The sequence below is a fragment of the Callospermophilus lateralis genome, chromosome 1, assembly GCF_048772815.1.
Source record: "Callospermophilus lateralis isolate mCalLat2 chromosome 1, mCalLat2.hap1, whole genome shotgun sequence".
Lineage (NCBI taxonomy): Eukaryota > Metazoa > Chordata > Mammalia > Rodentia > Sciuridae > Callospermophilus > Callospermophilus lateralis.
In genome coordinates this window covers 68,116,311-68,260,489 of record NC_135305.1, presented here as the reverse complement: position 1 = coordinate 68,260,489, position 144,179 = coordinate 68,116,311, and positions in this window count along the sequence as shown.

Below are 144,179 nucleotides of genomic sequence, written 5' to 3'. Positions count from 1 at the left end.
CTGGGAACTGGATTTCCATATGCATGCACAGTGGGATACTGATCTCACAATGTATGTAAAAATTAACTTAAAATGAATTATATGGAAAAATTCAAGAGCAAAATCATAAAACTTTTTTAAGTATATAAGTAAATCCTTATGATCTTTGATTAGGCAATAATTTCTTACACACAGAACCAAAAGCTAAGAAAAAGCTAAGCAGGATTTCATCAAGATCAAAAACTTGAGTGTCTTAAGAGGCAGTGTATGGGCCAGACTACATGGGCAATGACGTAATAGACTCCATCTTACCCTGAGACTCCACATAATGTAGGAAACTCTCATGGGAAAGCCCTGCCTCTGTACCCATCAATGATTGATTAGCATAACATGTTTGGCAACACAAAATGGCAATTCTTATACAATGTAAAATTGTTCTCTCTTTGGTTCCCATTTTTCTTGGACAATGTACCCTATCAGAAATTGATTGTCTAGATGTTAGTAAACATTCTTTAACTTGTACTAAACTAGGGACATTTTGACTCATTCCCCCTGCTGCTTATGATTTTAGATCTCATGACATTTGCTAATGGTTTTGAATTATAGCAACAGCCACTTATGATTAATATGGTTTTGGACTATAAAAGGTGTATTCAGACCCCAGAAGGGGGTCAACGGGTGTAGATCTGCAGCCTGCCCCTTGGCAACCTGGTGGATCTGGATGGTAAACTGGTGAAAAAGTTTCAGTCTCCTGCTTTAAGATCAACTCAGTGATTCATTGCAAACTCGTCTTAATAGCAACATCAAAAAAGTGACATAGACATTCAAGAGACTGGAGAAAATTTTGGAAAATCAAACTTCTGGTATGAACTAGAATAATCATTTTTATTGTTTAACAATTCAAAGAAAACAATTTGAAAATGAACAAAGAACTGGAATAGATACTTCTCTAAAGGAGGTATACCAATAAAGAATCAGAGACACGGCATCTGATAGAAGAAAAAGTTGGCTATGATCTACATACTGTGGGGTCAGGCTCCAAATTCCTCAATAGGACACCCATAGCACAAGAGTTAATAACTAGAACCAACAAATGGGACTTACTCAAACTAAAAAGTTTTTTCTCAGCAAAAGAAACAATAAGAGAGGTAAATAGGGAGCCTACATCCTGGGAACAAATCTTTACTCCTCACACTTCAGATAGAGCCCTAATATCCAGAGTATACAAAGAACTCAAAAAATTAGACAATAAGATAACAAATAACACAATCAACAAATGGTTCAAGGACCTGAACAGACACTTCTCAGAGGAGGACATACAATCAATCAACAAGTACATGAAAAAATGCTCACCATCTCTAGCAGTCAGAGAAATGCAAATCTAAACCACCCTAAGATACCATTTCACTCTAGTAAGATTGGCAGCCATTAGGAAGTCAAACAACAACAAGTGCTGGCGAGGATGTGGGGAAAAGGGTACACTTGTTCATTGTTGGTGGGACTGCAAATTGGTGCAGCCAATCTGGAAAGCAGTATGGAGATTTCTTGGAAAGCTGGGAATGGAACCACCATTTGACCCAGCTATTCCCCTTCTCGGTCTATTCCCTAAAGACCTAAAAAGAGCATGCTATAGGGACACTGCTATATCGATGTTCATAGCAGCACAATTCACAATAGCAAGACTGTGGAACCAACCTAGATGCCCTTCAATAGACGAATGGATAAAAAAAATGTGGCATTTATACACAATGGAGTATTACTCTGCATTAAAAAATGACAAAATCATAGAATTTGGAGGGAAATGGATGGCATTAGAGCAGATTATGCTAAGTGAAGCTAGCCAATCCCTTAAAAACAAATGCCAAATGTTTCCTTTGATATAAGGAGAGTAAGAACAGAGTAGGGAAGAAGAGCATGAGAAGAAGATTAACATTAAATAGGGATGAGAGGTGGGAGGGAAAGGGAGAGAGAAGGGAAATTGCATGTAAATGGAAGGAGACCCTCAGGGGTATACAAAATTACATACAAGAGGAAGTGAGGGGAAAGAAGGAAAAATATAAGGGGGAGAAATGAATTACAATAGAGGGGGTAGAGAGAGAAGAGGGGAGGGGAGGAGGGGAGGGGGGGAGGGGGGATAGTAAAGGATAGGAAAGGCAGCAGAATACAACAGACACTAGTATGGCAATATGTAAATCAATGGAAATGTCACTGATGTGATTCTGCAATCTGTATACGGGGTAAAAATGGGAGTTCATAACCCACTTGAATCAAAGTGTGAAATATGATATATCAAGAACTATGTAATGTTTTGAACAACCAACAATAAAAAAAGAAGTTACTAGGGAAATGTAATCAAAATCACAAAGAAATAACTTTTATATATTTTGGGACCACTAAAACAAACAAGCAAGCAAACAAAAAACAGAAAATGATATAATGGTGAGAATGTAGAGAATTTGGAACCCTCGTGGGAGGAATGTAAAATGGTGCAGTTTGGAAAATAACTTCGAAGTTCCTCAAAATGTTAAATATAGGGTTATATAAGACCCAGCATATGTACCCTAGAAAATTGAAATAGAAAACTTGAATGAAAATTTAATAATATTATTATAATTGCCAAAAGCAAAAACAATTCAAATGTCCATCAACTCTCAAATGGGTAATAAAATGTGGCATATACATATAATGTTATATATTATTCAACAACAAAAAGAATGCAGCACTAACATATGCTACAGTGTGGACAGACCTTGAAAACATAAAACTAAGTGAGAAAAGCCTGTCATAAAATACTGTATCTTGTATTATTCATTTATAGGAAATGGCCAGAATATAGAAATCTATGGAGACAGAATAGAAATCTATAGAAATTAGTGGTTGCTCAAACCTGCAGCTGAAAGGATATAGAAAGAACTGTTAATGGGATTTCTTTTGGGGACAATAAAAATATTCTAAAAATTAGATCAGGGTAATTATTGCACATCTCTTTGAATATACTAAAAACCAGTGATTGTATACTTTATAAGGGTAAATTTTATGGCATATAAATTATCAATAAAACTATTTTTTAAAAATCAAATATCTTTTTAAAAATCAAATATCTTTGATTTCAAAAAGTAGTCTTCTCTTCAAAGAACAGTATAGTTGGAAATTTCCAGACTTAGAACAGAGATAGTTCTGTGGAGCAGAAACAATAAAACACACAAATGAAACTGCACAATAACTAGAGAAAGGAGAGAATAACAACAATTTTCTTTAAGGAAAAACAGACTCACACACAAGCAGTGAGTACTTCTCATCTGAATAAGGAAAACCCCAAATCCCACTGATTTAAGCATATAGGACAAGTGAGGATTGTTAGCACAGTGAATAATTCAAGACATATAAATGGAAAGGTTGGAAAGGGCATATTTGTATTTGGATGTAGATATCTTCTTTCATTTTTTAAAATTAATTAATTTATTTTAATTAGGTATAAATCACAGCAGAATGCATTTTGATTCATTGTACACAATTGCAGCATAACTTTTCATTTCTCTGGTTGTACATGATGAAGCGTCACACCATACGTGCAGTCATACATGTACCTAGGGTAATGATGTCCATCTCATTCCACCATCTATTCGCCTCCATGCCCCCTCTCCACCCCTCCCTACCCTATGCCCAAATAAAAGTTCCTCCATTTTCCCCATGCCCCTCCATTCTTCTTTCCTTTAATCTTGCTTTGTCTATCAATCTATCCAACCATCCATCTGTCTGGCACTCTCAGAAATATGATTAAATATGGCTTGATATCCTTATGTTACAAAGCACTCGTGACTACAAAATCATACAGTGTATCCTTAATTGTTTGCAATTTTCTTAAAGAAAAGCTAATTTGCTTTAAAAAAATATATCTTAAGAGGGTCATCCAGAAATGTGTACATGAGTCAGGTAGGTGACTTACGGAAAAGAGGCAATATACTTAACTGTGTGTATATTTTAGTCAGATTTTTTTTGCAGTTTGAAGACCTGACATGAATCATTAGAAGAGGACAAGTTTATGTTGGGCTTCATGGTTTCAGAGGTCTCATTCCATAGACTGCCAACTCCATTCCTCAAGACTTGAGGTGAGATTGAACATCATTGTGGAAGGGTGTGGCAGAGGGAAATGGCTCAAAACATTACACCAAGAAGCAGAGAGAAAGCTAAGTTCAGCTTAAAATATACTTAACCTAAAGGCATGCCTCCAATGACTCACCTCCTCTAGCCACACCTTACTTACCTATTGTAACCACCAAGTTAATTTGTATCTGGGGATCAGTGCATAGATGAGGTTAAACCTTTTATAACCCAATCATTTCTCTTATAAGCCTTCTTGCTATTGTCTTTTGGGAGATACCACATATCTAAAACACAACAGTGTGTATTATCCTAAAAATCTGCCAACAAGTAAGATGGAAACTTCATTTCAGTTTCCCCATCTTTAAATTGATAATTATAAGAATACCTACCTATGATAGTTATCTCCTGTTGAGTAACAAATTGTTCCAACACTTAGTGGCTTAAAGCAAAATTTATCATCTGACAGTTCCTATGGGTCACAGCCTGGTTGTGGTTTAGCTGGAATATCTATCCGCTGACTCAGTATCTGTCTTAGTGTGTTGATCAGAGTGTTGACTATGGGCTTGCCTCTGGGCAAGGATCTACTTCTAAGCTCATTCACATTGTCCTTGGTAGTATCCGATTCTTTACTGATTATTGGACTTCGAGCTCAGTTCCTCCATGCCTGTTGGTCAAAGGCTGCCTTTAAATTCTTGATACATAAATGTTTCCTCAAGATAGCTTATAACATAGGAGCTGGCTTGTCTCCAACAAGTAGGTAAGAGAAATTGAGAAAGCAAGGATGAGGCCACAGTCTTCTGTGACCTGATATTGAAAGAAATATCTATCCCATAACTTTTGCTGTATTCTCTTTGGTACAATAAAGTCACTAGGTCCAGCCTGCACTCAAGAGATGGGGATTATACAAGACAATGAATATAAGGAGATAGGGATGATCTGGGACTATCTTGGAGGCTGCCTTTGCCTTACACACTGTCTTAGAAAATTTGTTGGAAATTTAATGAATTAACATATTTAAAATACTCAGAACAGGGCTATATGTGATAAGCACTTATGCATTGAATTTGATCTGTGATTAAAAAGGTATTGACTGCACCAATTTTCAGTCCCATCAGCAGTATACTAGTGTACCTTTTCCCCACATCCTCACCAACACTTATTTTTGTCATATATAATTTAAAAAACTAATTTAAAAAAGGGAAAAAACATTCTGTTGCACATAGAGATGCTTTTTTTGGAGGGGATGGTGATTGAACTTAGGGGCACTTGACCACTGAGCCACTTCCCCAGCCCTAGTTTGCATTTTACTTAGAGACAGGGTCTCAATAAGTTGCTCAGTCCCTTGATTTTGCTAAGGCTGACTTTGAACTTGCAATCCTCCTGTCTCAGTCTCCTCAGCCTCTGGGATTACAGGCATGCACTACTATACCTGGCAGTAGAGATTCATATACCACTTTAAAATATTTAAGTGCACATATTATTTTTAAAATGCTCTAATGAAATACATTTATATGCATTTTCAGTAGTTGGAGGTATCAGTTTATGATTTCTGGCCCTGGTGATACAAATAGTAAGGTAAATATTATATTTCCCAAATTCTAAGATAAATATTTCAGGGTTTTTTAAATCCTAAAATAAATTCAAGTTTTCAAATATGAACAAAGTAACTAAGAACTCCCATATATCCTTCATTAGTAGTCTACCAAATAATCTATTATTTTTCCTCTCTCTTGCTGTTTCTCTGGGTATGTATATAAACATTTTTATCTATCACCCAAGAATAAATTAAAAACAATTTGAACTCATTATATTTTTAATATTTCCTAAATATAGATTTTTCCCTACATAACCATAACAAGAAATTAACACTGATGTATTAAATCTTATCATCAAGGTCTCCACTCAAATTTTTCCAGTCATCCTGATAGGGTCTTTATATATCCTGGACACAAGTTGAATTTTGTCAATCTATCCATTTAATGTTAAAATTGGAACATTGCCTCAGTTATTTCTTATATTTTATGGTTGTCTTAGTCAGTTTTCTGTTGCTCTGACAAAATACCTAAGACCTAGTAATATGTAAAGAATAAAAGTTTATTTGGATCTCAGATCTGGAAGCTGGGAAGTTCAAGAACATGATACTAGAAACTTCTTTGTATCTTATTGAGTCTTGCTGCTGTAGCAAAGTGTCATATGGCAGGACAGCAAGGCTGCTAGTTTGGGTCTCTCTTAGAAAATCATCATTCGGTATCCACCCTCATGACCTCATCTAATCCTAACTATCTTCCAAAGGTACCACTTCTAAATACCATCAACATATAAATTTGGAGATTAAATTTTCAACACATAAAATTTGGGGGAGATACATTCAAACTATGGCAATGGTTTTCATATTTTTAACAAATATGAATTTATAATTTTGTAGAAAATTCCTCATTTGAGGTTTGTCGGATTTTCCTCATGAATAGGTTTTTGTTTTGTTTTGCTTTTGGCAGAAAGACCGAAGATATTATATTGTTTTCTTCTGATAACCCCATATCAGAGCACACATAATGTTGCTATATTTCATTACTAGAAATATTAAATCTTATTACTTTGTTAGGAAGACATCTGCCAAGTCTTCCCACTTAAAATTAATTAATATTTATCTTATACTCACTTATAAATGAACGATAGCTATTTTATGCAGAGATACTGTGAGAGCTTCTCTTCTGAAGCTATTTAGATGTTCATTAGTTTGTAGAAGTCTGGGCTCATGGTTTTCTATTATGATTAAAAGATTTAAAGTTAAGAAGCTGTGTATTTTATTTTGATATTCAATTCTTTCAATATTTTGGAGAGGTATTAAAACTATTTCCAGGGGCCTGGGGTTGTAGCTCAGTGGTAGAGCACTTGCAGCTCATGTGTGAGGCACTATGTTCAATCCTCAGCATCACATAAAAATAAATAAAGTGATAGTATTGTGTCCATCTAAAACTTTAAAAAATCCTTAAAAATTAATTAATTAATAAAACTGTTTCCATTACCATTTGAGTAGATCGTCATCATTCTTGAGCAGTCCTTATTTCCTGGCACCAAAACATGTTCCAAGGTCACCTTGTATTTATTTTCACCCCAGCAGTAGGTTCAAACATTTATTCAATTAATTATTTATTTCCTCTTGTTGGAGAATAGGTATTAGAAAACAAGATCAAGGTCTCTGAATGAAAGTTCACACATGTTGGAGCAATTATTGGAATGTGAAAAATAATACCACAGCTTATATTTGTTCAATTCTTTAAAAATTATTTAGTATATGACATATAGTGTATATAATATATTATTAGTATAACAATACATGCATATATTGAGAAAATAAAATATATTTGGGGCCATACTAAAGATATACTGCGTCAAATTCTTAAACAGAAAAATATTAAACCCTGCCTTTGAACATAACTAAGATGCTTTTAGCTCTCAAAAACATTCTTAGGCATTGGATCACAAACCAGGACAACAGGAAAAAAAAATTGTTCTCAGTTGGCAGCTAGTACCAACAAGCATTATCTTGTAATATGCCTACCATAAAAAATTAAAAATTTCTAGATCTTCACTGTTCAATATGGTAGTCATGAACCTCTCGTAGATATGGGTTACCTTGTTGAACTACACAGGAGAAGCAAACAAATGTACCTTTTCCATATCCCATGTTCAGTGTCCCCTTTCTCTGATTCCCTCTTCTTTAGAGATAATCCCAGAGAAACTCCTACCTTCTCACATTCCAACTAATAACTATGATTCTGTTCTATAAAAATCCTGGGACTGGGGCTGGGATTATGGCTCAGCAATAGAGCACTCACCTTGCATGTATGCGGTCCTGGGTTTGATCCTCAGCACCACATAAAAATAAATAAATTAATTAAAGATATTGTCTCCATTTACAACTAAAAAAATATATTTTTTAAAATCCTTGAGATGTTTCCTAATTTAGTCCCCCAATACATGGTACTTTAGACAATGTAATTGTGAACTTCTATTTTAGGGTTCCCATCACTAAACACAGGTTTAGTTATTTGCTAAAAAGATTCATAGAACTCAAAGGCTTTTGTACTCCTAAGTGTAATTATAATAGAAATTGGCAAAGGAAAACAGTAGATTTGGTACAGCCTAGTATATGTGCTCCTTCCTCCAGCAGTGGGCAGTGTTTCTGCCTAAGAAGACTCAAAAACTTTTTTTTAGTTTTTATTGTGGAGTTTTTATTGTAGAATGATCATTCAGGCACATTTTATCCTACACACACTCTATATACACACCTACACACTCATATACACTTGCATACTCATACATACATGATTACACACTCATATACACTTATATATTCATACACTTACATGCTCCCACATACTACAACACAGTTACAACCATGAAAATCCCAGATGCACAAAAGGAAAGTATTCACCATGAATTATACTGTTCGTGTCTAGTCTAAGCAGGCTGAGCAACAGAATTCAGACACACAACAACCCTATTTCCAGGGAACATTTCGAAAGCCAGCCCAGCCAAGGCTATAAGGAACCTCTTTTAATAATCACACTTTCCATGTTTGTTCTCCTATTCACTCCCTAGTGTTCCAGTTGTGACAAAACTGACTGCCTGTCACATTTCATAGTTACAGATCTGCAGTTCATCTTATTTGAAAAGGACAATAAAGGATTTAGTCTTCAGTTATCAATAGTTACATCATTTTAACCTTCAACATGCTTAATGCAAAGTTTTCAAAATAATTTTCTGAAGCTACCAATTAAACCATATATGTTCTTCAGGAAAGATCATCATGGCCAAATGGAAGAATATAAGTGATAAAAAATTATTGATAGGGAAAGCAAGACAGCCCACTTTCACATATTGTACCTATAACTATTAGCCAGTGTGGTCTTTCTTGTTTGAATTAACACAAGTGTATCCTTTTATAGCCCCATTCTTTTTTTTATATCTTTTTATTTTTATTCTTATGTGGTGCTGAGAATCAAACCCAGTGCCTCATGCATGCCATGTGAGTGCGTTACCACTTGAGCCACATCCCCAGCTCTATGGCCCCATTCTTAATTTAGTATTTTTTTCTTCCCATCTGGATACTGTCTTCAAATCTGGGAATATGAACTATTCTGAATAACAAATTCTAATTGTAAGAAACATGTATTATCATCTTCTTTGTTTTATTTTGCCAAAGAATAAGTATTTACTTGAACTTTTATAACATCCTTTTTTAGACACAAAAAATCAGTGCAAAAATACTAACAAAAACACAGACATTGAACCTTAAATTGTCCTCTTTTAATAGTTAGATTTTTCTTCAATAAATTCTTCTAATATAAGAGGTTGTATTGATAACTAATGTTTTAAATTTGTTGGCAAATGTAATGATGAAAAGTTATGATTTTGGTTTGTTTATCATATTTTTCTAAAATATAGTTTACCTCATATTGAGTTCCTAATTTCTAATCATCATCAAAAATTTGGAAACTGAGGTTATGTCATGTAGTTTGGGCTAAAAAAATATATAATGCCAAAAATAAATCTGAAGCTTTTAGCATCGAATTATTTTCAAGGAGTAGACAATAAGAAACTTAAAAGATCAGTTATGTCTGTAGGGGGTAAATTGTCCTTGAAAGAAATAAAGGAAGCATAAAGAGGAATTCATGATACATCTCTTGGGTTCAACAATATTAATTTGTCTTAACCATCTTTGAAGTCCTGACCACAGTGATAGTTTCCTAGGTGCATTTTAATTAGGCTGGTACTGTCTCAATAAGCTACCCAGCATTCAGCAGAGAAAAGCCATTTTCCAAAACTATTCATCATAGTATATATTACAATTGGAAATTGATAAATTAATGCTCATATGAGAATGAAAAGTATAGTATTTGAAAAATAAGACTTAGAAAATTATTTTAATCATAGTTCACAATGACCTCACTGATTTGCAATATATGCCATCGTTTGGGGGAAAAAAATCATGTTGTGAGAAGAGGTAAAGAAGTACTTTTCATTAGTGTCTTAACTGTTGAGATTTTATATCAGTATAAGGTTTTCAAGAAGCTAGGTGTTGTGACTGTCTACCCCAAAAGTCCCATCTTTTTCATCATTTTTAAGTATTGAATCATCCTCACTTGTGGATAAGCCATCTGCTAGAAGCAATAATTTTAGGAACAATGTCCCCAAACAGCTTCCCATAGATAGCTGCTGGCAGCTCTGGCATTTGGGAGCATAATCCTTTTAAATTGAAATCTGCCCTCATAGGTACAGGTTTCCAGATACTCAAAACATCATGAGTTCTTTGTATTTGAGATGAAGGTCAAATTAGAGTAAAGGACATTTAAAATGAAATTTAGCTGATTTTCTTTCTAAATTGGGCTGTTAGAAGTCCAAATAATCAAGAATATGCTCAAAATCTTAATAAAAACCTAATATTCATCTTATGGAAACTGTTAACATACATGATTCATGAGAACCTGAGCAGATTATCTGTAAGTCACAGGTGACTAATCTGTCTTTCCCATGCTTAGATTTTGCCTTTCAGCCTGATTGCCACATCTCTTCTCCTGAAGTACAGGAGAAAGAAACCTCTTTTTTCCATTTCTAGTATTTCTACTTAGCCTGTTTCACACTAGACATTGACCCTTTGGCAAGTACTGTGCTGTCCGTTAAACAAGGTAGTGTATCACCAACATCTATGTGTTAAAGGCTTGATCCTCGTGGGGGCACTGTTGAGAGGTACTGTGGATCTTGAGATGGGGCCTTGTGGGAGGTCCTTTTTACACTGGGGGATACAACCTTAAAAGGGATTGTGGGCCCCACCCACAATCTCTCTCTCTCTCTCTTCTGGATGAGGATGTAATTACTTGCTTGCTTCTGACAGAGACTCCATCTATTACTGTCTGCCATATACCATGGACTAATATAGTCAAGGGTCAGCCCCAGCTAAGCCTTTGCTGCACTGGACTTTGAACTTCCAAAATTGAAAGATAAATAAACCTTTTCTTTTATGAGTTCACAGCCTAACACATTTCATTGTAGCCCACTAAACAGGCTAATACACACTGGGAAGGATTTCTTTTAGCCTCTCTATAATTCCTTTCTCCCGCCTGAACTTGGAAAGATTAATAACTTAGTTGTTGATTACAGAGGAAGAAAAAAATGAAATATAAGTGGCTTAGCATCTTTTCTTTCAGAGAATCTGTACATTCTCTGCAGACACTAGTATTCTCTGCCCCTCCATTGTACTATGAAAGACCCTTCAACTGCAAGGTGAAAAGCATGCATGGCTAGGTGGGTAATTTCAATTTATATATGAAGAATGAAAAGAATAGGTGGTCTAATAAAATAGATGGGCTGTTTCTATTTTCATTACTCCTAAGTCTTATTTCTTGCTTATTTTGGAACCTCAGAAACTGAAAATTTTTAAAACCATGAAGATGTCATCAGAAGTCCAATGCTTTATGGTCTGAATGGCCCCTCCACACACAACCAAATTCATGTGCCAAAACTTAAGTGCCCATTTGGTGGTATTAAGAAGTGAAGCTTTGAAGGAACAGATAAAGTCACGAGGATCCTGCCTTTAAAAATAGATATATGATGAAAAGGGCTGGAGGAAATGTTTCCCTTTTTCTTTTACCTTTTTCTTCCCTTCCACTATGTGAGAGCATAGCATTAATCACTTCTCCATGATGCAGCAACATCCTGACAGCAGAGAGCACCAGCCCTCACCAGACACTGGATCTGCTGGTGTCTTGATCTTGGACTCCAAGTTTCTAGAAGGGTAAGAAATAAATTTTTGTTCTTTCTAAACTACACAGATTGAAACATTTTGTTACAGCAGCACAAATGGACTAAGATATCCAGGAAAATAAAAATTTTCTAAGAATATATAGATCAGGTTAAAAGGAAGAGAATGTACTTTCACAAATGCCCCTATTGTGTCTTAAGTAGGCAACTTCATAATTATGAGATCTCTGAGGTAATTAGTGTCCACTATTCTCCAGATCAGCCTGTGAATATAAGGAAATATACCATGTTAAAGTGTTGTAAGCAATGATTCAATATAGTGTGTAGCTTGAGTCTATCCAGAAAGGCTGTAACCAATTTTGACAATGTTATAGATATATAAGCACTGAAAAATAAACCAAAGAACCACAGTTTATTTTATCCTTAACTTTTGTAAGGTGTGTCAAGGATAACTTTTCAGTTTTCCCAAAAGATTGATATTTCAATATTTTGAAAACATCAGTGTTAATTTTGAGTTGGCAGATGTAACCTAACAAATCACCATTATGTTTGGTACTAAGGAAGATACCTTTCAATAAAATTATTGAAATGCAAAAAAAGAATGTATAAATCAGATAATTCTGGATATTATGAAGACTGGAATTATAATTTTAGAAAGAAATATAATTGAGTAATGTTAGGCACAATTAATCAATCACCTCAAAAAAGGTCAATTCCCTTTGAAAATAATCATTATACTGCTATCATTATCATTTAAATTGCATTTCTTTGAGAATTTAAAAATGTCCTCCATATGTCTGTTAATTAAGTTATTAATCTTTACAACATACTTATGAAACAGTAATGCTTGTTAAAAGAAAAGAGTTTCAAACATTAAAATAGGAAAAATATAATTTACTTAAGCAAAAATTTATTGGTTCTTACTATGTACCTAACCATGATGCATCCTTCTATGTTATTTTTATATATGCTTTTATTTAACAAAAGATAACCATAAAACCATAAATATTATCTGAGAGTATCTTAGAAAACTGAGTATTCTGTTATTTTAAGAAAACTTTCAAACTAATTACACAACATTTTAAAAGCTATAGTTGATAATAAAAAAGCAAACAAATAATAATTTCTGATCAAAAATTTCAACAATATTTACATAAAATTATGACAACATCTGTACTATAATTTAAGCAATACAAAACCATTTGACAGAATTACATAAAAATCTCTTCATTTATCTCTGAAAATTTTATGTCACTCAATAAATCATGTTTGTAACAGACCATATTGTTACTAATGACTTTCATGTGATAGCTCGTTTTCCTCTGTGGTCCAGCAGGTGACTATAGCTCTTAATAACCAGGCCCTTTTGCAGTATTCTCCATGTGCTGGTCCTATGACTTGCTTTTGACCAAGAGAACACAATGAAGCTACATCTTCAAGAAGACTTGAAACATTTATTGTTGGAAAGCAGACTCCCAGAACATAGCCACAATTCTGTGCAAAGTCCAGATCACACAGAGAAGATATTTTAGCCTGTAACCCAGGTGAGATTAGTCCACAGTCAATATTGGCTGCTAATCATATGAGTTATATAACTTGTACATATAGCTCAAATGGTTCTAAGGTCCCCAATTGTTCTCTGTTGGCAACTTTGTAAGAGAATCCAAGTGAAAAAAACTTACATGATCCCACTGAAATCACACAATCATGAGAGAATTTTTTTCTCTTAATGATTTTACATATAAGGTTTTGAATGCATTGTTATGGAGCAGGAATAACTAAAAGAGACTTCAGTACCTAGAATGTAGTGCTATAATTAAAAAAGTAACACATAAACTATATGACATTAACCTGAGGACTGAGTGGCTAATGGATGCCTCATAAACATCAAGAAAAGTCTTTAGTGTAATTTGGAAAAATAGTAAGGAAATTTTTCTTGGAAGCTGAAGGAAGGGTTATTCTTGTTATATAAAGGAGAAGAGTTTAGTTTAAAAAATGTTGTAAATAACATGGAAAATAGAAAATGTACCAAGTAATCTGGTACATTTCATCAAAGATGTTTCCATAAAAATGTTGAAAGTGCCAACTGGCATTCTATAGCTGCATATGATAACATAAAGCTAGAGAAAAATAAGCTATAAGTGTTCTATTTTCATGAAAAATTTAGAGGAAATAAAAAGAAGTTAGGGATTTTTAGCTTAAACACTACATTATATTGTTATCTATTTGGAGGACAAAAGACTCTCAAGTAAGAAATACACTTAAAGACCATATCAACAGTATGACTATTTAAACTCTTTGTTGAAGAGTTTGGAAAGATTTAAAGAACATCTTTTGGACTCTCTCAAATAGAAAAAAAAATGCTTCCACAAATTTTAAAAGCATTCCTCCAACATATTTTTGTAAAGGAGAACCCTATCCTGAGGAGATATTTAGTTATGGCTTCTGCCTAATGAAAATGTCTGTATAAGGGGGTTAGTTTAGAATCATCTTTGGGGGGCATTGTTTGACCTAATACAAATTATTTCTTATATAAAAAGATTTTTAAATTATATAGTCTTCAGCATGCACTAAGATATACAGAGACAATTGAAACTCCCCCAAATCCTTGGGAACCCAAACCATTTAAGGGTAGGAATAAGGGTGAGGAACTTTTCAAGATGTAATCGTAGTCTGTCTTGCAGAGGCGGGGGGAGATGATTGAGAAAATAATTATCTAGATGAAAACTAGAGAAAAGCCACGGAGAACCACATCCAGGTAAAAATATTGAGATCTGATCAAGAAAATCATGATATGTTTGACTAGATTGAGAATTGCTATGGACAGGTTTTTGGTATGTGCCACCATTCTGGCTATTGCTGAGCAAAAATGACTACTTCGTTTGTCCTATTCTTTTAACACCATTGCACATTGGGTAGTCTTTTCCTGAGCCAAATTCAAGTGAAGATGAGTAATATTCTTAAAATGTTATATAAGAGATAATTTATAATAGGGCAAATAATGTCTCCCAAAGATATTTATAAACTAATCTGCTACTATGTTGTCCTAACGACTTCAGAAATGTTCAAAATATCAGCATAGAGGAATCATCCTGGATTAACTGTGGGGCTCCAAGTCAAAGACAAGCACTCTTACAGGAGGAATGCATGGAGTCAGACAAGAGAGAAGGTGCTAGGAACACAGCTTAAGAGATGGAGTAAGGAATCACAAATTTAAAAAATGCAGATGGTCTCTAGAAGCTAGAAAAGGCAAAGAAGGGAATTTTCCTCTGAAAACTTACGAAGAAATGTAATCATTAATTTAGATTTCTGGTTGTAGTTTTCTGACTTCAGTTTTAGACTTCATATATAATGGAACCAACAAGTATTGTTTTAAGCCACTAAAGTTTCATCAATCTCGTATAGCAACAATGAAAAATTAATACATCACCTCTAAGGAAATTTATCATCACCTGGAAATTATTGGATTATATCCTGGACTTTATGGTTAAAACTAAAGTTGTTTTAGCTAAAGTTGTTTTAATCTTTGGACATCTTGGAGGTGAAATATATTGCATTTGGAAGGATATAACAGGCAGCTGAGGAGCAAACAATAGTATATGATCTCTAAAGATGTCTTCCAATGAACCATCACAAAGGTGTTTTGACTTTTGTGTAGTCCATTCCCATTGACTCTTTTCTAATCCTTTGACTCACATCTAACAAATATAATATAGTGAAAATGAAGCTGCTAGAACCTTTACAGCTTCTGTCTGGTTCCCTTTGAATGCTCATTCTTGAGATGATTCCCTCCTAGAATCTACCTACCATTCTGTGAGAAACCACATGTATGTGCTCTGGTCAGCAGCTATATCTGATACTTTCAGCCACCTGAACCATCACAAACATTGAAATTAATCAAGCTTTCCATGATTTCAGGCCCAGCCACTACTGACAAATGCATGAAAGACTAAATGAGAATCATCAATTAATCCTGGAGTACACATAGAACTTTGAAATATAATAATAAGTAGTATTTATAAATTGCCAAATTTAGAACTGCTTATTATACAATCATAGATGATAAGAATGTTTCATTAAGTCATGATAATAAAGAAATCAATCATGATTTGCTATTGATTTGTATTTAATATTAATCATTTCATTAAATTATGACTTTAATAAATCAATCAAAATTTGATATTAAGATTAATGTTAGACGTTCTTATCCTTTCATAAAAAAGCAAGCCACCAAACACTAATTGATTTAAGTTTTAGCTAAAATTATAAGAGTTAGAGAAGACATGAGAGTTATTCTTTTCTGGTTTCATGAGGCAATGACTGAACACTATATGTAAGGATGCACAAAGGGCTAGGAGAGCAATGAAAGGGGCACATGATCTAAAGGATTTATAGAGAAAATAATGCTTACGATTTTAAAGAATTAACTAAAACTGTAATATGAAGAAGCTATAGTCATTCTGATCTACTACTAAACACAAAACAAAGTATGCACATTTAAAGATAGAACACAAGAAACAGATGCAAAGAAATTACAAAGAATGCAGAACGGGTAGAAAATTAAACAGTTAAAATATTAAGGTGAGTTTATATGCATATAATTAGATAATGGAATGCAAGTCATTATTTGTATATACTGTGGATGAGAAACTCCAGAATTAGTAAAATACCCAAATAACTTTATTTTAAAATATAAACAAGAAAGCTTGAAGAAAAACTTCTACAAAAGAAAGTCTCATCAGCAAGAAAATGGAATAGAATTTTTCAGTACTTATTCTCCTGCAGAAACATCAATTTGAACAACTATTCATGCATAAAAATGACAAGACTAAGGAAACCAGGTGAGAGATTATAGCTTGAGTGTAGACAGCAATAAGAAAAACTGCATTGAAGAGGGTAGGTAGGATAGTTTTATATTACAAGCATCACTCAGTTTCGGGTAACAGAACATCCCTCTGTTTGGGGGAAGGAGTCAGAAGTGATTACAGATTTGCCCTGAATTTCAACACTACAGCCATGCCAGTACACCTGAACATCAGAAATGACCCCAATGGCTCTAGACTCCAGGCCATTACCCACAGGTTGAGTCATCAGACCTGCCGTGGTGGTTCTAGGCAGGATTCCACAGCCCTAGGCTCTGACCTTGCTCAGAAGATTCAGCCACCCATACCTTCCAACTCACTGGCTGCAGACTCTTAATTAGTGCCAGAACTGGATCTTCCTCAATCAGGCCCAGGCTTCAGAACTGCACTATCACCAGGCCATCCTCCACAGACTCAGTCTCTAAATCACCTCTAGCACCAGGCTAGCTCTCATGGTTCCAGGATTCAGGCAGTTCACAGCACCACAAAGACACACACAGGCTTAGTTATCAAGATGGCACCTGGAGGCTGACCTTCTTGATTTGTTCCAGATTTCAGACTAGACCAAAGCAAAGCGAAACACCATAGCTCTAGGCTTTAGGCCCACCCCACTCTACATTAGCACCCTTAGCTTCAGACAGCAGGCTATCACCTACAGACCCAGCTTCTAGGCTTACATGGTACCATATTAGTGCTTGAAACTTCACCTTCCAGGGTAGTCATTTTGACCATACACCTCAGTAAACATAATATGCTATAGCACACCCAGAGGCCAGTGAACTCCGATGCCAGGGTGGACCCTACAGATGGAGGTTTCAGGACAATCCCTAGAATCACAGACTGGAGGCAATTACCCTGGTCTTAAATTCTAAACCATCACAGTGGACTCAAACTCAGGGCCCATTCTACCTCCTGGCTGGTCCCTGTAAGTTCAGACTCAAGGACCTCCTCATTCCCAAGGTCAGCCTCCATAGATCTAGTTTTCATGTTGGTCCCCTACCAGGCCCACCTCTATGAATTCAGGCTCCAAATTCCCCCAGCCTTGCAGACCCAATAATTAGGTCCACTCTGGTATATCCAGGCTCCCGTGTCAATTCTGTAGACACAAGCACCAGGCCAGGCTGCCTAAGAACACCAGCAGTAAGTAGGTCCATGGATCAAGACAGACAGGCTGCCAAAATCTCTGTATGGTCTGACTGATGAAGGAAAAAGAAAATGCCAGTCTTCAAAGACTCAAATTTCAGTCCCTATTTCTTCCAATGTTCAGACACCAATACACATTCATGAGAATCAAAACAAGTAAGAAAACATGATACTCCCAAAGGAAAAATACAAACAACCTGCGACTAACTCCAAAGAAATAGAGATTTATGAACTGCCTGACAATAATTCAAAATAATTTTTTTAAGGAAGTTTGGCAAACTTTAAGAAAACATACAGAAAAAATTCAATGGAACAGCAAAATAAGTGACAAAAATGAGAAATTTAACACAGAATTTTTTTAAAAATTCTGGGGCTGAAAAATTAAATAAAAAATATAATAACATCAATAGCAAAATTAACTAAGAAAAGAAAGAATCTGAGAACTTAAAAAGTAATTATTTAAAAATACTTAGAGAAAAAAGAAAAATACATGGAAATGAATAAAGAAAGTGGAAGGAATTAAAACATTAAAAGAATAAATATTTGAATAATAGGTATTCAATAAGGAGAAGAGGTGTAGAATTTGGATTATTAGCTATACACTAATAAAGAATTATGCAAAAAATGAAACCAATAAAACAACTCCACTTATAGTAGCTACAAAAAAATATACTTAGGAATAATTTAGCCAAAGAGTTGAAACAATATAGATTCAAAACAATAAAAATTGCTGAAATAAATTTAAGAATATGTATATAAAAATAGATTCATGTTCATATATTGGAAGAATAAATAGTTACAATGTCCATATTACCCAAAATGATCTGTATAATCAAAGTAATCCATATCAAAATCATAGTAACATTTTCACAGAAATAGAAAAATCAATCCTAAAATCTATACAGAACCAAAAAAAAAAAGGCAAAGCAAACAAACAAAACAACAACAACAAACAACAACAAAAACCCTGGAGAGTCTAAGCAATCTTCAGCAAAAGAACAAAGCTGCTGGCATCACACTGACTTCAAAATATACTACAAAGCAATAGTAACAAAAACAACATGGCACTGACATAATAATAGACACATAGCCTAATGGAATAGAATAGAGGACTTAGAATTAGAAATAAATCTGCACATTTACAATAATTGCTTTAAGGAAAAGGTGGAAATAACACATAATATGAAAAGGCAGTCTTTTCAATAGATGATGTTAGAAAAATTAAACATGCTCATGTATAAATTAAACCCTACTTGTTCCTATACAAAAATCAAGTCAAAATAGATTAAGAACTTAAAAATAAGACCTGAAATTACAAAACTACTAGCAAAAAAAAAAAAAAAAAAACATGGGGGGAACATGTCCACAATATTGGTCTGAGCAATGATCTTTCTGTGGAGATGACCCCAAAAAGCACAGGCAAGAAAAACAAAAAAATAGACAAATGGAACTAAAACTAAAAAGCATCTGCTTGGCAATGAAAATAATCAATAGAGTAAAGGGAAAACCTATGGAGTAGGAAGAAAGCTTTTCAAACCGCATCCAAATAAAAAGTTAATATGCAAAATATATAAGGAACTCAATAGCAAGAAAACAGAAACCTAATTTTAAAAATGGGCAGAGGACCTAGGTAGATTTTTTTTTAAAAGATAAACAAATGACCAACCTTGTATGAAAAATGTTCAACATTACTAGTCACTGGGGAAAATACAAATTAAAATCACAATGAGATAAAACTTCACACCTGTCTGAATGATTATTTTGAAGAAGACAAACGATAGCAAGTTCTATTGAGAATGTAGAGGGAAAGGAGCCTTTCACACTGTTAGTGAGAAAGTAAATTAGTACAGCCATTACAGAAAATAGTATGGAGGTTCCTCAAAAGTTTAAAAATAAAACTACCATAGGATTGAGCAATTCTACTACTGGGTCTATAGCCAAAGGATATAAAATCACTATGGCAAAAAGATTCCTGCAATCCAGTGATCATACAGCATTATGCATAAAGCCAAGACACAGACTTGACCTAAATCTCCATCAAAGATGAAACGAAAATGGGCATGTAAACACAATTGAAAAAAAATTCTGCCTTAAAAAGAAGGAAATCATGCCACTCACCATAACATAGATGAGCCTGGAGATTATACTAAATAAAATAAGGCTGGTATAGAAATATCACATGATCTGACTTACATTGAACTCTTTAAAAAAACTGAACTCACAGAAGCAAAAGGTAGAATGATAGTTACCAAGGGTTAGGAAATGGTATTGGGGTTATTTTGGTCAAAGGATAAAAAATTTCAATGAGATATCAATAATAAGTTCAAAAGATCAACTATGTGTATGTAACAGTATTTTCAAGAACAATATTGTGTTCTTGAAAATCATAGACTACATTTTACATGTTCTTATTGCAATAAAGCAAAGAGCAGTGTGTGAAGTAATGCACATATTAATTAGCTCAATCTCACTCTTCTACAAAGTACATGTCTTTCAAGCCATCATTGTACACAGTAAATATATGCAGTTTTCTTTTTTGGTACTAGAAATTGCATCTAGAGTTACTTAATCACTAGGCCACATCCCAATCCCTTTTATTTGTTTATTTATTTATTTTTATGTTGAGACAGGGTCTCACTAAGTTGCTTAAGGCCTCATTAAGTTGCTGAGGCTGGCTTTGAACTTGCATTCCTCCTGCCTCATCCTCCCAGCTGCTGGGATCATAGGTATGGGCCACCACACTTAAATAAAATCTCTACAAAGAAACAAGTCATTATCACTATTAAACAATAACAGAAAAGAGAAAACATTAAAAGATGACATGGAAAAAATTTCTGAGCACTCAAAGTATAAACCAAGATAGTTGAAAAATATTTTAGAAATTCAGGGGTTAAATAACTGCAACCCTAGAATCTTATGTGCAATTAGATACTTAATAAAACAAAATCAAAGTTATTTTAGAAAGATAAAAATTTAAGGAGTCTATTAGCAGTTCTACCCTGGTAGGGAAATTATGAAAGACCTACTTTGGGTACAACAGTGTTGAAACAAGAAAGAAGGGCATAAATATAAAAAACAATTATGAACAAAGATATTGTTATCATGTAGCTGAAAATAATGAACTAACAAATATGTGATAATAACAATTACAATAATGTAGAATAAAATTAAACCGAGATTGGCATAAAAAAATGGACAAAATACTACATAAAAAGAGGAGAGGATAAGGATAAGAATTAATTTTAAAAAATTCTATTCAATTCAAAAGAAGATAGAAAATAAATTGAAAACACAAACAACATATATGTAATGTAAAATATATTACATATAATTCTTATGTAATAATTTGTTAATGTACTAAACTCCTAAATTAACAGGGAATAGTTTAGCAGTGGTAAAAATAAAAGTACATTAAAAATATATCCTACATAAGATTGCAAAATAAGAGGCTATCTGACAATCAGAACTTGGATCTGATTATAAGGGTGATGAAACTGCAATGAAAATTAAATATAGAAGCCCCTCAATCAGTCTACTTTATTAGTCATGGTCTTGTTAAGAAGGATTCTGTTAAGTTCAAAAATGCAGACATTGGATGGGAAAGTTTGGAAATTATAAATCCCTAAATTTTCTTACCCCACTGGGCCAGAAATCCACGTATCTGCCCTACTAGAAGTTCAGTTCAACTTTCACTCTAGGGCAATCACAGGGTGCAAGGTAGCATATAGTCTTGCCCTAAGCATATTATGTAGCACATCCCTTAGCCATGTTCTTACAAAAGAGCTCCACAGAGATTTCTTTTTCTCCCCCTCTCCCCCAGCATAGGCACAGCTTCCTTTTCTACTCTGGCTCATCTCTTGAATTCCAGCAGGCTGCAAACCAGGTCTGCCATGTCCACCTACTCAGGTCTGCGGAGTGGCTGTGATCTTCTTGAAATCCTTCTGCTGCTCCATCCTCAGCATGTTATCTTCAGGCAAAGAGCTGTGGTCACTGCAGAACTTAAAGTTCACCTTTCTCATAATTTACCTTCATGGGCTGCTCATTGTTCATAGTCTAAAAACTGTGATCTCACAGATTTCATCCAGTTTTATGTTTCTTTATAGTAAAATGTCTACTCTGTTACTAAGTACTCTCACCATCAGAAGCAAAAGGCATTTTGTACTCACAAATGAACATTAAATATATTTTTTTAAAATTTAAATTGCACAATCTTTTTACCTTAATTTGGGAGATAATTAAGAGGTTCCACATGTGTTCATTTAATAAGCTAATTTGAGCCGTTCTACAATGTATTCATATTTCAAAACATTACATTGTACAAAATAAACATACACAACTTTTATTTCCTAATTAAAATAAAAAGCTATTACACAATAAATCAGTAAAATATGTTTTATATATAGTTCAATAAAATTGGATTTATACTTAATATATATGATATAAAATAGTATATTAAAGGTGCTATTTATAATCCATGTTAACAATGCTATAATTATTCCCATTTAATATGAGGAAATTGATGATAGTAAACACCTGAAGTTTCTAAAAGACTGGGCTCTTGTAACCATAATATTTGTTTGTGGTCAGGCCCCACAAATTATTAGCTGTGCTTTTAGGGAAAATATTTTTAATTTATCTGTTTTTCAATTATCTCATTTGCAAAACAGGCATTATATTGCCTAACTCAGAGTTGTAGAGAAAATCAAATCTTTTACCTGAGGTGTACATAAGAACATCTGTCTCCAAAAGATTAATACCGGTATATGTGAGTTTCAAATACATGTCTGTGTAATGTCAAATTCTTTTACACTTAGCCACTTAGGTTTCTTCTTTTATATACTTTGATTCCTGGATAGTTTTAATTATTATTACCATTATGAAAAAGATCTACTTTAAAAGTTTCATTTACAAAGAGATTATCTTTGAAATATAGAAAACATATGTATTTTACCACTAGCCAACTTTCTTGAACTCTTATTCTAATAATATATTTAATTCCTTAAGTTTCCTTAGCAACCAATTACACATTATACAAAAAATAATTATCTTGTTTCTTCCCATTCTTAGATAGGTTATTTGCTTCTCATAAAAATTAAAATAACTAAAACTTTGGATGCAACACTGTTCAATAGATGTGGTAATTAAGATAATTTTTGTTTTGTTTCTGATTTTAATAAGATGACTAATTTTTCACTGTTGAAAATGAAACTCACTTTTATTTTTGAACTAATATTTGAATGATATCTTCATGCTTTATTTGCAAGTGTGTAGCTATTTTTTTTACACATAACAAAAAGAACACTGAAGTTCTATTCTGTACATACTTTGAGTACTAAGGGAACCTCATGGATTTGTTTTCTTTTGACTTAAAGTTAGGAAAGTTTCAGAATTATCTTACTAAATTATCCTTAAGTGCTATTCATCTTGCCATCAACATCCAGCAAACACACAAGAAACATGTTAGTAATCATAACTAATATAATAACTAAAAACAATCATTAATGGATACTGAGTCTTTTCCATCACTCAAACATTCAAGTATTTTCATATTTAATTTGTTTATTTTTATTATAACTTTATGAACTTAAACCTATTTTAATAATGGCCCTGCTTCTTCACCAACAGAATTCAAATAACTATTATTAGTCCACTTAGTTTATTGAAAGACTAGGTTTGTGGGAAAATCTCATAATGAAAATCTCATAAATGATTTCTTTGTTGGATTTTTGTTTTCTAGCATGTAATTCCCTCTCAAACAATAAGAAAACCAAAGACTAGATTTAAGAACGCCAATACTGTTTTCTGTTTCCCATCAAATATGATTTTAGCTTTTTTCTGTGCCTATGGTTATGCTTCCTTTCTTATAGCTAATTTTGTTTTTGGGTATTTATCTTTTTGCTACTTTAGATAAGTTAGAAGACTTTACTTTATCCTTTTATATTTGAAGTGGGAAAGATGGCCATTTTAATCATTTCTATTTAACTGCTTGAATGTTTCACATTAACTATTGCTTTGATTTTATTAATACATTAATTTGTTTTTCTTATTCTCTAATTTTTAAAGTTATATGATGAAACAATTTATTAGACTGCTTTTATAGTAGTTAATACAGTTATTGCTAAAATTTACCTCTGATTATTGCTCTTCTTACTCTGTAATCATGATTGAATATTTCTTATTATAAAGTCAAGCAAAATGTGTTTAAATATCAATTTGTTTTCTTTTCAATCATATCAGAAATATATGCCCATAGCAACACTAAATGTTTAAAAAATTACCTCATTCAGCATGACTAGATATATTTATACACAATGTTACTATAATCAGTCCACTCTGTTCTTTAGGATTAGTAATATATTCATGTGGCATATAATAATTTTAAACAGATGTAAAGAAATAAATTAATCCTGTATGCTCTGAAAATTTCCCCATTTATTGGTGTGATCTTGCATTAGTATTATAATACTTAATATTTGATTCTATGTAATCAATTTTCAGAGGGCTACATAAAATAAAGATAAAATTTTATGAGACATTCATATTATAAAAATAAGTTTTTCATATAATATGTTATTCAAGGTTTGCTGGTATAATTCAGCGGTAGAGGACTTGCCTAGAATGTACAAGGTCTTAGATTCTATTTCCCTACTACCTCAGGAAAATATATACATTTAACACTATTTTAAATATGGTCCTGGTTCTTAACCCACAGAATTCAAATAACTATTATAGGACCACTCGGTTTGCTAAGACACCATGTTTGTTGAAAAATCATATATATATATCCCATAATAATATAATTATATGCATAAATATAAATAATTCAAAAATTCAAAAATAAAATCTCTAATCAGAGTAATAGAAGAGAATACTATATTAAATCTACCAGTGATATTTAGAGTCAGAATACCTAGATATATTTTGGAGACTTTCCTAATAATTCACTTGCCACTATCAAATCTAATCTTATTTCTGTTATCTATACCAGACATTTTTTACTTACCTAAAAAGCCAATAATTCTAAACTCCGGTGACACTTTAGAATCCTTTAAATGATTCTGGTGAGAAAATTTTAAATGATACAAGGTCTTAACCTAAGATCAATTAAATGGTAATTAATACTTATCATAATTTTATGAATTTAAGACTATTTTAATAATGGCCCCGCTTCTTCTCCAACAGAATTCAAATAACTATTATTAATCTCAATTAAATGGTAACTAATACTTAATTTCTTAGTTCATTCTAATGTAGAGCCAACTTTAAGAACTATTGTCATATACTTTCAAACTGATATGATTCAAGGTGGTGACTAATAATCTCTAGTACAAAATATATTAAGCAATATTTAAACAAAACTGAACATATGCCCATGTGTACATACATAAATATATATGGATATTAAGCATAATATTTTGAACAATGAGTGGGTCATTAAGGAAATTAAAGGGGAAATTTGCAGGGTTTTCAAGATGGAAAAATAGATATCACTCTCTTGGCTGCTCTGTGGTATGAAATCAAGAAAATAGATAGCTTCTCAGCAAGATGGGTGAACAAAGAAAGTGGAAGGACTTTACTGGAATGTAATATTGGATACTCAAAGCATATCAGAGTCTCAGGAGGTTATAATAAAATAATTAAGAAATCCCCAGTATCATAATTACTGCCATGGCCAAGGTACCAGAATGGTCCTTCAGTAAGAAAAGTAGAGGGATAAGAAAATTAAAGGAACCTGTATTTTTAGGAGGCCTGACCCATATCTGGGAACAGAGATTTTAGAGATCAGAGCACTGCCTGAGTAAACTGAAAGATGGATGGTACAATATCCTTGTGAGGGAAAGAAGTCCCAACTCTCTCAGTTGCATATGGAGGGTAGAGGAAAGAACCATTTTGCAGCTGCAGTACATGGGCCAGCAGCTGAGGGAGCCAATTACTGGTAGGTCTGAGTTGGACCCAAAACAGAGGTACAGCAAACCCATACTGTGTGACATAGAGTGTGCTGAAGTAACCAGGAGAAAATTAAACATGGAGAGATATTTACGCAGGGGACAACTGATCCTGGATACCCACCTGGCTCTCCCCTCATCTTCCAATCTAGTTTCTTGGAGGACCTGCTGGGAGAGAATCAGCTGGCTGAAAATTTGAAAGGGCAGGGGTGGAACAGATTAAGTTTGGAGACTGAACCCAGACCAGAATAAGTGGAGTCTGCAGGTGACATAGTGGACTAAGAATTGGCTCCTCTACCACACCAGGGGAGATCCCTGGGTTGAGGTCTTTCAGCATAGACTGGTAATTGTTGGGACCTAAAGGTTCACTGATTTAAAATCTCTAGACCAACTGGAATTCAGCGAAGAGCCTGGACCATACCTAATCCTAAATTCTGCATCTAAGAGTTTCATGTACAGTATTATCTCTCTGCCACACCCTGAGGGAAGAATTAGCAACCACACCCTGAGGGAAGAATTAGCATTATACTCCAGACCACCCCACCTGACCCTGCTGAGAAGGGAAGCTGAGAATCTATTGAACTCCAACAGAAACAATTCTTTAACTTTTCATTGAGTTTTTTTTTTTTTTACTTTTTTTTCCTTTCTCTGTTTAATTGTGAACTTAATGTTTCAAGGGACATTTATACATATTCATATTTTTTTCATTTCTATCATATATGAACCCAGTTATTTTCATGGATCAAATTTTGAGGACTAGGCTGTTTGATTTTATTTATATAAAATCTCTCACTTATCTGTTTCCCTTGATCTCTTTCACTTTATTCTTCTCCTAAGAGTCAATCTCTGTTGTTCTCTTCTTCACATTTCCTTTAATTCTTTACTTATATCTTCATTCCTCCTCCCTTGTAATCATCACATCCTACATCACTTCTATTCTTTCCCTGTCCACTATTTGAAATTGTAAACCCTTTTTTACTTTAGGAAAAAACCCTGATCATATCATTTCTGTTTATTATGGCAACATTATAGATATCATAGCAGGAACTATTTGAGTTAATGCTATATTGTTTGCATTAGATGTTAGTATTTATTGCCCCATAAACAATGAGGTACTGGAAACCTTCATGGATAATATAAGTATGCAGGATAGGAACTCTAGTGCTCCAAATATGTAATGTTAGATGAGTGGATACATAAATAACATAAAAAAAGCAAATGAACCAATTACCCCAAACAAACCAAGATACTTCAATAACAGTATCCATTGACACTACTGTGGAAGAAATGTCAGAGAAAAAGTTTAGAATTGTCACAGTTAAACTGATCTATGAGGTAAGGATGATGTAAGGCACAAAAACAGAGAGAAAATACAAGACATGGAAGATCACTTCAATAAAGAGAGAGATTTCAAAAAATGTCAAGCAGAAATGTTTGAAGTAAATAAATAAATAAACCAAATTAAAAACTGTCACTAATATGGCATTATGTAAAAATGTGGATGTATAACTGATGTGACCCTGCACTTTGTATTTGGGGTAAAAATGGGAGTTCATAACCCACTTGAATCAAATGTATGAAAGATGATATGTCATGAGCTTTGTAATGTTTTGAACAACCAATAAAAAAAAATTAAATGGAAAGAATCACCAACAGATTTGATGATTTGAAGGACAGAGTTTCAGGCAATGAAGAAAAAATATATAATATTGAAAATAAAGTTGACCATGGAAAAGATGTGTTAAGAGACCATGAACAGAACTTTCAAGAAATATGGTATAAAATATAAAGATCAGAGATAAGATTTATTGGGATAGATGAAAGGTAAGAGATACAAACCAAAGGAATGCACAATCTTTTAAATGAAATAATATCAGAAAATTTCCCAAATCTAAAGAATGAAATGGAAAAATTAGGGATACAGGAGGCTTACAGGATCTCAAATATACAAAATTGCAACACACCCACACCAAGGAACATTATTATAAAGATGCCTAATATACAAAATAAGGCTAGAATGTTGAAGGCTGCCAGAGAAAAATAACAGGTCACATTTAGAGGACATTAATCCAGATGTCAGCTGATATCTCAACCCAGACCTTCAAATCTAAGGGAATAATAGACACCAAGCTCTGAAAGAAAATGTATGCCTGCCAAAAATACTGTGCCAAGCAAAATTAACCTTCAGAAAAACCTTCTACTATAGAAGAAAGTTAAAAGAATTCAAAACTAGAAAGCCTGCATAACAAAACATACTCAATAAAATATTTCATGAAGAAGAAATTAAAAATAAATGAAATACATGAAATAGAAAAGGAGGGAACCCTTTTAACTCATTCTATGAAGCTATTGTCACCCTGATACCAAAACCAGACAAAGACTTATCAAGAAAAGAAAACTTCAGACCAATATATCTAATGAACATTGATGTAAAAATTCTCAAAATAATATTGGAAAATTGCTTACAAAAACTTATTATAAAGAGAGTGCTCCATGATTAAGTTGGGGTTCATCCCAGGGATGAAAGGTTGGTTCAATATATGGAAATCAATAAATGTAATTGATTAGATTTACATAGACTTAATGACAAGAATTATGTGATTATCTCAATACATGCAGATAAAGCAATTGACAAAATTTAGCAGCCATTCATTCTCAAAACACATGAAAAACTAGGGGTAGTATGAACATATCTCAGCAGTGTAAAAGCTATATATGCTAAACCCAAGGCCAACATTATTCTAAATGAAGAGAAACTCAAAGCATTCCCTCTAAAAACTGGAACAAGGCACGGATGCCCTCTTGCACAACTCCTGTTAAATATATTCCTCAAAGTCCTAGCCAGAGCAATCAGACAAAAGAAAAAAAAAATAAAGTTACAGGAATTGGAAAAGAAGAGCTCAAACTGTTCCTGTTTGCCAACAACATAATCCTATATTTAGAAGACCCAAAAAACTCCATCAGAAAACTTCTAGAACTAATAAATGAATTCAGCAGAGTAGTAGGATACAAAATTAACACGAATAAATCAATGGCATACATATACATCAGTGACAAATCAACTGAAAGTGAAATTTGGAAACCAATTTCATTCACAATAGCCTCAAAAAAAAACAAACAATATTTGGGAATCAAACTATCAAAAGAGGTGAAAGACCTCTACAGTGAAAACTACAGATCACTAAAGAAAGAAACTGAAGAAGGCCTCAGAAAATGGAAAGACCTCCCATGTTCCTGGATAGGCAAAAATCAACATTATCAAAATGGCCCTACTACCAAAAGTGCTATACACATTTAATGCAGTTCCAATTAAAACTCCAATAACATTCTTCATAGAAATAGAAAAATAAGTCATAAAACTCGTGTGAAAATATAAAAGACCCAGAATAGCAAAAATAATCCTTAGCTAGAAAAGTGAAGCAGCAAGCATCACAAACCAGACCTTAAATTATAATACCAAGCTATAGTTATAAAAAGAGCATGACATTGGCATAAAAGCAGACATGAAGAACAATAAAATAGACTAGAAGAAACAGAGACAAACCCACATAAAAACAGTTATCTCATAGTAGACAAAGATGCTATAAACATATGTTGGAGAAAAGACAGCCTCTTTAACAATCAGTGATGGGAAAACTGGATATTTATATAGAAAAATGAAAATTACTCCTATTTCTCACCCTGCAAAAACCCCAACTCAAAGTGGATCTCTAGACATTACACCAGAGACTGTGCAACTACTAGAAGAAAATATAGGCCCAACTCTCCATAATGTTGGCTTTGGAATGATCTTTCTCAACAAGACTCCTGAATTATAAGAAGTAAAATAAAGAATCAATAAATAGGATAGTATCAATCTAAATATGTTCTTCACAGGAAAGGAAACAATTAAGAATTTGAAGACAGAGCCTACACAATGAGAGAAAAATCTTTGCCACCTGCACCTCAGATTAAGCATTAATTTCCAGGATATATAAAGAACTCAAAAAGCTCAACACTGAAAAAGTAAAAAAGAATAACCCAATCAATACATGGGCAAATTAACTGAATAGGCACTTCACAAAAGAAGAAATATGAATGATCAGAAAATACATGAAGAAATTTCAATATCTTTAGCAATTAGAGAAATGCACATTAAAACTACGGTGAGATTTTTACATTACTCCAGTTAGAATGACAATTATCAAGAATGCAAGTAACAAAAAATGTTGGTGGGGATGAGGAGAAAAAATGTACATTCATAGATTGCTGGTGGGACTCTATATTGGTGCAACCATTATGGAAAGAGGTATGAAGATTTCTTAGAAAACTTGGGAGTGGAACCACCATTTGACCAGTTATCCCCCTCCTCACTTATACCCAAAGGATTTAAGATCACCAATGTTACAGCAGCTCAATTCACAGTAGTTAAGCTATGGAACCAACCTAGGTGTCCTTAAATAGATGTATGGATAATGAAAATGTGGTATATATACACAATGGAATATTACTCAGTGATAAAAAAGAATGAAGTGATGACATTTGCTGGTAAATGGTTGGGTCTGGAGATTATGCTAAGTGAAAGAAGCCAATGCCAAAAAACCAAAGGCTGAACGTCCTCTCTGATATTCAGGTGCTAACACACAATAAGAGTCAGGGGAGGAAATAATAGAAGTTCATTGTGTTAGATAAAGGGGAATGGAGGGAAAGGAGGGAGAATAGGAATGGGAAAGATAGAATAAATCTGTCATAATTTTAATATGTTCATATATGAATATACACCCAGTGTAACTCCACATCATGTACTTCCACAAGAATGGGAAGTTGTATTCTGTGTCTGTATAATATGCCAAAATACATTCTACTGTCATGTATAACTAAAAAGAGCATTAAAAGGTGGTCATTTAAAAAATACCTAGAATCAAATGAAGATGAAAACATATAAGAATCTCTGATATGCAGGAATAGCAGTGCTAAGAAGGAAGATTATAGCTATTAGTGCTTACATTTAAAAAAAAAGGAGGAGAAAGAGGAGGAGAAAGAGAAGGAAAGGAAGAAAGAGGGAGAGCAAGAGTCTCAAATAATCTGAAGATGTATCTTAAGGTCTAGAGATACAAGAAAAAAAAACTAATCCTAAACCTAGTAGAACAGAAAAAATAAAAATGACAGCTGAAATTGAGAAAATGGAAACTGAAAGAAAACTTAAAGGAACAATGAAACAAAGAGTTGACTCTGGGAAAAACAGAGAAGGTTGTTAAACCCCAGCCAAATGAACCAAAAGACACAGAGAAGATCAAAGTGATACAATAATTGAAATACAGAGGATCATAGATAAATGGATCATTTGGAAAACTTATATTTCAATAAATAGAAAAATCTAGGGGAAAAATGGATAAATTTCTAGACATACATAACTTACCAACATTAAAACAAGATAAGATAGAAAGGCTAAACAGATGAAGTGCAAGCAATGTAATCGAAGCCATAAGAAAAAGAAATCCGGAACCTGATGGACTCACTGCTAAATTTTACCAGATCTTTAAAGAAGAGCTAATGCCAATGCTCCTCAAGTTATAACAGGAAATTGAAAGGTGGAAATAATAACTCATTCTGTGAAGGCTGTATCACCTTGCTACCTAAACTTCATACATATACTTCAAAGAAAGAAAACTACAGATGAATATTATTGGTGAACATAGATGCAAAAATCTTCAGTAAAATATTAGCAAATTAAATTCAGGTCCACATTAAAAACACTGCACATCACAAGTAAGTTGGTTTCATCCCAGGGATTCAGGGATGCTTCAACATATGCATATCAATACATGTAATACATCAAATAAATAGAACCAAAGACAAAAATTACATGGTCATCTCAATAAATGCAGGAAAAAAAAAGCCTTTGAAAAATATTAACTCACTTTCACGGTAAAAACACTGATGAAATTAGGGAAAGAAGGGTGTAATCTCATAAAGACTCAAAAAGAAAAAACAAAAGTCAACATCATACTGAATGGGGAAGAAATGAAAGCATTTTTGCTGAAATCAAAAACAAAACAAGGATCTCAACTCTCACCAACTCCTATTCAACATAGCATTTTTAATTTTAGATACAGCAATGAGATAAGAGAAAGAAATAAAATGATACAAGGGAAAAAGACACATTAGACAGAAAAATAAATAAAACTAACACTTCAACATAGAGGCCCAGGCAAAGACTTCCTGAATAAAACCCCTATCAGTCAGGAAACAAAAGAAATAAATAGGATGTTATCAAATGAAAAAGCTGCTACAAATCAAGGGAAACGATTAAACGAATAAACAACTGAGAGAACGTGAGCCCTTTGCAAGTTACTCTTCAACAGAGAACTAATACCCATAGTATGTAGAACACTCGAAAAAATAAAAATAAAAAAACCCTCCACATTAAAAAAGTAGACCAATTAATAAACAGGCAAATGAACTAAATATACTTTTCCAAGAAGTAGTATAAGAGGAAAAAAATTATATGAAAGATGTTCAATATCTTTATCCATCAGGTAAATATCAATTAAAACTACACTGAGATTCTATTTCACCCTCTAAGAGAATGGCAAACATAAAATTATGCTAAGTCAAAAAAGCCAATCCTGAAAAAATAAAGGTTGAATGCACTCTCTGATATGTGGATGCTGACACACAATGGGGGTGGGGCTAATAGAAGTTCAGTTGATTAGACAAAAGAGAAGGAAGGGAAGGGAGGTGAGGCAGGAATAGGAAAGACAGTGGAATGTACCTGACTTAGTTTTCCTGTATACATATATGAATTCACCACAGTGTAGCTCCACATCATGTACAACCACAAGACTGGGATCTTGATTAGAATAAGATGTATTCCATGTTTGTATAAATGTCAAAATATATTCTGCAGTCATGTATACCCAAAAAGAACAAAAATTTAAAAAAATATTTTATATATATATATATATATATATATATATAATACAAATAACAATAAATGCTGAAGAGGATGCAGAAGAAAAGAGCTTTATACACTATTGGTGGCAATTTAAATTATTACAGCCATATGGAAATCAGTAAGGAAGTTCTTCAAAAAACTAAAAATAGAATTACCATATTATCCAGCTATACTCTCTTTAGTATTTACCAAAATAATTAAATTCAGCATATTTGAAAAATACCTGCATATTCATATTTATTAATTACAACATGATTCACAATAACCAAGGATGGAATCATCCTAGGTGTCCATCAATACATGAATGGATAAAGAAAATGTGGCATATCTAGCAATGGACTTTTATTATTCATAAAGAAAAATGAAAATTGTGATATTTTCAGGAAAATGCATGGAGCTGGTGCCAAAATTTTGAGCAAAATAAGATTTAGAGAGAAAACAATTAACCTTGCTATTGCATATTGAAGCTAGAACAAAACAACAATGAAATTAAAATGAAGACCAGTAAAGTACAGGATGGGGATTGGGAGAGAGAGAAGGGAAGCCTGGTAAGCTATCACAGAGTAAAATTTATCTAATTACGTTTTTATGTATGCACAAATATGCTACAATAAAACCCAACAATATGTTTAATTAATATGGTACAATCAAAAAGAATTTTTTGAAAACTCAGTAGTGAAGACAATGTGCAAAAACCAAAAATCATTATAGATCACCAGAACAAAGAGGCCATGCAGATTTAGTCACTTGTTTTTTTGACAGAAGCACAAAGGCAAATCTATCAATGAATGATATTATTTTCAACAAAACATGCTGGAACAACTGGACATCTATATGCAAAAAAAAGTATTATTTATTTAAATATTAAACCTACATGTATTAAATATTTAGGAGAAAACTTGAGGGAAAAAGCTAAGAATTTTTAGGTTCAACACTAAATGCACAGCCCATTTAACAAAAGAAGTAATAAACTGGACTACATCAAAATAAATTTATTTTATGTGAAAAAACATAACAAAATAAAAAGACCATCCATAAACTGGCAAAAATATTTGTAAATCACACATCCAAAAAGAAAACATTAGGAACTCTAATCCCAGTAGAAAAAAAGAAAATAAAAAATAAAAACTTCATTGAAAATAGGAGTTATTGACAAAACACTACCAAGTAAGATGGCATGGTCTCAGAAGACCAGATAAGATCTGGACTGCAGTTTTTCAGGGGACTGATAATAGTATCCTAGCAAATGGCAGGCAATAGTCTATTGAAATGCAAATTTAAAGTATACTTATTGGGCTAGCTAAAAAAAAAAAAAAATGAATGATGCAATGGTAAATCCTGGTGAGAGTGTAGATGAACTGCAATTGTCCTACATTGTTGGTAAAAATGCAAAATGGTACAGCCATTTTTGAAAACAGTTTGGCAGTGTTTTTGTAGAGTTAAATATACACTTATTATATTATCCAGCAATGCAGTTCTAGATATTACCCAGGAGAAATTAGGAGTTATATTTGCCATAGCCTGGCTGGGCACAAATCACCGAGCCACCACAAAGCACTTGTATGTTCAAACAGGAAACTTTATAGCCTGAACTCTAACAGTACTCCATGCACACTCCCCTGGAACTCTCCTGAACACCACCCACACGGCTCCTCTCCACCACACCACACCAACCGGAACTCCCTCCACTGGAACTTCACCAGCCAACATGAACTCCCCAGGAATCCCTCAAGAACTCCAAAGTAGCCCAAGGTGGACAGCAGGGGTCTATATACAATTGAATCAATCCAGCATCATCTTAATGGCTCACCTCTCAACCATTACTTCTGGCAAAGTTCCAGGGGCCATTCCAACTAGGCTGTGGCTCTCAACGTATATTTATATAAGTTTTATTCATAAACACCAAATGTGGAATATTTTTTAACTGGTGACTGACACATGGAGACAGTGGAATTCTGGTCAGCAATAAAAGTCATTACTGAACACACAATAGCATGGAGGAATCAGAATCATAAAGGACTGAAGGATTCTATTTTAATGAAAATTCTGAAAAAGGCAAAATTTTAGAAATAAAACCTAAAGCAATTGTTGCCAGGATTTAGTGATGTGAAGAGGTAGTGTGAAGAATTTTAGGAGTGAATAGTTCTGTATTTTGATTGTCATGGTACTTACACAGCTGTATTCATCTGTCCAAACTCATCGGATTAAATATGAAAAGGAATCAATTTTTCTAAATGAAAATACAAACGTTGCCAACCCTTATAAAATTTTTAATAAATAAAATATATTTTCATACTTGTTTAAAAAACAAAAAGGCAATTTACTGCTTTTACAAACTAGAGCAAATCTCAAAATGGGATAGAGATTAGGAAAATACAAGGTCAAGTTCACTGCTGTTTATCTGGCTATTAATACTTCACTGGCATATCATTGAGATAAATTTGTTCTGACACTTGGACAGATAAACATTCTGTTTCTCCCCTATGGGCTTGCCAGAAGCAGCTTTCAAACTTTCTGAACAGACATGTACAGAATTCAAGACCTGCTATAGAAATAAATTGCAAATACTGCAGTACCTACAAATCAGCTAATGACCGCAAGCAAGGAGCAGGAAAAAAAATAGAGTTGTAATCCAGACACCATGCTTTGTCTTTGATCATAAAAAGGTTTATTGAAATAAAATTTTGTATCAGGAAGCTTTGTTAAAAAAATTTCAGGATATTAGCATTTGATTACAATCCCTATGAAAGATGAAGAAATTGAGGTTTGGAGAGATGCAGTCAATTGTTGAAGGTCACTAAGTTAGTGATTATCAGGCTTTTTTTGTTGGTTGATTTTTCTCCTGATTCCCAGGACTATCATTTAATCACTGTGCCATTCTAGCATTTCAAATAATGTTTGGAGATTGAAGAAAGAGTTCCTGCAATTTTTATGAGGCTACCAAGTATTTTGCCCCTCTTCAATCATTACCATCTAAATAAGGAATGCTGTCATACCCCATCAACTTGCTTGAACCAATTCATTCATCTCCCTCAATAAATGTACCAGTACCTTGTATGGTTTTTATCTTCAAAATATACATTGGATATTTACTCTGCCCCCTCTTTACTAGACCACAATACTGGGTCACAATACTATTATCAATCTACTAAAAAAAATTGCAACCAGATCTTAGCTGGTTTTCTGAGTCTACTGCCACTTCCATAATCCATTGACTAAACAACTTACATAAAATTGCATTACTTAATATGTCAAGACATTGCAGTGGCTTCCCACTACATTTATTATAAAAATCAAAACTCTTGGTCTCCAGGGTCTTCCTGAGTTTACCTTGCCTCCCTGTCCAACTCTTCAGCACACTGGTGCTTGATTATGGCTTTGAATACATTGCAGTCGCATTTTTTTTGCTTCCCATAACTGGAACAATTTTTGCCTCAGAACATTTTCTTTGTTGTTCCTGTTTTATTTTAACTACTCCTTTGCTGTTATTTGAATGGCAAAATCCTTCACACCAAGTCCAATGTCTCCTCTTCAAAAAAACATTTCCCTGTCCTGAATAGCAATTGATGAAGCATTCTCTTTAATCCTACTTAATCCCCTATCTGCTTCCTTTATAAAAAACAACACAAATCGGTTTGTATTGTCCATTCTCTACACTAGAATATAATATTTCTCTACACTAGGAATTCAGGAAACAAAGCAGTCTTTTGGTATGGTCGTGAGAGTCCTGAGCACAGTGCTTGGATATGACCAATACCAATAAAATTATTTAACTGAGTAAATAAAAGCAGTAATTACTTACTCTTCTTGATGGTCAAAATGCTTTAATCATATTACTTCAGAGTATTTTTTTTTGCAGAAGTAATGGTTTAAGAATCTGTATCATAAATAACCTGAGTCAATTATCTATATTCCCACATATTTCTATGACACTCAAGGAATGCATAGTATTTCTTCTCATGACCTACTGCCCCATCTGTTAAGGGGCTTCCCTAGATCTATGAGGAACTGTGGAGAGCTCAAAGGCCAAGCAGGTGGGATAAATAACATGTGAATCATCTTTTAATATGGAGCAAAATACTCTGATAACTGTTCTTGTACGGGTCCAATATAAACTTGAAAATTATTAAATTAAAACCTTAAATTGTGATTGAAATTCGAAATCACAGTTACTACTTTAACTGTCAATTCTTTATGATTTTAGTAAAGTATTCCCATTAGACACAAGAGAGGGATGGTTATAGCTCATAAAAGTGACCTATACAAATATCTGAAAACACAGGAATGTAGATTTTTTAGCATGATTTTCTGCTCTACAACGATGTTAATGTTTTATTTATTTTTTTTTAATTAATTTTTATTGTAGGTTGTTCAAAACATTACATAGTTCTTGATATATCATATTTCACACTTTGATTCAAGTGGGATATGCGCTCCCATTTTTACCCCATATACAGATTGCAGAATCACATCATTTGCACAACAATTGATTTACATATTGCCATTCTGGTGTCTGTTGTATTCTGCTGCCTTTCCTATCCTCTACTATCCCCCCTCCCCCCTCCCCTCCCCTCTTCTCTCTCTACCCCCTCTACTGTAATTCATTTCTCCCCCTTATATTTTTCCTCCTTTCCCCTCACTTCCTCTTGTATGTAATTTTGTATACCCCTGAGGGTCTCCTTCCACTTCCATGCAATTTCCCTTCTCTCTCCCTTTCCCTCCCACCTCTCATCCCTGTTTAATGTTAATCTTCTTCTCATGCTCTTTGTCCCTACTCTGTTCTTAGCTACTCTCCTTATATCAAAGAAGACATTTGGCATTTGTTTTTAAGGGATTGGCTGGCTTCACTTAGCATAATCTGCTCTAATGCCATCCATCTCCCTCCAAATTCTATGATTTTGTCATTTCTTAATGCAGAGTAATACTCCATTGTGTATAAATGCCACATTTTTTTTATCCATTCGTCTATTGAAGGGCATCTAGGTTGGTTCCACAGTCTTGCTATTGTGAATTGTGCTGCTATGAACATGGATGTAGCAGTGTCCCTATAGTGTGCTCTTTTTAGGTCTTTAGGGAATAGACCGAGTAGGGGAATAGCTGGATCAAATGGTGGTTCCATTCCGAGCTTTCCAAGAAATCTCCATACTGCTTTCCAAATTGGCCGCACCAATTTGCAGTCCCACCAGCAATGTACAAGAGTACCCTTTTCCCCACATCCTCGCCAGCACTTGTTGCTGTTTGACTTCCTAATGGCTGCCAATCTTACTGGAGTGAGATGGTATCTTAGGGTGGTTTTGATTTGCATTTCTCTGACTGCTAGAGATGGTGAGCATTTTTTCATATACTTGTTGATTGATTGTATGTCCTCCTCTGAGAAATTTCTGTTCAGGTCCTTGGCCCATTTGTTGATTGGGTTATTCGTTATCTCATTGTCTAATTTTTTTAGTTCTTTGTATATTCTGGATATTAGGGCTCTGTCTGAAGTGTGAGGAGTAAAGATTTGTTCCCAGGACGTAGGCTCCCTATTTACCTCTCTTATTGTTTCTTTTGCTGAGAAAAAACTTTTTAGTTTGAGTAAGTCCCATTTGTTGATTCTAGTTATTAACTGTTGTGCTATGGGTGTCCTATTGAGGAATTTGGAGCCTGACCCCACAGTATGTAGATCATAGCCAACTTTTTCTTCTATCAGACGCCATGTCTCTGATTTGATATCAAGTTCCTTGATCCACTTTGAGTTAACTTTTGTGCATGGCGAGAGAAAGGGATTCAGTTTCATTTTGTTGCAAATAGATTTCCAGTTTTCCCAACACCATTTGTTGAAGATGCTATCCTTCTTCCATTGCATGCTTTTAGCCCCTTTATCGAATATAAGATAGTTGTAGTTTTGTGGATTGGTTTCTGTGTCCTCTATTCTGTACCATTGGTCCACCCGCCTGTTTTGGTACCAGTACCATGCTGTTTTTGTTACTATTGCTCTGTAGTATAGTTTGAAGTCTGGTATAGCTATACCGCCTGATTCACACTTCCTGCTTAGCATTGTTTTTGCTATTCTGGGTCTTTTATTTTTCCATATGAATTTCATGATTGCTTTCTCTATTTCTACAAGAAATGCCGTTGGGATTTTGATTGGCATTGCATTAAACCTATAGAGAACTTTTGGTAATATCGCCATTTTGATGATGTTACTTCTACCTATCCATGAACAGGGTATATTTTTCCATCTTCTAAGATCTTCTTCTATTTCTCTCTTTAGGGTTCTGTAGTTTTCATTGTATAAGTCTTTCACCTCTTTTGTTAGGTTGATTCCCAAGTATTTTATTTTTTTTGAGGATATTGTGAATGGGGTGGTTGTCCTCATTTCCATTTCAGAGGATTTGTCGCTGATATACAGGAATGCCTTTGATTTATGCGTGTTGATTTTATAGCCTGCCACTTTGCTGAATTCATTTATTAGCTCTAATAGTTTCTTTGTAGACCCTTTTGGGTCTGCTAGGTATAGAATCATGTCATCTGCAAATAGTGATAATTTGAGTTCTTCTTTTCCTATTTTTATGCCTTTAATTTCTTTCGTCTGTCTAATTGCTCTGGCCAGTGATTCGAGAACTATGTTGAACAGAAGTGGTGAGAGAGGGCATCCCTGTCTTGTTCCAGATTTTAGAGGGAATGCCTTCAGTTTTTCTCCATTCAGAATGATGCTAGCCTGAGGCTTGGCATAGATTGCTTTTACAATATTGAGGTATGTTCCTGTTATCCCTATTTTTTCTAGAGTTTTGAACATAAAGGGATGCTGTACTTTGTCGAATGCTTTTTCCGCATCTATCGAGATGATCATATGGTTCTTATTTTTAAGCCTATTGATGTGGTGAATAACATTTATTGATTTCCGTATATTGAACCAGCCTTGCATCCCAGGGATAAATCCTACCTGATCATGGTGCACAATTGTTTTGATATGTTTTTGTATCCTGTTCGCCAGAAGTTTATTGAGGATTTTTGCATCTAGGTTCATTAGAGATATTGGTCTGTAGTTTTCTTTCTTTGTAGTGTCTTTGTCTGGTTTAGGAATCAGGGTGATGTTGGCCTCATAGAATGAATTTGGTAGTTCTCCCTCTTTTTCTATTTCCTGAAATAGCTTGAAAAGTATTGGTATTAGTTCCTCTTTAAAGGTTTTGTAAAACTCTGCTGTATACCCATCCGGTCCTGGGCTTTTCTTAGTTGGTAGTCTTTTGATGGTATCTTCTATTTCCTCAATTGATATTGGTCTGTTTAGGTTGTCAATATCCTCCTGACTCAATCTGGGCAAATCATATGACTTAAGAAATTTATCGATGCCTTCACTATCTTCTATTTTATTGGAGTATAAGGATTCAAAATAGTTTCTGATAATCTTCTGTATTTCTGAAGTGTCTGTTGTGATATTGCCTTTTTCATCCCGTATGCTGGTAATTTGAGTTCTCTCTCTTCTTCTCTTCGTTAGCGTGGCTAAGGGTCTGTCGATTTTATTTATTTTTTCAAAGAACCAACTTTTAGTTTTGTCAATTTTTTCAATTGTTTCTTTCGTTTCGATTTCATTAATTTCAGCTCTGATTTTAATTATTTCTTGTCTTCTACTTCTTTTGCTGTTGTTTTGCTCTTCTTTTTCTAGGATTCTGAGTTGAAGTATTAGATCATTTATTTGTTGGTTTTTTTTTTTCTAAGGAATGAACTCCAAGCAATAAATTTTCCCCTTAGAACTGCTTTCAATGTGTCCCATAGATTCCGATATGTTGTGTCTGTGTTTTCATTTATCTCTAAGAATTTTTTAATTTCCTCCTTGATGTCTTCTATAACCCATTGATCATTCAGTAACCTATTGTTCATTCTCCAGGTGATGCATGATTTTTCCTTACTTCTTTTATCGTTAATTTTCAATTTCATTCCATTATGGTCAGATAAGATGCATGGTATTATCTCTACTCCTTTATATTGTCTAAGAGTTGCCCTGTGACATAATATATGATCTATTTTTGAGAAGGATGCATGTGCTGCTGAGAAAAAAGTGTAACTGCTTGATGTTGGGTGGTATATTCTATATATGTCAATTAAGTCTAGGTTATTAATTGTGTTATTGAGCTCTACAGTTTCCTTATTCAACTTTTGTTTGGAAGATCTGTCCAGTGGTGAGAGAGGTGTGTTGAAGTCTCCCATGATTATTGTATGGTGGTCTATTAGACTCTTGAACTTGAGAAGAGTTTGTTTGATGAACATAGCTGCACCATTGTTTGGGGCATATATATTTATGATTGTTATGTCTTGTTGGTGTATGGTTCCCTTAAGAAGTATGTAGTGTCCCTCTTCATCCCTTTTGATTAACTTTGGCTTGAAATCTATTTTATTTGATATGAGTATGGACACTCCTGCTTGTTTCCGAAGTCCATATGAGTGATATGATTTTTCCCAACCTTTCACCTTCAGTCTATGTATGTCTTTTCCTATCAAAAGCGTCTCCTGAAGGCAGCATATTGTTGGGTCTTGTTTTGTGATCCATTCTACTAGCCTGTGTCTCTTAATTGGTGAGTTTAAGCCATTAACATTTAGGGTTATTATTGAGATATGGGTTGTTCTTCCAGCCATATTTGTTTATTTATGTTACTAAACATGGTTTGTTTTCCTCTTTGATTATTCCCCCCCCCCTTTACTGTACTACCTCCCGCTGTTGGTTTTCATTGATATTTTCCATTTCCTCTTCCTGTAATATTTTGCCAAGGATGTTTTGAAGAGATGGTTTTCTAGCTGCAAATTCTTTTAACTTTTGTTTATCATGGAAGGTTTTAATTTCATCTTCCATCCTGAAGCTTAATTTCGCGGGATACACAATTCTTGGTTGGAACCCCTTTTCTTTCAGTGTTTGAAATATGTTATTCCAGGATCTTCTAGCTTTGAGAGTCTGTGTTGAAAGATCAGCTGTTATCCTGATTGGTTTACCCCTAAATGTAATCTGCTTCCTTTCTCTTGTAGCTTTTAAAATTCTCTCCTTATTCTGTATGTTGGGCATCTTCATTATAATGTGTCTAGGTGTGGATCTCTTATGATTTTGCACATTCGGCGTCCTGTAGGCTTCTAGGATTTGGGATTCTGTCTCATTCTTCAAGTCTGGGAAGTTTTCTCGTATTATTTCGTTGAATAGATTGCTCATTCCTTTGGTATGGACCTCAGTACCTTCCTGTATCCCAATGACTCTTAAGTTTGGTCTCTTTATGTTATCCCATATTTCTTGAATGTTCTGCTCATGGTTTCTTAACAGCTTTGCTGAGCTGTCTATGTTCTTCTCCAGTTGAAATACTTTGTCTTCATTGTCTGATGTTCTATCTTCTAAGTGTTCTACTCTGCTGGTAGTATTCTCAATTGAGTTTTTAAGTTGGTTTATTGTTTCCTGCATTTCCAGGATTTCTGTTTGTTTGTTTTTTCTAACCTCTATATCCCTGTATAATTGATCTTTTACTTCTTGGATTTGTTTATGTAATTGATTGTCAAAGTGGTCGAAGTGGTCTTTCATTGACTGATTTTGCTGTCTAATGTCTTCCTTGAGACTCCAGATCATCTGAAGCATGTATATCCTGAATTCTTTATCTGACATTCCATCTGCTGCAGAAATTACCTCTTCTAAAGTTGAGTTGACCTGCATTGCTTGTGGTCCTTTCTTTCCTTGTCTTTTCATATTGATCACGTTTCTTTCTGCTTGGTGAAACTGTTGTGTTATTGATTTTTCCCCCTATATATTTATATTGCTCTTGTATAGCTGCAAAGTCTCCCTCGCAGGCTTTGGCGGTGGTTCTTCCCCTCCTCCAATTGAGGCAATGTGCCTACCACGCCGGGAGGCCGCTGTGCCTGTACTTTCGATGGGCCTGTTCTTTCGGTGGTCACAGGTCCGTCTACCTTGCAGGCGTGAGCAGTGGCTTTGCTCCTCCGCTGGCCACTAGGCCTGTTCTGTCTGTTGGTTGCAGGTCTGTCTACCTAAAAGGCGCTGGTGGCGGCTCTGCCCCTCCCCCAACTGGGGCGATGTATCTGGCGGGCCACTGGGCCTGTTTTGTCAGTGGTCACGGTTCCGCCTACCTTGCACGTGCGTGGAGCAGCTGTGTCCCTCCGAGAGTTGCTGGGCCTAACCTGCCAATGGGTGTCAAGTGCACCTACCTTGCAGGCCCGGGGGTAGCTCTGCCGCTCCGCGGGTTGCTGGGCCTGATATGCTGGTGAGACGCAGGTTTGCCTACCTTGCAGGCGCCTGGCGGCTCTGCCCCTCCCCCAACCGGGGCAGGGCGATGTGTCTGGCCGTCCTCTGAGCCTGTTCTGTTGGTGGTCAGGGTACTGCCTACCTAGCAGACTCGTGGGGCAGCTGTGCCCCTCCGTAGTTTGTTGGGCCTGACCTGCTGGTGTGTGGCAAGTGCGCCTTCCTTGCAGGCCCGGGGGTGGCTCTGCCGCTCCGCGGTTGCTGGGCCTGATCTGTTGGTGAGTCGCAGGTCTGTGTAACTTGCAGGCGCCCGGCGGCTCTGCCCCTCCCCCAACTGGGGCGGGGCGATGTGTCTGGCCGGCCTCTGGGCCTGTTCTGTTGGTAGTCAGGGTTCTGCCTACCTAGCAGGCTCGTGGGGCAGCTGTGCCCCTCCGCAATTTGTTGGGCCTGACCTGCCAGTGGGTGGCAAGTGCCCCTACCTTGCAGGCCCGGGGTGGCTCTGCCGCTCCGTGGTTGCTGGGTCTGATCAGCTGGTGATTCGCAGGTCTGCGTAACTTGCAGGCGCCCGGCGGCTCTGCCCCTCCCCCAATCTGAGCGATGTGTCTGGCAGTCCACTGGACCTGTTTTGTCGGTGGTCACAGTTCTGCCTACCTTGCACACACGTGGAGCAGCTGTTTCATTAGTGCCTGGGCACACTCTCCTTGTTTGCCTCCCCAGGCCCTTAGTTTGTAGAGCTTGAGGCTGAGCACCCCCAGCAAACTTGCTTACCTTCTGGTAGCCACGCCCCCGTATCTGATGCAAGAGACCTCAGTTGTCAGCACCGGTGGGAGCTGTAGCCGTGAGTCCCATGCCAAGGCGAGTCGGTGCAAGAGACCTCAGTTGTCAGCACTGGTGGGAGCGGTAGCTGGGAGTCCCGCGCTGCGCGGTTCCCGCCGGCTCCTGTGCCAGCACTGCCGCGGCTCCCACCGGCTCCCGCGCCGCTGCTGCGGCTCCCGCCGGTTCCGGCCGGCTCCCGTGCCGCTGCCCAGGCTGCCGCCGGCTCCCTCGCTGTAGCCGCCGCTGCCGCCGTCTCCCTCGCCGCAGCTGCCGCTGCCGCCGGCTCCCTCGCCGAAGCCGCGGCTCCCGCCGGCTCCGTGCCGCCCTCGGTCTGGCTATTGCGCTCACAGGAGAGCTGGGAGGGGCCCTTAAGTTTTCCCTGCTGATCTATAGCTGAAAGAGCTGTGATCAGTCAAAAAAAAAAAAAAAAAACAGAGATGATGACGTCAGCTCTCCAAGATGGTGGCCGCTGGCTTCCTCTGTGGTCTGACCGATGTGGAGAACCGAATTGGATGGCTTCCTTCCCCGTCTCAAGCCCAGAATTCAGCTCTGAGTACAGTATTTGCACAGCTGGCGGGAGCCTGCAGAATCCGTAGCACTGTATCTTTGCATTGTTATCTTACCGTCGTTTCCCAGCGAGCGCCGCAGACTCTGGCCGCAGGGCGATTTGCTGCATACGCAGCGTGACCCTCCGTGCGGACAAATCTCTCGCGTTTGAGCTCCAGTAGCAGGTCCTTATGCAATGGAAATCCTTCCTCTAGGTTTCGGAGCACTCCAATTTTGCTGGAAATTCCTAACAAGCTAGCTTTTATCCATTCTACCTTGTCTTTTTCCTGCTCAGTGACGCAGTACACGGGAGTGCTGCACTCCTTTCGCAGCCATCTTCCGATGTTAATGTTTTATTGTTTTCGATTTTATTTTAAATGATCCTTGAAGTCTTTAAGTGCCGCATTAAGAATGTCACGCCTTCAATGGTTGTTACAGAAGACATAGAAATAAATTTTTAAGATATTTCAGAAACCCCTCTAGCTTTTACTCTATTATTGTTACTAAAATACTACTTAGAATAGTTTTACTACTCAGCTGGGAGTATAAGTGAACTGAAAACAGTATGCATGCCTTATGTGCTAAGTGAACTTCAATAAACTACACTACAAATTCTGACCACCCCAGTAAATCAGATGTTAATAGGTTTTCCTATTTATTAATGTTATAAATTTGCCTCTAAATGGCCCTCTAAATTTGAGGAATTCAAGATAATTTTTGCTCCCCTTATTTATCATGGAAAAATATCATTGAAAAATATGTATTTTTCCAATATCAAAGTTAAACATTGCCAAGACCACTAAATGGGCTCTTTGTATTGTATTGTCTCCAAGTGTTTCTATCAAATACAATTGTTAATTATTTTCAAATTATGTGTGTGTATATCTGTGTGTGTGAGGATATATAGGCATATGTATATGTGTGCCTCAGAGCTGATCTACAGGGTTTTAGTGAACAATTGTTCACAGTGATACTAAAAATGTTTGTTTTGTTCTTATGTTTTCTTTCATTTTCTTTTCGCTTATTGGGGCTTTTCTTTAAGGCCTATTTAGATTTACATGAAGAAAAGTAGGTATTGATACAATGGATTAAAGAAGCCATGGCTTAAACTAGCTAACTAATAGAGTATTTCTGTTGATTAGAAAGGCATATACTGAACAGAAATATTTAAAAAAATCATTTATGGAAAAAATAATTCAAAACTAATGCCCTGTACCTATTGGTGTGCAACTAAATGCATAGATAGCTAGAAATAAAATTTTAAAAAATAATTACTGAGATATTAAAATCTAAAGTTTAAATTGTAAAATGACTAAATTACAACACATATGCATATATTGTTAACTGAGAAGATAATTAAAATTAGCTATTATTATGGTCCTAAAAAGATAGTGTTTTACATAATTGTTTATTAATATAAATTTTGGAAGTTCTAAGGAGACATTTAAATGAGTTTTGACACAGTTTATTCCTTTTTCCTTAGAATTCTAACACTCCATAATTTGACTACAATTTTCTATTGTTCTAGTTCTTGATATTCTTTATTTTATACAAATTGTTTCTTTAACTGGGTGTGGTAGTGCACACCTGTAATACCAGCAGCTCAGGAGGCTGAGACAGGAGGATTGAGAATTCAAAGCCAGCCTCAGCAATGGTGAGGCACTAAGCAACTCAGTGAGACCCTGTCTCTAAGTAAAATACAAAATAGGGCTGGGGATGTGTCTCAGTGGTTGAGTGCCCCTGAGTTCAATCTCCAGTGTCCAAAGGGCCGGGGGGGGGGGGGCGGGGGGGCGAGTTGTTTCTTCAATTCTTCCTCTGTTCTAACCTCTGAACTTTTCTTTAGAATCCATCTACTTTCTCCTAGATTTGCTTATTGCCTATCCTGTACCAAGTGAACTTTAATAAACCATGTAAAAAATACTAATCACATAGTAATTAAAGAAACAATACTCTTAATTTCCACTACTGTCTCCCTTTATTTAATATTCTTTAACCCTCTTTCCTTTTAGGCTATTCCAACTCTTGTCTCACCTCCCACAGTCATCTTCCCTTTTGGTGATTAGACTATTAGAGACAATCACATAGCCCTCATGATTTGTGTCAGCTACACATTCAAAGGTACTTTCATTCATTCACTTATTTATTAACTTACAATTCATTCCTTTGGTCAGTAAATGCTTATCGACCCACAACAATGGACTAGGCACTGCTTATCATATGGTGAAGAAAATTAAGAACCTGCTCCTAGATACATATATTTTCACATAAACACAAAATTTTCAGGAATTAGCATGCTCTAAGAACTAAAATTATGTTAAAGTTGATTATGTGCAGTTTTAAGGAAAGGACCTCTGATAATGTGACATTATATGAAGATCTTAAGGAAGTGTGAGAAACAGACATATTGAGATATTGGGAAGAGTTACACAGACAGAGGGAACAGAAACTTCCTCCATTACCCCTGAGTAATTGCTTTAAAAAAATCAATGCTGAGCATCATTATTAGAAGCAAAGGCTCTTGAGTCCCAATTCCTGATCCTTAGTTTGAATCCAAGTGCATCACTTAAAACTTGTATACTCTTGACAACAATATATATTTAGTTGGGAGATCATTAGGAGACCTCCAGCATTTTTAAGTTTCTATGTGAGCAAACTAAAACCTAATGGAAATGTAAAATAAAAGTTGAGATTTTGCAAAATGGAAATTTTTCTGGCTGGAAACTTTACCAATTGGAAGTCACCATCTAACCTCTAACTCCAGTTTTTTCAGTATATAGTTTTTTAACCAGAGAGTGAACTCAGAGGTGCTTTACCACTGAGCTATATTTTCACAACCCCAGCCCTTTTTATTTTGTATTTTGAGACAGGGTCTCATTAAGTCGCTAAGGCTGGTCTCAATCTTGCTATCCTCCTGCCTCAGCCTTCCCAGCCACTGAGATTACAGGTGTGCATCACTGCACCCAGGTAGTGTTTGCACTCTTACCAATGAAAAAATATCTATTCTCTTTGTCTTACTTTTGCCTTCAGCCTATGAAGGTTTCAGTGGAACTCTGAACATTTGGTTTTAGTGCTGCCCAATTCGTGAATGCTTTAATGTTCAAGTATACTGTCAAATTTATTTTGCATAATGTTTTTTCTTTGAATATCTGGAACAAATTTACTTCTGTCCTTGTCCATAAAATTTTAATATTACTTACCTCTGTCTCTGGGAAATGATATTAGTTATGAGGATTAAATATTGAGTAAATATACATAAAGCATTTAGAGAGTTTCCTGAAATATAGTAGGTATTCAATATATTTTAATCCTTATACCCACTGAAGGTTATTCATTCTTATTGAATTTGACATTTCTGTAGGTCTTACATTCTTCCTTCTTAATAGTATTTCTTGGTTTCTTCCAGTCCCTTTGCATTACTATGTAAGTTGTGTCCTTCAATTATCACACAAATGATCCCCAGGTCCAAATGCTTATCAATGCTTAAGTGTATTACTTTAATTTACATATATATCCAAGAAGATACGTGTTTTTAGCATTCTTCTCTATAAAAATTCACAGGACACGTAATTTTTTTAAAAATTTTTATTGTTGGTTGTTCAAAACATTACATAGTTCTTGACATATCGTATTTCACACATTTGATTCAAGTGGGTTATGAACTCCCATTTTTACCCCGTATACAGATTGCAGAATCACATCGGTTACACATCCACTGTTTCACATATTGCCATACTAGTGTCTGTTGTATTCTGCTGCCTTTCCTATCCTCTACTATCCCCCCTCCCCTCTCCTCCCCTCCCATCTTCTCTCTCTACCCCATCTACTATAATTCATTTCTCCCCCTTGTTTTTTTTCCCTTTCCCCTCACTTCCTCTTGTATGTAATTTTGTGTAACAATAAGGGTCTCCTTCCATTAATTAAATTAATTAATTCCAATTAATTCCAATTAATTTTTAATTCCTCATTCCGTGGTTATATGCATAATGTTTACATGTTCATGACCCTTAAATTCATATAATTTAACATAACAATGTAGGTCTGAGCACTCATCCCAACTATAGACCTACATTGTTTTAGTCATCTTCTTTGCTGTTGTGACTAAAACACCTGACCAATACAATTGTAAAAGAGGAAAAGTTTAATTAAGGGATCACAGTTTCAGAGGTCTCAATCCATTTAGAGCAGGCTCCATTCCTCCAGGCTCTAGGTGAGGCAAGACATCATGGTGGAAGACTGTGGCACAGGGAAATAGCAGATTTAATGATCAGGAAGCAGGGAGAGACTACTATCTAGATACCAAATATATACCTCCAAAGAACCACTTCCTCTAGCCATACCCCACCCACCTCCGGTTAACATTCAGTTAATCCCATCTGGGATTAATTCACTGATTAGGTTAAGACTATAACCTGATCATTTCTCCTCCAAACTTCTTGTGTTGTCTCACATGTGAGCTTTTGGGAGACACCACACCTCAACCATCTAAGAGACATCATAATATAGATAAAATCATTACTAATTTCCCTCCCCATTTTCGATCTCAAGACTTGAAGTCTTCCTTCGTCTAGTAAACTAAGGAAAGACAAATTACTTAAAACAAAACTCTTGTAATCTCCCTTGATTCTTCTCTTTCTTCATACTTCATAATCTAAACATAATAACTTCAGACTTTACCTCCAAAAAAGGGGAAATTTAACTCCAATTTCTATTGTTGTATCAAATACCTGGACTACTACAACTGTCTCTCAGTGGCTGCTTTGACTTCATTTTTAGCTCCCAACTAAATATAGCTTCTTCACACAGCAATAAAAATAATGTCTATAAATATAAGATTATACTCTAACACTTCTCTGCTTAAAACAGCCTTCAAAAAGCTCTCTACTATCACCTAAATAAAATCCAAAGTTATTAATATTTCCTCCAAGGGATGTATGATTTAACTCCAATCTTAGTGTTCCAGCTTGTGGCTCCCCTATCTACTGTGCCTAGCTAAACTGATTTTTTACTTTGTCCCTAGAAAAGTTTAATCTTCTCTTTTTAAATATGTTTTTAGTTTTTAATGGACCTTTATTTCCTTTACTTATTTAGTAATTTACTTAATCATATATGGTGCTGAGAATGGAGCCCAGTGCCTCACACATGCCAGGCAAGTACTCTACCACTGAGCCACAACCCAAACCCTTTAAATTTCTTTTTCTTAAGGCCCTTTAATGTATTCTTTAAGTTATTTGTAATATTCTTTCTTTGAGCTTATATGGCTGCATTGTTTTCACCATATAAATCTCAAATCAAATGAAGATACTCATCTCCATACCAAGAACATGCTTAGCAAGTATCATAATTAAGAACATATTCCCTAGACTCAGATCTTAGTTCTGTTACTCATTCATAAGGGCAAATACAAATTAAAATCGAGGGGCTTAAGTTTCTCTGTTGAATATAAACCGAAAGATTTCCTAATTTTCTTAGAGAATTTACTTTAGAAAACTTATAATTGTGTCTATTTTCATTTCTTTTTAAAATATGTAAATCTTTTTAAAGCTAAATAAAACTCTTGCCAGCTTAACAATCCAGGAGCATACTCCTGTAAGACCTGAAAACCACCTCTTCTATACTTACCCATCAAGGAAGACAGCACCCTATCTCCCAGTGTCTGTGGGAAGGTAGAAGTCTACTCTAGGCAATGCCTCACTCCAAATTGCAAAACTGTCATAAAGACATGAGAAGTTTGTTTTTTACTATGGATAAAGTCAATTAGGCCACATTTACCAGGTGAATCTGAGACAACTTTCTGGGACATCGAGTTCTCTTACTTGTGGACTAGGTATGTAACAAGTTGCATCTGATGGTATGTGTATAAAGTGAGATTTCTTTGTAAAATCTTAGAAGATTGCCTGTTATGGGCATCACACCTGATTTAGTGCTTATTCTACAGTAAAATGGTTTTCTTTCTCTTCTACTTTGTGGACAGATTTTCCGAGATGGCAAGAGATTTTGGTTTCACTATTTCCAACACTTACTACCTATGGTCTAGAAAGTTACATAGCATCAGTATCTCATTTTCTTCATATGGAACAAGTAGGAGTAATAAAATCTCATAAATTTCTTTAGTGATACAAATGAATTAAACCACTTAAAGAAGATAATTTAGTACATTCAAAATGTTTGATAATTATTGGTATAACAGAATACAATCTCCAGTAAGGCTATAAATTATCTTTATTAATTTTAATATGCATTTATTTATTATGTCTCCTTCCCTAAAAAATGTTCTATTTCTGATCTCTACATTTCAAGTGACTATTCAAAAGCATCAATAAATATTTCTTTACTGATTAAAGTGAACTTGAATATAAATCTAGAAGATGTCAAACACCAACAAAAGAGAGGCATTCCAAAATCTGGGAATGGAACCACCATTTGACCCAGCTATCCCTCTCCTTGGTCTATACCCAAAGGACTTAAAAACAGTATACTATAGGGACAAAGCCACATCAATATTTATAGCAGCACAATTCACAATAGCTAAACTGGAGCCAACTTAGATGCTCTTCAGTGGATGAATGGATAAAAAAAAAAGTGGCATATTTACACAATGAAAATTTACTCAGCAATAAAAGAGAATAAAATCATGGTATTTGCATGTAAATGGATGGCATTGGTTGGAGAAGATAATGCTAAGTGAAGTTAGCCAATCCCAGAAAAACAAATGCTGAATGTTTTCTCTGATATAAGGAGGCTGACTCATAGTGGGGTAGAGAGGAGGAACATGGGAGGAATAAATGAATTCTAGATAGGGCAGAGGGGTGGGAGGGAAAGGGAGTGGGCAGGGGATTAGCAAGGATGGTGAAATGTGATGGACATTATTATCCAAAGTACATATATGAAGACACAAATTGGTGTGAATATACTATGTATACAACCATAGATATGAAAAATCGTGCTTTATATATGTAATAAAAATTGTAATGCATTCTGCTGTCATATATAAATAAAAAAATTTAAAAAGAATTGTAATGCATTCTGCTGTCATTTTTTAAAAAAATCAATAAAAATTAAAAAATAATAAAGTAACATCTAACTGTAAAAAGAGAGAGAGAGGGCTTGGAACATGGCTCAAGTGGTAACGCGATCACCCGGCATGCATGGGGCGCTGGGTTCGAACCTCAGCATAAAGATGTTGTCTCCGCCAAAAACTGAAAAATAAATATTACAAAAATCTCTCTCTCTCTCTTTAAAAAGAGAGAGAGAGAGAAGCATTCCTTATTCTTTCTTCTTCACAGTCTATTAGTAAGAGCCCATAAAGATATCTATATTTCTTTCTTTCTTTATCTGTGTGTGTGCACATGTGCGTGTGTGCATGTGTGTGTGTGTGTGTGTGTGTGTGTGTATAAAACCAGGCATATATATATATATATATATAAAATCATTCCTATGTATGTGTATATATATATATATATATATATATATATATATATATAAAATCATTCCTATGTGTGTATATATATATATATATATATATATATAAAATCATGCCTATATATATATGTATGTATATATATATAAAAAACCATGCCAATGTATGTATATATATATATACATATATATACATATATATCTCTGTATGTCACACACCATGCCTTAGTGGTTATTTATTTTTAGAAAAAAAATCTTATAATAGTTTATTAAAATTATTACTGGTCGGGGCTGGGGATGTGGCTCAAGCGGTAGCGCGCTCGCCTGGCATGTGTGCGGCCTGGGTTTGATCCTCAGCACCACATACAAACAAAGATGTTGTGTCTGCCGAAAACTAAACAATAAATATAAAAATTCTCTCTCTCTCTCTCTCTCTCTCTCTCTCTCTCTCTCTCTCTCTCTCTCCCCTCTCACTCTCTCTTTAAAAAAAAATATTACTGGTTTACCATTAATAGAAATATATCAATAATATTTGACTTCAAAATAAAAAATTGTAATATATTTCAAACAATTTCAAAAGGTTTCAGTGCTTAAGGGAAGATTCAAGATTCATTTATATGCAAAATTTCTCATTTCAAATAAGAACAGATAATTTGAGTGTTAAGTGTTTTATTTTCATGCTTTTTGCCTTTTTTAATACAGTATCTTTTATTTTACTTATTTATTTATTTTTTGTATGTGGTGCTGAGGATCGAACCCAGTACCTCATGCTTTTTGCTTTTAATTACAGGCAATTTATACATGTATATCAACATTAAATGTACATATATTCATGTATTCATGATTATTAGTCAACTTTTTTTTTGGTGCCAGTGATTGAACCCACAGCCTTATTCATGTGAGACAAGCACTCTACCAACTGAGTTATATCCCTAGCACCAACATTTTTACTTTAAAATACAAAAAATTCAGGTTTGCATATACAAAGCAAAATAAAGTTAAAATTTAATTCACATTACAGTGATAAAGTCTCTACAGCTTAATGAAAATGCAAATAAGCTAGCAACTTAGATTAATAATAAATGTTTTATACACTGTATTTACTAAAAAATTCTTCTGATAAATGAGTTATAAATTTTAGCATTGGTGGTACAGTATACACTTCATGGGATATAAAAATCATACCAGTTAAAAGATACCTCTTATAAATAAATTGAAACAAAATAATTTGAGTTCCTGCTTCAGAATTTTTTACTTATTTAGTTTTATTCTCATAGTCATCACCACAAGGGTATCAACTGAAATACACCAAACCCCTATTTGTGCCAAATATATTCTTTTAATTTTTTAATTTGTTTTAATTAGTTGTAGATGACTGTAGGATCAATTTATGCACTTTGATATATCATACATAGGTGGGATATAATTTATCATTTTTCTGAGTGCACATTGTAGAATTATATTGGTCATGCTGTCACATATATACATAAAGTAATAATGTCTGTTTCATTCTACTATCTTTCCTATCCCCACATCCCTGCCCATTCCCTCTCATTACTTCCCTCTACCTAATCAGGTAATGCTACTCTTCTCTAGTGCCCGCTGCCTTACTGTGAATTAGTATCAGCATATTAGAGAAAACATTAGGCCTTTGTTTTGGGGGGATTGGCTTATTTTGCTTAATATGATATTCTTCATTTCTGTTCATTTACTGGTGAATGCCATAATTTCATTCTTCTTTAAAGTTGAGTAATATTCCATTGGAAAAAAAAAATATATATATATATACACATATATATATAGTTTTTTCTTTATCCATTTATCTATTGAAGGACCCCTAGATTGGCTCCACAGTTTAGCTATTGTGAACCTAGGTCCTATAAACATTGACATGGCTTCATACTGTAGTATGCTGATTTTAAGTACTTTGGTATAAACATAGGAGTGATGGATAGCTAGGTCAAATGGTGGTTCCATTGCAAGTTTTCTGAAGAATCTCTGTACTGCTTTCTATAGTGGTTATACCAATCCTTTTGTCAAAATCATAGGTTCCAAATTTAGGATTTATACTTTTATGATGCAAAGGTGAAAAGGAAGAGAGATAGTAAATAGATAAATAATTTTAAAAACACATCTTGGAAAAATTTCCTTGACTTAAATGTTACAATTAACCTTTGCTTGTATATTAGCCTTTGAGGATTTAACAATTAACCTTTGCTTGTATATTAGCCTTTGAGGATTTATGCTATCAAAATACATTTGACAAAGAGATGTAGGAATTTTAATTTATCACTTCTATTTTGTGCATAGTAACTGCCTTAGTTAAGGTATTTAAATATCTACCTTTTAATTCGGAGAAACATTAATATCTTCAAAATTTTTTGCTCAATATAACTTCTGGACATCCTATGATTTCTCTTATTTCATCTAATCTTTCTTTTAGTATAAATTCCTCTTACAGTCGTGGTCATAGCTAATAATAACTATTGTTTGTTATCTTAAACCCAGACCATAATGTGTTAAATAAGATTCATGTTACCTACCTGGCCAGAGCTGTTTCAAGAGGAGGTAGGCAGCCCATGTCACTTGATGAATGGTGTAGTTTGGGGGTGACACTGTTTTAGTATGTGGACCTGCCTGCGACCCCTGCCACAACTAATTGGGCTAAAGTTTGGTTCCTTCCAAAAATATCTTGGTTTGAAAAGATTATCCAAACTTACCAGATTTACCTCATTAATCTGAACTAAGAGTAAACAATTGACTGTCTGGCAATGGGTGTCAGAGATGAGAGAGATGAGAGAGCATATTGAAGGTAGGTTGAGGGTTAGGGTTAGCCAAAGCCATATGTATATTGTGAAAGCATAAGAGAACAAACCAAGCAAGCAGAGGAAGAAGATGAATTAGGAAGAAGAGCACATGTTGTGCATACCCACTTCATGTCCATGGTAGGGTAACAGAGCTGAGATTGCTAGGGCTGAATTCTACAATAGTTTAGAGTCCAATGCATAATATCCAGTCTAAGCCTCATGATGGTTGGCCTCAAAAAGTCTCCTCTTGTAAGAATTCTATTAGTTTCTACTTTTATCTTTACAATAAATGATGCTTGGCTAAACCTAGCTTCATTAGTCCTCTATCCCCTGGAACAAAAAGTATCTAAGACACATGGTTAATGTGACATTTTAGCTCAAAGTAAAATGCAGCTTTGAAAGCAAATGTAGTACTTTTTGAGAGTCTTCATTTGAAATTTATTATTGCCTATGTTACATAACCCCAGGTGGCGTTTCATTAGATCTTTGAATCACACATTTTTAGGTCTAAAAGTAAGTGACACTAGACATCCTCTAATTTTATGTTATCATTTTAAAGGACAAAAACAGAACCCCAAATACATTTTGTGATTTGCCCACAAATGAATTTAGCAGAACTAGACCTCAAGAATTCGAATGCTCACTAAGGAGGCATGGGGGGAGGAGAAAAAAAGAGATACAAACAGAGAAAAAGAAAGGGAATTTGAGAGAGAACATATGAATAAGATATTTAAAAATGGATTGGGCTGGGGATGTGGCTCAAGTGGTAGCGTGCTCACCTGGCATGCGCAAGGCACTGGGTTCGATCCTCAACACCACATACAAATAAAATAAAGATGTTGTGTCCGCCGAAAACTAAAAAATAAATATTAAAAAAATTCTCTCTATCTATTTAAAAAAATAAAAATGATTGACAAATTAAGTTAGTATCTATCTACCCAGAGATTTATTTTTTTGTTACAAACAGGATTTATTTAAAGAGGAAAACTTTCCATTCTGATGTAGGAAACAACCAGGACTTTGCCATAGGGTGTCAATACCATATGGAAGAGGTAGCAGCAACGTTTTACCAAAGAAAATTTTTTGTTTTTTTAATCTTGGAGGAAACCAAGTGCTAAAACTTAGACATAAACAATAGAGTCTATGGAACCTATAAGAAATACAGATATATTTCAAATATCTTTAAAATTAACTATTTATATTATTGAGTGCATATATAAAGTAGGTATCCGTAAAGATAAAATCCATTTAAAGTACATATCATAATCCTTATTCATAGGAAGAATTCAATCCATGTAATATTTCTAAGAAAATAACAGATTTGTGAATACATAGAATTTGATTGTGTGAAGCCTTGACTCTGTTATAACTCAGTGTTAGAGTGGGTTTCCCTTCTTCACCTCTGAGGTTTTCTTACTCTACAATGTTTCTGTTTAACCTCCAAATCAAAAATATTTTTATCATTAAAAAGAGCTTTTGTTTTTAAACATACACAGCATTCATTTGTGATCACAGGGGTCTATTGTTTTGTATAAATTGGTTGTCAGTTTGTAAGTTTTCTCAAGGCAATTTGAGAAAAGAAAATAAGTATATTGTCATGCCAGAGAGGAACAAAATGAAATTAAAGGCAAGAAATACACTAGATATTCTTAAAATTGAAACTGCAATTAAGTATCATAGTCAGGATGTTCTTAGTTCCATGAAAGTTGGAGCTATTGCTTCTTTGGCTCTGGATTTTAGAGAATTCACAATTCATGAGCCAGAGGAACTATAATAGATTATACCATCTTTAATTTCTGCTCACCAAATATAATATTTTCTTGGTTAATATTAAATCCATTGCCTCTCAATCCAATATTCTCGTCTTTTGCCTGAGGATGACGGCCCTGTAGTCAGCTATCTAATGTGTTAGAATAGAATTTCTAGGACAATGGTATGAGTAAATTTGCTAAGAGAATATATAGGTGAAATGATTTCTTATTTTAGAGAACAGAGTATTAAATCGTTCTCCTTAGCAATTTCTTCTTGATGAAAGAGAAACTCCTTTGTCATTATTCTTGTGTATTATTTTAGACATAGAGGATAGAAAAGTAATAATAGAGAGGGAGGATGGAAGAGTGTGTGTGTGTGGGGGGGGGGTGTTTGTGTGAAGTCTACATACAATAATAATCTATTTACCCCCTATCAACCAGATGTGCCAACATAGTTATAGTTATATTATACCTAACTAGGGTTGTAATTTTGATTTTGTTTCCTTAAATGTATGTTCTTTTCATGAAAAATCCTAACATGTAAATGGGTTTAAATCAGTAAATAAATATCAGAAACGAAAAATGAAATCTTTGAGTTCTACAAATAATGACTTTATACATTAAGTAAATAAGAAATATATGTGTTTCAATCATCCTACCATTTATGCTTTCATCTTTAATATATTACTCAGTTCAACATTTTGAAAAAAAAATACAACAACAACTCTTGTACCCATGGATAAAAACAAATAACAGACTCTCTGGCAACCCCTAAGAAAATATCTAAAATGGGTTCATAAGAAATAAAGAGACAGAAATAAAAACATTTTTTCAATGAGAAGGGAATGTTAAAATTCAATTAGATACAAAAGAACATAGTAATGGAGAAATTGAGGAATCTTCAAGATAAAAGACATAGAAAAATAGCAAAAATCCTTATGAGTTAATGAAACCATAAGTAAAGCAATCTGTGTTAACTATGAGTAGGATATGATAGTATGATGAAATCTCAACTAGGTGGTACACAGGGTATCATAAATGAGACATTGGAAGAGACATGTTTTTTAAATTGAGTGAAAATTATATTTAAACTTCACAGGAAAGAGAAAGAACTGTGATTTACACAGTTGAGAGGAAAATGAAGGGAATTTACGGCAATGAAAAATTCAGGAAACAGACCAAAAGTAAGAGAGATGAAGAAGAAAGTAGTCTAACAACAACAACAACAAATCACATTTAAGATTAGAAGAAAAAAAATAGGATAAATTGTTTCTAGGTCTTATTTGAAAAATTAATTATTCTATAATTGATTTTTACTAGAGTTGAAAAAATCATTGGCCTTCCGAGAAGTCAATATAGACATTAAAAAAAAAAAATACTTATGGAGTACTTGCAAATGCTACTGGAGATTTTGGTTAACAAAGTTAGTATTAACATTAAATATCTATTAAGTGTTTTTCACTGGCCTGTTGATTTAAAAAATACACTGCTGAACATTGTCAGGAAGGTGCATGTGCAATTAAATATATGGTTATTTTTTTCCCATCATTAGCACTAAGGAGGGTTTTCACAAGAGTATAGTCCAGGAGGTTGGGAAGGGTACACAACAGAGAAGAATTTTAGCAGAAGAAACGTGATAAATTGTGCCTTCCTGTTTATTACATTGTTGTCAGAGTAGGATTTATATGTCAGGGGAAAGCTAAGGTACTTTACTACAGAAGGCTGGGGAACAACAAGGCAGGATGAGAAGGCTCAATGTGAAGATGGCATTCATAAATTAAGGGATAGCCAGGGAAAATTTTGATGATCCAACATGTAAATCTAATTGTGAAGTCAATTTATCTAGCTTCTTGGTCCATTCCTATTTGTTATTTACGCTTTTAATTTTGATTTAGACAGCAACCATAAGTTTACTAAAATAAATAAATAAAAGATTCTCTCTGGGTTTGCCTTAGGGAATCGAACTGATTTCATACATCTTTTCCCTTTTCCTTAAACCGGATTAGACCTTTTGAAGATATAAATATAACTGTGGAATGGAAAGAAGATTGTTGAAGACCTAATGTGATTAGTTTTATCTTCAAAACTGTTGACTTTACTTCAGAGCTAGAAGTAAACTATTTTCAGAGTTCAGTGGAAAAATAAAATATTTTCTGTAAATTCTCCTAAAAGCTAAGAAGTAACAGTTTTTAGGGATTATATGGAAATCCCAGAAAGCAATACTGAGAAAAAAAAAGTTAGCAGAACAATAGCTACTTGATTTAGGCTTAAAAAAATTAAAAAATACAATTTATATCCCCCCTCTCCTTTTCAATACATACACATTTCCTCTGACCTCTAAAAGAGCTGACAGTGGCTGACAAACCAGGCTACAAAAATGTCTTGTTAAAGATCTTAGAGGTTTTCATAGAAATAATATAGGTAATCAAAAAATCTTCTTTCCATTTAACACAAAGTAATAAGTACTAAAACTACTTTTGAAAACTATGTTTTGTGAATCTTATTGATTTTTAAAATTTACCTCTGGCTTCTAAATATATTCATATAATTGTTTAAAAAACCATTGTAAGAAACCTTAGAATCTATTAAGTATAAAAGTTAATGAAAGAAAGATAGACTTGAAAACACTATTAAAATTATGAAAATGAAATTAAGTATATCTGACATTTGACTAATGTTATTTAAATTTCTGCTACATTAAATCACATGACCCAGCCAGATATTGAATTGCCACCTGACCAATGGACAGGATTTCATAATATCTTTTAAAATTCCCTTAAATCATCACCATTTTTCCATTATTTATTTAATGGAAAGTTTTATTTAATGTGAGCACCCGAAACTTTATATATTATACTGAGAATACAAAATGGTAAACCATTTAGGATAAATATTCAGCAGTTTCTTATATAATTAAATGTACATCTAATCTCAAAGCCATAAGTTTCACATTTATTTACTCGAAAGAATCAAAAACACACATCTACCAAAAACTTGAATAACCACACTCATAACTATCTTGTTTATAATATCCATAAACTGGAAATGAATCAATATTAACAAAAGAATTTGTAAACTTTATTATATATTTATAACAAAACTCAATAAGTAAAAGGAATGTATTATTGATATACTCAAAGGCATAGATGAATCTAAAATATATAATGCTGAAAGAAAGATGCTTTATGCATACTGGTTGCATGAAGTAAAGAGAAAATCAGGCAAATTCTAATCTATGGTGCAAGAAATTAGAAAGTGAAGTGCATAACTCACTTGAATCAAATGTATGAAAGATAAAAAAAATTTAAAAAAATAATTAAAAAAAGAATTTTCAAAAAAAAAAAAAGAAATTAGAAAGTGTTTAATTCAAGTGAGGATGGGAGAATTGAGTGGATACAAACCTAGAGGAACTTTTAATGGTTAGGTGACCATGATGGTTACATGGGTATATATAATTGTTAAAACTGGAAAAACCATACATGTAAGATTTTTGAATGTAATTTCATCTAAAATCCAAAATACTGTATAGCAAATATTCTTTTTATTTTGAAGAAAATAGTACAAAGAATAATTTCAAATATACATGATAAATGTCTTCATTTTTCTTCATCTATTCCTCCATTCAGCAGACTTTTGCTGTGAACACCATAGTATAAATGTCCCTGCTTTAATATAAAACCCTGGAGTATACAATAGTGGACAAGACACAGCAAATAGATACACAAATAAATACATACTGTATAAAGGGGTGATAAATTCTATGAAGAAAAATAAAGCAAACAATTGGGGATAAAATGTGACAATATATGTATATTTGGGGATTTTGCTGATTAGGTCGAATGGTCAATAAAATTCTTTCTCATAAAATTTAAGCAACAAAATCTAAAGACATCAAAAGGAAATATACTTTAGTCAAGAAAAAGCGGGAAAAGTGATCTCATAGACTCACTCATGGGAGTACTTTTGTGTTGTTTTCTGAATATCAGAAAAGTTAGTGTGAGGCTCATTACTGGAACAAGGGAAGAATCAAGAGAGGCCAAAGAATTTGTGTCTAATCAATCATGCAGCACCTTGTAGGCCAGTGTAGGGATTACTTTTTCCTTTGCAAAGAGTGACAAGAAATAACATAAATTTTATAAAAATATCTTTCTAGTTTTTCACTGAGATAAATTTTGTAGGGTGAGAGATGGCAAGATTGGAAGCAGGGACACCAACTTAATCCTATTGTAATCCATGTAACAAATAGTGATGGCTTGGGAAAGGATGTTAGAGACAAAGATATTAGGAAAGTTGAAGATTCTGAGCATATTTTGATGGAATTAATTGCAGCTTTTGCTAATTGTTGAGAGAAATGACTATATGATTTGGGGATTGAAAAATTGAAAGAATGACTATCAACTACTGAGAGAGAAAAACACGCAAGGAGGTTTTAGAGGTAAGTTAACATCAGTTATTAGAAGTTCACATTTGGACATACCATGTTTGATACCTCTGAGACATCCAAGTAGAAATGTTACATAGAAAATAGATATTGAATCTGGGGTTTAGGAGAGAGATCCAACTTGGAGATGTACAATTCAGTCAACATCATGTAGAGAAGGAAAAAAAATGTGTTCAGGCAGTCCAGTGTTTACAGATTGAATATTTGGGAGGAAACATGAAAACAAAGGGAGGAGCTCTAAAATGTGAAGGAAGTGAGAAATCAAGAGTATGGCAAAACAAGCAAGGTATGGTGATGCACACCTGTAATCCCATTAGTTTAGGAGGCTGACACGGGAGGATTGCCAAATTCAAAGCCAGCCTCAGCAACTTAGAGAGGCCCTAAGAATGTTAGTGAGAACTTATCGCAAAATTAAAACTTAAAAAAGGGCTAGGATGTGACTTCGGTGTTAAATAAATATTTTTAAAAAGGCAATGTAATATACATGGGAGAAGAAAGTGTTTTTATGTATTATGTTACAGATGCTATAATGAGTAAGGTGAATCACAATTTTATGGAACAAGGCAAACCTTATTATTTTGTAATAAAATATTACATACAGATATAGTAAAGTATATGATAGTATATGATAATCCAAAAGATGAAGATCTTAAATAGTCTTTTTCATTTACTGTTCAAACTCATGTGTTCAAATTGTACTCTGATGTACATCAGAACATCTAATAGGAACAACTTAGATGGTCAACATTTATCATTGAGATTCATTAGGAATATATTATACTCAAAACAGGAAAAACATGGTAGTGTTCAGACTACAATGTTACATATCTGTGAATTGCCAGATATGTAACTGGACTAGTTCCCATTGTGAACAGAGATATCTATGAAATGATCTATTTGTTTATTTGCATTTAAGCAGTAACATCACACTGTTGATATTTTACTGCTAAAGAAAGAAATTGAAGAAGACCTTAGAAGATAGAAAGATATCCCATGCTCTTGGAGAGGCAAAATTAGTATGTCAAAATGGCTATACTATCTAAAATGCTATACAGACTCAATGCAATTTCAATTAAAATCTTAATATCATTCCTTATAGAAATAGGAAAAGAAATCATGAAATTCATTTGCAAAAAATAAGGTCCTTCAAATAGCCAAAACAATCCTTAGCAAGAACAGTGAAGCAGGAGGCATCACAATACCAGACTGTTTACTATACTACAGAGCTATAGTAACAAAAATGGCACCAAAATAGACTTGTAGACCAATGGCACAGAATAGAAGACAAAGAGACAAACCCACACAAACACAGTTATCTCATACTAGACAAAGGTGTCAAAAACATACATTGAATAAAAGATAGCCTCTTCAACAAATGGTGCTGAGAAAACTGGAAATCCATAAGCAGTAAAATAAAAATAAACCCTTATTTCTCACCATGCACAAAATTCCACTGAAAGTGGATCTAGAAATTAGACCAGAGACCCTGCACCTGATAGAAGAAAAAGTAATCCCAAATCTTCATCATTTTGGATTAGGCCCCAACTTCCTTAACAAGACTCCTAAAGTACAAGAAATAAAATCAAGAATCAATAAATATGACTGTATGACCAATGTGATTCTGCAATCTGTACAATCAGAAAAATGAGAAAGTATACCCCAATTGATTCAAATGTATGAACTGCCAAGATCATTGTAATGTCATGTGTAGCTAATAAAAAATAATAATAATTAAAAAAAAGAATCAATAAATGGGGTGGATTCAAACTAAAAAGCTTCTTCTCAGCAAATGGAAAAAATGAGGTAAAGATAGAGCTTACAATTTGGGAGCAAATTTTTGCCACATGCATATCAAATAAAGAATTAATCTCCAGGAAATATAAAGAACTCAAAAAGCTTAACACCAAAAAAAAAAAAAATGAAACAACCCAATCAATAAATGGGCTAAGGAGCTGAACAGACACTTCTCAGAAGATGATACATAATTGATCAACAAATATATGAAAAAAAAAATGTTCAACATCTCTAGTAACTAGAGAAATACAAATCAAAACTACTCTAAGATTTCAACTCACTCTAGTCAGAATGGCAATTATCCAGAATATAAGCAACAATAATTGTTGGTGAGGATGTGGGGAAAAAGGCACACTCATACATTGCTGGTGGGACTGCAAATTGGTGCAACCAATCTTGAAAGCAGTATGGAGATTCCTTAGAAAACTTGGAATGTAACCACCATTTGAAACATCTATCCCACTCCTTGGTCTATACCCAAAGCACTTAAAAATAGCATACTACAGTGACACAGCCACTTCAATGTTTACAGCAGCACAATTCACAATAGCCAAACTATGGAACCAACCTAGATGCCCTTCAAAAGCTGAATGGATAAAGAAACTGTGGTATATATACACACAATGAAATATTACTCAGCATTAAAAAAGAATAAAATTATGGCATTTGCAGGTAAATGGATGAAGTTGGAGAATATCATGCTAAGCAAAACAAGCCAATGCCAAAAAAGCCAGTGGCTGGATATTTTCTCTGATAAGTGAATGCTAATCCATAATTGTGGTGGAGGGGGCATGTGGTGAGTGGAGGAATTTTGGATGGGCATAGCAGCAGTGAGGAGAGGGCAAAGGGATAGGAAAGAAGGTAGGATGAGACAGACATCATTACCCTAGGTTGTGCAAATGGTGTGACTCTACTTCAGGTTCAACCAGAGAAATGAAAAATTCTGCTCCATTTTGTGTACAATGAATCTAAGAGATTTTTTCTTTCATATGAAACTGATCAGAACTAATAAAATGAATAAAAAATTAAAAATCTATTGCTTTCTCACACCTTATGAAACCATATTTCCTCCCACACTCCTCTTTACAAGGGTCTTTGGTGCCAGTATATTGGACATCCCCTAAATTCCATCTTGTGGAATTTAGAAGTAGAAATGAATACAGATTTCTTTCCTCATCTAGTAAGTGGTTTAATATACATCACCTCACTAGAACAGTATGACACATAACTCACAAGCTAATTGCTTATTTACTGTGTTAATCTTTTACTCTTTATTTCTCCTGCTTTCTAGCAAATGTAAACATTCATAAATAATCTAGCAAATACACATCATAGACATTGCTCCATATCTCTAAGGTAAGTTATATATAGAGGTAAGTTATATATTGGCAATGAAAAAATCAAAGTAAGGAACAGGCTTAGGTAAGGAACGTGAGCTCACAAAGTGTGTGCATAGAACAAAATGAGAAGAATAAATACAACTCACCAATGTATATATCACACTGTCAGCAAAATCCCTCTGCAGAAATAGATGGGATTTTACTTTAAGATGTTTATCAGTGCATCACATTAACTGTCAATAAAAGCCATAAAAGAATAATACTTTATTTTAAGACATTCTAAAAAGCATAGAATAACATCTACTTCATGAATATAATTCTGACTCTATTTCAAAGAAATAACTAGATTCTCCCTCTTAAATACTTTTTAATTTTCTATTTTACTTTCAGCCCCTACTGTCATGAAACATCTATATTTACTTCTTTGCTAAAAAAAATTACCCAAATAATTACATTTTTTCCCAGTTTCTTTGTCTCTATTCATTATTGACATAATTCAACAAAGAAAAAAATTCATTCTGCTTTCAATGTGATTACAAATAAAGTCCAAATTCCTTTGAATGATTAAATTCATTCATTTTAAATTTATTCATCAAATATTTAAGTTTGTATTATATGCTTGGGCTTCCATTTCTCTCTCTAGTTTCATTTCTTGATTATTTTTAATAGAAAAAAAAATGAAGAAAAAAACCTAAAATATTGAGATCTCCTAAATGCTCTCAATAGTATAAATGTGTGCCCTCCCCTCTAAACTATATCCTATTTTACTGTTTTTTATAGGCTTTATAATCACCTAATGTATATATTACAACATTATTAGTTTATTGAGTACTTACTTCATAGAAGGAAAGCTCTATAAAGTGAGAACACTGATATTACATTTAAATTATTCATATTCATTATTTATTACATATATTATTCAGCCTTCACTGTTGAATTCCTGGTACACATACCAATGCTTAATGAATAGTTGTTGAAGAACTCAATGAATAAATAAACAAGGATGATATGCATAAAATTCATGGACTATTAGACTAATAGAAGTCGTGTTTTCTCACATGTCAGAAAGTCATTTTAATATATCTTAATGTGAATAATCGCAATGAAATGTTTAAGTGCTACTATTTAGAAAGTTGCAATCACAGAATCACAACATAGAAAAACAACTGAAACATGAAAAGTTATAATTTCTACATCAGGTTTAATGTGGTAATAACATTCTTTTATTGGTCATAAAACAACTGGGAGCACAAATCTGATTTTTTGATTTTTAAAATATAAACCATATTTGATTGTAAATACTATTTAATGCAGTTTCTTTCTTAAATCCAAGATGTTACACACATAAATAAGAAGGCTGAATGGTAATCATTTTTTTAGATGTAATATATTTTGTGATAATTAAGTTTCAACTACACTGAGCGTTCCTTGAAAACACACAATTGTACTATTTCTTGGTATCCTATATATAACATAGTACTGTGTCATATTGTGTAGTAATTAAAGTCACAGGTTTTAAAAGTCAAGAAAACAGGTTTAAATCCAACTTTTGGCTCTCATGTATGTAACCTTGGAAAAAACATTTAACTCATTCTAGGTCTTCGTTTTTTTCAACTGAAATGTAAGGTTTAAACACCCTAAAATTTCTTGTGATATTTAACTATACCATCTTTTAAAAAGTATTCCTGTTAACTAGTGTTTAATAAATACTTTCTACTATTCAATTAATAAATGTTCAATAGATACAATAATATATCATAGGAACTAGATGGTCATTATATATTCTACATAAGTATTTTAATATGAGCCTAAGAAATCTCCTAATAATATAATAAATTTTGAATTATGAGAATAACATTAGAAAACATATTTGCTAATAATTAAAATAAAGTTACAACTATATATTAAAGGTTTTGTAAGTAGATTTCATCATGAAACATAATACTTTCAAATGACTTAGATTTTTTAATGTACAGATTAAAAGCAGGATAAAGGAATCTCTAAGGAATCTCCATACTGCTTTCCAGATTGCTAGTGGGACTGCAAATTGGTGCAATCAAGTATGAGTGCCTCTTTCCCTACATCCTTGCCAACACTTATTGTTGCTTGAATTCTTAATAGTTACCATTCTGACTGGAGTAAGATGAAATCTTAGAGTAGTTTTGATTTGCATTTCTCTGATTACTAGAGATAATGAACATTTTTACATATATTTGTTGAACAATTGTATATCTTCTTTTGAGAAGTGTCTGTTCAGCTCCTTAGCCCATTTATTGATTGGACTGTTTGTTTGTTTGTTTGTTTTTGATGTTAAGTTTTTTGAGTTCTTTATATATCCTAGAGATTAGTGTTCTATCTGATTTGCATGTGGCAAAAATTTGCTCCCAAAATATACGCTCTCTCTTCACTTCATTAATTGTTTCTTTTGTTAAGAAGCTTTTTAGTTTAAGTCCATCCCATTTATTAATTGTTGATTTTATTTGTTGTGTTTTAGGAGTCTTGTTAAGGAAGTTGGGGCCTAATCCAATGTGAGGAAGATTTGAGCCTACTTTTTCCCCTATTAGACGAAAGGTCTCTGGTATAATTCCTAGGTCCTTGACCCATTAGATTCCTTAGAAAATTTGAAATAGAACCGTCATTTGACCCAGCTATCCCATTCCTTGGTCTACACCCAAAGGACTTTAAATCAGCATATTATAGTAATGCAGTCACATCAATTCACAATGGCTAAACTGTGGTACCAATCTAGAGGCCCTTCAATAGATGAATGGATAAAGAAACTGTGGGATATATACACAATGGAATATTACTCAGCATTAAAAGAGAATAAAATTATGGCATTTTTAGGTAAATGGGTATAGTTGGAGAATATCATGCTAAGCCAAGTTAAACTAATTCCAAAAAACCAAAGGCTGAATATTCCCTCTGTTAAGTGGATGCTGATCCATAATTGGGGGGGCATGGGAAAAATGGAGGAACTTTGATGGGGCAAAGGGAAGGGAGGGGGCAAAGATGTAGGAAAGATGGTGGATTGAGATGGGCATCATTATCTTAGGTACGTGTATGACTACACATTTGGTACGACGTTACATCATGTACAAGCAGAGAAATGAAAAGTTGTGCTGCAATTGTTTACAATGAATCAAAATGCATTCTGCTGTCACATGTACTTAACTAAAATAAATAAATTCATTTAAAAAGCAGGATAAAGAATTTTATAATGATATATGGATGATAAGGAATCAAAAACAAGATACAAATCTTTAATGTGACTTCTGCAAAACAGTCCCTTGCTCTCTATAATAGTTTTCATCTGTGTTGTTGCTTATTTTCTTGGCATGTGAAAACCCTTCCACACTGAAATTCAAAGATGAGCCTTCACTGTGTAGCTCTTCAAACAGCAGGGACTATTTTTAGGAACTACCTACAACCATTATAAAACACTGTATTGCCATCAAAAGGCACTTTTTGTCTACTTTTTTTTTTTGTAAAATGAGAAATCTTAAGTTGTTATATTCCAAATAATAAAAACAACAGAACATGATTTAAACTCGAGAATATAGATCTTAAGATTTTCCCTACAGGAAATCAAAAACAAATTCAGCAGTATCCATGTTTTGTAAATGACTAAGACTCTGACCTTGAAGATAGAGTAATAGTAGTTGTCCTTTTGATTAAAACTGAGACTTGCAAAAAGGAAATTTCTTTCAATGTGAGAATGTTTCCCACAGAGTGCCAGTCTGTACCCTAAAAAATATTTCCTTCCATATCCTCAGTGAAGATTCAGAAATAATTTTGTGTATTATGAGTTTTATGGAAACATGTACTTAAGAAATATACGTGTGGGACTGAGGATGTGGCTCAAGAGGTAATGTGCTCGCCTGGCATGGCTGGCGGGGCGCTGGGTTCGATCCTCAGCACCACATAAAAATAAAATAAAGATGTTCTGTCTGCTGAAAACTGAAAAATAAATATTAAAAAAATTCTCTCTTTCCTCTCCCTCCCTCCCTCCCCCTCCTCTCCCCCCTCTCTCTCCCTCTCTCTCAAAAAAAAAAAAAAAAAAAAAAAAAAAGAAATATATGTGTGGGCTTATATACCTATTTTATGCCAGGAGGAAAGAAACCTGTTTATTCAGTAATACTGAGCAAAATAGTTGGCATTCCTAGCTGCAAAGACATAATTTACATGACCAAAGAATATACAGTATAAATAATAAAATCTCATTGTGTTTAAGGAAAAAAAAAACCATACAAATATGCCAATATTGAAGTAGGAAGAGAAAATTCTGGATGCATATTTACTTTAAAAGGATTTCCATTTCTGAATTATTATTATATAGACATGCAATCAATAATTTTTTATAAAAGTCCAGCATGATTTTATATACCAACCATTTAACTTAATAAGAAAATGACTGACAGTAAAATTTAAGACAGCATTTTACACAATCTTTTAAAGATTTTACCCAAAAGCATTAAGTACTTTCTAGGAAACAGTGGACATTTTCTCTTGAAGGTGACTTCAACAGGGAAATGGATTAGAGCTCTTTCACCCCACTGGGTTTGAGAATGATATTCTCCTGTGGAAGAAGGTAAATAAACACACTGGAGGTGAAAACTTTTCCCTCCATTTTCTATTTCAGTGATGTCACAGCCTACATCTGCAAACAATCTACTTACAAACAAATAGGTGCTTGTTATTCAGAGTCATGCAGAACTTCTAGTAAATTATTGGGGGAAAAAATCAGAGCCAGGCAAAACCAATTATAACACCATCTCTCCTTAAAAGCAAGTTCAGCTTATATAGAAGGCAAGTTACTACTAGACTGAATTATAAAACAATCCAAAAAAAAAAAAAAAGCCCACTTGAGTGATACTATAACCTTGGTGTGAATGAGCTGATTTGCTCATTCTTTTTTGCTAAGGTTGAAAATGCAAATCTTAATTATTTCAAAAGGCACACTGTCTTCTAACTTGAAGAAGGATCCAGAGACATGCTAATCTCAGAGCTGACAGTTATCTCATTAACTCCTGACAGAAGGTTAGCACTCAATTAAACCAACATTTCTTTTAAAATGTATTATCAAAAAGGCAAATATTGATGGAAAAAGTAAAAACTAAAACAATGTGAAATAGTATAAATATACAGAGAAATTCATCTTTTATAAAAATAAAATGTTATAAAGGATAACAAATTTTTGGCCTCTCCAAGTATGGATACCTCCATTTCACCTGCCCATGAGACAAATAATTTCCAATTTTTGAAAACTTTCTAGTTAAAATTCACTTTTGATCTTTCCACATCTGTGTTCTGATAATGAAAGCAAAACTATGTTCACACTAAGCATAAGAAAGAGAATCTGTTTAAATATGAGACTGCTTTGCCTTTCAAATCACTTCTTCCACAATCCTAGAGTCCTAGATATAATTCCAACTGTCTCTGCATTTTCCTTTCTTTCAGAGGTTCAGGGAATATAAATATAGAATATCATGGATTCTTTTCCAGAATTATTTGGGAACACAGTAGGTATTATTAAGGAGATGTACAAAAGAATCTTTAATGATTAAAGGAATATTTATGCTTCTATTAATGAAGGTCTACATTCTACATTAAAATTCCTAATTAAGACAGTTCCTTCATGATTATTCAGGAAGCATTTCTTCCCCCTCTCTTGCCCGTCTAAAATTCAACTCCTGGATTCATATTTGAGGAAAGCTTTTACTGGATCTGCTATGGATGTAACCTCTCCACAATCCCATCACTTTGGAAACCAGCAGGAAAACCTACATATTTGCATGAGATGCACACATCCTGGAAGTAACAAGAGGATAATTTCTTAATTGCTTCCTTTGCTGTGCTTGTGGAAGGAAGGTATTTATAGTCCTTTTTATGAGGGATGGATGCTGAGAGAACCAATTCTTGGGCCAACAATTAATCAAATGTCCTTTTCTTCTATAGCTTCCTGTCATACAAAGATTGTCACCCTCAGCCAAGAAAATCTGGAAGTTAATACACTTCAGAGACTTCTAGGTTGTGCACCATATATTTGTTCAATAGTTCTCAACTCTGGCTTTACATCAGGATTATCTTGGTGAAATTTAAAATACTTATGTCTGGAAACTACACTTAGAGATTCAGATGCAATTATTTTGGGATAAAACCTAAATTGTAGTTTCGAAAGATTTAACTGATTCTAATGTGTGCCCAAATTTGACTAATTGTTATGGTTATCATAAATTAATATGATATATACAGAGACAAAGATACACATATATACATATGTTACATATTTAAATGTTATATTAACATTATGATTACTTTATAAGGTTCATGGTATCTGATAAACTATGATACTGACAGTATAATACAGAAATTATCAAAGATCCCTTGTCTGTGATTTGCTCTAAGAATAAAATATAACTTCTTGATACTTTTTTTAGTATTTAATAGTAAAGGATAAACAGAACACTCACATTTAAGCATACCTGTTGTAGAATAATCAACATAAAATGATTGTATGCTTTTAATTCCATAAATCTGCGACAGTAAAATAACAAGTACCTGCTCATTTTAAGTGAAATTTAGACATGAATATTATTTTAAGAATAGATATTTTTATACCATTAAATTAAAGTGTATAATATCTTTTCTTTGTGTAGACCTCTTTCTAGGCTATACCTATACATATGTAAGAATTCAGCTCAACGTGACTACAGCTATCTTGGTTGTAGTCACCATCTTGCTTATCAGGAGACTCTGGAATGTATCTCAAACCCTATAGGATAAAGAAAGTAGTTAAGATAGGTAACAGGGCATTTTGTGGCAGGTAAGACTCTTTCTTAACTGATGCTTGATACATTAACAGTTTATGAGAAAGCCCAGGTACATTCTGATTGGCCATTGCCCACCTTTGTCTGTCTTAGCATATAAACCCCTTTTTACTACCCTGGGGTGTAGGGTCCTACTGCCTTGCTGCTGCCCAAAACGCATTTCTGTCCCTAAACTCTAAATAAATTACATTTGTACCATCCTAGATTTTTTTGCCTCTTTCTTCCAACTCTCCTGCCTTTGAGAGACAGTTCTCCTGCACCAGGTTTTTCCAAAGCTCATATGTCCTCTAAAAAGGCTATGACAAAAATTTAACATCTAAGGACCATGTAGTTATCTAGATGCTCCTTTCAAACTGAAGTTTCAGAGCAACATCCTTTCCAGTGACTTTGTCAGCCTGGGTGACTGGTAAACAATGGGAACACAGTGGGAGTTGTCTCTGGATGACAGGAGAAACAAAGGTGAACTAGATCACTTAAATAATTGTGAGAATCTGAAAAGGTCACAGAGGTGGCAGATACAGGAGGGAATATAGCAATATAAGGAGGACCTGGAGCCATTCAATTAGTAGTTCCAAAACAAAAGCAGGTCACATTTACCTAGATCTTGACTTAAAACAGAAGCAACTTGGGATTTTGAAAAAGCACATAAATAATTTCACTTTACCTTTTGTCTTTCCAACAGAACAGTAATATTATATTGGTAGAAACTTAAAGCATGCTGATTTGCAAAATAGATACATTTGAATGGGAGATATTAGAATAGTGATAATGTTAAATTTTGGATTGACAGTTTTAGCAAAGGGCTTTCAATTTCCTAAACATTTCTAAGATTTCTAAAACATTTCTAAAACTTTCTAAACATTACAAAAAATTTCACTGTCTCCTCCCAAATGCTCTAAAGATTTCTTGTTTGAAACAACACAATGAAACGAGTATTTCTACAAGGCGACCACTGAAAATTAATGGCCTAAGGAAGAAATTTGGAGTGGCAGAACGCGCTAGAAGAAATTTCTCTCTTCAGACCAAAAAAAGCACAGAATCATGGATGGAGGTAGACAGGAAAGGGCTGAAACGTGCTGCAGCAACAAAATCAATTTCTCTCCCTGCTTCTCTTTCTCTCTCTCTCTCTCTCTCTCTCTCTCTCTCTCTCTCTCACACACACACACACACACACACACACACACACACACAGCTTCACATGAAAGTCCAGGAGAGTGAAGAGCAGATGTTAGGTAGCTGTGGAAACCAAGGAATACCCCCACCCCCCAGCAACACAAGCCTAGGCAGATTCTGTTCTCCATTTCTGGAGACTACCCCACACTGCCTAGAATAATACTCTCTCATTCACTTATAAAGTATTTGCTGAGCTATCACTAAGAGTAGAAATTTGATAGGCACTGATAAAACTGCAACTTTATAAAAAATAAAACAGGATCTCTACCCTCATAAAGCTTAAATATCCTCAGGGACCTAAGTGCACCCATATATTTTAATTTTGGTGGCACAGAGAAAATTTGTGAAGAATGATTTTAGAAAATAAATGAAATTACAACTTTGTAAGCAACTATAGACTGGGCATAAAGACTTAGAATAATACAATAATTTTTTTTTTAAAGAGAGAGGGAATTTTAATATTTATTTTTTAGTTTTCGGCGGACACAATATATTTGTTAGTATGTGGTACTGAGGATCAAACTCGGGCCGCACGCATGAGTGCGCTACCACCTGAGCCACATCCCCAGCACTAATACAATGAATTTGACTTTTATAATACAGCAAGTAAAGCTTAGGTTCAATTGGTTACATATGATAGCGGCATTAAAGAAAACACAAAGGAGGAATATATGGCATCAGTGAGTTGCAGTTTTATCAGTGCCTATAAGACACCTGTGGGAAGAGGATGGCAAATCTACAAAAATTGAAAAACATTCTGGGTGGGTTCTGGGATAGGGTACAAGGAAAGGATTTAAAATAATCAGACAGAAAATAAAAACTTTTAAGAAAGTGACAAGTAAAACAAAGCTAATAGTCATCAAGAAATAGAAATACATGGCAAGTCATGGAGTGGTCTAGATTGGTAGAGAGCAAGGACAGGACTGAGGTCTAAATCTAAGGGATAAAGAATGAAGTTTGTAGGCAACACCCATAATTGCCAGAAATACTTGTATTTAATTACTGCCATCACCAGTGTCTACCTGCTGCTCTTGTCCCATAAAAGCCAAAGGATCAATAAAATCCCATAAAAGTCAAAGGATCAAAAAAAAAAAAAGAAAGAAATATGGTAGAGACCATCTTTCTTCATGGAATGAAGCAAGAAAATTAGGTTTGCAGGTAGACTAATGAAAAAAAAAAAACTATTGTAAAAGCATACACTATTTAGAATTTATGACATAGTAAAAACTGAGTTAAATATGGAAAGTAAATCTCAAAATCATTTCTAAATAAGCCTGTGTATGTTCTCTAATATATATTCCTACTGAAAAGGAAAATATTATGTGAGAGGAGGAGAGTGATTTGGAGATATTCAAAGTATACTCTGTAGGAGTGATTCCTTGGATTGTGTAGGAGTCATTTTATAAAGACAGGAATATTCTCTTTATAGGGATGGAAATCCTCCCAAAGATTTAAAAAAAAACATGTTTACTCATTTTCACATACATAAATTTTCTATACCTATAGGTAAGTAGTAAATTTTTTAAAAATACAGAAAAATGAAGTTATCAACACACTTTTAGGGACTGGGAATATAGCTCAGTTTGTAGAGTGCTTGACTCCCATGCACAAGGCCCTGGGTTCAATACCCAGAGCCACAAAAACAAGCAACAAAAACATACTTTTAAAGAATGTATGTGTATTTTTGTATAGGCATACAAACAACTAAAGTGGTATAACATTTCTTGTTCATAATGTCTTCTTTTCATGTAAATGGAACACTGCTCAAAGAAAGGAGATGATTTAAAAACAGAGTTGAGTATTTTAGTTGACTTATTTTACAAACATTAAATAGAAAGAAAACATTTTTCATTCAATAGTACTTTTAGATTTGCTGATCCTTTGCTCGGACTGTAATGACTATGGCTTTAATAAGGACATTTTGGATACTTTCTGTTACCCTTTTGTCAACTACTTCTGGACAAAGAAAACTAAAAGATGTAATCTTGTCATCATCTTCAATAAAGTACATTTTTAAATTCCCTAAGCTCTTATATTTAGAATAGAATGCAAAACGTGCACGTGTTCACGATTTTGTGTATTCACAAAGAAAATAATGGAAAACAAGTGCTTGTTAGACTTAATTGCTTTTATGTGTCATCCTTCATCTAGAAAGAAAAGCCAACATCAGCAAAGTCAATATTAGTCAACATCAGCTATTGGCTTTGAAGCATTTTGTGAACCAATTCTCTGGTCATTAATTTAGACCCACTATTCTCATAAGCCACAGACCAAATAATTAAGAAAAGGCTATGACTAATGAATCCTCCATTTTTTTTAACCTCAATTTTAATAATCCCCTTTTTCTAAGGAAGCAAAAGTATTTGTCTTTCCTCAGAGAAAACTTTAAGTCAATGGGTTTTTTGTCTTTATTTCTTTTGTATTTTTATTTTCCCAGATTAGTCCATAGCTTTATAGTCATATTCAATGAGAGACTTTCAAAATCATGATTCCAGAACTTTTTTCAACATAACTTAAGAGTAGCTTCAATTTTCAGACTTTCTGTATATTCTCACATAATATATTCCCACATAATAGAAAATGCAGGTTGGCTAAACAAAATCAGTGGCAGAAATACTGAACAAAATTGAGGCCCAGGAAAGAGGTGAGGACACTGGATATGAGTAAAGAAAGTCAGTCTTACTTGCCTTGAGGATTCCTCTCACAGAATTGACCACATTCACTCCTTTCAGGATACTGGAGAATTATTTACTAGGGATAGGCATCACTGGGAGAGAAGTGAAGTCTGGACTACAGCAGAATTCAGCATGACAATTTAGATCAGATGATATGTTAGTTGGCTCTAAAAGGAATTACTTTACTAAGTTTTCAAAAGACAATATGAAAAGTGAAATATAATTAATAAACTACAATGTTGATAGGTAATTTTCACCTATAAAAATAATTTAGCCTGTTTTGTGCATATTTGGTTGTGTTGCCCTTTTTGCTCAATTACTATAAAATATAATGTTGGACTAGAAACTAGTAACTATATCATATGCAAATCATCTTCAATTCTAAGAGTTTATGAACGATGGAGTGATCATTTTTATCAAATAAATACCATCTCATTTTTGAAATACAAAAAATAAATAATTTTTATTGCCAAATTATTTCATAATACATTGGAATTGTATCTGAAGATTAATTTATTTTATTTATAATGTTGATCATTATAGATTTCTCCTCTGACAAAAAGAAGCAAAAAAATTAAAGACTAGATTTACAATAATGCCTCAGTTTACCCTATGCTTAATAAATTTTAAGATCATTCTCGGCCACTGACAATATTTTTGCAATATGTTTTTCTTAAACTAGGATCTTGTATTTGCATTTACCCAGGTTATTTTCTGACAATATTCTCATGTGTGCCCTGTTAGACTTATTAAGATATATAGACTCCTTCTTGAATTTTAAATCTCATTCTTAGAAAGCCATTATATAGTATAAAATAATTTTTTCCTTATTTTTATGATTACACTGCATTTCATTCCCTCATTTAGGTAAATATCTAAAACACAGACTGTTATAATTGCTAAAGTTATATGAACCACCAAAATTTTCAATCTGACGTATATAAAATTTATAGAAAGTATTTACCCCATCCTTGAAAATATTTTAATTCACATGTGAAACTATGACTAGACTAAAACATAAATGACAAATAATCAAAATTTGGAAGCTAAATATAATCCCACAAATACAAACAAGATACATTAACCTATTATATTATTTAATCAAATGCATTAACTTAATCATTAAGAAGTTGCTTTAAATGATAAAACAAAACAAAATGTGAGCACATGAATGAAAATTAACCATACAATGCTAATTTTCATCTCTAAGAATAGAGCTTCTGTTTAATTATTAGAGGTTGGTCCATGGTTGTACAGTCACAATAGTTTATAATTTTGACTTAAATCTGATATTGTTACTACATAATCTTTTTTCTCATTTAGTGAAAATAACCATAAAAATTGGTTTAAATATGTCTAAGAAAACAATGTTGAAATGAAGTGTTACAAGTAAGAGACAAAGAGTAGAAATTTGCCCAAGAGAGCAAATCCTTTTTCAAACTATCCATTAGTAAAGGTATGTCATTGGAAGAAGGAAGAAAGAATAGATTGTGGGGGAAATAACTTTAAATACATTCTATAATATTCATTTATGAAATTATGCCTTCAAGATATAAGAAAGATGGCATTACAAATGACAGATTAGTAATTTTAAATGGATTCACAGAACTGCTTGTTTATTTAAAAAATAAAATTGCAAACTTGGCTCATACCTTACATCCAAACAATTTCTATACAGATCAAAAAACTAAATGTAAGAACATCAATGTATTCAAGAAAAACCCAAGAATTTCAGTGAATATCCATTTACTTATGAAGATATAAGAGAAAATTTTAAAATGAAATATTTATGTATATATGGGGACCCTAAATATCTTTATTCAAGACATATACATAAAAATAAGAACTTTACTGCAGGGCCTATACCCCATCTTTCTGATATTTCCTTACCTAGAATAGTCTAGGGTTCTTGTCCCCTTTTCTCCTCTGTTCCAAAATATGCACTCACTTTCATTTTCTGGATCGAAAGAAACCTTTTTGTGTAGGTAATTTGTTGACCAAGTTTGTTGTTTCATTAAGTGTTTTCTGAAATCATATATACTCTAGAGTATCTATCCATGTATCTAACTTATCTTTTAAGGTCTATAAATGAGTAAGTATAATTCAATATTTTCTTAAAGGCTCTAATTTGAAAAATTATGTCCATGTCAATAAATTTTTAATGTTTTAAGTTTTATTGGTCCAAGGTTTGTGTGCACTTTTAAAAAAATCATCTGCAATGATTAACAGGTACCGTGAAGGATATTTTTAAGAAATGTAATTTAATTAGCTAATAAGATCAGTAAAGTGGTAAATTAGCAGCCATAGATCATACATTAGACACCTATCCTCAGTAGAGGAAAAGTTATTTCCTAGAAGACATGTCAGCTGTCACATCAAATAGAATTTTAAGGCTGAAAAGTCCTTGGAGATGATAAAGCTGAGGCCTATCATTCATGAGGCTGCAGATGGCTCTCAGGGTAAGGTGTAAGAATATCATGAGGTGCCATCTAGTATTGTTTCAATGTGAAGAAAATATGCACATACTCCGACCCAATGACTGTCCATTTTCTATTAGAAAAAGCATAATATTTCTCAATAATTGTTATGCAATACTGAGCAAATCATTAGATAAATAATTAAATTTGGGCCAAGCACAGTGGCTCACACAGGTAATCCCAGTGACTCAGGAGACTAAGGCAAGAGGATCACAAGTTCGAGGCTATCCTGGGCAACTTAGAGAGGCATTAGCAATTCAGTGAGACCCTTTCTCAAAATAAAAAATAAAAACAGTTGAGGATGTGGCTCAGTGGTAAAGTTCCTCTAGGTTCAATCCTCCAGTACAAAGAAAGAGAGAAAGAAAGAAAGAAAGACAGAATTGTTGTGGTTTTCATAGTTTTATGAATAGCACTCATGATTTACCTAAAACACTCTAAATATTTATTAAAAAAAAGGAAAAGGAAAGCCTGCAAGTGTTCTCTCTGAGGTCAGGAAATCCATGTTAGGTTTTTATCTGCTTATTCTTGATCTTTGTTTTTTCTCTCTCTGTTACTCTCTGGCCTTTTCCTTCTGTGTCCACATTCTCTCTCTCATTATAAACAACCGATAAATTCTGTGAAATTTAGCTTCACTGAAGTTGTACCTTTCAGAATTCACTCTTCAAAAACTCCTAAATAAACTTGTCATTAGATGCCTAATAATCTAAATAATGTGTATTGAAATCTCCCTCCTTGTGTTAGGCACTAGAGGATCATATGGAAATAATCCAATGAAATTAAGATTTAAAATAACAGAGAGGAGAACCAATGCTTGTAATCACAATATACAGCAAACTATAACAAATAATTTAAAGGTGATCAAAGTACTATGGAAACAAATTGGGAGAAGATAAGAGTAACTTACTTTGTATTGCAGATATTTTAATTTTGCATATTTTATTTAATATGTAATTATAATCCAAGCAAAACTTGATTTTTTGTTTTATTTGCATTTTGTGTCATTGTGAATAAACTTAATTAAAGTATAAGAAATTTTTAATCGTTAAGTTTTATAATCTTTCTCAACCAAAAGAAGGAATTGTCTATTACCAGCTGATGAAATGAGAGTCAAAAAAAAAAATTGAAATAAAAGAAGGAGGAGAAAAATAACTTTTAGCCCTAAATAGGATTATTTAGCCCTAAATAGGATTATTTATTATTATTTGGTGTTGCCTTTCTAAGTAGGTTGTGCTGTAGTTTGAAACTAAAATGTCCCTCAAAGACCAATGTGTTAAAGGTTTAGCTCCCAGCCTATTATGATTTTGAAGGCCTCTGAGGTAGAACTAGTAAGAGGAAGTTAGGTCACTGGGTCATGTCCCTGGGGAGAAAATGAGTACTCTGGGCTCTTTATGTCTTTCCTTTGCTTCTCAGCCACCATAAGGTGGACAGGCCTTCTCTGTCACATGCTCCTGCAAATTTATGCTAGCCACAACATGTCCAAAGCAACAGAGTCAAGTGACCATAGACTGAAACCTATGGAACTGTAAGCCAAAATAAACTTTTCTTCCTTTTAAGTTGATCAGCTCAGTTTTGTTTGTTTTTTGTCACAGTGACAGAAAGCTGACTACCAAAATGGCTGAGTACATTTAAGTAAAAGTTCAATGAATCTGAACTCAAGAGTTTTTAGAGCACCTTCACTTCAAGGTAGCTTTTAATTTTTGATAATACCTTCACTTCAGGTTAGCTCTTAATTCACCTTTATATAATTTATTAGAATTATCATAACATTTTAAAAGTGATTTGTCATGTTTGTACAGAACTAGAATCATATCAAATAAACCAAATTTTTAATCTAGTTTAGTTCAACAGAGATAACATAAAAATAAACCAAACTTGTAACATTATAGCAACATATCTGGAGGAAAATAGACTTATTTTAAGCTTATTAAAACCTAATTTTGCTTGAAAATATTACACCATAAAAATCCACTTTTTTTCTTTTTTGTATGTATTTCAAAGTACCTTGAGTTTGGGTTGAAATTTTCCTGGTGAAATGTGATTATCTAAAATAAACAATTTTTAAGACACTGCTTATGCAAACTTACTTTTTAAATTTAAAAATATTTTATTTTCTGCCTATTGTGTACCTATTAATTGATGAAAGAGCTAAAGATTATGACTTAATATTGATAACTTAATTGCTAATTTGATTTCAACATAGAAATTATTTTTAAATACTATAAACTGATCTTTAATATTTTTTTAAAATGTCAATTTATTTTAGGATACTATAAGCTAAATATAAAAAAGAACTTTAGATAAAATCAGATTTATTAATTAAAATAAATAATAACCTCTATTATTTCAAATATTATTTGGACATATGAGACTCCAGGCTTTTCTGTAGTAGCTTTTTTTTAACAAGTGATATTCCTTATTATTAGTTATGCAAGATGAAATTGAATTATTTTAGTATCTATTAATCCCATTCATTTTAGAATTATTCTGTATTAAAAAATGGAAAATATTGACCTCTGTATAAAAAAAAACAATATTATGTACTTTTGCTAATATAATTAAAATATGGATTGTAGTATCATTTCTTAAATTAATTTTTAAAAACGTATATTTAAGATAATAAGTATGAGAATTATGTATGTGGGTTTTAATGCATGTCAAAAGTGAAAATAAATTCAAAACAGCAAAAATATATTCCTTAAGTATGAAATATGCTCCTTGTTCTAGTGATCATAATAAGACAATGGAGAAGGAGGAGGAAGTCAGGTATGGTAGGACTAGAATAGTTCAAAAAATTTTAATTAGTATTATGTTTGGAGTTATTTAAAGGCCTTCGTATGTATTCCTATGAGCTGAGTTTTGAAATGCAATAAACAATTTATCTCTTGCTCTATGGGATATATAACTGACTACAATAATGATTACACAATGAAATTTAAATAACTAGTTTGTTATATTACAAAAAAATATGGTTTAATATTTAAGCAATGCTCTTGATTCATAATTAAAGCCCTTGTTTCACCATTTGATTAAAATTAATTCTGAGTCCACTAACACTGTAATAACATTTAACGTCAATCATTTAAAAATTGTTTTGTGTCATAAGGGAGAAAAGCTATTATCAAGCCTAAGAATTAGTAAAAGTGTCAGGCAAGTAAATAACCTGTCATACAGCTGTTAATACTGATTAATCTCTGAAGCACCCTCCCTTTAATAAATGAAGAAAAAAATGTAAAAGCCCACAAGACCAGCAAACATTCAGTGAATATTTAAGAACAACCTGGTGTATCCAGATTTCACTAGTGTTTCCCTACAAATGTTTAAAATATTGATTTTATTAAGAAATTTATCTTTTACTACTTTACTAAACATGTAATATCAATTCATTGCAGAAAATTTAAAATGATAAAGGTCACCAAGAAAGAGGGAGGGAAGGAAAGAAGGAGAGAGAATATGGGAGAAAAGAGAGGGAGGAGATGAGAAAGAAAGAAGAAGACACAAAAAGTAAATATGAACAAAAAGAATTATCCTACCTCCTGGGATATTCATTTTTGTTGTTTCAGACTAAGATGGATTAGATAGATGAATAATAGAAAATAATTTGGAAAAAAAAATCTTCTGTTTTGCAATTGGTAATTCTACATGATTATTTTTTCTTGCTGATAAGTTTAATTTTAGAATGGATTCATCACATAGGTGAACTATGAACTCTTCAACTCTTCAGGCTATATTTAAGAACTATACTAAAGTTGATTTACGTTTTCTATAAGTATAAAAACTTTCCATGCAGCTTTTATAAATGCATAATGGGCAATTCCTGAGGTAAATGAGGAGCCTGAATCCCGTGAAGAGACTCAACTCCCTGAGAACACAGGACACAAGGAAAGCAGGGCAAATTTCTCACTGCAGACAAGCTGCCTCTGAAGCATTGGAAAAGCCCAGAAGGTGGGTCCATACCTTTTTCAACTTCAGTGTTTGTCTCCGGAATTAAAATTTAAGACCTTGGCCTGAAATTACAACAACATTAACAAAAATACAACCATATCAGAATCTCTGGGTTATAAGCCATCCTGGAAAACATGAAATATACAAGAACATGAATAAAGAGACAAGAAAACTGTTATTTGATTCCAGTACCTAGTGTGATGTTTGCTTCAGTGTGTGACTGTAACTACAAAAGTAATATTCTCCTATTAAATATTATAAAATCCATTCACTTGAATGATTTTATGTGAACTTGGCAAAATCCTTGTGGGGGTGTAAATTAATTTATGTGCTAAGAATATTTTAAAGATTTTTTTTAAATGTTCAGGAGAAAAATGATTTGCCCAGGATATCATTTGTGTTACTTACCATTGTGCTATTACAAACAATAGGACAGCAGTGAGAAAAAGGGGGGGAATGGAAGTGGAAGGATTATTCTGATGATTTTTTTTTTCCTAAGAGAGCAATTAACAAAATGGTTAAATATTCTAGCTACCTTGTCATAGACCAATGTTTTAGAAATGTTCTGCAAGTTTCTCTTGTTCCCTAAATGTGTGTGAATGAAAAGATATCAGAGTAAGAGGGCCTAATCTAAGAAGAGCAACTCAACTTTACCTTGGTTTTACTTTCTCCAGGCACCTTTTTTAAAACAAGGATTTCTTAAGGTTTAAAAGTGTTTATGACCACTACTTTCATAAGGCATATTATACTTTTTTTTTTTTTTTTTTTTTTTGGTGCTGGGTATCGAACTCAGGGCCTTGAGCTTGCAAGGCAAGCACTCAACCAACTGAGCTATATTCCCAGCCCCTTTAGCTTATTTTTGTTAGCAGCTTGGAGAGAATTTAGGAGGTTGAACCAAAGGTTAGGTCTTCACCATGGGGTGTTTCAGAATAATACCTAACTATGCAGATCCTGCAGTGTAGAGAACCAATATATTCCATTTTTCACCAGAACACTGAACAGAAAAACTCATGACTGGGTAAGGGATGTTCAGGTATACTTTGTAAATGGCAAATGTTTAAATGATTAGAAAAATCCATTAAGATCATATAAAAATGTGATGCTTAATTGTTTTTAAATTATTTTCTATGTTATCAAATCAAATCTAATATTTTCAAGTTATTAACTATCTTGTTTCTCACCAGAGAATTCTCAGTCAAGGGGAAAATCTTATGCTGTGAAAGTTGTATCCTCCAGAAATTATTCAGTACTGAAAACAAATCTTTTAATATCCCTCCCTCAAATTGCTCTATCTTTGATCAATTTGAAACATTTAACCGAATTTTCCCAACTCTATCATCAATAAAGATATCAGTTTTATAAATGCTTGATCCTCTCTAGTCTTCAATGAGGTTGATAAGGTAAGTTGATTTTTTCAGGAGTGTAGAAAAAAGAAAAGGTGGATTGGTATACTTTTGCCTCTCAGAGAATTTAATTTAAAGTACAGTTACTTTATTATGAGATGTTAAATTTAAAAATTGCTGGAAGCTTTCCAAAAATAAAACCTCAAGTTTAAGTAAATAATTACTTGAATCAATATTTTAGTACATTATATCATCTGTAATTATGAATTTGACTCCTCAGTAAATTTCATTAGAATATTAACATACCCTTAAATTTTATAAGGCTAAAACTCCCTTTAGCAAATTCCTCATCTACAACATTTGTCTATTTATAGACTTGAAGTAGTTAAAATTTATAGCTGAAGTTCCTTTTCAAAGAGACCAAAAAAAAAAAAAAAAAGGAAAAAACAAGAACTTTTTTACATTCACCAGAAAACTAAAAGGTTTGCTACTAACTTCCAATGTATTAATCACTCTGAACCATTAGCTATTTTACACAGTGTGATTCTAAACAAAAACCAGAACCCTTATCTAAAACTATAGGTCATGCCCCTTCCAGGTCAATTTTATTAGTTAGCTTCTGGCTGATTACGTTAGCTACAGCTCCAAATTCTTAGATGGCCTCAGCTACCTGCCTCCCTATCCCAAACTAGTACTGTGATCATTTAAAAGCATTTTGCATGGGTCAAAGAAAAATCTTAATCTAGAATGAAGTTATGTAGATGGACAACCAAGTGACAACTTATTTGCCTAGGTAGGGAAATGTCTACTATCAAGGCTGTCCATATATGAATATTGTTGTGAATTTCGAATAATATCTAAATATTTAAACAGAAAGAGGGAAGACAGAAAAATAAGGAATATAGGAAGGAAGAAAAAACAAGGAATACTGAAAAGAAAAATACCTATTATGGGTTGTGGTATATAGAAGGCCATTAGCATCTATGGCGGAGAGATTATAGATATGCTCATTGGCAAAAAAAACACAAATATCCATGAGAGAGAAGGAATAGTTAGTGCAAACTAAATACAAAAAGCATAAGGTAATTTTAAAATATAAATACTTGTTATGGTTTAGATATGAGATGTCGCCCAAAAGCTCACGTATGCGCCAATGCAAGAAAATTTAGAGGAAATGATGGGGCTATGAAAGCCTTAATCTAATCAGTACTTTGATTCCTTGATAGGGATGAACTCAGTGGTGACTGTAGACAGGTAGGGTATGGCTGGAGGAGGTGAGTCATTGTGGTCGCGCTTTGGGGGTAAATGTTTTGTCACTGGTGAGAATCAATCTCTCTCTCTCTCTCTCTCTCTCTCTCTCTCTCTCTCTCCTTCCTGATGTGATGTCCTGAGCTGATTTCTTCTGCCATACCCTTCTGTCATGTGGTGCCCCACCTTCAGCCCCAAGGAATGGAGCCAGTCTTCCATGGACTGAAGCCTCTGAAACCATGAGACCCAAATTAAACTTTTCCACCTCAAATTGTTATTGTCAGGTCACAGCAGTGAAAAAACTGACAAAACCCTTATCCTTCTCGGCACTTTGCCAGGAATTCACTTGTTTTAAAAAGTAACTGCTTGTTCTAAGTCTCCCTCCTTGTTTTTCCTCCTCATCCAAAATTTCCAATCTAACTCTTCTAACAAAATAAGAGGCTAAACTCCAAGAAACAGAAGTTTCTCATTCACTGAAGCTAATTCTGCAGAGTAGAAATGGATTAAAATAATCTCCAGAGGAATTTTGTTAGCTTCCCAACTGCCATAATGTCTAATGTGGAGGGAATCTTACCTTCTCACTCAAATCTGGTCACTTATTCAAGAAAATGACTACCACAGTCCTGTGTACTTGTCTAGACAATGTGGCAATAGAACAAAGAGTTCTGTGAAAATCTATATGTAACTACTCATTTCTTTAAAAATAGCATTAAAGTACATGGAATTTATATATTTCACTATGGAGGATACTTTGACTTTCTTTTTTTCTTTTTTTTTTGGTACCAGGGATTGAGCTCAGGGCACTTGACCACTGAACCACATCCCCAGCTCTCTTTTGTATTGTCTTTAGAGTCAGGGTCTCACTGAGTTGCTTAGCACCTCGCTTTTGCTGAGGATGATTTTTAACTCCGCATCCTCTTGCCTCAGCCTCCCAAGACACTGGGATGACAGATGCTTGGAATGTTTGTGGTCAAGTCATAGACAGGGAATGTCTGATTTATAGTAAACAAAAAAAGTAGAAAAAATAGTACAAAAAAATTTAAAATTACATAACTTAAGGATGTATTATATACAAAGACAGCAGACAAATATTTTTCTTCTATTAGCCTCTTATCAGATGCTATATAAATTAGCATTTATCACATGCTAATCTCTTTACTTATTGGATGCTAAATTTCATGTCTCTCAACCCATCCATCTGTCTTTCTATCTCTTGCGTGTCTATGCATCTATTCATATTTCTATTGAGACCTAAAAATCTATCTGTTGCTACACATTAGAACTAGATATGACTTCATTATGATTCTCACTGTGGGTGATTTTAAAACAAGCACTCTCATCGAGGAGAATACTTACATCCACAGATTGCCTGACAACCTCTGCAGATTGCAGTAAGAATTCCACAGAGATGTAGTAATAAATGAAGCAGAAGTCTGACACCCAATTGACCTTGACAAATGGATATTTACATCCAGAAACAAATGACCATTTCCGACAATGATGACTATGACTTTGAACACATGGATGAGAGAAATAACATTGGTCTAAATATATGAAAAAACTCCCAAATCAAAACCAAAGCATTAGATTTTACATATTTGGCAAAGATTGTTCTGACCTTCCATGCCTCATGATTTTTCTTATCCTATGGAGCCCCTTCCTTTTGTTTTTAGCCTTCCTAGACTGTTGATATTCCCTATCTGCCTCTCAGGTGACTGAAAGTACAGTCCTAGAATATTAAGTTTGGAATACCAAGCAATAATTTCAAATTTTGGCACATCTTAATTAACACACATTTTAGAAAGTGATAGAGAAAATGTTAATGACTGTATGATTAATGTGAAAATACATTTTCCAGTGCCATATGTTTTCATAATCACCTAATTATCATCAATGATTTTAAGATCATGCAAAACTATATTTTTATTCATTCTTATTTTGCATTATATTATTCCACAATAAATATGTAGACATAAGAGGTGTTGGATCCCTAGTGCATTAAAAACTAAATAGTTTTAAAAATTACAAATTCTACATTACACTTTTAATTTTTAAATACCCTTTACATAAATTTTCTATACTTTTTATCATTTTCAGACTTTGTTTTAAACTTGTATCAAAAAGACATGAATACCAGCATTTTTGAACATGTGGGAAATGTGGAAGCTATTCTTTCCTTGTGACCCTAGGCCTATGCTCTGAGAAATTCACTTTATACAAGGACAAAAAAAAAAAAAAAAAGATTAGCCCTGAAGTCTGGTTCACCCAAAGCTCTGTTATGCTTCCTTTCTGTATTTTTAGAGTTATTTAGGGAGGAACATGTTCATTATAGAATAATGCCTATCGTCATTAATGTCATGCATCTACTGACATATGCTAAATGTAGACTCAAAAATTATAGTCATTTTTAGAACTAATTGATTTCCTTCATGTATCCTATATCTTCAAGTCATTCATATAGATATTTTCTTTTTAAGCACCTTTGCCTCTCCCTCTAACAATGATTGCCCTCAATTCTCACCTCCATCACTCGAAGACACTCTCCGAGGTTATCATCTTATTTCTCATTCTCTCCAGGCCAAATAGTCTTCTAAATCACTGGCAAATACATTTTTCATTACATATTGCTTTCGTTAAATAACGTCTCCTTTCCATGGAGTCTGTGATGAACTGATAAGCAGTCCCCCACCCCCACACCCCCCACTTTTTTTTTTTTTTTTTTTTGGTTTTCAAGGCTTCCATGATCAAATTTATCTCCTAAAATAGAGACCTAGCTATTTCCTTATTATAGAAACAATTTTAGAAAACACTGAGGAAAGTCAAATTTTATAAGACAATTCTATGGTATTTGGGGACTAACTGAACCACATATGCAATTTTCATAAGTGAAAATGCTTAACCCGGATGGAACCTTGTGGAATCAAATATAGGAAAACTGGAAGAAAACTGAATGCAATTGTTATTTTAAGTGTAATAGAACAAAGAAATTAGTGAAATTTACAAGACAAATTTTAAAAGTATGGACTAATTTTAGGTCCATTAAAATGTGAGCTATTTTCTGCCGGGCATGGTACTATACACCTATAATTTCAGTGGCTAAAGAAAGACTGAGAAAGGAGGATTGTGAGTTCAAAGTCAGCTTCAGCAACTTATTGAGGCCCTAAGTAACTCAGCAAGACCGTGTCTCTAAATAAAAAAGACTAGGGATGTGGTTCAGTGGTTAAGCACCCTTGGGTCAAAAAAATGTGAGCAATTTCAATTTTCTAACATTTACTAATTCAATAGGTAAAAACTGGTGTGTTTGCCTGTCTGATTAAATTGAAAATTAAAAATTTTTCCCATAATTTTGTCCAGCATTTGTATTCAATTTTAGTGTACACAGTTCATTATTGGGATGAATACTTTATCCTTATTGACACAATTTCTAAATATAATACTGTTTTCTTTTTTTTTAATGAGAACTCTTTTTCTTAATATTTTTAGTTGTAGCTGACAAAATATATTTATTTTATGTATTTATTCTTATGTGGTGCTGAGGATTGAATCCAGGGCTTCGCACATGCTAGGCAAGCACTCTACCACTGAGCCATAACCCAAACGCTGTACTGCTGAGCCACAACCCCAGCCCCAATAGTGTTTTCCTCTATTATAGCAATTACAAATATTCTAAATTTTGTTCTGTGCATTATACTTTATTTTAAGTAACATAGTTTGATTTCTATTTACTTCTGTAATTACATTTTGATGTTGAATATCCTGATATATCTTCTCATAAGTTCTTCATAATTTTATTTATTTATTTATTTGTATTCTATTCATGAAACCGTATATATTTTCTTTTAATTAAGTATATGAGGTAAGGATCTAACTTTATTTTTTTCAATATTCAATGGCCTCAAAGAATGTGTGGTATGATCTAACTTTTTTTTTTTCTATTTTCATTTCTTTCCTGTTGGCTGCCCATGTCATTATGGACCAATGCCATAATATTTTGGTTATTTTATCATTGCTGCTGCTACTTATTCCAATTTTTATTAGAATTTTCTGATTTATTTTTTCATCTTTTTCATTGAAAACTACAATAAATTATTTCAGATTTTAAAAATTTATGATTTTTAATTGAAATAATTACAAACATAAATGAATTAGGGAATAATTTATATTTTTAAAGCCTTTGTCTTTCTATTTGGTAATATTTTGTGTTTCCTCTAGTAGAATAAATGACCTGCAAAAGATTATAAGGGATGTTCTTGCATACCAATAGTTAATTTGGAACAAGTTTATATTTATTTGGACTTTTCTCATAAGGGTGAACAAGATGTTTTAATAACCAAAATATTGTGATAGTGGTACTTGACAACATAGGCAGTCAAGAGGAGAGAAATGTTCTCTGTCTCTGTCTCTCTGAGATAAATGGAAAAGAAAATAGACAAGTTAGATTATACAGCACATTCTCTGAGACCACTGGGTATTGGGGGGGAGGAATCAAAGGAAGATAATTAATATGCATCTTTATCCTTCTCAATAGATGCAATTTATGTTCTCTTCATTTTAGAAAAGTTTCAATCAAATATCTTAGCAAAGTATTTTTATTCAATTCTCACTTGAGCATAATTTTATTACTTTGCAAAAAGACCAGAATGATCATCAGCTCATGACCATCAATTGTTTATTTAGCTTGCTTAGTTTCCAAATATTTGTTTTTATAAATTTTCACCATTTCTGCCACTCAGTTTCCAGTGCTTTCGGTTGTCTGACAGGGAGTGTTTACTGAGTAACTAAGGGAATCATTCACATTGTTCCATGTGCTAATCCACTGACAGTATTTTGGGAATTACCTCTAAATAATGAGAGGAGGGGGGAGGTACTCCCAGAATTTAAGACAAAACACTATAAAAACAAAATAAAAAATCTAATTGGAACAGTCTTCTTAGAAGAGACTATAATTTGCTTATTGGAAGCCATACTGTGGATAATTAAATTCACCTTTCAAAGTTTTCTCACATTTATATATTTTGCCACTAAATTCTTCTTAAAAACCTCAAAGGAGAGCTCATTTATCCAAATAACAAAACTATACATTAGCTCATTGCTCAACAGTTGAAAAGGTATGTAAAGTTTGCTTTTAAAATTTTCATGTTTGAAAGAATTTATCTCTAATTACATTAATTCTCCATTCCTGTTTGGATTACAAACTCTGTTACTACCTTACAGTAGTCTACCTGAAAATGGTATATATGTATAGCTGCATAATTTTTTGTTATGGTGCATGCTATTTCTGTTGTACTAACACTTCCTTCCTCAGCCATTCACCACTACCTTGACCTTGGGACAACCTTCAACTGAAAGTACCTTATCTCTTGTGCAAGCAAGTTTCACTGACTATAGACAGCTACTCTGTTTTGGCACAATAAGGACAGAAGTTCAAGAAAACAAATGGTCCCCAGAAGCATAGTTCAACCAATAATTCACTTCAGTTGTGTGTTCTACATCATTTCTCAGAACCTTGTAGTAATATTTAGTTCTATTTGCTCACAGCACTTACTTATTTGATAAAATGGTTTTCTTATTTTGTTTATAATTGACACATAATGATTATACATATTTATAGGGGTACAGTATGACATTTTGATGCATGAATACATTGTATAATAATCAAATGAGGGTACTGAACACATCCATCACACCATACATTAATCAATTCCTTGTAGTGATAAAATTGAAAATCTTTTCTACTAGCTATTTTGAATATTCATTCCAATATTTTTAACCATAGTCACCCTACAGATCAGTAGAACACCAGAACTTATTCTCATCTGTCAACTTTTACCCATTGACTAATCTCTCACTATATCTTCCCTTTCTCTACTCTGCCCAACCTTGGATAAGCATCAGGTAACCATTATTCAATCTTGTACTTCTATGAGATCAACATTTTTAGATTCCATGTATGAGTGAAATCATGTGTTACTTGTCTTTCTGTTCCTAGCTTATTTCATTAATCATAGTATCATACTATCTTCTAGGCTCATCCTTTTTTTATGAATTACAAGATTTCATTCTTTTCTATTATTGAATCATATTTTATTGCATATATACACCACATTTTATTTACCCATTCATTCACCAATGGACATCTAGATTGTGTCCAGATCTTGGCTACTGATAATAACGCCGTGATAAACAGAGGAGTGCAGATGTTATTTTGATGTACTCAATTTACTTCTGCACTTCTCTCCTGACATTTTCAGGAATTATCCTCCAAATAAATTTCTTATGTTCAAAACTTTCTTAGAATCTGTATCTGTGGAATTTCGTATTTCTTTATGATGCCCAATGTCCCTATATTTAAAAAAATTTAATTGTAATATACAACATTGTGATTGGCACATGTAAATTCAGCTACCTGGCTCACAGCAAATCTTCAGTGTCCATGTCTATACTATGTGCTCCTTCTACTTCTGTAACAGCTGACTGGTCTGCAAATGTAAATACCTCACTAAAGCTGGGCTAATCTTCTCTCTTCTAGGGACTTAAAACTTGCATAAAGAGCCAAGAGAATGGACTGATGGAGGCAGATTGATAGCAGTGTCCTAGAGAGAAGATCCATAAACTTCTTTGCTGACATTCACAGAGCAGCCCTGTTCTCTTTCAAGGACTAGTGGCTTTTCTTCAGTTCTGTGATACCCTCAAAACTGTTAAATAAATTCCACTTTCAGAATTGTATTCTGCTGCATGAAACACCTCCCTGATTCCTTCCCTCAGCACTCATGAGCATATACACGTGAATATTTAAAACTCAAAATCCACAAGTTTTTGAAACAAATCTCCTACTAAGAGGCTGTCTGACACTTGAAACTTTTAAAATTTTGCTTTTATTTAATAGATACATGTTAAAAGCTTTAGTCATCTTGAATCTTTATTGGAAAGAGGATATACACTAGATTACTTGTAATCATCAAAGACTGAAAATAGGGTTTGAGGTTGTCAAATAATTGTCAGCTAAAAGATTGATTTCAAAGAGTTTATCCATTTTATAATGGCCACTGTGCTGAGTAAATGTGGCAGATGAAAGCTCTTCTTCATTCTACTCTTCCCTGCAGAATGACATTATTGTTTTCTGAAATTCACTTATAATGTTTAAATTCCTCCTTCAAAAAGTTAAGAGGTTATATTGAAATTATAACATTGAAATTCTAATTCCAGATTCCTGGGAGAAGAACTAAGATAATCCTAGCTTGGTTCAGTTGTCTACCAGTCAAATACCAATTATGGTAGAGACAAAGGAGTGACATTTTACGGACTGGCTATTGTGGGCACACCACAGTTTTGAGGAGGTGGGAGTTTCTAGAATATCAGATTGATAGGAACTTCCAAGAGCTTTCTGTCTATTTTAGGTAGGTGACAGCCTAGTTTTTCTAGATAAACATTTCTGGTTTATGCCTGTGTTTTAGGTACGATTATTAACACTGCTCCCCTTTTCTCTCAAGAGTTCTGCTTTTAATGATTTATGTTACCACATTACAGAAATCATTGATAGCAACTCCATTCTTTAATTTGAGAGAACAATCGAGACCTAGGAAGGTTGAAAGACTTTTTCAAAGTCATCCAATTGGTATTAGTCTTAACAATAAAATGCAGATATATGGGATCCTATTTTATTAATTAGTCTATGTTGTTTAATCAATTCTTTTTTTTTGTATTCTACCTTGCAATTGATAGCATGGAGTTATTAAATGGTGAGTTAAAGTTCTTTTTAATTTAGTACTAAAGGAGAAAGAGTAACCCAATGCCATATGGTAGCACATGATCAGAATTACTGTCTGTTACAATCTGAATGTTTGTCACCTCAAAATTCATATGTTGAAATCATAATCACCCAAATTATATTTATAGGTAGGACCTTTGGGAAGTGATTAGATCATGAAGTCAGAGCTTTCCTGAATAAGGTTCATGCTATTACAAGAGGCCAAGTGAAGCTTGTTGGCCCCTTCCACAATCTGAGGACATAGTGAGAATTATCATCACTGAGTCAGAAAACGGACCCATGAGACACCAAATCTGCTAGCCTTTGATCTTCGACTTCTCAACCTCAGAACTATGAGAAATAAATCTCTATCACTTATAGCTTCCCAGTTTACAGTATTTTGTAATAGCCGCCTGACAGCATCCTAAACAACTAGCCAGACGAAGAGAAGAGAAAATAGTTTTGAAAAGCTTTTCTTGGGATACAAATTGCCATTATAAAATAAAGCATAATTCCAAGTCGTATTTGCTTATTTTGTTATCACTGAATGGGAACTAGCTTTGATTCTATTTGCAAGTACCCTTTCACTAGGATTTTTGTGCTCTTCTAAAGGACACACTCATTTTGAAAGTTTAGGCAGAACTTAGGATGCTTTACTTCTTTCTAGCTGAATGAACCAGGGAGGGACTAACATCTTTGAATGACTCTTCTCTCAAAATGGACACCTATAATTCCAAATATTTCTAGTAATGTAGTCCTTCAGAGAAAATTGTCCACTTCTACAGAAATGGCCTTCTCCTAAGATTAGGATAAAACATATCTTTGAAGTGGGTAAATCTGCTAACACTTCGACATTCTAAAATCACTCTTTCTCTATAACATTGTTTTCCCTATCGTATCTTCTAATCTTCTGTAGCCTTTCATCTCTTTTACTGTGAAAATTTTCTCTTGACAGGAGTTTTCATGATTCCATAAAGTATAAATGACTATTAGTTATTCTGTTATTTCTCTCAGGAGTACCATTTTATAGTCTTATCTACCAAGTCTTCAGATTTTGACACTAGGAATTAAAATCCAGGCATTCTCAAACTACAATATTATTTAAGTTAGGTGGACTCTCATCACTCATCAAATCATGCCAAATTTCTGACCCCTAATCCACCTATTTTACCTATCTGTCCTCTAACATATGTCCTAGACACATCTAGAAAAGTTGAATGAAGACCTCTTTAAAAATAGTTCAAATTATAAAAGTAACTTCACAGATTTCTATTTGCAGAAGTACTTCAAAATATAGCAGAATAATCAATAACTACTGTACATTTTAATAGCAGGAGCTGAGAAAAAATATCACAGGCAAAAAAAATGGAATCTAGATGAGTTCCCTAAGGGAAAGCTTTAAACTTTTGCATCTTGATAGGTGATTTTCAGAGGAAGCTGGGTTATGTCTTGTCTCAATCAACCTATATTTACAAATGTCAACAATAGAACAATACTTTGAATGTTGTCACTCAAATATGTGCCAGCTAATCTTGTGAAATCGGTGAACTGGTGAGTAGGAACTTCAGGTTGAGTAGAAAATTATCTGTACTATTTGCACATTAAAAATAAGAAAATTTTTTAAAAAAATAAGACTCTAGTCCCACTTATTATTCCTATAGAAGAAAGCCAAATACTTTTTGGTTTCCTATTATTAATTATTGTCATGTGCTTTATTGAATTTTGAATAGAAGAACATTGTACAGAATCAATGAAGTGATGTACTAAAACTTAAACAACTTTCAAAATTCATATCTAATTTTTAAACTACTTGATCCTCATTTTTGTACAATATGATGTGTCTATTTTAATGAGAACCTGACTATTTTGTGGAAAAATATAAGAAATAGCTTGCTGTTAATAAGCCCTTTAGGAATGTTAATTAAAATAAATATAAATCTGCAAGGTATATTTATTAGAGGGTGCTGAAATGTAGAAACTGCACATAAGAAATAGCTTCAGGGTTACCTAAATTAAGCATCCATGAATCAGCCTGACGTTTTCTGTGGTACAATCAGGAGAAAGATACCAGTGACTAAATTGAAAGTTTGTAACTTTGAAACACCTGATTTACTGTTCTATCTTATACACTTGCATATTTCTAAATGTTTCGTCAATTTATAATCCCAAATATTAATTTACTTCTTATAGCTTCCAAGATATTTTTAGCTCAAGTTATTATAATTGACACTAGTCATTCTGAGTTTACATTTGCAGCAGAAGAAAATCAAGAAGCACAATATATAGTTGATTCTACTTATTTTCCATCTTCTTGAATCTTGGTGGAAGCATAATACATAAAGATACCTTCTCTATATCAAATTTGGTATAATTAAATCAGTTTTCAAAGACAAGAATCTCCTACTTGCTGTCCAAACCACTATATTGGAGAAATACTACTGACTGACAATTGCAGTATATATTCCTTTGGTTCTGACTTGGGAAAAACTTTGCTGAGAAAATGTATTCTAACTAAGGAGCTTAGGAAAATATTCTCCAGACTTTTAATTGTTTGCAAGTAATTTATTTAGGACCACTGGTTCAGAAAAGAGCCTAATTTCATCTGATTTAAATGGCATTAGAAATGACAGTGTTCTCCCATGAGATGGTGAAAGATGGAGGAAAAACATCTTCAGTGGGGAGCCTGGAGACTTCACATCTAGTCTTAACTTTACAATAGTGTGGCTGAGAACAAGTTTTTTCCACCAAGTGGGCTTCATTTTGTCAGTTGTTAAAAAGAGTCATTTTGGATTATTTCCACAGTCAATCTTATCCTTGAAAAAAGTCAACATGTCTTGGTTATGCATGGTAGAACTAAATTACCTCGTTAAGAGTAAAAACAGGTATTACAAGAGTAAAAATTGCTAAGCACCAAGACTTGTATCTAAATGATCTGATGTTTGTTTTATTGTAAACTTCTTCATTTTATTATATATTTCACTGTAAAATTCTTACTGATATTATTTCTTTTATGCTCTTCCCCCCATTACTGTGCACTGTAGACAAGTACTCTACCACTGAGCTACATCCTGAGCTGATATTATTTCTTAACAGATTGTATTTTTACTTAGAAAGTATAGAGTTAAAAGCAAACTTTGAATCTCTCAGGATTGTTCCAATCTCAACATTTCTAAACCTCAATATATTGAAGTACTTTACCGTCTTAGTTATTTTTCTCCACTCTCCTGTATTTATATTTCAATTTAAACTCAATGACTGGCTTTGGTTTCTTTTTTTTTTTTTTGATATGCCTTTTTTCCTTTATTCAAATTATCTAAAATATGTAGACTATTAGAGAACAGAAGGAAACCTTGCCCATTGTGTAGGAAATACACCATATTTTATGGGAAAAGTCTATTCATACTTATCAGAAAACTGCATGTTCTACAAGGAATATTTTAGTCACAATTAGAAACTTTTGTCTGTCTCAGCTTTTTAATGTGATTTTCTAAATGACAAAAAATTTTGCATACTTATTTCAAAGACATTCCAGTCTTTGACTACAATAGTATATTTATTCATTTAGCCTTTTTCTAACTAATAATTTACATACCTTTGACTGAACTTACGTTTTTAATGTATTAATGTCTGTTTTAGTAAAGAAAATTTAGGAAGAAGTTACATTTTTTTAAGAAAAATATATTGATAACTGGTCTAGAATTTGTTAGGATTCAGTACAAAACTAAGCTTATTAGAGCCAGGTTTTTCTTTTTTTTAAGAGAGAGAGAGAATTTTTTTAATGTTTTATTTTTTAGTTTTCGGTTGACACAACATCTTTATTTTATTTTATTTTTTATGTGGTGCTGAGGATCGAACTCAAGCGAGCACACTACCACTTGAGCCACATCCCCAGCCCAAGCAGGTATTTTTCAAATGAACAATTCATTATGTCACTTATTGAAAAGCAAATATCATTTCATTGAACATATCCTGTTTTCAAGAATCGTAATAAACATTTGGTTACATAGTATTTAAAAAGACAAATGCTATGGTTGCTTATAAAAAGATTGCTTTGTATCATTAGCATCTCTCAACACATTTGACATTTGCTAATCAATGTGATCTCTTAAATGAATTAACTAAATACACTTATTCAACTTCTAAAACTCTGTTAAAAATCAAATTAAAACAGCAAAGAGTACAATAAACTTTCTGTATGCTAATTTGATAGTGTAGATGAAATTAAACAATTCCTTGAATGACATAGTTAGTACACAAGGAAAATATAATCTGAATAGCCTTACACATACTGAAGAAATTGCATCAATTATTAGTATACTTTCAAAAAAGAAATTACCAGATATATTTTCAACAGTGTATTATACCAAACAAATAATGAAAAAACTAATACCAATCCACCAAAATCTCTTTCAGAAAACAGAAGCAGAAGAAACATTTCCTAAATCATTCAATGAGACCAGCACATCATGCAAAAACACCAAACCCAGAAAAAGACACGACAAGAAAGGAAAGCTACAGATCAATAATTCTCATGAATATAACCACATAAATCTTCAATAAAAAATATTTGTAAATCAAATCCAACAGTATACAAGAAAGAATTATATATAGCCATGTGAGATTTATCTACATATACAAGGCTTACTCAACATTTGAAAATTAATCTGTGTAACTCACCACCACATCATTAGATCAAAGAAAAAATCATAAAATCATATCAATTGTCACATAAAAAGTTTTCAATCAGAAATAATTTATTACAACAGCAATGAGAAACTAAGATAGTGGTGGCTGATAGTATTCCTATTTCTTACTGGAGAAGAGGAAAGTTACAAATAAATAGGAAAAAAAAGGACTAAAAAGATCAATGTGATAATTAAGGGTTTGAGACATCTGTGTGAAGTCATGTCTACCTTAATATGAAAGTGCTACACATAGAAATGCTTATATGAATATGCATGCATTAGTGTATATACATGTATCTCCAGCACTATCAGCTTGAGCAAATCTAGAAACAATGACAAACCAGTAGCAATGTGCACACCTCGAACATGATCTTGTTTTCTAATGCCTTCTTCAGTTAAAGGAGCCAGAGCTCCTTGGGGAAATGCCTGATACCAGAATTGGGGCAGGATAAAGAGAAGATAAGCCTGGAGCATTTTAGGAGCCTGTTTTAGTGAGCCTTTTCATCACTGGGACCAAAAGATCTGATAAGAACAATTTTAAGGAGGATAAATTATTTGGGGCTCATGGTTTCAGAGGTCTCAATCCATAGATGGCCAAATCTATTGCTCTGGGTCCACGATAAGGTAGAAAATCATGACATGACAACAAGAAAGCAGAGACAAATATATATCCCAAAGGCACTCCCCCCAACCCCATGACTTATCTCTTCCAGACACACCTACCTGCCTACATTTACCTTGCAATTAATCCCTATCAGTGCATTGACGTGTTGTTTATGTTTAGGCTCTCATAATCATATCACCTCTGAAAATTCTTGCATTGTCTTACATGTGAGCTTTTGTGGAACACCTTGTATCTAAACAAGAGCCCAGTGCAGGAATACCTAATGGCCAAAGCAGGAAAAATTTGAACAACAAAAATATTACTGGATGTGCAGGGTGCGGTGACACACACCTATAATCCCAGTAGCTCAGGAGACTGAGGCAGGAGGATTTCAAGTTCAAAGCCAGCCTCAGAAAAAGCGAGTCACCAAGCACTCAGTGAGACGCTGTCTCTAAATAAAATACAAAATAGGGCAGGGGATGTGGCTCAGTGATCAAGTGCCCCTGAGTTAAATTTCAAAAAAAAAAAATACCAATAACAAGAACAAGAACAACAACAAGAACAAAACAATTAGTGGATATATAGCATAAACTGTAAAATAATTAGTGTATACTGAGATAAACAGTTGAATAAACAAATGGGGAGAAATAAATAAATCTCCCATGCAAAGAATTAATGTCTTTATGGAAGTAGAGCGTAACTTCCCACTTCTTAAGTGACTCATAGTGACTTTATTGTCAAGCAGAATAGTATACAAAAGACCAAATAGTACCTTTACAAGAAGAAAATCCAATAAACTACTTCCTCAAGTCAAGTGACCAAGTTCAGCCTCAACATGGATAAGTGCTAATGATAGTATATACCTTTGTTATAAGGAAAAGAAAATACCACTTTATATCTGGCCTCCCTCTCAAAAGTCATTCCACCAATGAAAACATGAGAAAATAGCAAAATCCCAGTGAAATGCACTCTCTACATTATCTGACCAGTATTCCTCAAAACAGTCAAGTTCCTCAAAGGCAAGTAAGGTCTGAGAAACTGTCACAGTCAAAATGATCTCAGAAGATGTGATAAAATGGGTTATGGGTTGTTCTGAATGGGGTCTTGAAACAGAATAAAAGGAGGAATCTTAGGCAAAAACCAAATAAATCTGAATAAATTATGTATTTAGTTCATAATAATGCACCAATATTTAGTTTTTTTTAAACATAAAACTGATCTCTATTACAACTTTAAAAAGAAGAAAGACATCCTGATATGTGACCAATATTGGTTTGGTCATTGTAGTAAAAGTAGCAATCTAACAAATTTTAACAATAGGACAAACTTGGTGTGAGATATATGAGAACTCATTATGCCACTTTCACAGTAGTTCTTTAAATCTAAAATAGTTCCAGAAACATTCAGATGTTTGTCAGTGAATATACACACATTAAGTGAAAAATGGCATTTTGCATCTGGTCAGTAGAAAATTGAAATGGTCTGTCTCTCTAAACAGCTCAAGAACAGTTGTGGCCAGGTGTTATGGAGCACACCTATAAACCCAGTAGATCAGGAGGATGAGCCAGGAGGATCACAAGTTCAAGGTCAGCCTCAGCAATGTAGTGAGGCCCTAAGTAACTTAGTGAGACCCTGTCTCAAAATAAAATATAAAAAGGGCTGAGGATATGACTCAACACCCCTAGATTTAATCACCAGTACCAAAAAAAAAAAAAAAAAGAAAAAGAAAAAAGAAAAAAAATCCACTTGTTTTCTTAATATACATTGTGCCATCTAGAAAAGGTAAAACTATTTGTAAAGTATATTATGGGAACATAGGATAAGGAGACTTTTCTGAGGAGCTAAATGTTTCCCTACTTTTATGGGTATGTTTTCTATTTAACATTATGAAAATGTTCATACGAGTTAAAGAATAGTTTCTCTGCCTTATAAAACCCACTAGAACTAAAATCAGTGCAAATTCCTCATGGAGGAATGCAGAGGGGACTGTAGGCAAACCAAAAGTAAACAGAACAAAACAACAAACAAAAATCAAGATTTTCCACAGGCCTAAGAAACAAGGTTAAGGGTAAAGAACAGTCAATTTTGCACAATCCTAGAAAAAAAGAGTAAAAGACAGGAAATTTTTGATAATATGTCAATAGCTCGTACTACATGCAGACCTTATGTGTGTTTACAAAGTAGGATGCCACCCATGTGGTTTGGTTAATCTGAGACCAATTTTCAAACTTTGGATATAAATTATTAAAATACAAATGACTTACAAATTATTGCAACTATTGTTCAATACCAAAATGTTAGTATTAGATTTTCCCTCATATGAGGATCTCCAAAGCACAGTTCTGTCTAAATTAAAGTCACTTTGGTAAGTTGGGGAAGCTATCCATTCTACCCAAAAGCAAAGTCTCTGTAGGAGTTAAGGACCTTCCCTAATATTTTGCTCAACAGAGCTTTTCCTCTCACCTATTCAATTCCCTGAAGGTCAAAAAATACTTAAACTATTAAATAGTTGTTATTGAAGAGTAAAGAGATGAATGTGAACTATTTTCTTATGTCTTTTTCATGACTAACTTTTTAACTTGGCTAATTCTACAAAGATGCTGTATTAAAAGGTTCAAAAATATATTTATTTTTTCCTAATTCATATCTATAAAAGAGATAAACCTATATGTATACTTAAGTGTATGTGTATTTAATTCATACAACTATTATAGAAGTACTAAATGCTATGCTTCCTTTAAAACATTTGTGCATGTTTCATAACTGAACCAGGAGTTCCAAAACAAAAGTTTAATATTTTAGATAGTGTGTATCTATTTTAAATTATGTTCACACACATAATCAGCAAAACTCATATCCTTTATTTTGGGTGACATCATCAGGCAACAAATCATATTATGGCTCTCTTCTCGATAATGTTATTTCCATTTAGATTCCCTCAATCAACTCCCTATGTGTAATGCTTTATATTTATCTTAGGCATAATTATGAGAACAGTTTTAAAATCTTTCCTTCTGATTCTGTCATCTTCTATTGGCTAATTTTTCTCCTGATTCTATGTCGTATTTTTCCATTGATTTGCTTGTCTGGTAATTTTTGTTTGTTGTAAGATGTTACAAAATGTTATATTTGAGTGTCTATATTTTGTTATCTCCTATGGAAGCATGCTAGCTCTGATATGGGGGATGATTCATTTATGGATGGAGCCCACACTCTGGCAAGATTCAAAATAGATTCATTCATTACAATCATGATTTCTGAAGATGAGACTCCTTAAATGAGGCTTGTGTTCATCAACTTACTGGGATGCTCACATAATCCTGATGACAGTTAAGCCTGTGACATTTGATCTACATTCTGTCCATTATCTTATATGGCTACCATCCCACTCACCTGCAATGTTCCCCTGCCTGCAGTCCCCACTCTGCTATATCCATACGAATAGTGTCTATAGCACCCTACATATCCGTATGCACAAATGATTCAGGATTGTTAGAACTGATTAGCCTGGAACACATTATTTGTGATCCTATAGGGCTTAGAAGAATAAAGAAATCTAGAAGAAAAAAAAGTTCTGAAAATCTTTCATTCTTAGCTCTCAGCAACTCTCCTTTTATTAGTAACGTCTTCAAGTTCCAGAAAAAACATATCAGCAGCTACATGGTTGCTTTCATTTTTATACAACAACTGGGATAGGCAATTCCCAGTTGAGTTGGATTATTCAAATTAGACTATAACACAAAATCCTTCAAAATGAGCTCAGGAATTTATATCATTTATTTTGCATCCAATGTATCATATTTCTAATTAAATATTTCTTAGGTTAATGCTAAATGAATTCACCCTTCCCAAGAATCTTACCAGTCTACCAGTTCAACCAAGTTCCAAATAAAAAAGGAAAAAACAAAGGCAATATAAAATATAAAATATCTTGTTGGTAAATAATCCAATAGAATGTTTATATAAAATTAATCAAGTGTGGATAATTTTTTCAGGTCTCTCTTAGCAAATTTCAGTGTCATAGGAACTATTATTCTATTGTTATGCCCTTTAAATACGTGTAGTATTTGAGGTGCTCTAGTAAAAAGTATCCATTTTCCCCTTTGAAAAGAAAGAAATCACTGCTCCTCATGGTTTGTCAAAGATTTAGGGGAGATGTTTCTATAAATTATGACTTTAACCAGGGCATATAGTTAACTCAAATTATGATCATCAAGTAGAAAAACTCCTGATACTAGCAGAACAAAATACTAAAGTTCTATTTTCAAATGATCTCTCTTCTATCATTTCTGTGATTGATAAAAGGAATGAAAACCCAAATAGTTATTTCACGATTGTCACAAGATATTTTTCCCATTGAATTTAACAGTTTCTTCATTTGTTTAATATCTTAGAGGGATAAAAAAGTCACCAGATTTAAAAAAAGAAGTCTGTAAGGTTAAAAATAAATAAATAAATAAATAGTTTTCTAAAGGTTAAGCCCCTAGGAATAATACAATTCCATTTCTACTATAGGCTCAAAATTTTTCCAAAAAGTATAAGACTTTCAGAATATAGTTCCTTATGAAGTATGTATCACCCTAAACTTTTGTTTCCCTTTCCCTAAAATCAGCAAAAATCTCAAATTGAGTTTTTTGGAAGAGAATATATTACCTCTTTAATTTTTAGGTAAAGTTTGGGAGATATCTTCTATTTTAGAAACAAAATGTTGCCAGTGGAAAAATCCATGTAATTAAAAATAAATATTTATTTAAAGTAACTCATAAAGTCACTCCATTTTGAAAACTGTAGAATATAATCATGTGCTTGTATTATCAGAAGGGAAACACAACAAACCAAAACGAAGATAAAAATAGTAAATATTGTAATGTTGAAAATTAGAACATTTTCCATAGAAGTAGCTCAGTTTTGAAGCATACATCTCATACTATCTTGTAGCTGTGTGGGGAGTATGTTTGTGCAGGGAACTCCCTGTGCAAAGGTGCCAGTCAAGATTACCCATTTGCTATGATGATGCCCTGCCAAGGAGACTCTGTGCAAAGGCATGGACCTATATCAGTCTGGACCTTGAACTCAGGCATGGGCTGCCAGGGATAAAGAATTCCGGACATAATGAAATAACTACAATGTCTTGCAAGAAACCAAGACCTTCTAGCCTATCTGCTTTGCAGAAACTTTCCCACAAATAACGATTGATGATAAAACCTATATAATAAACATGCTGAGATTGCTCCACCAGAGAATGATGTCCTACCTGGTCCCAGCTCTCTCTCTCTGTATGTGTGTGTTTGTCTTTCTTAATTCCCCATTGGCCCTCTTTGATTTCTAATTAACAGTGGTGCAGATTGCAGCATACTTGGAAAATACACATATTAAAAATCTCTAAAGTTAACATACTATAAACAAATAAAGCACTTGAAAAACAAATCATGACAATTTCAGTTCCATATCTATCCAAGAAACTAAAATGTCTAAGATTTCCTTATGACACATTAGGAGGTTAAACAGAAAGCTCAACACCTATTTATAGACAATTCAAAAACTTACAGGGAGAATAAAACAGCCCTATGTATAAGATGGAGGATGGTCTTCTTTGAAAGACATTATTCTTTTTCCACAGTGATCACACCTTCTCTTCCATTTCAGACCATTGGCAAAGAGAGCCTTGGTTCAGTGTAAAAGATTTCAGGAAAGCTGTAGCTCTTTGGCATTCCTCCTGCCAGAGAGAGAGGTGTTCAGAAAGCCCCAGCTAACTTTATTTGATTATGTACTAGAGGTGTTTATAAGAAAAGAAACCTATTTTCCTTTATTTAGGGATTATATAATTTAAGCTTTATAATTACTAGATGCCAAAAATCCAATATGACTATGGCTTCCATAGCTCTCCTATCAGTGCCTGAAATCCCTTACCCACTGCTATACACAAAGGAGAACCTAACTGAGCCACAGAACAACTTCTACACAAGTTGAAGAACCAGTGCCTATTTAGACCCTGAGTATTTGAATTTGATTCTCAAGCAACTCTGAAAAACATCTATGTCATTCTTGCTACTAACCATTTTTAAAAGAAAGAATTAGAAACTGACCCAATCCAACACCATTATTCAGTCCTATCAATTATTAGGTGGTGTGCATGTAGTACATCTTTGATTATATGATCAAGATAGGCTTTGTTGTAGATAACAAATCATAATCCAAACCTAAATCAGTATACTAAATTATTATAGCTACCAGGCCCACATCTCTGAAGTTTAACTCCGTAGACAAGTTTTAAACCTATAGATAATAGGAACAAGGGGATGTAATGTAGCATAGAGGCAAAGACTTCCTCAGGAGATGGCAAATAAACTGATCTTGGTAGAACAAGTAGAATTTGTCAAGTTGAAATAGACAGAACAAGGACATGGGATACACCCTAGAAATTACTTTTCTACCCTAGTCTATTCTACCAGTTATTCTACATGAACCCAATGATCCAAACTTGTTTTTTTGTTATGGCTTAAATATGTTTTATATCTGTAAGGCTTACTTTAGACTATAAAATTTCTAAGCACATTTCAATAAGCAGTTCTAGAGGCAACTCATCTAGGAAGTATTGGCTGATTTTTTTTTTTCAGTTAAATATGACCTCTCCTTTACTGCTCAGTCTTAGCAATTTTGACGTTTCATAAGAAGTCAGTACATATTACGTCAAGCTTCAAAGAAAGAATGCAATGAGTCTGGAGTGATATATCTTCTGAGTATAATCCTGTGTAAACTTAAAAATTAGATAGAATTTTAAAAGTTTTCTGCATGTAGCAGGTTCTCAACCATTATTTGCTGAATTGGCAAAGAAGATTGACACAAGAAAGATTGTTAGCTAAAAGTAATTTCAGGATGCCAAGTGTTTTTAGCTGTTGCTTGCCTGCCATAATATGAAATCATTGAAGTGTTCCTTTTATCCCATTAATAAATTGATAATGAAAAGAGCTAATTTAGTCATATTGCATTTAATGACATGCACTATGTATTAATGAATCTAGAATACATAAAATAAATCCCTTGCCTTCAAGTACATTATAGATGTTTTTCAATCTTAGCTATACTGATAATCTTATAATGGTACCCTAAGTCTTCAAAGATGAGTCAAGTTTTTAGAAAAATAGCCCTACATCAGTTGATAAGCCGGACTGTTTCTCATTATTAATGATACCCACAATGCTACTTACACTATTCTACTTTAGAATCTGCAAATCTGAAAGAAACCTTGAGAATTCATTTAATCCACTGCCTGGCTTAGTCAATCAAGATCTGACAGATAAATCTATCCTAATATTTAAGGCAGCTACCAAAGCAAATTTTAGTGTCCCATGGCATTCTACTCTGTTTTAAGGATTTCATTACCTAGAAAAGATATCTTCCCTATATCTAATCAATGTAGGACCAGAGAAAATAAACAAGAAAACTATTCTTTAATAATTACAGTCAGTATTCAAGGCAAATAGAGGATTGATGGCTTTATATGTGTATATTAAGCAACTCTTACAAAATTCTATAAGACATCATAATTCTAATTTTATGAATTAGAAAATTCACTATGGAATAATGTATGTATCATGTTCAAAATTATAGATCTCAGAAAGGCTACTATAAATTCTATGAAGAAAAGCATAATGTTCAAAGAAAGGGATATGGCAGAGTCCTCAGTTTAGTTATATTTTCAGAACCTACTTGCTAGTTCTAATTGTATCTTTGCATTTAATCAAGCACTTCACAGCAGTATTCTCCCTTGGATTGTCCATTTTTCCTTTGAAACCCATAGCCTAAAAGAGGCATTCCTCTATATTAATCAACTCATCCATATATTCAATACCTTCAAGGCATGTCTGGGTTCTCTGCTCAGGCTGACATCAAGATTACCAGCTGAGTTCTTATGTGTAGACAATAGCCAAATAGGGAAAACCTCCTGAACTCATCATTTTTGAAACTTGGCTTCTTGTGATTGTAGAACTGAGAGATCCCTATTTCAAATCATCAATCTTTCCTCCTAATATTGTAGCCAGACTTTGTGATATTAAATATTTCCTGAAAGTAGAATCTCTACCTAAACTATGAGAGTTAAGTGTATGAGGAAGCTAAAGCCATATTCATCCATGGGTTATCTCAAAAAATGACCCATCTTGGCTTGGGTGGTTTAAATGAGAGAAATGTAGCCTCTCACTGGTCTAGAAGTCCTAGCTCTTAAAGTCTCTCAGATGTAAGAAATTGAGATTTTGAGAATATTGGTATAAAATAAATGTCTTTTATATGTGGAAGGAAGATGAATCAGCAGACAGGGAGCAGAGGCAGAATGTAGTAGACTGGTGAATCCTAAGAAGATATGTCCCCATCCTCATTCCTGGAACCTGGGATTGTTACTTTGCTTGGAAGAGAAATGTTGCAAATGTAATTCGGTTAAGGACACTGAGCTGAGAACCTCATCCTTGATTATCTGGGAGGATCCTTAATTTAGTAAGTGTTCTTATCAAAGTAAAGCACAAGGAGATTGGACACAGGCACAAGTCAGGGACTATAAAATCCACCAGAAACATGAAGAGGCAAAGAGCAGATCCTCTCCTAGACCCTCCAGAGTCAAAATAATTTAAAACTAAAAATCATTTTCTATGTAATCATTCTGGATCCATATTGGAAAAATAGAATGGGGGAAAGATGGACATGTGGTTCTAGGTGTGCATCATATTTGTGGTACAAGTTGAAAGTCAGCTCTATGTTCATGTGTTATAGTTTGAGACTAAAAAATAATTTCTGAAAAATTAGGAAGTCAAAAACAAAAGATAAACCTGAAACAGCAGAAGCAGTACTAGCATAGTACTAGTACTATGTCTCTAGATCATTGTAGAACCTAGAGTTAAATACTACAGAATAGCTGATAATTTGCAACTGGATGCCTCTGCAGAATAGTAATTGAAACAAAGAAGACAAATTACTCCTTTTTTGTATTTGGTTTTTATTTTGGTTTATTATAAGCTTTGTAAAATTAACGTGACATTTTTAACTATATACATGCATACCTTTCATAAGCTGCTACTGATATTTTCAAATATTACTTACTTTACATAAGTTAATTCATACTAGTAGGGGACAGGGAGACTTGAGCAGTTAGGGACATTAGATTAAGGGAAAAATTCTATAAAATGAGCCCACTGAGCTATCCCCACATGCTTTCTTATTTAAAAAGTGATTTACCTGCACCTCTATCTGACTTAACTCACAGAATATGTTACATTCCTCAGCAAACTATTATATTCAAGAGAAATGCAAGCCTGAAATGCCAACAAGAACACCATAAGTTAATGTGTGTTGGGAGGTGGGGGAAACTTTTATGACCCTTATACAGATCAGATCCCAGAATTTAGCAAGATATGGATAATTCCTCTCAGAAAATCTGTAAGAACAGCTTCCAATAACTGGTTAGCAATAAGGGAAATGACCTAGAATTTTCATGGCAGTGGGAACTTCAACGTCTGATGTCATCCTGTTGTCAGCAAAAGTAAGAGGTGGACTTGGGCAGGACTCTGGAAATTTTTCTAGGACTCCCAATAAAACCTGAGGGCAAGAAAGATGCGCCATCCCTCTCTTTTGAGAAAACTTATTCTCTCTACTCTGAGAGGTATGTCTGAAATCTTTCTGGCATGCGTGCAAAAATTGGGCCATTGTGCTACTTCAGTTTCCCAGAAGGGCCCAGCCCCCTAACAATACTGGTTTCTATTCTATATAATAAAGTATTTATGGATAATAAATCAGTGGGCTTTCATCCTGGATATATTTCTTTCAATACCATGTTGATATTTTTATCAACCACAGAAGGTGACACAAATATATGTAGACCCACAGTACATGTGAGCTAAAGAAAGTTCTCATATAGGAATGAAGTTCAGTTTCAGTGGTCTAAAACAATGGAGGAAAGGAGAAATTTTCTCCTATTATTTTTTACCTTATTCTGTCAGTATTTCTCAAAGTATTTCTCAAAATATAGATAATCTTGATCTGTCTTAGGGTACTGACAATGAATTTCCATTTCTGGCACTTATGCTTTAACAGATCTTTTATATATGTGTTATATTAATCAGGAAAACAGTGTTTTACCTGTCATTTGACATTTAAAATAGCTGAGAGTCAATCCACAGTTTTAATTAGAATTGTCACAGGAATATCTGCTATCTTTGACTGAGACTTTTAACAGTAATTTATTTGTGTACCTAAATAATAAATTGAAAAGGAATCCAAAAAATATATGTTGACTGCATGTTTCATTCATAGTATAATTACTGAGTTTGCAAATATTGAGAGTTGGAAAAGCCTGATAATGGATACATTAATGAAAAAAGAGAAAAATAACTATTCTTTACAAAATATTGTTGTAAATAAAATAAGTTTTTAGGAAAAAATGGGACATTGGGGTCTTTTAGAAGGTTTTGTAAAGACTGAAATTCAGAAGGATGCCTAGGAGAATATACCTCATAAATACTAATAATAATATAAGGATAATTTTATATTAATGGATTGCTACTTCAATTATGAATTCCCTAATTTGGTAACAAAAAGCATTTTATAATGGTTGCCAATGCTTTTTCTAATATTTTAAAATTGTAGTTTTCTACAAGGATATTATTGTCAAATTAATATTTGGTGAAATTAAGAAGAGAGTTCTGCTAAAAATAAAAAGATTACTTGGGATTTCAATTATGAAACATATGGTGAGATAATTCTATTCAGTCGAAGATGGATTGCCATGTCTAAAATATCCATAGATTTTGTTATGGTTTGAATGTGAGGTGTCCCCAAAAGCTCACATGTGACACAATGAATGATGGGGTTGTAAGAGTCTTAATCCAATCAGTGAATTAACTCCCCTGATAGAGATTAACTGATTGGTAACTGAAGTGGTAAGGTGTGACTGGAGGAGATGGGAATTAGGGCATGGTTTGGGGGTAATTATTTGTATCTGAAGAGTGGTCTCTCTCTCTCTCTCTCTCTCTCTCTCTGTGTGTGTGTGTGTGTGTGTGTGTGTGTGTATGTGTGCTTCCTGATATCAATTAAGAAGAATATGGTGAGATAATTCTATTCAACTCAAGATGGATTGTCATGTCTAAAGAATCTTTATAGATTTTTATTATGGTTTGGATATGAGGTGTCCCCAAAAGCTCCAAATGATAACAAAAATCTATGTGAGCTGCTTCACTCTGCCACACTCTTCTGCCTTGATGGTCTGCCATACTTCCAGCCCAGAGGAATGGAGTCAGCTGTTCATGGACTGAGACCTCGGAAATGGTGAATGGTGAGCTCTTAAATAAGCTTTTTCTCCTCTACAGTTGTTCTTATCAGGTCCTTAAATCACAGCAGTGAAAAGTTGACTAAAACAATTTTAATGATATTTGGGTCCAAAAATGATTTATAAGTATGTGGCTGTGCAGCAACAATGGCAGCATCACATGGTAACTTGTTAGGAAATTTAAATTCTCAGACTCCAGACCAAATATGCTATCTATTTTATTGAATAAAATGGTTGAGATGAATGTTGAAGTTTGAGAATCACTGAAATTCATAAGCTTTAAAGGAGCAGGGATAGAAACAAAGGAGTTGTGACCTGAAATTTTCAAAAGCATGAAGGCAGGGTCTGACCCTGACATTCCTCAGCCCTCAGTACTAGAATGGGGAAAGAGCAGTCTCAAGTGGACAGTAAAGTCAGAGTTTATTTAAAACTTGAGGGTGGAATGAATGGTCAGTGACAGAATACAGGATGGCCAGTATGGTCAACCATAATGTGAGAGTGCCAAGGAAGAGAGGGAGGAGTATGATGAAATGGTTCATGGGGAGAACCATGGTGTGATAATGCCACTATATGACACTGTGGGAAAGTAACCAAGAGACACTACATTAGGAATATAGGGTACAGTATGGAGATGGTATTGGAAGGCAATACTGTTTAATGTAGTAGCACTTAAACACACAGTTTCAGCAATAAAGTACTTTGGTACATGGATCTACTATATATGAATTTTGTGACTTTAGGCTAACTTTACTTTGGGTTTGGGGTTTTACTTTTAATTTTCAAAATAGAAACAGAAATAGTAACTGTCTCATAGATTTAATGTGTTTTAAGATAATGTTGATGCATTAAGGAGTTAACACACATACATCATGACTTAGGGGGGAAAAGAACAGAATTTTATTTTGTGTAGTTGTGGCCACATTCCTCTAAAGTCCTCATTTTTGTGGATGATGAAATGCAGTATGAGTTGTGAAAATTAATTCAGCTTCTTTTGGGTAAACTGAAATCTTTATAGGTAAATGTTTATTCTTGTTTTACAAATTATTTATGGCACAGGTATCCTGAGAGGATTCATGGATTTCTCCCTGGTAATTATTAAAGGAACAACTGATAAGAATGCAGATGGCTGTACTATCCACTTAATGGTGGTGTCTTTGGCAATTCATGGTCACTGGACACTCTGGCAACAGATGTCCATGCCAGCTGAAGTCAAAGGCATATTCAACTTTCAATCTGCTTTGCAGGGAAAGCCCTATTTTGTTGACCAGGCCCTGCCACAGCTCCCAAGAGCTCTTCAGACACTGATCTTGAGTCTTACTCATCACTTTCATGTGACAGTCCAGTTCATGATCTCTGCAAGTACACTCCGATTCTTTTACCTTCATAAGCCCAGGATAGCTCAACCAGCTCTCAATTCTCAGGTCTAATTCTGAGAGCATGCTAGAATTTCTGACTCTCAACTGAAGAACCAACAGAGAATAGGTACTTTCTTGAAGTCCTTCTAAACACACTATACCATCATTTATCCTGTAGATTCACAAGACCCATGTCTAAAGTCTCTTCTCAAAGTTCCAGGCAGGAAACCAGATCTACTTTTGTCTTCCTCATCAATCCATTTGGAACTTCAGTTACTCCCACCCCTCCCATATAACCTCTTCCCCAAATCTTCCTTTCCACCCTACTCTGAAAACACCTTCTTCTTTCCCCTATGTCTTATCCTAAGGTTTGTGAGAAAATTTATAAATACCCTTTTTTTCCCTTAACAAACCTGTTGTTGAAGTTAGTTTTAATAGTTTAAGGTAGTAAAAAAGTTCTTTGGAGATTACCCTAGATGATTAGCCTCGTATTTTAGCATTAATGATGAAGAGACTGCAGGGAAATATAATTTACAGAAGCAAGGAGATTAACACTTTCAAAATACCATCATTCTTGCCTAAGTGTTATCTAACATTTATTGATCATTTAGTATGTGTCAGACACTATGCTATCTTCTTTATATACATCATTTTATCATTACTGTAGCTCTATGAAGCATTTTGGAGATGATAGACCTAAGGCACTTAGAAGGTAAATGATATGCCCCAGGCATCAGAGTGACTTAACTGAAAGATTCAAAGTTGAACTTCATGTTTGACAGACCTTCAACCCTGAAGGAAAGTTTCCATTACCTTCTCTCCATGCAAATAACAAAGTACTTTCTCAAATGATAAGAGCCTTGATTGTTAATGTTATTTTTCTTTTTTGGCAATTTTTGATAACTCAAAATTGTTATATCTATTTTAAAATAATAATCAAGCTTTCGAGTTTACAGATTACTCTTGCAAATTGACTAGCTTGAAACTCTCAGTGATTAAACAGTTGAAAACAAGAAAAAAATATGATTTACAACTCAATATTTTAATAAATTTATTTGCAATTTTAATACCTTAAATGATGATGACCAGTCATGACTACAAAATAAGGCCACACTTCCATTGAATACTTTCAGTCCTGTCTCTTCAAACGGAAACTTGATTATTCTCTAGATGTACAGGGAAGAGTGAACTAAGAGAGTCACAGACAAGTTGTGCCATAGAGAAGTGAAAGCAATGACTAGCTTTCCAGTTCTAACCCTAAATGATATAAAATTGTTGTGAGGCAATATACTTGTTCAACATTACCTCGAAAATGAAAGCAACAAGTGTGACTTTTTAAACCCTCTTCCTTGTTCTTTGTACAAAATCTGTGAACTACAAGTCTTTAAGAGTATAAAGATTTGAGAGAACAAATAACTTGGTATATCATGTTATTCAGAAGCAATAGTACAGGTGAAAATACTAATTCTCTCTGTATTGGAAATACAAAGCAATTCAAGCATAATTTTCTGGGAGGCATTGACAAAATGATTTGGAAAAAAACAGAAGCTATTATATAAAAGAGCATTCAGAAAGAAAACACTAAATAGAAGAATCTAGTTTAACAAAACATCTCAATATACTGTAAAGACATACTGTTTACATAAGCAATGATACCAATAGGTTCAAAAGCATTGCCCAGGGATAGACCCAGTTGTGTATAAGAATTGATTTAATAATGACACAGACATCACAACTCAAATGAGGATATTTAGTAAACAGACTTGCAACAGATAGCTTGCAATTTTATAAAAATCAATTGATATTTTATTTCATACATCAAATTCAGTTTTTAAAATCAAATTCACTTTTAGATGAATTATTGATTGGATAGGCGAAAGATTACTCTGTTATATTTGTGGAGAATGGACTGAGTAAAATTCGAGAGAAAACTACTAGTTGAGAGACTAATAAGTGGTCCAAACAAGAAACGAGACTTAAGGGCTTAAAAAAAAGTCAGATGACCTTCAGAAAAATAGAACTTTGTAGAGAAAGACAAACCTGACATAAGCAGGTTTTAGACTTTAGAACATAAATGAATAATGGTTCTTTTAAGTGAAATATGTTAGACTAGGTGAAGAAATGGTTGTGGAGCAAAGCTTGACACTCCAGCATGCGAAATACGTGATACCAATACTAGAGTAGATAATAATGGCCCCAAAATCAGATAAAATATCTGGGGTGGATATACACATAGTATAATTCTACTTCTGCAGAGCATTTGAAGTTATATGAGTGGATGAAATGACTTAGAGAATGTAAGTGAAAAGAAAGCCAAGCACAGACTTTCATAGTGGTAGCAAGATTATAAAGAATTATACCCCAGAAATCAAAGAACAATGTAATATGGAACAGGATTTTACAAATAATAAAATGCAACTGAGAGATCTTGGAAGTCATCACATTATGGTCTTCTCTAAAACAGGCAATTAAAAGGAATTGCATATGCCAGCAAAATGTTTCAAAAAAGGATAGAGGAAAGGGCCATATTGTAGGTAATTTCGAGGGAGTAGGAAAGGAAGAAAAATTAGGGAAAATGATGCAGGAAAAGTTATATGAAATCACATTCAGGTAAAGAAAAAGGAACAAAGAAACAAACTCTGAAATATGCCTTTGTGCCTCTAGGCATTAATTAGTACATGGATATAGAAAGTACTTTTTCTAGTACTACTAATTTTAGTTTTCACAAAATGAGCCATTTTTTATTTGAAAGTTACCACTTATGACATGAATCAAATATGCAAGTTAAACGTTAACTGCAGCTCTTAAACAATTTTTTTTTTTTTGGTACTGATGTTTGAACTCAGGGATATTTGACCATTGAACCACATCCCCAGCCCTATTTTGTATTTTTTTAAGAGGCAGAGTCTCACTGACTTGCTTAGCGTCTCACTTGTGCTGAGGCTAGCTTTGAACTTTTGATTCTCCTACCTCAGCCTACCAAGCTGTTGGGATGACAGGCATGTGCCACCATGCCCAGCTTCTTATTCAATCTTTAAATGAAAATTAGCAGACTAGATAAAGGGGATTGAGGGGGAGAGAAGGGATGGACTAACCTAAGAATAGCAGAATGAATCTGACCTAACCTTCCTATGTAAACAACAGTGAATCTCACCATCACGTATACCCACAAGACAATAACAACAAAACCTAAAAAGAATAGAAAGATCAGTAGAGTAAGAGAAGGGAATAGGGAGAGGAGGAGGGGAGGAAAAGGGAGGAGTGCTAAGGAGTTAATCAGAGAAAATTATATTCCATGATTTCATAAATCTTTCAAAATGAATCCTAATGTTATGTATAGCTAAAACATTGAACCAATAAAAAATTGCAACTTTAAGATTTTGTCATATGATATTCCATGTGCTTTTTATTATAGACCATTATATGTTTAAGTGACATTAAATGCAGAACTTTTGTTCATTAAACAGTCAAATTTTACTCCACCATCAAGGATCCTTAGGTTTGCTTTTTTCTAGAATTATCAGTGAATAGTTCAATTATTTTTCCTTGGTAGCTTAATGCAAATGTTGGGTAGCTATATGTGGATTCTGATGACATCAGAGTATCTAATTGTTTTATGCTTTGCTGATGTCACCCCCAGAAAAATATTCAGAGGCACTTTAAGATTTCCTTTTTCGTTCTTGATGGAGAGACGAACTATATTTGAAGTGACCCCATTCAAATGCACTTAGTGGACATTAATCACACGTGAGAGATTCAAGCCAAAAAAATAGGCCAAGAAAAATAGTAAATCACTTGTTTCCTCTATGTAATATACTATTGTTAAGCCAAAGACTCTCACAATCTAGACATCTTGTTGCTAAGAGATGTAAAGAGAATCTCTGTTGATCATGTGGGACAATGGAACATGAAATACCACCTCATGAGATGTCATTAGAAATTAACCCACTGAAATGTGACATACTGCAATGCTGTGAAATTCTTCGACTTATAGAGACAACTCTTTAAAGTCTACACTGTAAAATCTTCCTGGCTTAGAAAGAGATTTGTTAGGAAGCAGTCTTGGAAAACAGTGTCCTAGAAAATCAAGATTTGGGGATTCAAAATATATACTACATTTCACATCTGTAATTAGAAATTCACAATGATATTTTATAGTTTGCTTCACTTCACTGATTTTGCCATGAAGATCATCTAAGTTAGACGGGGAGAAGGCTAATAAAATAATGCAATAAAAATTGTCTCATTATTCTAACATGGAAATGCATAGTTGACCTCAACAAAAAAAAAAGGATACCAAATTCTTGGGTGAAAGTCAACAGATTTTAAATCAGTTTTCTGAAAAGTCAAGTATCTGGGATTCATAGAGATATATGCTTATAATATAGATACTTGTATATATTATACCTAAGATGGACTTATTCAATAAATATTAGAGAATCAATAAGAATTATGGCAACCTGACAGAAAACTGAAAATATATGCACACACATATACAAAAACATTTTTCCTTATACTAACAACAGTAAAACTGATAGTGAGAATCAAAACACATGTATGACTATACAATACAAACCTTTAAGACACTCTTAGTGATCATACACAAAAACAACACCTTCTGAAATAAAATTTTACATGTCCAAAGGTTGAAATGTTAGATCAGGGACCAAGTTGGTCAAACTTTGCTTAAGGTTTCTTACAAAACATGCATGAGAGTAAAATTTGAAAGATGGCTGCTTTGATTAGTTCATATTATGAGGTCAACAATTATTGATGCATTTAACATAATAAAGGTCATATGTGGCTGGTCTACACTGTACTCAATGGTGAGCAGTGAAGGTTTTTCTTTTATGACCAAGAACAAGACAAGGCTTCCTCCTCACACTATTTCCATTCAACATGTTACTTCAAGTACTAACCAAAGAAATTAGGCAAGAAAAAGAAATATGAGTCATGAAATCAGAAAGAAAGAAGTAAAATTCACAGGTTTGCAGATGAGATGATTTGATACTCGGAAACCTTAGACTCTACATATGCACATGCATGAAAGTATTAGAAATAATAAATTCTACAAACTTGCAGAATACAAATATAACATACAGAAATTACTCGTATTTTTATATCACAATGAACTCTCTAAAAAAGAAATTATGAGGGCTGGGGTTGTAGAGTACTTACCTAGAATATATGAGTTTGTTATTTGGTCTTTCTATTAGGCTATAAGCAGTGGTCTTTCGTGTGTGCCATGTTGTTAATTTACTGCCCTATACCATGACCTAAAAACTGGATTTGAGTCTCGGCGCCACATATAAGTAAATAAAATGAAGTCCAGTGACATTTAAAAAATATTTTTAAAAAAAGAAATTATGAAAACAATACCAATTATAAAAGAATCAAAATGGAAATACCCTTTTCTAATTTGACTACACCAAATATCTCAGAACCACTCCTATGGGTCAGAGAAACTGAAAAATCCTTTACTAATATTTCTTTCAACACCCACTTATGTGGTCTACTGAATCATTTTAAGCATTCTTTACTTTTATATGTATGTGAATGGCTAGATCATGGTATAGGGCAGTAAATTAACAACATGGAACATACTTAAGACCACTGCTTATAGTCTAACAAGAAAGGCCAAATAACAAAAGCTTATCTTTCTTGACACAAAGAATTTGCAGACTCTGATAAATGAAACCTAATTATTCAGTCTTATAAAAGAATCACTTCGGAGTTGATGGCATTACATACACTACAATTCCTATTGCTAACTGAAATCATTCAACAATTTTCTGCTTCTTAAATGTGGAATGACCATCTTTTCTCTTCATATGAAACATACATCCATATTTTCAATTCACCAAGTTTAATATCCTTACCTAATGAACAATATGATTACATTTCTGTAGCTCAAGAATTGCCCATTTTCAGAACATATTATTTAAATATTCTCAGACTAAATTGTTACTTAACATTGTGTACTGATGTGTCTTTTCTCACAAATGAGAAGGTAAAAAGCAGAATGTAGCTTCTTAGAAGAAGAAGAAAAAAAAAACAACAACATAAGCTCAAGGTGCTAAATTTGTGACCCCTTTTAGGGCATGTCAGTTTGATTAACATAAAATGCTAAATATAATCACAGACAACTGATAGATTTTTGTAGTTACCAACTTTAAAATGCCATGGAAACAAAAATGATTCTTAACCTCAAGTACTCCTGTATAAATTGGAGAATGAATATATTAATTGCTTGATGTTCTGATTAAACCTGTTAAAATTGTTGCTATAGAGACCCACCAAAAGAGGTATATTACACAAAATACCCACAACATTATACAAAGAATAAAATAAATGCACCTACAGGAAATGAATTATGGGTCATTATGCTAAATGAGTTTTGCTAAGATCTGTGAAAAAAATCTTCTTATAAGAAAAAAGAAAAAATTCACAAAAAAGTTAAAAATTGCATACATGGGTACACAAAATGTGGATAGTAGTCCTGAAATAAAATACTGAGAATGTTTAGATTGTAAGATAAGTCATTACAAAGTTAGGATGGTAGAATAGTTATAGAAGATAACCTAAAATGGACACATACTAAAATATTTCATGAGATAACCCATGATAAACAGAATGAATTGTCCATAGAATTAATCAAACACTAATTAACAAATATTTAATATGGGAGGATATGTCTAGTTCTTGCCTTTTCTATAGCCAGCATATAATCCTAGAATTTACCAAGGTTAGACATAGATAAGAACTATGTTTTAATGGACCCCTTTTGGAGATATACAAATATATTTTCATAGAGTGGTCTTTCCCTGTGGATTACAGATGTTTCCTGGTGATAGGATTTATTTTTTCCAGATATATGGTCTTCAAGCCCAAAGACCAACACTATTACCTCAATTCCTACCATCTCAAACTACATCAAACTTTCAAAATCAGGGCTAGAATTTTGCATATTATAAACACTTTAGTGGAAACTATAGGAGCTTTAAGAAACAGGTACAACTCAATTCATTCCATAGTACCCAAACTCCTTTGGCATCTCAAAGAATGTGTTTAATACCATTGAAACGCATAACACTAGAACCTTTGGGGGCAAATTTCATTGAGGAGTAGAAAAGAGCTGGTGGGTAAATTGCTATTCCATTTTTTCCCCTTGATCAAGTTTTCAAGACTTCCTATCTAGAATGGACTATTTCAAATGCCGCAACTGTATGTGGTCTCTCCAGACACATCACATATCACTCAGCCATCTATTCTTTGGAAGCTGTGTACAGCTCAGTAATGCATCATCTTTATTTGATTTTTTTCCCATTCCTGTTTTGCTTCCTTTCTCCTCACTTCTGATTCCCTGCATGGATGATTTATTTTAACTTCTGTTTTCTAGGAAATCTAGGCCAAGACAATTGATGCCAGAAGGCACCCCAAAAAGCAAGCCATCAAGCTGATAATTTAAAATTGCATTGTTCCCCTGTCTGAAAGCAATAGGTACCCTGTTGCTGGTGATAAGTGAGCTAGCAACAGTTCCTGAAATTTAGTGGGATCACAATTATAAATGTCTTCACCTATGATTAATTAGGCTCATGCACAGGTAAAAAGAAAGGAATAGAAATACCAAGTGATGCTGCTGTAATCAGTATGATGCAACAATAATTATAAGGAAGTTGTTGTTTAGTGGCTTCCCTGAACAGCAAGGAAAGTCTTGCAAGAATGAAATGATGAGCTCAAGGTATTTATTTGCCAATATATGCCATGCTAGGAAATCAGAGTTAAAGAAGACTGTCTCTTGCAGCCTCAGGGTATGCTGTACTGAAATATTATCAGGTTATAGGGGATGTAGTGCTACTGCAAAGGAAAATGGTGCCCAGCGATTGAGTTCTCTATTAATTAAATGAGTCTTTGTGACAGTGAAACATTGAGATCCTTAGACCCATCTATGGAGTGGAAAAACTGAATATTTGACTTCAATATCTCCTTTAACCCTTCTGGCTAAAAGCATCAACCTCATTCCTCTCATTGCCAAAGAAGCTGTTCTCCTTTTGTTGCTTGAAGATTAAGCAATAGCTAGATTTGCCACTAAATTGAAAAGAATGTTTTTTTGAGGCCAAGTGACTCACTAGGTGGTTTCCAGGGCCTTTGTACCAAGTGTTGAATAGGCAATTAAAGCAAACAGGGCTCCAAAAGGGCAAGAAAACTAAGAACTTACTCCTCAGGAAAACAACTCAAACCAGCCAAATAGGGGTGAGGGAATTCTAGAATGGGCAACTAAGCAGAGAGATTATGAACATCAAATGTAGTTTGCTATTACAGTACAAGAAACGACTTCCAAGACTTTGTGACTTAACAACATCCATGTTCTTGTGTGTCATCATTTTGTGTGCCAGGAATTTGGAAAGGGCTTACCTGGGCAGCTTGTCTTTGCTCCACAGCATCAACTGGGGAAGCATGACAGGAGCTGGAGAAGCCACTACAGAAGAGCTCACCTGCCAGGGTTGTAGTTTAATGCTGGTTATTGACTAAGAGAAAACCAGTAATGACTGTCAGGTGGAGCTCAGTATGAAGGGGAGGGGGATGGCGCTTTCCTTTCACCAAGTGTTTCAGTTCTTCTCCTCATGATCCTATCCTTAGATTCATTGAGCTTTCCTCACCATATACAGCTGTGTCTCAGTAGTGTGTAGTCCAAGAGATTACAAGGGAAACTGAAAGTCTATTTTGACTTGGACTCAAGACCCAGAAAGTTAATTCTTCCGCTTATTCTTCTAACTTATCCTAGTTAAGAAAATCACTGAGATTAGCCAATAGTCAACAGAGAACAATTGGACTTCACTTTTCAATAATTAGAGAAAAAAAAAAAAAAGTTGATCTGAAGACCAGGGATAACAACAGAAATTACAGTTTGATTTGCTAATCCTTTCCAAACACTTTGGAGGTGACGACAGGGAATGATTTCTGAAAGTAAAGCCATCCTATTTCCATAGTAGACAGTGCAAGGGATGTGAATAACCTAAAAGAAAGCTCTACTTCATCGAGTTTGTGTTTCTTCCCAGATATTTTTCATCCTCTTTCCTCTTTTGGGACTTTCCCAGGTGCTTTGTTTTCTGACCTGAATGACCTCTGTGGAAGAGCAGATCCTTGCTTGAATCACAAAGGTGTGGCCACGATAACAGTCATCTTCATTCATCTTCTCACAACTCCAGTTCTCTCAGTTGTCCCCAAAGGCAAGAACTGAGTGTGGACTTATCTAGTTTGCTCTCTTTGATGGCACAATCCAAAAAACTCCTAAGCACAATTGACTTGCACCCCAAAAGGCTATACTTTGCAATAGAAAAGTATAGAAAAGGATTGTACCTGGGAAAAGGTTATTAAGAAATAATTCTCATGCCATAAAATTTACCAATTTAATGTATACAATTCAGTGATTTTTAAAATATTCAGAGTTGACCAACCACTATCACTAACTAATTTTTGAGCATTTTCATCACCTGTGGTTTGAATTGTGACCCATGACTATGGAAGATGGGGAAGTAGCCAGACAAATTGCTCATCTTCCACCCTGAGACAGACAGTTTTGAGATGCAGAAGTTCCATATGGCCTCTCTGGAGATGCCCTGCTTGACCAAACATCCAGCTGTGATTTCTTGTAAAACAAATGATAACTCAGTGATCCATATGATTTATATCCCACCTTCCTCACTTGCTCTAACCCCTGGTCTTAATTTTCTCTTACTCAAATACTCAATAAAGTGTTCACAGATAAGCTCTGTGTTCTAAAATATGGGTAAGGCACACTAGTCAAGTCTCCACATTCTGTCTTTTCCTCCATCTGTATCCATGTACGTAGCTACAGCATGCTATTCATTATATACTATTTTCAGACTATCCTTTTTCCCAGGTACACTCCTTTTCTTATGTCATTCTTTATATATAATATACAATATTTTTTTCTAATTATGCACACCCCCAAAATTCCATAAATCCCTTAAAAATCCAAGAAAAATACAACTATGAAGTATATTAGTCACTTTTTCCTTTGAGTTCTCCTTGTCTTCCACTTACAATTCTAGTGAAGTGTGTACTACATTCTGCTTGAATCATCAAATTTTATCACATATCCCTATCACATGTCAGATATTAAACTTGAGAGCAGATTGTTTGTTTATCTACTTTGACTTTGTATATCACAATTTCCTTGCATATGGTAGGAGATCAATAAATGCTGAATTGAATATGAAATACCATAACAGAAAAAAAAGTATTTCAGATAGGTACATTGCTATTAATTTCAATGTGGATAGTACACCTATAATCATCATACTTGCCTTATAGGTTTCAAGCCACAAAGTCTTTTAAATCTTTAAGGCATATTTTCTAAAAGACCTTATTATTTCATTGTTTCTTTTAGCACCAACAAAATATCATGGTGAAATAGGGGAAACAAAGAGCCAACTATACATGCCACTCTGTCCTAAATATAATTGCTTAACTATTCTGTTTTCCACAAAACAATTTTAAATGTGTTTCCAGATAAAGTTTAGAACATGGAAATCTAATAAACCATGAACTGAAATTTTTATTGGCTGAGAAATATCACAGTTGACCCATAATATCCTACTTTGATAAAATATTCAGAATCCTTTTTCATAAAAGCACAGTGTTATAATAATTAGATAAACTTAATTCTTATCAGGCCTTCACAAAACATTTTTATGTGTTTATTGCATTGTATGTTTCCTGCTTCCTATTATTAGATAGTTACTTAGTAGCAATGGCCTAGTGCATTAGTAAATAGTGTTATACTAATTGTTTTATCTGGAAAAATATATAATGCTTAATGGAATTTACTAATGTGCTCATTTTCATTTTCAGAACAGAAAGCTCAATTCACTCCATTATGCTAATAATTAAGTGGCACACTATTTAAATGATAGCAAACCACTGATGGTGATCCTATGTCATCAGGCCCTGCCGCAGCCACACCACAAAATTCCAGTTACCTGCCATTTGGAAAGCTTGTGTTGATCTCTAAATAAATGGCTCTTGCTCTTGGCAATAAGAATTAGGCCACTGGAGCAGCAGATGTGGCACCTCAACTAATTGAAAACAGAGAGAGCAACTGTGGATCTATCTCTTCACTATTTCAGGTGCTGTTTCCAAAGTCTGCTGAAGAGTGGTTCACTTCTCATTCTTGACATAAACCCACTGGAAAATATCCACAAAGGCACCAAAAATATTTCCATGTGTGCAAAGAAGAAAATCACATACACCTGTCAGAGAGACATTCGTCTTTTTTCAAGATAGGAGGAAACGTGATATATTTTAGTCTTTCACAAATATGAGTCTTTGGGGGATCCTTGTGCTGTGGATGAGTTCTCTGAGTCTCACCCATATTTTTTGTTTGTTTGTTTTTCTGGATCCAGTTGAATTTTGACTGGATTCAACTTTGATATGTATTATTTATGACAAAATACCATGATGTTGCTGTAAAAGTCAGAGACCTCACTGATAAAAACTGCTAATTACATAATAGGTATGTTCATTATTCATTCTTCACCTATTTCTGTTCCATTTTGAAGCCTGTACATCATTCTATTTCCATTCTGCCCTGATGCACTAACTACAACTAGCTTGGCAAATTAAACTCCAAGGATGATGTCAATGTGAATGGTATAATGAGGGCACGGGTTATGGTATAATTTATCCAATGATAAATGCCAAATAAACAATACACTGCCTGTCATATAATTAATGCTCAACAGATATTTGCTGAAGGAAGGTTGGGAGAATACAAGGATACAAGGATGTGCCTGTTCAGTACCTTTGCCCACTTAGAATATTTGTTCTTTTTTGTGTTAAGTTTTTTGAGTTCTTTATTATATCCTGGAGATTAGTGCTCTATCTCAGGTGCAGATGACAATGATTTTCTCCCATTCTGTAGGCTCTCTCTTCCTATTCTTGATTATTTCCTTTCCTGTGAAGAAGCTTTTTAATTTGATTTCATCCTATTGGTTGATTCTTGATTTTACTTCTTATGCTTTAGGAGACTTGTTGAAGAAGTTGGTTCCTAAGCCTACATGGTGAAGATTTGGGCCTACTTTTATTCTAGTAGATGCAGGGTCTCTGGTCTAATAATGCCTAAGTCCTTGATCCACTTTGAATTGAGTTTTGTGCAAGATGAGAGATAGGGGTTTAATTTCATTTTGCTGCTCATGGATTTCCAGTTTCCCCAGCATCATTTGTTGAAGAGGCTATCTTTTCTTCAATGTATGCTTTTGGTACCTTTTTCTAGGTACTTTTTTTGGAACTTTTTTCTAGGATGAGATAACAGTTTTTATGTGGGTTTGTCTCTGTGTCCTTTTTTCTGTACCATTGGTCTACATGTCTGTTTTAGTGCCAATACCATGCTGTTTTTGTTACTATAGAATAAAGAAAGGAAGAAATGTATAATGGAAGAAAATAGGAAATGGTAAAAATTTGTTTTGATCCACTAAGTATTTTTCTTCATGTACCTTAGTGTCTTTTTAACAGCAATATATCTGAAGGAAAAAATTATCATTAAGTTATTTAACATATAGATATTATATGATAATTTTTACAACATAATGACCCAAGAGAGCTTGAGACATATTTAATATTTCTCATGGTCATTTCTTTTTCTTTCTTTCTTTCTTTATTATTATTATTTTTTTTGGTCTTCCTTTCTAAGCTGTAAAATTTTAGTGGAAATTAAAATTATATCTGACCAGTATCAGTAAGAATATGAAGACATTCTAGCTTGGGTCTCCTTTGTGAAAAGGTACATGGAATCAGACTGGAACCCAGGTTACATTAAAAAAAAAAAACTATAGCATTCATGTTTCTATAAAAACTGCATCACAGTGAGGCGTGACTAAGTAAATGACTCGTTAGGTATCAGCATTTTATTGTATCTGGTACATTAATCCAACAAATGACTCTGAAATATCACATTAAGATAAAAGAAGCAAAACCAGACCTATGCTATATGCCAATCCATTTCTCTTCAGCTCTGTTAGCAGAACATTTTTCAAGATGATACTGCACCTGCTGTGCAAACATGTTATTCTCCAGGTACACAAATTTAATATCTTATTCTCATCTTGTTCACAAGAATTTCAAGGCATGTCTTTGAAGAGAAAAAAGCAAAAATGAATGTTTAGCTGATCCCAGTTAAGAAAGAAAAAAAAATAACTATTCATTTTAAATAGTGTTTTAAAATAAAATGGACATGAAATTCATTTATATTTTATCATTTGAATATAAAATATGAAAATAATTATGTTGAAAGTATTGCAGTGAATAAATGCAGAGACAGATGGGTCTAGATCATTAGTGTTTAGTTTGCTGGTTCAAGTCAGCAACCCATAGTGCAAGGGTCAGAGAAGTTCTCGAAGCAAGGTAATACTATCTATCCCACTATAGATAAAGGCATCACACTTCCATGTAGTGTTCAGCTTAGACTTGACTCTCATTTTCTGCTTGAATGACCTTGACCAACATTTCCACCTAGTTTCCCACACTTAGGAATATACTTTTCTGTGAATACTAAATACACATATAACATTGAGAACAAAAGTGCCTGGCAAACAGAAGCAGCTCATAACCACCGGAGTGGCCCTCGGACAAGCATTGAGTGAACAAGACCATTTGAAGTCCAAGTTGGGTTGCAACCTTCTGCTATGTTCCAACAGCTCCCTCCAATTCCTGGAAACAGACCTTATTTAAAATAAAAACTTTTCTAGGTTTCTTGTATCCCATTTTCTATAGAGTTATTAAACATCAGATAAAATGAAAATAATATAAACAATAAAAATAATTTCAGCTAAATATTATTATACTGTAAAATAACAATTCATCACCACCATGATTATAATATAGTACAAGTATAAATTGTATTAAAATACATAAATCATAACTATTCTTTTCACAATTTCATTCACAGATAACTATATAAACATATTTTCTTTTAAACCTACAATGGGATTTATGTATTTTGGCCCATGAAATTATAATATATTCTATAATTAGTTAGATTAGTTTGTGTAAAGTACCCTCTGTTGATTGTATTCAAAAGATGTAAAATTGTAAAAGATCACCTAAGAAGATATTAGAAATTGAAGTTCATGAACATAAAGCTTCTATCAAGGTATTGCCTCTAATACCACTAGCAAATCCTTTCAATATTTTTAATTAAATAATTTATCTATTAATTAGATATAAGCTAAGCAACTACTTTATATTAGTACCTGTATTTAAGGTTCTTAGTAAAAATACAAACAAGAGGCATAAAATGGTTACATAGTGGAATAATGATAAGGTATACATAGTATGTTAAGGCTACAAAAAAAGAAGTACTTATCTTGGACCTGAGTAGTGGGAAAGATTGAGGAAATCAGATGAACATACCATTAAGTTTTAAAGAAAGATTAGGAATGGGACATAAGTAATGAAATCTGAGAGCTTATCTAGCTCGAAAATTCTATGCTATAAATGTTTCTTGAGTGAAAATAATTTATCTCTCAAAGTACTAGTTCTCATTATTTAAGCAAAGCAAGGAGAAGCAACTTGCAAACTTGGCATTAGCGTTCTAATTAGCGTTTTAGTTGATCTTTCTTCTACCAATGATGTATCCCTGTGTTGATATTGTTTATATCAATGCCCCATTGAAATCTGCTATTTCATTAAGACAGTTGAGAATTTCTGAAAGTATTGTCCCACACGTGTGCTCATTCTAATCTACTATAAATTATTTCAAATTTATCATAAAGCATAAAAATATTGCAGGTATATTCTATAATTCCATTATCATGCTGTTAACATAATGAACATAATATAGGGAAAATAAAGACATAAAATATAACCAAACACACACAAAAAATGATAAATATTTCATAATGCTCAGTCACTGTTAATGTAGAGCTTTACTTTGTTATTAAACTATATTTAATTTAAAAAGATAACTAAATTTGTCATTGGGTTGTGTGTCCACAGTAGAGCATTTGTATATCAGGGTGAGAGCTTGATCCTTTTTTTTTTTTTTCAGTAAACTCAAAATAAACATATTGGGAATTTAGTGTTAATTATATCTGTTTTAGTAAAACAATTAGAAATTTATAAAAACAGGGTTTGGGCATAACATTCAAAAGTAAAAATGAAATCAAGGTTTTTATTCACCATTCACATTTAATATTATCAAGAAACACTTTACTCTGAGTATAATACAAACTTTAAAGTCCAAAGGAGTTTACAACAATTAGTTTGACACATTTCTCATTGATGACACAGTTGAGACCTCAATTTCCACATAATAACATAATAAATTATTAAAATTTGAAGTATAGGAAATTACATAACTATACCTTGTATAATTAGCAGATTAATTACTTTCCACAGCCAGTAAGTATAATAGAAGTGAGAGAAGGGCAAATGAATATGGTGGCAAGCCAACTAAGGGACTGACAAAACTGTTGACACATTGACTTGAGAAGCATGAATCTTCTTCATCTGTTATCATCTAGGCTTCTAAGGTTTGGCTATTAAGAAATTGTCATTATGATTCATGTGTGACAGAACAACAGAAAGGAGAGGGTTTGCTGAATGAATATTTGTGATATGTCCACAGCCCAAGTTTTAATGAGTTTATTGGCAAAGTTGTTCTGAAAGAAGAACCTGTTTCCACACATAAAAAGACCATAATAAACTTTCAAACTCTAAAACATTGCGAACTGTATAAAACATTAGCGAATTGTATAATTTATAGGTATTCCCTTAATCTGCCAACATTCATTACATCTTCCTTAAACACAGAAAAAGTTAACTGACTACAAACAGATGACTGTGTTACTTTTATGCTGTTTTATAATTTGTGAAAACAGGAAAATCAAATGATATTTTCACTTTTGCTTGTCTTCTTTTTCAAATGCTGATATTATGACACGAAATCAGTGTTTTTAAAGAGATAAGTCTCTCTCCTTCCTCATCCTGCCCCCTCTTTTTGTACCAGGGTTTGAACCCAGGGATTCTTAGCCATTGAGACACATCCTCAGCCTGTTTTATTTTATATTTTTTTATTTTGAGACAAATTCTTGCTAAGTTGCTCAGGGCCTCTCTAAGTTGCTGAGGGTGGCCTCAAACTTGTAATTCTAATGTCCCAGCCTCCTGAGCCGCTGGGATCACAGGCCTATGCCACTGTGCCTGGCTGAGATAAGTCTCTTAATCTGTGTAGAAGAATTTGTCATGTGTATTGGCCACATCTAATTATATGTGATCATGCTATGCTTGCCAGTATATGTAGACACTCAGAAAATCATGAACCACATTTTGGGTGATAACAATAGCAATGGCTAGAAAAAATTAATCCTTCCTAATTTGGCATTTTATTTTTTGGAGTCATTGTGATATAAGTATCAAGTAAAATAAAATATTTTCTTTTTAGCCTCTTTAGGAACAAGATTTTACAGTGCTATTTCTGTGTAAATATTGTGAAGTCTTAGAATTATAGAAGTAAAATTTATATTCTCAAATTTCTTTGATAATAAAATATGAATTTCTATAATCAATATTTATTTTATATTTAAATTAATTGTTTTATTATACCAAATGGGAATATTACATTTAAGTTACAGGAACTGCCAATTTTCCATGCCTCATTGGCTCTTAGACAAAAAGTTAATCATTGCACAAACTCAATTCATTTTCTTTTATATTCTCCATCCCCTGAGATTAATTATATCTTTGTTTTGGAAAGACATCCAATTCATTGAAAAAAGTAAATTGGAACTTTTTTTCTGTAATATATTAAATCAAAATGAGATCTACTTTGGGTTGAAAAAAGAACAAAAGGGATTGTTGCACCTGATTAGGAGATTCCAGTGTGTGCTGCAACACATCTTCACAGTGCTTTGAGATCAAACAGTATTTTCACTGGTATACCATTAAATAACTTGACATTACCTAGATCAAATCTATTTTAAGCTGTATCATGATTATGATTTGGTGAAATCTAAATTTTATTTGCTTTGGGAGTGATTTTTAACCTGTAGTCATGAGAGAAACCACATTTTAATCCATTTAGTCTCCATGATGACTTATTTTGACAGGGTTAAAAAAATCTTCATATCTACAATGAATTCAGTTATATTTACTCTTCCCTGAATCAACTGAATGATTTCAAAACTGAAGTAGGTCCATTCATTCTCTATAGGTAAGAGAGTATTAATTGTTTGTATCACTTACATTTGTAAAATATGTCAAGCAAATCAGAATGCATGAAAGGTAAAAATTTTGAGACAGGATTTTGTGTGTGTGTGTGTGTGTGTGTGTGTGGTGCTGGGGATCGAACCCAGGGCCTTGTGCATATGAGGCAAGCACTCTGCCAAATGAGATACATCTCCAGCCTGAGACAAAATTTTCAAATCTAAAACTAGGATTGACAGCAATTCAATATTATTTTCAATGAAAGAAATTTTGTGTCATCAACCAAATAAAAAAACTCACATATTGCACTTTAAGAATTTAATTAAAAGCAAAAAGAATATACATTATCCAACGGGATCATATTTTAATAGCTCAAAATAAATTCTGTCAGTAACTTTAAAATTCTCAAACATTAGAATCTCCATTGAATCTCCTAATAATTGTACTTAACTATACTTCATTACAATTTAAATTATCAAATTAAAAGTATACTAAAAATTAAGACAGAGCAGATACAAAATTGCACTTACCTAATGGCCATTTACAAAGATTTCTTTGAGAAATCTGGGACTCTCTGGTTTATTGCTAGAAGTCAATGTGCATCTGTGATCAGAGCTCTCTGGGAGAAAGTGTGAAAGGGAATTTGGTGGTGTTAAGTTCCAGAAGATACTGACTTAAGAATGTTTTCAAAGAGACTTCAAGCTCACCCCAGTGTTTGCCAGGAGAGGAGCAGCAGAGTGTGGGGAGGAGACACCACTGAAAAGAACATTAGTTAACCTGAACTAACAGAGACTCCAGTTGATGACACATTAGAACCAGCAAAGTGTTAAACAGGGTTCAGCTATGCAATGCAATGATGTTCCACAACCTAAAAAGACTGAATGAAAATGATTTTCAGGAGTTGTTACATAAGAGCCATGTAAGCCCAAGGATGATCAGGTGTCCTGAGATTCTATGGACCATTGCTATTCATAGCTCTCAGGCCAATATAATTAATCCTCATTTGCTCTCAGATATTTTTCCTGATTTGGTTAATTAAATTGTAGCCTTAGTTTTAGGTATAAATCAGACCCAGAAAGAATGCTTTGTGTGCTAAGTGATTATAAAGGAAATACTCTCAATGTAAACTGGAAAATAAATAAGAAAATCAGAGCAAGAAAGGGGAAGAAGCCAAGGAGAGCACAGTGATATGATACGTAAGAGTTCCATCTGCACCTGAGGCAATGGAGGTGGCTTCTCATCCTGTAGCCTGGTCAATAACTAAGGGTAGTTGAAAACAGTCCTCATAAAAAGAGCCTCAGTATTGGATAAGAAATTGCACTGAGGCTAGGGGACATGAACACAGAGAGGTAAGTTTCAGACAGGGATCTGGACAAAGTATGCAGTGTTCAATGAAGTCATGGATGTGACTCACCAGGGGTTCATTCTGATCCATCCTGTAGAAGACAGAGTAATTAAATTAAGATCCATGGATAAGTTTCATCAGAGTCTATGAATCTCAGGAAATTGTGCGACAGATTTTTTTTTATACATGCACCTGTTCCTAGAGAAAAAGTAATAACTTTATTCAGATTATCGAAACAGTTCATGATTCAAATGAGATGCTTTAGGAGTTAGAGGAGAAACTGCAAAAGAAGTCAGTGTTTTATGCAATCTACATAAGTGTCCATAACTCTTGGGAAAGGGAAAATTGGCCCAATTACTCATGTAGGAAGAAAAGACTTCAATTTTTTTTTTTTTTGTATATGTTTCTAAGAAGTAAGAAATCCATCAGATGGAGAATGTAGTAGTTTGGAACCTCAGAGTCACTTAGGGAACCTTGAGTCAGCTATAGTGTTGCTGAATTTTATTTTGACCCCTCATGTTTCTGGTGAAGGATTTATTTTGGCAAATGAATATTCCACAGAAATTGTTGTTTTTTTTCCTTTCTGACCTATCAGTAGACTCCAGATTAATTAATAATTGATAAAACAAACTGTCAGAAGAACATTTACAAGGTTGTAGGAAATATAAAATAAGCTACTTTGACAAATAACCTAACAAACTTTGCCATTTTTGTTACTATAAGCATATATATATTAGAGATAGCTCCCTTGAATGCAGTATTCCAATATCATTCCTAATTAGCCCAATAATGATGGATTTATTATTTTCTATTAATATACTTAATACCATTTTAAACCCAAGGATTCCATTCCAATTCTTACTTGCTTTGCCATAACTTGACAGTACAACCTTAGTGGTTGTTCATTTACTATTGAGAGCTTTAGCAACCTATTAGTAAAATAGATACACAAATACAATTGTTATTTCAAACTGGGATCTTTCCTTTCTTTTCCCCAATGTTTTTTTTCCACTTTGAGCAGTAAAATATTATCATTCTTAATTAAAATTCTTAAAGTATAACCTTAAGCATAGTTTCTATCAGTTTTTTTATACAGTTTTCATTACAGTTCTATTTTTCTACATCACATAATGAGAAATACAGGTCATATTCACATATGAAAATCAATGACTAAACTAAAAACACAATAAAAATAAATAATTATATGGCTGCCAAGATTAATTTGTAGGATTGAATAATAAGTTGAAATAAGTATTCAAGATGAAAAGCTACATATCGTCCATAACATTTACCTAACAGTCTCCATGAGATCTTATTTTCATAATCATATTTCTTCCTCATAAACTTCAAACTTTTCCTGATTCTCAATATCTGTCATAATTCGTGCTATATTTCTGCCATCATTTCCTGACACCCACCATCTATGAAAGTTTTTCTATATAGGTTGCTTTGATTAATATTCTGTCTTACTTTTTTCATATTATCTCTCAGTCCTAGATCCTAGTTCTTTCATCCCATTCTTTCTCTTTAAAGCAATTTCCAGCAATTTCACTACTTCTTGTTCAAAGTTTCTGGTCTAAAATTATCAACAACCACATGCCTTCTTAGGTAGGTGAGAAAGGGTCAGTGCAATTTGAGGGTGTGTTCTACTTATCAACTTTTAGACCCAAAGCTGTACAACCTCAAACTCTCCCCCATTCACCTTTCTCAAGCCCCTCTTCCCTAACCCCCCACTGGCCCCTGAGATCTAGAAACCATTAAAACCATCAAAAGCAAGTCCCTTGCTGATAATAAAGGATGATTTCAGGGACAAGCTCAAAAATTGCTGGGGAAACAAAAGTGGTAATGCTCACAGTTTCTTACAAATGAAACATGCTTTTAACATATGATTTAGCAATTTTGTGCTTTGGGGCATTTATTCAATTTAGTTGAACACTGATCCACACAAAAACCTTTACATGGATGTTTATAGCAGCTTTATTCATAATTGACAAAACATGGAAGCAAACAAGATATACTTCAGTGATTGAATGAACAAATACATTGTGCTACATACAGACAATAGTACAGACTTCAGCATTAATCAGAAGTGAGTTCTCAAGACACGAAAAGACATGGGGAGAACTTAGAAGTATTCTTCTATGTGAAAGAAGCCAATCTGGAAAGTCAATATACTTTATGATTTCAAATATATGATATTCTAGAAGAGATAAAGCCATAGAGACCATAAAATATCAGTGTTTTCCAGAGCCTTATGTGGAGGAGAGATAAACAGGTGAATTACAGAGGAATTTTAGGACAGTGAAATTATTTTCTATGATACTATAATGGTGGATAAATGTCATTTGTCAAAACACATAGAATGTGCAATACCATGCGTAAAACCCAATATAAACCCCAATATATACTTTGGGCAATAATCTTGTGTCAATATAAGTCCACTGATTGAAACAAATGTATTGCCCTCATAAGGATGTTATAGTTGGGAAGGTTGGGCATGTGTGAGGGCAAGGGTATATGGAAATTTCATACTTTATGCTCAATTTTGCTAAAACTTATCTAAAAATAAATTCTATTTTTAAAAGAGATATTTCATATTATATAAATTTTTTTATTGAACTAAGGACATTTTTAATAAGTTTTAAGCAGGTATACTCAGTGTTGGCATAATACTTGGCATTTGGTTATAAATAATGATGAATAGAGATGTGAAAGCAGAGAAAGAAGAAAGATGGTATTCAAGATGCTCACAGCTATTAAATTAAAAGCTTTCTTTTATCAAATGAGTTTGGGAAATAATTGATTTTTTCATAGCAGGTACTTACCATGATGTTTTTACTACACTAATACACCTTATGACTCTCAGATGAGTTTTATAGTCATGCAATAGTCTCCAAATTTTGTGAAAATAACCTTATTTTATCATAAATATCCCTTTGACTCAGGAATTAATGGAATGTGTATTTGAAAATACCCCAATTCACCTTTATATTTCCATTAGGTCTTGGAATCTGCATTATTTGATGGATAAAATTTATTCTTCTAAGCCACACAAAAATAAATAAGGTTGAGTTCTTACCCTTAAGAACTTTAGCTTCTATGTATGGATGGACAGAGACAAACATTTACAATACAGCTTAGCAAATGATATGATGGTATATACACAGAGTCAAGATTGATGTAGATCAGGGTCATTTAATTGTATATCACAAACCAGAACTTTTTTACATTACCTGTTTTATAAATAAAATTTTATTGGCATATAGCCATGCTCATTCATTTATTTATTATCTATGGTTGCTTATGCAGATTTGAGTAGTTGTGACAGACCATCTGTCCCACAAAATATTTATTATCTGGCCTTTTACAGAAAAAGTTGGCTAACTAGACAGCTATAAAAATAACTTACATTAACCCATGGTGTTTAAAACTGTAGGAAATAATTGGAATCTTTGGGAAATTTGTAATTAATCGAGAAATTAGTAGAGGTTATTATTGTTTCATTAGAGAATTTGTGTGGCTCACAGAACATGACCAAATATTATGCATTTTTATATGATAGAATATGCCTCTGTTCAAAGGACCCACCTTTTTGTTTTCTACATGTAAAATAGGCCAGTGCATTATACATCTTTACATGTTCTTCTAGTTCTAAAATGCTATATTTATGTTCATTGAATTCCTACCTTGGCAAAACCTTTTATTTAAGAACTATGCTGACTTTAATATTGAATTTTCCTTTTATTGAGGACAAATAATTAAGAGTTGTGCTATGCATGGAATAGTATTCAAAAATAAAAAAGAATAAGAAACTAAAATTAAGAAAGATGAATCCTGCAACTTTCCTATTTTTTCCTCACATCATAGGAATATATAGATTTTTTTAAAAAAAATATTCTTTGGAAATGCCCAAAGAGACTTTACTGGAAACTTTGTGTAAGGGACTAGATAAAACTGTATAGCTGTATAAAAATAGTAACTTCTTGAAACTTTTTTTAAAAATAACAATGAGGTGGTTGTAGTTTTGTGGATTGGTCCCTGCGTCCTCTATTCTGTTCCATTGGTTTACCCGCCTGTTTTGGTACCAGTACCATGTTGTTTTTGTTACTATTGCTCTAAGGATAGCATCTTCAACAAATGGTGCTGGTAGAATTGGAAATCCATATGCAACAAAATGAAATTGAATCCCTTTCTCTCACCATGTACAAAAGTTAACTCAAAATGGATTAAGGAGCGAGGAATCAAACCAGAGACTCTGCGTTTAATAGAAGAAAAAGTTAGCCCTAATCTCCATCTCGTGGGGTTGGGCTCCAAATTTCTTAATAGGACACCTATAGCACAAGAGTTAAGATCAAGAATCAACAAACGGGACATATTCAAAGTAAAAAGTTTTTTTTTTTTTTTTTTTTTTTTTTTTCTCAGCAAGAGAAATAATAAGTGAGGTAAATAGGGAGCCGACATCCTGGGAACAAATGTTTACCCCTCACACTTCAGATAGAGCCCTAATCTCCAGAGTATACAAAGAACTCAAAAAATTAAACAGGAAAACAATGAGGTGTTTTTTCTTTCCTACCTGAAACTACCAGATTAAATATTGTTAGTGATCAGAAGAGTAAAATAGCTGATTTCAATACTGAATTTGCTAGCAATTTCACATAATTGTCCCATTTGTTTAAATAAATTATTTTGTGTCATACTACCAAATCTGTGTTCCTTTTGTCTTTGATTGTTATGCTGTCACTTTTCATTATTTCCTATAGATTCAAATGCTCATTGTAAAATCATGAATAATGCAGCTGCTTCTATGAAAGCTCTCATTTCTTTAATTAAATTTACTTGCCTGAAGCAGATGATACGTTTTAAAAAAATCAGTAGTAACAGCATTCCATTTTAGAATATCTGGTACCTTAATTTCTCTTCTTTCATTAAGCACCCCTGAAGAAGCCAGAGGTTCTCTTCATATAATAAGCTCAAACTAATTTCAAATCATCTTCTAAATAAAGAACTTTAAACCTATCAAGTCATTCAAGAGGATTTATTTCAATAAACACTTTGTTTTAAAAAGCTAAAACCTAAAGTTTAAATATAGCATGCAATTACTATTTTTTTATCTTGATTCCAATCTCTATGAAATCAGAGAATATCTATTAATTCTATCAATAGCAAAATATTAATTTTAATGGATAAACTATGATTCCTATTTCAATCTTCTTTATGAGTTCCTACTCAAGACCTAAACTGTGCTTTTTTAAAAACAGCAGTAAAGGTGGCATAGTTTGGAGATCAAGGCTGGAAATCTAGTCTATCTTCTGCCTTTATTTACCTGTGATGCCTTGGAAAGATCATGCCATGTCTCTGAGTTATTTATGCCATATGTTAAAAGTTTAATTTGATGATATTATCTATCTTAAAATCCATAAGCCTTTTCAGTATTGAGAAACTTCCTCACAGCTTATCAGTTGAGGTTCTATATTGACTTGATTTTCACAACTACACCTGCCATATACTATAATTGTATGTCTGTCTTTCATTTTCTCATAAATTCATATTGAATTATTAAAGCATTTATTTAATATTTTATGGCAATTATCTACATGCATGTATGATATAAGACTTTTTATGATAAATTTGAAATGCTTTGGCATAGTTTAAATTAACACTTTTCTACCTCCAGGTTTACCTTAAACAAACCAACAAAAAAAAAACAATAATAATCTTATTTTAGGTCCTATTTCAAGGTTCACCTCAAAGTATTCTAAGTACACTTTCTAGCTTAATTCAGAGCATTGAACATTTTTCTCATCTTTCCATGAATCATTTTCAATAAGTCCCAAACAGTATGGAAATAAAGAAAGCTAAACTTGGCATACTTGATTACAACTATGAAATACACACACACATACACACACACACACACACAATACTGCTTAGCAAATGATATGATACTGTATCCACAGAGTCAAGATTGATTAAATGCATATAAAGTTATCATTTTTTGTAGATCAAGAATCATTTAATTGTATATTCCAAACCAGAACTTTCTTACATTCCTGTTTATAAATAAAATTATATTGGAATATAGCCGTGCTCATTCACTTATTTATTGTCTATGGTTGTTTATGCAGATTTGAGTAGTTATGACAGACCATTTGTCTCATAAAACATTTATTATTATCTGGCCCTTTACAGAAAATGTTGGTCCCTATGTGTAGGTGTGTGTGTGGGGGGGTGTGTAAAGATATGAAAAATATTAAAAAAAATTTTAACATTAGTCAAAGCAAAAATCATCATCATCATTATCAAATCTAGGAGAATAAACAGGGATAAATGAAAACTTTTCACCAGAAATAAACAAGATGGAAGACAATGGAATACATCTTTATAGGAAAAGAAAAGCTATCAGCTTAACATAATCTGTCCAATCAAAAAATTTAAATAAATCGTCTAATCCTCCCATGCTCCTCTCAACCCCATTATAAATCAGCATCTTTATATCAGAGAAAACATTCGGCATTTGGTTTTTTGGGATTGGCTAACTTCACTTAGCATTATATTCTCCAACTCCAACCATTTACCTGCAAATGCCATGATTTTATTCTCTTTTAATGCTGAATAGTATTCCATTGTCTATATATACCACATTTTCTTTACCCATTCATCTACTGAAGGGCATCTAGGTTGGTTCCACAGTTTAGCTATTGTGAATTGTGCAGTTCCACAGTTTAGCTATTGTGAAATCTGCTATGAACATTGATGTGACTGTGTTCCTATAGTATTCCGGGTTTTTTTTTTTAACCTTTATTTTATTTATTTATTTTTATGTGGTGCTGAGGATTGAACCCAGTGCTTCACATGTGCAAGGCAAGCGATCTATCCCTGAACTACAACTCCAGCCCCTAGTATGCTGTTTTTAAGTACTTTGGGTATAGACCAAGAAGTGGGACAGCTGAGTTGAATGATGGTTCCACTCTCAGTCTTCCAAGGAATCTCCATACTGCTTTCCAGATTGGCTGCCCCAATTTGCAGTCCCACCAGCAATGTATGAGTGTGCTTCTACCCACCCCCACATCCTTGCCAACACTTATTGTTGTTTGTCTGCATAAGAGCTGCCATTCTGACTGGAGTGAGATGAAATCTTAGAGTAATTTTGATTTGCATTTCTCTGATTGCTATGAATGTTGAACATTTTTTCATATATTTGTTGATATGTATATTGTATATCATCTTCTGAGAAGTGTCTTTTTAGTTCCTAGGCCCATTTATTAATAGAACAAAGGGAAGGAAGGGAAAAGGAAGGGGCATGAGGTAGAAAAGACAGTGGAATGAGATGGGCATCATTACCCTAAGTACATGTATGAAGACACGAATGGTGTGACTCTAATTTGTGTGCAACCAGAGATATAAAATATTTTGCTTTATATGTATAATATAAATTGTAATGCATTCTGCTGTCGTATATAATAAATTAGAATTAAAAATAATAAAAAAGAAACAAAGAAAATTTCAGATAAACAAAAGTTGAGAGAACATAACACCAACACTTCATTTTGAAGAGAAATGACATCAATTAGAGACACACATGTTAGAGACAATCCTTGAATAGCATCTAAAATGTTACATATTCACTTAAATATAAAGTAAATTATTTTTATATATTTATTTGAAAGACTTGAATTTTTCAACAAAATCACAACATTGTATTGTGGGATATAGAACATGTATTCATAAAATAAATGAAAACCATAGTGCACAAGATGGGAAGATTTTAAATAGAAATAAACCATTGGCAGATCATAATATAAATAAAATGACATATGATTAATATGTAATAAAATGTTTCAAGCTAAATATACATATTGTATCCCTAGAGAACTCTAAACATGCATACATATTTACAAAGATGGTTTTTAAATAAAAAAGTAAGATAAAAACATTAAAATTGTACATTAAAACATTTAATAAAAATACGAAAAATAAGGAATCTCAAGAAAGAAAAACAAAAGAAACAAAAATAAGATAATGAACCTTAACAATCACCTCATTACATGAATAATTCTAGTAAATATATAATAAATTAAGCAACCTATTTAAGAATCAAAGATAAGCACATAAACTGAAAAGAAACAAGGTCCAACTAAGCAGTTAATTGTTGACTTATAAAGGCTCAGCTTGTTTGAAAGCAAAAGGATGGATAAAATATAATCAAAGTAAACACTTACTGGTCTAAAATAATATCAGAGGAAAAAACTTCAATAATCCAATTCTAGGAATATTAACAGAACAATCAATAATATTTGATAAAGGCAAATGGTCAATTCACAGAACGCTCTAACAATGTAACATGTGTATGCATCTAATAACAAAACTTCAGAGAGTATGAAGCAAAAATTAATATAACTAATAGAAGAAATGGACAAATCCATAATCACTTTGTTTTGTTCCTCTACTAGGTTTTTCTTTCTTTCTTTCTTTCTTTTTTTTTTTTTTGGGGGGGGAGCATTAAAAGTACACAGAATAGTGATATTCATTGTTATCTATGCATGCACACAATATAACCATATAATTTGGTCAATTCTGTTCCCCTTACTAATTAATTGTTAGAATTGGCAACAAAATAATATAATGATATAAGAAAATAATACTACCAACTGCTTTGTGATAAACATTTATAAAACACTATGTCCAATATAGGATACACATGCCTTATTATTATACACAGAATATTGTCCAAGATAAGCCATATTCTAGACTGCAAAACAATTTTCAATACATTTGAAAGGATTTAAATAACAAAAACTAATAAAACAATATCCTATTGTTATTAATTATTAATTTTTTTCTCTGGCCAAGAATAAACATGGTAATTAATAACAATAGGCTAGCTAAGAAAATCCAAATGATTAGCAAAATAAGGTATCTAGGGCTTATTGGGGTAAAAGACCAAAAAAATAAAATAAAGATGTATATGATCATAACTTAGAACATGATAAATGGCCACAAAAATACAGAAGAGGCAAAAGATAGAATCGGAGTATTGTTTTCTTGTTCAACATGGTGTTAAGCAAGTCCCCCCAGAGAAGACCCAAAAGAAGCAATGAGAGGATAACCTGTGGACACAGGAAGAAGGGAAAGAACAAAAGCCACAAGGCAGAAGTGACAGTAGGTGTTCAAGACTATAGAAAAGATGGTTACCAGAATAAAAGAATAAGCATGAGAGTAGTCTAAAGTGCAAAGAAGAGTATAAAGGAGACCAGAGCCTATAGGTTACTAAGCACTATTTGGAACTTTTACTCTGTGTAAAGGGCAAGGCCCTTCAGGAATTTAAGTGAAATTACGTAATACAACCTACATGCATTGGAATCATTTCTGCTGAAAATAATGTATCAGGACAATTGTAGACACAGGAAGAAGGCAACTTTGATAATCCAAGTCAGAGATGATGAGGTATTGGACCAGAGTGATAGTTTTGAGTGTGGAAAGAAGTAGTTAGATGCTTGACATATTTTACGAATGTAGAAAAAGCATGATTTATAAGGGAATCAATGAATAGTAAAAGAAATACTTTTGCAGAAAGTTATTGTACATGATTCCCATGGAGAATTTTATTTCTGTAAAGAAGCACAGTTGGGTGAGTGGTAGCTGAGAGAGAAGTGTATTGGTTATAATTTTAGGCATCAAATTGAATGGTTTACAGAACCTCCAGGTTAAATATTATTTCTAAATATGTCTAGAAAGGTATATCCAGAAGATATTAGCATTTGCACTGAGCTATACCGAGAAAGACTTTGCCCTCAGCAATGTAGGCAGACCATGGAATCTGATGAGAATCCCAGCAGAGGAAAAAGGTAAAGGAAGGGGAAATTTGCACTGTTCTGGAGCTGGGTCCTCCATCTCTCCTGCCCTTGCACACCAAAACTCTAGGTTCTTGAGCCTTCAGAAAGCAGCTCTTACACCATCAACCTTCCAGATTCTCAGGCTTTTGACTGGGGAATGAGAGTTACACCATCAGTTTTCTGGGTCTCAGGACCTTGGATCACAATGCGTAGACCCATCAGCTTCCTTGGTTCCCCAGCTGAAAGATGGCAGATTATGAGGCTTCCTGGCCTCCCTGATCCTGTGAGCCAATTCCCCATTGTATGTAGATATAGCCATTTCTAAAGGGATTTAGATATATATCTATATGAAGAGATATCCACCCACCATGTATACTCTATCAGTTCTGTCTCTCTAGAGAGTTCTGATTAATAAAAGAAGTGTCAACAAGGAAAATTTTTTATTTTTAAGAGAAAAAAATACATGCTTGTACTCTCTTGAGAACCATTCAGTTTAAAAAGGAGAATGCTGATAATCCAGGAATAATTGGGAAGGGTGGAGAATGACTAGAGGAGGTGAGAGTCTTGAGATCCAGAGGACACATAGAGCAGAAATTCTTGAGAAGTGTAAAGACTTTTCTGTTGTAACAGAGGAAATGGCACACAGGCTGCTCAGGAGCTGTGCAAATTCTGTTCTGATGGCCTCTAATTTTTTCTGTAAAATAAAGATTAAAAGGCATCCTATTTGAATAAAAATGGAGGAAAAGCATCAGAGGCTTGAAGAGGGAAAACAAATTGTGAAAATGTCATCTCGGAGAGCAGAAAGACAAAAAATATATTATGAGATGATCAGGGGACCACATTTGAACAACATTATGAATTCAGAGGATGACCACTCGGTATGGTCCTTTTAGTTTTCTATTTGGTCACAGAGACAGACTAAAAAGAGAACAGAATTAACCAGAGCAATCTGAGTAATCTCCAAAAAGCTCCACAAGGGGAAATGGCAACTTGAAAAACTTAGGCCTACAAGGCACAAAGATAGTCCATTCTCCTCTGATTCCTTCCATCCATCACCTCAATATGGGAGAGGGCAGAAATAGCAGCTATGTGGGTGTAAAAGAACCTAGGCCACTGTACTGCCATGTCTAACTTCAGGCTTCTTATCCAAGAAAACATGATCAAGTTTAACTTTAGAATAGTAAAGGAATTATGCTAACATATCAGGCAGGACTAATTGTTTTTTTGTTTGTTTGTTTGTTTGTTTGTTTTGGCACTGGGTATTGAATTCAGGGGCACTTGGCTACTAAGCCACATCCCCAGCCATGTTTTGTATTTTTTTATTTAGAGACAGGGTCTCACTGAGTTGCTTAGTGTTTTGCAGTTGCTGAGGCTGGCTTTGAACTCCAGATCCTCCCACCTCAGGCACCCAAGTCACTGGGTTTACAGACATGTGCCACCGTACCCTGCAGGACTGATTATTTAATTATCAAGTAGAATCTTTTGGGGTAACTCACAAGTCCTAGTAAAAATCTTTGGTACTTTTCCATAGCAGGTTTAAAGGGTCATTCTCTGAAAACATTAGGATACAAATTTCAGTTGCTTAAAAAAGTATACCACATATTCCAAATATGCAGTCATTGTAAAGAGATTATAGTAGGGAGAACTCTAAGGATTGCCTACCTCTAAAATTCCCTTTCTGTGATTATTTAATCAAACTTTAATCTAGGAAGTGCTGTGAAATGATTTCATAGATGTAACTAATGTCCCAAGTCAGTAAGCTTTAAGATAACAATGACTAGATTAAAAAGCCCTTTTAAAGCGGGGTTTTCTTGTAGCAGAAGAAAAAAAAAATGAGAGATTGAAAATGTGAGCACTCAATCTGCCTATGCAGGTTTGGACATGTCCCAATTGATGAGGCCATGTGACAAAGGATGCAGGTGGCCTCCAGAAGAATATCATCCATTCCCTACTAACAGGCAAGGAAACGGGGACCTCACAGCTAACACTGGAGGAAAACAGGTGTTGTTTTAAAAGACATTACAACTGTGGTAATTTGAGTAAGTATGGTTAATTTTGTTACATGGCAATAGAAAGCAAATACAGAGTGCTGACCTTTTTGAAAACAAGGAGAATTTTTCTTTTTTTGTAATAAATAGAGGAGCAGAATTTAGTCTGAATTTCTGCTACACCATAGCTCCACCTTACCTTGATTCTCTTTGTCTTTGTTTATATTTGGTAAAATATGGAAAACACTATTTATCCTCCAACAATGTGATAACAGATAAATTGAAAACAAAAGTGGTCAAAGTCTTCAACATAGAAGACAACTGATACTACCCATAATTATTAATAAAACCAATAATATTACCATCTCCTAGAATAATATATTAGGCATCTCCCCTAAACATTACTTCAAAACCACCGTTTGAATTCCAGTCGAAGCTCCAGTGTACTGCGTTTGTTTCAGGCTCCCATACTCTATTTAAGGGTCTTGAAAGAAGACTTTTCTCAGTGAGTCTTTTAATACCATCACTACATCAATCATTCTGCTTCCAGTTCAGCTGTTCGGTTTCTTCTGAACTTTTTGTTCATCTTCATTAGTGTATTAGTGCACTGACATTCATAACCAATTTACTTTAGAGTTTAAATACATCAAAGGCTTCCAACAGAGGACACTGATATCTCTTCAACTGTCATTAGTCTCATTACAGCTAAAATTCCATCAGGAAGTGTGCTTTAGAATATTTCCTTAAAATGATTTTCACTATGTAACATTGACATGGGCAAATATTCATTGATGAGGACTGTCGGATGTGATGTTCCTTTGTTCCTCCTCTGGCTTTTCTGAAGTATGATGGATGAATAAAAATTGTATATCTCTAAGTCATGCACTGCAATGATTTGATATACGCACACATTGTGAAATGATTACCACAATCAAACTAACATATCCATTACCTCAAATAGCTACGTATATGTGGGTGTGTGGTAAGGGCACTTGAGATCTACTCAAAGCAAATTTCAAGGAGACCATTCATTATGTTTAACTAATCAACATGCTATTCATCAAGTACCCGGTACTAATGCATCTTGTAATTGACCACTGATTCCCAGTTTTCGTTATTTATTCAACCACTGGTAATCATTATCCTAATATTTGTTGTTTTCAGGTGAATTTTTTTGGTTTTCTTATATAAGTGATACATGCAGTATTAGCTTGTGCCTGGCACATTTCATTTAGCAAAATGTCCCCAAGTTCCATGCATGTTGTCAAAAGTATCCAGAATGTTTAAGATCTTTTTTAAGGATAAAAAGGATGTTACTGTGAATAACGCTTCAAAGATTATGGAAGTGCAAATATTTCTTGAACATGAAAGGGTGCTATATTTTGTTGAATGTTTTTCTTCTGTATTTCTGTGTTATCTGTTGTGATATTTTCTTTTTCATCACATATGTTAGTAATTTGAATTTTATCTCTCCTTTTCATTAGGATGGCTAAGGGTTTCTCAATTTTATTTATTTTTTCAAAAAAACAACTTTTGTTTTGTCAATTTTTTCAAATGTTTCTTTTGTATCAATTTCATTGATTTCAACTCTGATTTTAATTATTTTCTGTCTTCTACTAATTTTGATGTTGGTTTGTTCTTTTTCTAGGTCTTTGAGATTTAATGTTAGGTCATTTATTTATTGACTTTTTCTTCTTTTAAGGAATGAACTCCATGCAATGAACTTTGGAAAGCAGTATGGAGATTCCTTGGAAAACTGGGAATGGCACCACCATTTGTCCCATCTATTCCACTCCTTGGTTTATACCCAAAGGACTTAAAATCAGCATACTACAGTAATGCAGCCACATCAATGTTTATAGCAGCTCAATTCACATGAGCATTTCTCTTACTCAAGATGACATTAGTTATATGGGGCCTTTTTGTGGTTCTATATGAATTTTATGATATTTTTTCCACCTTTTACTAAAATTCCATTAGCATCTGATAGGAATCTTGAGAATACTTTGGGTCATTTGGACATTTAAACTGTATCATTCTTCTAATCCATGAACACAAGATGTACTTCCACTTATTGGTGTGTTTAATTGCTCTCATCAATATTTTATAGTTATGGTTAAATTTATCCCTAAGTAACTTATTATTTTGATGATATTATGAATAGATTGTTTTCTTGATTTATTTTTGGAAAGTTCCATATCCATGTTCAGAAGCATAACTAATTTTGGTATGTTGATTTGATGCCCTATAAACTTGTTGACTTCGATTATTAGTTCTAATAGATTTAGGTAGAATCTTTAGGGTTTTCTACATAAAACCATGTTGTCTGCAAAGAGAGACAATTTTACTTCTTTCCTTCTTGTTTGGATGTCTTTTATTTCTTTCTCTTGACTAATTTCTTAGGCAGGAACTTCCAGGACAATGTTAACTAGAAGTAGTGAGAGGAGGAATAATTGTCATGATTCTGAACTTAGAGGAAAAGCTTTCACCTTTTCACCATTGAATATGATGTTACTTGTGGGCTTGTCATCTACAGTGTTTGTTATGTTGAGGCACTTTCCTTTTATTCCTAATTTGTTGAGATTTTTATCATGAAAAAATATTGAATTTTGTCAAATGAATTTTCCTTATCTATTATGATTACATCATTTTTATCTTTCATTTCTTTAATGTGGTGTGTCATATTTATTGATGTACCATATTGAACTATCCTTACATCCTAGGAATAAATCCTGTTTGACCATGATATATGGTCTTTTTAATGGGCTTCTAAATTTGGTTTGCTATTATTTTGAGATTTTTGCAACTACATTCATATGAATACTGACCTATTATCATTTCTTCTAAGATGCTTCTCTTGCTTTAATATCAGGGTAATGCTAGTCCAGCAAAGTGAGTTTGGGTTTTGTTTTGCTTTGCTGTTGTGAAGTGAGGAGTTGCCTCCTCTTCAATTTTTTGAAGAGTTTGAGAAAGTTTGGCATTGATTATTCTTTAAATATTTGGTAGATCTACCAGTAAGACCATCTGATCTTGAGTTTTTATTTTTGATAGGTTTTTGATTACCAATTCAACCTCCTCACTCTTCATTGAGCTGTTCAGATTTTCTAGTTCCTCATGACTCAGTCTTAGTAGGTTCAATGCACCTAGGTATGTATGCATTTCTTCTAGATTTTTCAGTAATGTTGGCATATAATTGTCTATAGTAGTCTGTATCCTGTGATCTTTTGTATTTCTCTAGTATCAGTTGTAGTGTCTCCTCTTTAATTTACAATTTTATTTATTGGAGTATTTTCTCTTGTTAATTTGGCTACAGGTTTGTCAATTTTATCCTTTAAGTAACTGAATCTAAGTGTCATTGATATTTTTTGTTGTTTTTCTAGTTTGTTTCATTTATTTCTTCTCTGATCTTTGTTATTTTATTCATCCTGCTAATTGTAGCCTTTATTTCTTCTTCTTTTTCTAGTTTTTAAGATACATCTAGTTCTTTAAGATCTTTCTTTTCTCTTAATGTAGAACTTTATTAATATAAATACAACATTCTTAGAACTTCTTTTGCTGCATCTTTTAAGTTTTGATGTGTTGTATTTCCATATTATTTGTCTCAAAATATTTTTGGCTTCCTTTTTTTTGGTATCAGGGATTGAACTCAGAGGCACTTAACCTCTGAGCCACATTCCCAACCCTACTTCATATTTTCTTTAGAGACAAGGTCTTAGTTGCTTAGTGCCTCACTTTTACTGAGGCTGACTTTGAACTTGTGATCTTCTTGCCTAATCCTTCTGAGCTGTGGGATTACAGGTATGCACCACCACGCCTGGCTCACTTTTTTCTTTATTAATTTGTTTTTCATAAAGGTACTATTTAATTTTTTCCACATATATGTAAACTTTCCAGTTTTTCTTTATTATTTTCTAGTTTTATTACACTGTGGTTGGAAAAAGTTTTTAATATGATTTCAATATTCTTAAAAATTTGAAGACTTTTTAGTCACCTATATATGTTCGATTCTAGAAAATGCTCCATGTGTGCTTGGGAAGATATATATTCTGCTACTGTTAGAATGCTTTGTGTATGAATATGAGATCCATTTGGCCTCTTGTGTACTTCACATTCAATGTTTCCATAATGATTTGCTGTCTAAATAATACATCCATTGTGAAAATTAGAGTATTGAAGTCCCCACTATTATTATATTGCTGTCTATATATCCCTCCATATCCGTTAATAATTGCTTTGTTTATTTAGATCTTCCAATGCTGATTACATATATATTAATTCATCATTTTGATGAATTAACCTCTTTATCATTATATAATGACCTTCTTTTAATCTTGTTACAGTTTTTTTTACTTAAAGTTCATTTTCGCTGGTGCATGTACACCTACCCTAATTCTTTTTTAAGAATTCAATTTATTCATTTTTAACATAATTTTTGATAGGTAAGGTCTTATTTGTCATTCTTTCATTGCTTTTTGTTTTGTAATTCCTTTGTTCCGTTCTTCCTTCCTATCTTCACTTATGATGTGATGGGTTTCATAGTGGTAGGCTTA